This window comes from Solea senegalensis, linkage group LG3, assembly GCF_019176455.1.
Source record: "Solea senegalensis isolate Sse05_10M linkage group LG3, IFAPA_SoseM_1, whole genome shotgun sequence".
NCBI lineage: Eukaryota > Metazoa > Chordata > Actinopteri > Pleuronectiformes > Soleidae > Solea > Solea senegalensis.
This window is the reverse complement of record NC_058023.1, coordinates 2,566,323-2,710,501: the sequence shown is the minus strand read 5'-3', so window position 1 is coordinate 2,710,501 and position 144,179 is coordinate 2,566,323. Positions and strand designations below refer to the sequence as shown.

At 44.2% G+C, this 144,179-nt stretch overlaps 2 protein-coding genes across 3 annotated transcripts; one reads left to right on the top strand and one right to left on the bottom strand.

Moving 5' to 3' along the window:
* The first annotated feature begins 26,225 nt into the window (after positions 1–26,225).
* Positions 26,226–88,837, top strand: chrm2a (cholinergic receptor, muscarinic 2a). Of its 2 annotated transcripts, XM_044022755.1 has the most exons (3): positions 26,226–26,337; positions 48,722–48,841; positions 83,425–88,837. In XM_044022755.1, the coding sequence occupies exon 3, from the start codon at positions 83,466–83,468 to the stop codon at positions 84,969–84,971; it is 1,506 nt and encodes a 501-aa protein (XP_043878690.1). In that variant the 5' UTR covers positions 26,226–26,337; positions 48,722–48,841; positions 83,425–83,465; the 3' UTR covers positions 84,972–88,837. The 2 variants fall into 2 exon arrangements, with proteins under 2 accessions (XP_043878690.1, XP_043878691.1); XM_044022756.1 differs by lacking the exon at positions 48,722–48,841.
* Positions 88,838–92,403: 3,566 nt separating this feature from the next.
* ptn (pleiotrophin) lies at positions 92,404–134,545 on the bottom strand. Its single transcript, XM_044022233.1, has 5 exons — positions 134,243–134,545; positions 104,932–105,026; positions 103,565–103,738; positions 100,500–100,661; positions 92,404–93,030 (listed from the first exon to the last, which is right to left on the bottom strand). Exons 2-5 carry the CDS (start codon positions 105,023–105,025, stop codon positions 92,975–92,977), a joined length of 486 nt encoding a protein of 161 aa, XP_043878168.1. The 5' UTR covers position 105,026; positions 134,243–134,545; the 3' UTR covers positions 92,404–92,974.
* Between the last annotated feature and the right edge of the window lie 9,634 nt (positions 134,546–144,179).

The following is a 144,179-nucleotide window of genomic DNA, read 5'->3' as shown; positions in this document are numbered from 1 at the left end:
ATGACCTTACAAAAACCGAATTACTGTCTTAGTCCGACTAAAATGGGAGTTTAAATTGTGTGATTGACAGCTGGTATCTTCACCCCTGTAAACGCTGCTATAATCTAAACTCGTCAGTCCTCTGGCAACATGAATGCATTTGTCTCTGTTGTGGAAGCGTCAATATTATGGCCTGCAGTCGTGGCATCTAAAATGGAACACTGTTGTCCTTTGGGAAACAAAAATATGTGCCGACGTCTAACATTACTGTCCAAACAACATCCGATGGAACGCAGTTTAGCGGTTTCCGAGACACTTTATTCAAAAAAAACAAAAAAAAACCGATTGGTTTTTGTGAAAGGAAACGATCGTCTGTGGAGCATGGAAATCTGAAATGTCACATTGTCATGCTTTTGGAGTAAAGTGATGGAGAGATGAATCGACCCGAGCGGCTGACTCAGCATTCTTGGGCTCGACTTCCCCCAGAAACGAGAAGAAGGAAAAAAATGCAATAAAATAAACATTAAAGGGGGAGTAAACCCACACGAACAGGAGGAGAATGTGTGAACTCAGCACATATGGAACAAAGCTGAAAATTTTATGACTGCCTGCAGGTGATACATGAGTCGTATGTTTAAAGATGTAGATGTGCGGAAAACAAGAGACAAATCTAATAGACTGCATATAAAAAGGGAAGGTTGTTTTCCAATTCTCCTGAGAATTCACCAATGCCTACGTTTGAATAGAAGTTTAAGGAAAAAGAAGCATTTTCCTCAGGAGTAAATGGTCTCAAAGACAATAATCCATCCAATCACACATGGAGTTTAACCTCTCATAGTTTCATAATGTACCTTTTATTTAGCATTTAATTAACCTGAATCTCCTTTTTTCATCAAAGCTCTGTTGGTGATACCTGTCTCTTATCTTATTGGTGTCAAGTAAATTTCTTGATTAAAAAACAACGTTTATTAAGGCGTCAGAAACCGAGAGGCAAAAAAAGAATGAAAGTTAATATCCTGTCCTTGGAGTTTTCATTTTTGGGTTGCACCTCCACCTGTCCGTCCAGCTCTCCAACGCTGACACCCCGACTCCCCCTGCCCGACGGACCTTTTGTTCTTTGGTAGGAGTGCGTCCTCTTCCCTGCGCGAAGGCTTGTGCCGCCACCTGCTGGTGAAGTGGGATACCACAGGACCCTGACGCGCGAGTGCACCATGGCCCACACAATGTGCGCGGACGTATTCCAGGGCCTTCAGTGTCCGGGAAGTCCGGGTGAAGTTGTTTGTGCAAAGCTGGGTCAGGGATCACCCGGTTCACTACCCCCCCCTCAAGTTATATTAGAGTGACAGAACATGTTCCTCGTCTGGGGGCTCAAACCTGCAAGACACTCACTCCATGACTGGATGCCTAGCTCAAGGTCTGGTTACAAGTCCAATTCCTTTCCTCTTGTGCAAAGGGCTCCTGGAATAGGCGGCGTGATTTCCCTCGGTTTACTACCCTCCAATGGCGGTAGTTTTACTGAGATTTCTTACCCCATGCCTGTCCTGTGGTAAATTCACATTACTCCACCTTCCCCACGTTCAAATAGGGCAGAAATTAGATTCTGTGGCCACTTTTTACACGTCTGCATTTAACATGAGAGTTTTGAAAAAGTTGGTCAGCAACAAATGGGAGCTGTTCCGCTCCTCAACTCCCTGTGAAATATTTAACCCAGCTCATTTTCTTATTGCAGGTCGGAAGATTATCTGGCATTTTTCAAAGCTGCGAGACTCTCCAGAAGAACGCGGCGAACACATCATGAATCGACTGATATAACTTCCCGTTCGTATAAACACCACTCAGGGATTTAGGTAAAAGCAGAAGCTCTCTCTCATCCCTTTGCATGTGAAGGATGCTGCAGCACAGCTGGCGATAAGAAGAAGGACAGCAGGCATTTTATCAAAAAGGAGAAGTTCACAGTGTGTTTGGAGATGTACATAAAGATGCATTTGTAATTGATGCACTGAAAACACCGGCGGTGTCTGGATGTGTTGGGAAGCGTTTCAGTGGCAGCGACAACAGAGTGATGGATACCACGGAGGTCGGCAGTGGAGATAACAAAAGCACACAAAAACATATATGGGGGAGAAATAGAGTGGGAGAGTCAGGGGACGGGGGGGGGCGGGGTAATGATAGACGTCGTTGTGGGTGAGAAACTGAGATAAGGGAATGGATGCATATCAGTGGAAACACATTGAAAGTGTGAGGAATAACCAGACTCAGAGATTTGATTTGGCTGCAAACGAGAACAAAGTATCCACAGTTTGCATCGTCATCTCTGGATGTTTTTAGTACAAATATAGTTTATCATTATTTGTTAGTTCACTCCACATTTGACAAAGTTTGCTTTATGATAAAGGATTCAAAAGTTAAGAATAAAATAAATGACCAAATTCCAACTTTGGCCATTGTGTCTCAGCATTTCTGCCACAGAACTTTTGGATATTTCTGGATTAAAGAACAAAGATTTGAGCCATGTTTGTTTTTAAAGTTCTGTGATTAAATGTCAAACACAGACAGATACAAATCTCACAAAGACATTTTTGAATTAAATGCTATGGAATCAGGTAGGTTAGATTTGAATATCTATACTGACTTAAAATTTATCAGTGAGGGATTTTGTTTGTGTCATATTGTGCAAATTATATTGAAATATTGTACAATATATAGTAAAAAAGAATCCTTTTGGAATTGATGTAGATTGTATTTGTTTATCAGATCTAAGGCTTTGTTTAGACAGATTTTAAGTATTTCCAGATTGTATTTAGCTCAAGTTTTTGCCAGTCTGGATCAGGTTTTAATCAAAGCTGATTCAGATTCTTTTCAGATCCACTTCTGAACTTCTGAATCTGAACACCTCAGTTGCTCAGATAAGATTTCAGCACGACACAAAAACAATGTCGATCTAATCCCTTGCAGTATATAATGTGAACATTTGGTCAGGAAGATCAGATTCTGATCGTCAAATTTGGGCTGCAGTCTAAACAAGACCTGAGTCCAGCGCTGGAGCCCATCTTGGAATTTCACTCCATCTCAGGCTTAAGGTGTTGTGACATAAAAACACTGCAGTACGGCAGTTGCAGTGGAAATAGTCTTAAGAGAATCACAAGAAATGTTGCCAGTTTGATCCACTGACTACAAACAGCCACGGGACGATCCAATAAAACATTTCAAAATAAGGAACTGGGATTTTATCGGGACATAAAAAAGGAGCGATCCTATCAGCAACGAAGAAAAACACCAAAATATACCATCATGGAAATGTAATCTTCAGCAGCAAACACAATAAAACCACAGTGACCTAATCCTGCGTCGTGTCATAACAGCAAAAATAAGATTGTTGTGGATGTGAGCTTAGCAAATTGGACCGCATCCTCAAAAGCCATTGCCTTCAATTGTGCTTACACACAATTTTAAATAAACCAAAATGGAGCCTGAGGCAGTAGAAGGGAATGCTTCAGTATTGGCAGGGAGTGAAGAAAAAAAAAATCTTTATTTCCGTTCAAATGCCATTGATATTGATGTCAGGGATGTTTGGTAAAAAAAAGAGAAAAGAATCAGCAACTAGAAATGTATTAATTGGGGCCAAAATTTGAAATAAACATTCAAACCATTGTGTGTAAGACAAAGATGATTAAACCCATCAGCTCCATATAGTAGCGTTTAGATGTTGTCCTGTAAACATGACAAACACAGACAATCTCCCACGACGAGAGTTACAAGTGGATTCTACTGCTAAAAATAACCCGGACGCCCGCTAACGCTGTGGTTTCCTGCGATTAAATGAACATATTCTGATTTTGAAGACTAGAAATCAAGCGTTCCCCTAACCAACTGCCGAATTCTGCGTGTGCACATGTCAATCACAGGTGCTGCTGTTCTTGAGCCATGCAGCTCCAATGTTTTCTGGACGCAGTGTGGACTAGCAACGTGAAAAAAACAAACCTATGTTAAAAGACGGATGTACAAGACACAGCAGTGTGAGAGTGTGTGAGGAGAGAAGAGCAGTCGATTTGTGGAGAGACATTTGGTGTGTCTTTGTAATTACTCAATTATTGGGAAGGGGGGAAACGGTGTCTGCAGTAGAGCAGTAAAGAAGAAATGTGTTTCGAAGCGAGGTAACTGTTCCTCACACAGTTACATTAGACGACACAAAAGAGCAGAAAACAGCCATTCTACTGCATCCCCTTTGAAACCTGTGCTCAATGATGAGTTAAAACAGGTTTTATGGCCTCTTCACCTAATGCACGACTCTATGGGCCCGTTACCTCTGGGCTGTTGTTGTTTTAACAGCATTTCCACCACTAAAAGCCATTCAAAGCCCTGTAAACAGCTTTACAGGATACTTTCCAGGGTATAGCGCAGTGCAAATATCCAAGTGTGGGGATGATTAACATGTAGGAGATGGGGGTAAAACGGTGCAGTCAATCAAAGCAAAGACCCCACCCTCCCTAAAAATATTCCAATTCAAAAGGAGGAACAGACGGGCAACAAAATAAATCAAACCCATAGTAATGTTTGTCCTACCTAATATATTGTGGAGTGGTGAGATGAGGAGGAAAGTCAAACAAGGAGAGTGAAAATCTCTGCTCAGATACATTTATCCTTTCACCTACGAGCACTGAGCCTGCACATATTCATTCCTGTCACCTCTCTGCCCTCTCCATATTTAGTCAGGACTCGGGCCCTTTTATTCATTGCCTATTACTTGTGAATGAGACAGATGAAACCGCACGCATTAAATCAAAGATTTTAGCCGCCGCCGCCGCTTCCATTCCACCAGAACTGCTCTCCCCGAGCTCCCGCTGCGCCTCGTGCTTTTGTTTGTTATCACTGCTGACATTTCACTCGCGCTGCATTCATTTGTCAAATGGAAGTCGTAACATCTCTCAGAGTTCTATTGTCTTTGTCATCATAGATAACGTTATTTGTCAGTTTTATCAACTCAAGGCCCGGCTCATTTAATGCGTTTGTTGCCACATCTTTTATGTTTTGTGTAAACAAAACACCGTTTGCAGCGATGATTTTAAAAAACGTTGCGGACAAATGAATCCCACAATATTACACCTCTTAGCCGCTTCACACTACATTATATATTGGGGTGTTTCCACCGCGTGGAAAGATTCTTGACATACTTTTGTGGAAAAATACTGAAATAACTAACTAATAACTAATTTTTCGGTTCCTTCCCTTGGGGTACCGGAGTATTGTTATGGGTGGAGCTATGAATAACAGTGAATATTCAGTGGTGTACCACAAGGATCAACACCGGGGCCGCTTCTTTTCAAAACAAGATCTCATTTAAAAACATTCAGTTTTTAGTTTTGCAGTTATTTAACTCTAAGACACAGACTTACAAGATCTGTGATATTAAATCTATTTGTATGGAAGCCTGACGGTCAGCTGATCGGACGACAGAAATGCGTCACTTCCTGTTTCTTCAACGGCCACAGTCATTTCTTAATAAAAGCTTGACGCCTTGACGAAACAGCTATAAAATGAGTGTTGCCCCAGCACCCCTCTGTCTTGAGTTTTGAAACCAGATGAGACCATTTTTGAATGAAAGGGCAGAGCAGGAGAAAGAAGTGAAGAGACGCGGTGGATGGACGCGAAGAACGAAGGTCACTGTGTGAAATCCACTGTTGTAAACAGGTGAATAGAATTCAGGAAAACCTGTGACTCGGCAACGGGACCACAAACTCCTCAGGAAAATGTTTTCTTTTATAAATCAAGTGAGAAGCAGATTTTATAGATATTTTTACAGACTTGCATACAAACAGGTTTCAGGCTTCACATCCTGTCCATTTCTTTTAATTCCTGTTGCTTCCGGATTAGTGTTTTTCTTATTCGCTCGCCTAATGAATAAAACAAACATCGTTTGTAAGTCATAAATACACCCTTTAAGTTTTTTAGTTGATCAGGTTTACAAAAATCATTCTAATGGATTCATTTATGCCTGATTAAGAACTAGCTTTATTCATTTTCATGAATATTTCATTGCCATCCTCGGTTAATAAAATATTGGAGGGATCCAAGTAATTTGAAACAGCTGGTGTGGAGAAAATTGAATGTGTGCGACACCAGTGAGTGTCCCTGGCATCCCTGTGTGGCTCTTGTCTGCTGTAATAAACAATTATATCAACACTGAGTGAGGCTGGTGGCTGACAGCTGAAACAACACAGACGCTCACACGTTTCCCGGTCCTGACAAACAGGAGCAGTTTGTTTTTATGAAGTTTGTTCACATAGAATCCCAGATTAAACTCACAGTTTAAAGGACTTTTCAGTGACATTGTTGCTACTGGACAGGAAATAGACCTTCAATAAAACCCACAATGTGCTGAATATGACATTTTCAATCGACAACCTATAAAAGAGTGAATATTCAGCGGTGCGCCACAGGGATCAACACTGGGGCCGCTTCTTTCAAACAAGATCTCATTTAAAACCTGAGGACAGTCAGTTTTTAGTTTTGCAGTTATCGTTCAACTCATTTGAGACACACATTCACATAATCTGTGATATTTAATGTATTTGTACGGGAACCTTTTTTGTCTTTTCATGCTGCTTTTAACATTTTTAACCACAAACTGATGGTTTTCATTCATTCATTGCTCTGCTCATTTCCCCAATAGAGACTCATCAATCATACACTATTAGGCAATTTATACATTTCTATATTTAAACTAACGTCGTTAAACGTTTGTAACACCACGCTTTGTGTAATTGTGGGTCATTTTCTGCTGTATTACTTTTAACAATTTCTGTATCTAATCTTCCATTATGTTGGCATTGTAGTCACACAATGGTAAAAGGACTTTTTACTTCTTTTGTAGAATTGTATCAAACTTTTATGGCTCATAAACTGCGACTAATATAATAAATTGAATCGTCTCTTTGATATAAAAGCACAAAACAAGTGTTTTATGAGAACACAAGGTCAGATTCTTTGCTCCAAAGAACATAGAACAGAACTTTATTTGTCTGACACCAAGGGGAGTGTCTTAGTACTTTGTAAATGCAGATTAACATTGCATTGTGTCCGTTTCATCCACATTTGCACCCAAGTGATTCAGTGCCTTCACACAGTGATTTGTTTGTGGATGGAGTGGACCGGTGCTCCCGGGACACAGAGATTACACGTAACCCCGGGGCAGGACTTTCACGGATCGATGCGAGCTGCTCCCGATTCTCGTGGCCTCGTAATTTGCCAACCAAGTGATCAAGAGAAGTGATCCAAAACGTTAACGTGCTGTAATGTGCGGTCAAGTGAAAGTCAATATCAGTTCTCTGCACAGGTCAGTCGCTTATGAACATGTGTACTCCAGGGTCCACGTGATCACAGTAACATTAGTCTTCTAACGAGAGCTCTGATGTGCAAAAGGAGATTAAAAAAAAAGGAACATTTGCAGCTCGACTAATTCCTTTTTTAGTTCAGTTCCATTTATTAAAAACAATAAGTGCACTGTATGAATACAGTTTCTCTCTCTCGAAACTGGGGGCGACGCATTCATGGGAGACTGTAGAGAAATTGTGATGCTCAGCGATGACTCTGTCGTGAATGAGTCAGCTGTGGCTCTGTGGAATTAGATTCATATGGAATTAAATTAGAAGAAAAGGGGAGATTATGAGGCACCGTGTCCCCGAGTGCAGGCTTGTGAAAAGCTCCCACACCACCTACATCCAAGAAAGACACAACGTCACAGGCAGCCGGGCTGTTTGTGGTCATTTTGTGTTAGTTTAAAACAACTGGAGTCGTTTTATGTGTCTTTGTGGTGCGTTTGGAGGTCCTTTGCCATCATTTTTGTGGCGATCGTGTCGTTTTGTGGCCGCCTCGCGTCTCTTTGCAGGTCCCTTTACGTCTCTTTGAGGTTGATTTTTGTCTTTCCGTGTCCCTTTGTCATCATTTTATGCAGCTGTGTTGTCGTTGTGCGTCTCTGGTGGTTTGTTATGTGTCCCACTGGGTTTATGTGCTGTAGGCCTGTGTTGTAATTCAGCTATATGAGCAATAACAATAATAATAAAGTGCCGTGGACAGAATTTGTCAAGTGGGCCAGTGCACTTTCAGTCAGGATGTAGGAAAAATAAAACACATTCACAATAATCACCATTTTCAAATGACAATGATCGATTATGCACATACTCGCAGTGTGTCAGAAACCTGAATCAATTAGTGTGTTGGTTTTGTTTTTTGATCTTACCGATGTACAGAGCAGGAGCAAAATTGAATTATGATTAATAACATGTTAAAGAAGCAGCCGCTCGAGTGCAAATCGATGGAAAACACGTTGGCGTTGAACAAATGAGGTTCACGCATCTTCGAGAAATCCATAATTCCATCGTGTCTTTTAAATCCTTCGTTTTCGTCGTGCTTGGATTAATGAAAAGAATATTTTAGAGCACTGGAAAGACACACACACACACACACCATTAATCATCAACTCAAACCTTGTGCTTTAATCACTGCTTCGGCTCTGCATCTGTGGCAGCAGCTGTTTGAACGGGACAACATGCATGAGTGGCTTCCCATCAGCCACCTCTGTCCCCATTTCCTGTCCAGCCCAAAATGATTTGAGGTGAATGAACTGAGGAAATTTTTCCCCATTTTTAAATAATTTTACATTTTCACTTGAAAACAAACTCCCCAGAGTAGCATTCACAAACCTATTAGCTCAACTTTCCCCAATAACTGAAACAGGCGAACACTCTGGCCGGTTTGTGTTGCTGCCCCCAAGTGGTGATAAAAGAAACTCTTCTGTTAGCGTCGCGTCGTCACAGACAGGAATTGGAACACGTGCCCCGTCACATGACCCTAACTAACACTTTTGACACTTTCTGAACATGTAGCCGAACTATAGCTTCAAACATGAGGGAGAACAACTTTTTAAAACATCTCATTTAATAGCAGCGACTGGATGAGTCTTTTATTAAATTCATTGCACATGTATTTCACTGCGGGCGTCTGAGACAGAAGCTTGTAGATGGAAATGTAAATTATAAACATTGACTGGGATCCATTTCTCTCCCTGAGCTCTGGAAGAATAAATGTGAGTTAAAGCTCTGAAATTGACTCCCTGACTCTTTTTTTTCCTCCTCGACGCAGCGTCGGCAGTTGGGGATTCAATCACAGCTGCTTGATATGCACATGTGTGCGTTGCTTTTTTTTCTTTTACTGTCCTTCACGCCGAGAGGCTGCAGCACAACGAGGCCATCATGGCAAATGTTGAATTGCATTAATGTGATATTATCCAGCCCTTATGACGGAGCCGTAGGGAAACTCCGGCCCGAGATGGAATTATCGTCTCGGGGTGATTGTCTCACATCTGAGGACGCGTGTACTTTGCTTTTACACAGCGTTGTGTTGTGTTGTGTGACAATTCATTTAATGGTCGGGGAACAAAGTTAATGAATGTAAGAGCGTGGGGTGAGAAAAGGCTGTGACCCCAGAGGAGGCAGTGAGGGTTTTTTATTCCTGAAATGTGACGTGGTCCCTGGTCGGTAGTTCAACAGCAACGGCGCATACATTAAGACAAGACAAGGAAAATGATATTACATCACATATTTCATCTTGATTTAAAGCTACAATACACTCTGTTCACCCTCTGTTCTCCTCTAGATTGGAACATATTTTACAAAACTGACCCCAAAATGTTAAATGATGTAATAAAATAAACGGAAAAGTAAAGGCTTATTTTTCTTGACTTCCATTAGAACAGAGATATTTTGGCAATAAGCAGTGTTGCCCCCTAGTGGCTACTCAATAATTAGCTACTTCCTGGTAAGTCGCACACTGCGAGCTGAACTGGGTTTGGAACGTTTGCTTTCACACTTTAGTGAAACCAACCTGAACTTTTTGAATAACGTGTTCCCCTCCTCGCCTGAGGCGGCGCTGCACAGAGAATTACTGAAGGAGAAGATGGGACAAACATGGAACGAGCAAAGTCGGTTTCACGTGAACATACGACACAAACGCTGCAACAATGGCCGTCGATCTGCACGCGTACATTCTGGTTGTGTTCACCCACAATGCCCTGCGTGTAGTCCACTTCCTGCACTTGAAGCAAACCGAGACCTATGTTTTAAGGCAGATCAGAGGATCAAACACACGGGCTGGTGTGAAGAAGAAGAACAACAACAACAACAACAACAACAACAACAACAACAACAACAACACAGCCCCTCTGAAATGACTGGTCTGTCTGACAGAGTGTGGTGAAATGAGGCAGCATTTATGTTCTGCTGCAGGCTGATTGAGATGATTGGAGATGAACCTCAGGTGTGCAGGGCTCTGAGGGCGACGCCCAGCCAAACACACACACACACACACACACACAAATGTAGGAATGACAAACCAAGGAAAGAACAGAAAAACATTTCATATCGAGGGGAACATAAAAGTGAAAAACATGTAGTAAAGAATGCCAAATCCCAACACTTTCATAAAAAGCACTGCAGCCAAAAAAAGAATCACTCGTCATTTTAGCTTTTGAATCAGCAACTGTTCTGATTTTTTGGCGTCAAAGCCTCTGGAGACACGAGAGCAGGTACAACAACTTGCCTTTGCTGGATATATTTTAATTAGATTACCACACATCGCTGTGAAAAGCGTGGTGTTTGTCCACAGAGACGTAACGATTGCAGATTTGGGAGCAGAGCTCTTTCATACGAGTCTCGATGGATCACAACACTTTCCCTTCATGAAACCTGTAACGTGTGATGAGTGGGCGCGCAGGAGGAGAGTGTGAGTTCCACACTTTGAAATAAGACAAAACTCCTCACTTTTGACTCCGCTGTAGTGAAGCAAGGACACGGTTTCTTAACGCCAGTGAAGTGGCTGCTTCCTCTTTCTGTGGTTTCTGTGCGTTTGTGGGCAGAAGCAACCGAGCGAAAACAACAAAGAAAGAAAAGTGTGAAAAGTAGCGGGAAAATAAATGTATCACAGAATGTGTTATTGGAAATAAATAAGTCCGAAAGACAGCAGATGAGCTTTCTCACCTTTTAAGACCTAAATGTGTCTTAATCTACCATCATATTCAGGAAGGGTTTCCCCCTGATTGACTGGAGCCGCGTGAGCACAACACGCTAATAACACACAGGTGAAAACACTGCAGGGTAAAGATGAAGGGAAGGTTATTTAACCGGCTCCCTAACGTTTGACGCGATGTGAGGAAAAACCGCGGCGCTCCGTGAGTCAGCCGGAGGGCGGACGATCTGTGCTTTGACACGCAGTTTTATAAAAAGCAGAAACTGAGTGTTTGAAACCCGACGACAGCGTCACACAAAGAGAAGAGAAACGCCAGCTGAATTGGAGTGGGTTCAATTTTTGAGGGGGCGCGTCTGAAATTGGACGTTTGACAGTCGACGGAAAAATGGAAATGGGCAAACATTCACACACACACACACACACACACACACTTGGAGCGAGACAGCATGCAAACAGACCCAGCATGAAAACAGACACACAATGACCCCGTTACCCTTTTTTGACACGGCTACAAAAAAGATGCCATGGCGAAACAGTGGGACACAAGGTCACGGATATAAGCTAGTGAGTGGAAAACAGTTTTGATAAAGCATCACACACTTTAAATCCTTTTAAATGAATTTTGACTTCATTCACTCATCAAAGGTTGACAGTGACTGAGCAGCATTCTGCGAGTGGAACCTTCACCCAGAATTCCCTTTGATTCTTTATAATCGCGGGAGTCACTGAAACCAGATGTGAACCATCTGGGAGCTCCTAAATGTCGTAATTATCTCTCGGATTCACGTTAGCGTCATTAAATGCACATATTACAACAGGGAGGAGCATGAATGTTAAGTGTTTGGTTGTGTTAACTTCTAATTCTTCTTCTTCAGCTGTAATTTCTGCAGCTGTTAACTGCGGCACATTTATTCCCACATTGGTTTCAGCTGTTAGCTTCTCGCTTATGAACTGCCCAACCTGCGTTGCTGTGTGAAAAAGCTAACAACTCTCCAGGGATTAGCGTTTAGCGGCTAAAAACAACCTGAACAAAGACGACACAAACGCAACATCGAACTGTTTATGTTCCAAAGGTGACTCCACAGGAATGCTAATGTTGCTACTGTGTGATAAATGGGTTAGCTCAAGTGTAAATAACTTCACGGCCGGTTCGTGTTATCGTCGTGAACGCAGCTTTAACACGGCTGCACAGCTTGAGACGACACACACACACACACAGGTGTTAAAAACTTCTTCTTCAGGTGTTTTTCATGTGGCTGTGGACAAACAGCAGCATTGTTGACACGCTGGGCTTTTTATCAGTGGCGTAGTTCTGGCTGAAGCAAAGCCACAGGCTGGAGGTGACCGTACGCGCCGTCCGAGTCGCCTCCAATTACTGCAAAATGCGGCTGCTCGCCTTTAAGCGGACTCAACGAGACACCAACACTCTCTCCACTGGCTACCTGTGCGTTTTTAAAGCCCTGAATGGCCACCTTCCTGCATCAGTGTCAGGGATGTTACCGTAATAGCCACACATTGGCTTTCAGAAAGTGCTGGAATTGTTCCGCTAACACAAACTGTTGTGTGCGTTTAGTCCTTGAGTAGAAGCTCGAGTAGAAATGTTTTGTTTCGAGTTCTGCTCAACACAATAAAAACAGAAAGTTGAAATGAGCAGAATTCTCTCGAACGTTTGTCTCGGAGAAGCTTCTCGGTCGATCGAATTCGATCGATCCGCGCTTCGACCCGAGAGCAGATTTGCTGAGTGAGCGTCTTGTTAGCGCTCTCTCTCTCTCTCTCTCTCTTCCCACGGCAAACCAAACTCCTGGATGAGTTCACCGCCGGCGTAAACATTGGCATCGTTGTGGAGAGAAGGAAGGCTCAACTTTTCCTTTTCCCGTACACATTTCATGACGGAAGAACTTACAGACAGACTTCAAACTTGGTCATAGGTGAGCGTGCAGTGAAGCAGGAGAAGACTGCAGCAAAACAAAAAAGAACATGACGGAAAACAAATGGAGGTGTGGAAGCGTAAGTGCTGGGAAAGCACCAGGAGACAATAGACACTAAACCAATTAACTTGCTACAAGAGTTACGAGCGTCTCTCGGGCTCTAACGGTGGCTTCAACCTTTTGACCGCTCATCTATAACTTAGAGACCGTTAAGTGCCTCACAAAAGTAAGCCTCTCATTATAATTGCTTTAAATATTTAAGACTTTTGGCCAGTCACCGCTAACTTTTTTCCAGTGCAGCAGCGAGGATGGATGTGCAGCCGCCTCGCTGGCACATTAGTGAATCAGTGAAACCATGAGACAGAAGACAATGCTGTTGTATAGATTTCTTCTTCTTTGGTCAGAATGTGTCCACCTGATGGTGAAGTGAGATACTACAGGACCCTGACACGTGGAGTACACCGGGGTCTTTTTAGGGCCCACATGGACATACTGGCTAGGTTTTGTCTTCACTTCAGTAATTCCAGTGAAAAGAGATAAAAGGTGAAGTCAGTGGAAGACAAAGTAAATGGTCCGTCTGAGTGGGCGTCGAGCTGGTGACTAATATTTAAGACACACTGAGGTCCTCTTCCTCCTCCTCCTCCTCCTCCTCAGGCTTCATATCAGTGCCTGCTGGAGCCCGGCACCGTCGTCCTCATCTTCCAAATTCATCTTTTCCATCCCATCATTTAACTCCAGTCAAAACCCTGGAGAAATCTCAGAGTCTACAGGCAATTAGGCTTACTTTAGATTACAGATATGTTGCAGCCTCTTCAGTTTCGCCTCCAGCAAGCAAACACATCACCTTTTATTCAAAGATATGATGTGAATCATCCAAGAGAAAAGGTTTTACAACAGTTCCAGCAACACTTTCCCCTGAATGATGTGATTAGCTTTTCTTAGAGCTTAGTGAAGACAGCGGGTAAATCTGCAGTGTCTCATTCCAGGAGGGACAAACACGGTACAGTTCAATCATAACAATACGTTCACGATTAGGGGAAAATATCAAAATGTGCCCTTTAGATCACGGAAAACCCATCACGGCCTGTTTTTTAAGTGCTTTCCTTGGACGTGTCTGACATTAAATCCCGTTCCTTAACCTCAGCGGTTATTGTTATTGTTATAAAACATATAAACTATGCGGCTCGGCGCTGATTTATATTCAAATAAGTGTCTGGATCTGTTCACGAGGGAGCGACAACGGTGACGTTTTAAGATTCCCACAAAGGCTGGGAATAATTTCCAAATCCTGCAAACGATGAATAAAATAAGTCAAACTTAGTGTCGTCTTTTCAGTGTCACACTCACGTAGGAATGAACTTATTCTCCGTTGTGGAACTTTTTCTCATTTACAGTCATCTCCAGTGTCAAACCTGCTTGGTCCCAGCTGTCTGACAAAAGTACAGTTTCTGTCGGGTTTCTGGCCGTTTGCCAGTCGGCTCTTCACTCTTCTGCCTCGACTTTTTCCACTTTTCAATTCACTCGCAGTGAGCTGTGAAAGAAGCACCGGTGGACTCCCACAGTGGCGCCATTCCCGTCTCCGAGAGAGGTCGTTATCACGGGCACAACGTGGCGTTTGTCACATTCAACTTTAATGACAAATCAGAAGGATTGCATGTGATGAAACTCTCATTTCACTGGCCTCTCCAACAAAAAACAACAACAACATCAGTTTAATCCTTTAAAACTAAATAACTTTCTTGAGTTTTGGGTCATGTAAGAAGCTTTTATGAAGGTTTGAGTGTCGTCTACGTACCACTGGTAAGAGACGCTCGCTTATTAGTGATGGAACCGAGGGGAAGCATAAATAATGACAACGGAAGTAGACCTATGATTGACCCCTGAGGTACGCCACATTTAATGGGAGCTGAGGATGAAGAGTAGTTCCCAGTTTGGACTGATTATAACAGTTACGTACATACGTTTTTTACCCTTTTAAACACTAAGAAGGAGAACTCTCCAATATCTAAATTATAAAGTGTTTCACAGGCAGCAATTAAAGCAGTGGTCAAAGATGAGTAAAATTCACTGTTCAAAAGAACCATTAAAAAATCAAATAAAGTCTGCAAAGACTCTCTGACAAAGTTTGATTTAGAAAGTGACTTAATACCACTGAGCCTTTAAACCCCGCTAATAACCACATCCAATAGAATTAAATATAAAACACTGGGCTTTGCCATCTCTGTCATCCAAAATCAATTGCGCCGCATAATTTCCCCTTAGATTTAGTTGGCAATTGTAAATGCTAGCAGTCAAATTTACATCGTAATTAGTGTAAAAAAAAAAAGCCACTTCAATCCCTCTTTTCCTCTTCTGGTGAGTTCTTATTGCCCTCATCACAGAACATGATTTAAACTCTGTGTCTGGCTCCGGCGTTTCTCAGCAGCCAGGTTTTCAATTACACCGCGTCCGTCCATATTGCTAAACTTCAGCGCGGCTGTGAAACCCGTCACGGCGACAGAGACAGCGACAGAGACGAGAGACACAACTTCTTTATTGATTCCAGGAGGTGAGATTTTGGTCTCGCTGCAGTCGCGAATAAAACATGAAGCCACCAAGAAATATGGACAGGGTTGGGGTTCTGTGACTGACGGACGACTGCACACATACCGCATCTGTACACCTCTGACACCTGTAACATGGATTTACACAAAGTCGTATCAATGATGAGTAAAATGTTAATGCCAATAAAACTTTCTCGAAACAGTCACGGCCGCTTTAATATTTCAAAACACACGCGCTGTTTGAAGGTAGAAGCTTTTCTACTTTTTAATTGCTCCCTGTGAAGCACTCTTGTAATTCTTGTTATTACTTTGACATTTTAGTCCCTTAATCACCTTGAAAACGATGCTCCCTGCTTCACGTTGTTAATATTCCGTCTCCGTAAAGTGGAACCCAGCCCAGGTTGAGTCTCCTTATTTGTAGATATTGTAACTTTCTTGTTGTTCAGGAAGTATTTAGGACACAATACAGCAAATCTGCTATTTTTTACAGATAAATGTGCAATTTCCCTTCAATAAAAAAAGAAATCAATCAAACATGTAAGCTGAGGTAGACAGTGTTTGATGCTACTGAGCATTTTAAACTTTCAGCAAAAAAAGAGACATAGACTTCGACTCCGCCTCCAGACTCAAATCTGTCCTGTGATGGAAGACTTTGATCAATCACAGGACAGTTCAGAGAATTCTCTGTTCTGCTAAACAAACTGCCTATTACAGCACTGCAGCAACTGTCGACGCAGCAAAGAAGCGAGAGAATCCAATCAAAACATCATTATTAGTACTATTATTATTATTATTATTACGGTATTGTTACATGACACTAAACATCCTGGGAAAGAGAGCCAAGCGTCAGCTACTTTCATCTTCTACCGCCGTATCCTTCACATGAGGGTTGCAAGACGTCCGACACAAGGATCGAACAATGTCGAAGTGTAGATCAGTTACAAAGACTCAAGAATCCTAAAAACGTGGCTTCATCTCCAACAATTGCAAACAACAAACGCGCCCGGCGGTCAAGGAGGACGTACTAACGACATCTCGTTTAATGAACTGATTCTAAGGATTCAGTTCCAGTGGAAACCCCTGCTTTACAAGTGTCCCACAGTAAAGCAGGAGTAACCTTTAGATGCTACAATAATCAAGTGGACAATCCCAATCGTTTGGTTCCTCCCACGTGAGACAAACGTGTCTCTTTACCAAACCTAATCATAGAAAGCATTTCCGTCTCAACGACACAGTAACATGTGATGAGGGTTAAATATTGGTAAACAGACTCAGACACGATGGAATCGGTCTGCTAACCGCTTCAGCTTCATACAGTGCAGCCTCTTCTCTGAAACCAGTCTCCCGCTCTCACCAGCAATAATTTCCAATTTCCTTTGCATTCTCTTGCTTCACTTGGCACAATCAATTTCAATTTCTTACTGTTTAGAGACATGGGGGTGAGACACGCTCTGATCTCTCACCAGTTTACACCACCAGTCCTTCATGATTTGCACCACCAGAGTGGACCTCCTCGTCCTCCTCCTCCTCCTCCACTTCATTTCGTGCAGTTACCACAGCTGATGCGGTCAAATTTGATTACAAGAACGAGACGACTTGGGCCAAGTCAAACCTCGTTTTTTTGCTTCCACTGACACACACACACACACACGCACACACACACGCACACACACAGACACACACTGGTCCATTCACCATGTACGGCGCACTTCCAATTTCCAGCTTGTTGTTGTCCACACAATGTAAGACTGCAGCGTCTGAAAGCAAATGAAGGAAATAAGAAAAAATCCAATAGAGAAACATTAGCATTTTTATGACTCACACTGTCTGTCTGTCATTTCCCATGAAATCGCTGTGAATGTGTGGCACCGTAACTTAATGACACAGCAGGAGAGTGTTTACGCTCAAATGCTCTGGTTGAAATACTGTTGTTGTTGTTGTTGTTGTTTTTTTTAAGGAAAGTTGCTTTAATTTCTCCTCTCGTTTCATAATTTAATGACAAACCTTTAGAAAATGGCTGCAGCTGCTGCCTCCTGCATTTCCTCCCTCCATTGTGACGGTTTTACAGCGTTGCCACGGAGCCTGTGAATGAAATAAGAATTAGAGACAGTGTCGGTGTCACTCGGCTCTGAGTGAGCGCGCTGTTTTTGTCTGTGAACGTCTAAAACTTCATCTTCAGGCGTGGGAGACGGAAATCATGGCAAGCTGATTTTATACAAAACAAAAGGCTCAGATAAAATCTGCACCTGGTCAATAACTCTGTCTATAAACCGCTGCTCCTCGTCCATTGAGACGTCCAACGTCCATCTTTAGCCTGTGGAGGACACGTTAGCTGCTGGTGCCTCATTTGATGAATTTAGTTACTCGGATAAATCCAGAGGAAGAATTTTAAATTCTGAACATTTAAACTTAATCCACTTTAAGCAGAGGATCAAGTACCGCCGTGTGCTGAGATCTAAAACGGCTGTTTTCTTCTATGGACTTTGGTGCAGGGAGTAAGCGCTTCACAAAAGGCGGAGCTAAAGCCGCGAACATGATTTTAAGATGTTGTTGTTTCGGTTAGCCATCATTTGGTGGCTAAAATCATTTTTTTCCTGTGTTTTTAGAGAAAGCAAGAGTCACTGTGACGCTACCTCAGCACAAACCATTATTGTAAGGCAACAGAGGAAAGGTGGAAGACTAATATGCAGAAGAAATGCAGATATTTAACCTTTAGATCAGCTCTTGTATGCAAAGCTTCCACCACCTGCCAGAAACGCAGCCTTTAAACGTGTAATCTGAGCTCTGAGGAGCAAAAAGGCCAAATTGCCTGTTTTTTTTTTTTTTTATCAAAACAAGTGTCTCATGAGTCACTCGCTGAGGTATTTAGAGGCTGCAATAATAACCTCTGCAAATAGAGTGTCTTCAGAGCCAAAAACAGCCTGTGCCGCGATGAGACAGTTCCGTAATTCTCTTTGCCTCGAGCACGGGAACGTCGGGAAACTTTTCCCGCTGACCTGACGTTATTGTGCTTGGGCCTCAAACGCTGGCACAGACTATGAGGGCAGCATCTTTTAATCCATCCATGTTCTACCACTTTATCCTCCACACGAGGCTCGCGGGCGGCAGCTGACATAGGCGCGATAGGCGGAGTCACACACTGGCTGCGTCGCCAGTGCATCACACCTATGGCATGTGTTTTAATCCACGTTATATCATTTGTTGAGTCAAAAGCCTGCAGAACATCTATTCTTTGCACTTTCTTCCATCTTGTCAAGCCTCTGTGGGTCAAAATCAAGCGCTCAGTCTAAAACTCAGGATTTGACGCCTCACTTGCAGGTGCACGTCTCAGGCAGAGCCTTCAGCTCACAGAAGCATCTCGTTTGTCTCCACGAGGCAGAAACACACTCTGTAAATTTAAGATCATTCCTAAAATGTTCCCCTTTATGACAAAGGGCTCGCCTCAAACCATCCGCTAATGATGTTGCTTTAGGCCTCCAGACTGCCAGGGGACGTTCTCCTCCATCTGCACACATTCATTTCACATTAACTCAACATTATTGTGTCTCTTTTAGCAGATTTGGGATTCCTGGTCTCTCTCGACTCCCTCCTATCACTTTCTCTCTGCAGGTAGACTGGATCTGAGGCGGCTCAACACCCACGGCGACGATCATTAATCTTTTTATAAGCCTTGTTGTTATTTTTAGTCTTATTACAAGGATTATTGTCGTTATTATGTGGAGACGGCGCCGTGCCATGTTCTATTTCCTGCTGCTCGCTCTCCATTTGCGCGGAGGTGAGAATATCTAAGTCCAGGGAATCAGTAACCACCAGAACCCCGGGAAGTTGTTGTTGTTTTTGTGGTAGCAGCCAAAAGTTTAGAGAAATGTTCCACAGCCGTTCCACTTTCACAGATTATATTCAAAGAAAGAAATCCAAGTTAAACAAGCACAGTTGTGCTCTGAGCACGCAGTTTTCTGCTCAACAAACGTCCAGAGACGGAGCGCACAAAACTTTCCTGATTAAAACACCATCTGCTCTATTTGAGGACACATATTCCAATAATATTTTTCATCATATCGTTATTCATCATTAGCATAAACACGAAGCCTTCCTCCAGTTTCTGACTCAAGGATTTCAAGAAACGTATCTAAAAGTCTTTGACCAGAGTCATTTGGTGCATTTGAACCGTGTTGTTTTGTTTATAACGATCTCTTCTTAACCTCGACCGGATGATTTTTGTGCCTAAAACAAACTCCATTCATTACGAGCAAACCCTGAAGCCCTCTTCAGGTGTTAAGTTGCTAAGCTGCTCATTAATATGCACATTTGTAGACGTTCAATTGATCACGAGATTTTTGTTTTGAGTAAAGAATGTGAGTAAATCAGCGTTTCGATGCCTCGGAGGAACAGTGTGTAACTCTTAACTTTTCTAAGCTTTGATTTCGCTCACAGATGCCGTGGAGCCTGTTCCCCGTGGAGAGGTGTTGGTCTCGGACACCGAGAGCCAAAATCCTGCTGGTCCACGCTCGTTTAACAAAGCCCGGATCACACATCTGCACTCCGGTGCAGAACGCGTCTGCGCCCCAATTATCCCACTTGTCTAAATAACAAAAAAGCAAGCGAACGCGCTGCTCGTCTGAAGCCGCGGCACAATGACAGGCTGCGCGGTTCATTCTTGAGTGTCACCATTAATGACATGTAGCCCATGCAGCACTCCTCACAGAGGTTTTGATGCTTTTGTGCCCCGATCCACTAATGCCATCACTTCACTTAATTACCCTCAATTAAGACACTATAGAAGAGTTGCAAAGAATTGCTAATGAACTGATTTGGGAGACGTGGAAACATTCAAAAGGAGATCCTGGATTGAGGGCAATTAACCCCAGGCATGATAGATAAGCCACTTCACTCCGTTACCCCCACTCTTTGTATGGAGAGAAAATGTGAAAATACACGAAGGCTGGATCTATATTTGTAAATGAATATCTGCTCCGTGGACCGTGATGCGTGACCTTGTGGATTACAGAATGCTTATGCTTTCATAGTTTTGATGCGGTGTCAACTGGAAAATATTGACATTATTTTCCCATAATAATAAAAAACTGCAGCCGCAGATTTGCTCTCTCGTAGACGAGCGACGCGACGCAAACGAGTCACATTTCGCGGCTTAAGTGAGAGACACGCACCTGTCTGTGTGTTTTCTTAAAAAAGGACAGTACTACTACCATTTGTACTACTACTGACCCACCTAACTGCTAACATCCTGCTAGCATCACAGTCCGAAAATCACATCAATATCATTTAGCTGAAATGTTGTTGGAGCTAATGTTGGAGCCAGTGTTAGCTTAAAATTTAATGACAACTACTACTATTAACTCTATTACTAATACCACCACCACCACTACTACTACTACTACTACTACTATAACTACTTCTGTGAGAGAAATACTGTTGTAAACATGACAATTACATGTAGTAAAATTCGTTTTAGCCTGCTACTGTTAGCTTTTCCTACAGAGCCCCAGTATGCAAGGATGTACTTGCGTACTTGGGAAGTACGTACTTGAGAACCGTAGTCGCTGCTCACATACTTGAACAGAACTTGGACTGAGGCTGATGACGTTTACAGCTGATGTACGAGAGTACGCACAAGTACGCACAAGTACACACAAGTACGCACAACTATAGATATTGTGAAACGGCCAGACTGTCACACCCGTGCCTGGCAGTCTGTGTTTTCCCTGCAGTGACTTGAAAGCTGGAGTATTTAAGCAGAGCCTTGATGAGATGATTGACAGCAGGTGTGTAACCTGCAGCTGCCTGAGTCTGGGACTCGCTCATACTGAGAGAGTGACACACAAGGAAGGGAGGGGAACTGCAGGGAAACGCCGACTGACTGCCAGGCATACGTATGATATCCAATGTGTGGCCACAGAATGAGTAAAATTAGAAAGATTGAAGCGACGGCAAGCAACTGAGTGTCGCGGCGTCGTTATTGACGTTTTTCTTCTGCTACGCTCTCACGTACAGATATAGTTTCTCCAGCTCTTTGGATGAAAATGATGATTCAAAATATGACTCACATGTGTTTCAACAATGTTTGGTTTAAATGTTATTGATCATGGAAGTTCAAATCTTTCTAACTTTACTTAAAACTCATTCTTTTGCTTTATCCGCGCTGTGAATTTCAAAGTGAAACCAACTCTCAACCTCTTTGAGCTCCGGTTTCACAGCTACAGCTAGTTTTTTAGGGGCTAAATTGCTATATTTTTTATTTCTTTCTTGTTCAACAAAGCAGATTTTAGCTTTGTCGTTTGCAAGGAAAGTGGCACCAACATCTATGCTTTATCAAATCTCTTTTTTTTTGCTGCCTGCTGTGACTGAAAACGGAATTCGTGGAGCAGAAAATGGAAAGCCATTAGCTAAAAGTGGCTAAATTCTCTGTGGAGCTAAGGGGGGAAACGTGCAGTCTTAAGATTTTCTTTAGACAGTGATATTTCCCACATTTATACATTACATTACTTTAATGAGGACAAACAATGCAGGAATTGTGAATGTTTAGTGTCAGCAAAGAGGGGAAAGAAAAACAATGGAAATGCAGCGGCCGGCAAACGTCTCCGGGTTTCCACCCAGGGTGTGTCCGTCCATCTGCGGGCCGGATAACGCTGAGGCGGTGGATTTAGCCGCGCTAATGGCACCGTTAGAATCAAAAGACTAATGGCTCAGCAGAAAAAAAACAACAACAATGCAGGCAGGTCACCAAACATCCTTCAGAACGCTGATGCACACAGAAAAGTCTCAGTCGTTATGGTGCTAAACTGTAAATGTGCAAAATTGGCATGGGTGGGGGGTGGGGAATAATGGAGTCCGAGCCGCGTGGATTTTCTGAACAAATACACAGTCGCGTTTCCTCCCACGTGACCTGCGTCTCTGTCCTCCCTCGCCATCGATCAGTGCCTTTATCTTCTTCTGCCTCTGACTTTTGTTCCGCTCGTCCAATTACGGTCCGCGGTGCTCGCAGTACAATAGGCCCCCCGCGCAGCAGCCATTTTGTACAAAAACCACAAGTGTAAATAATGAATTGAATGTTGGCTGAGTTCCATTTAGCGTCCACAAGCTTAAGGACGAATTCTGGCTTGTCCCTGTTTTCCCTGGCATTTGTTTTGCTGTTTTAATTGCAAACACACACACACAGACAATATAATTGTGTCAAAAGTTCCTTCTTGTAGCTCCGGAAATGTTAAAGACAATGAACAGTTATTTAATTCCTGTGCTTGGCAAAAAGCAAATGAAATAGAAGCCATTTCAGCTTGGTTTTAAATGATGCATTTTCACTTCCTGTTCACTTTCAAAGCCATTTATGACTGCACTTTAACTACAGTGTGTGTTTACATGTCATTCCTCATCTACTCTGTGTTTTTTTACAGTTGATTTGAACTTTTATAGCGATGATTATTGTGGATTTTTTCCATTATTGTTGATTACAAGGTCACTTAATGCATGTAAATCACTGTAAACCTGCAGAAAATGACACAATACTGATAATATAATGTCATTCAAGTTTATTTTGTTTCCAAATATCTAAAATGATGATAAATGATTTATTATTTTAATGTATTGTTTTAAGGCTGTATTAAAATGAAAACCACGGCAGTGTCATAATAAAAAAATATTTTTCTTTAGTCCGGATGTCTGTGGCCACACCAATCATTTTTACACAGTCCCTAATTTCATGCCCTTTAATAGTTAAACAAAAAGTTGCAGCATGAAGCAAAAAAAAGACTTTTAAATCATGTAAGAGGAGGTAGTTTTCTGTTGTTTGAATGGACCGCGGTCTTTGTCGTGTTTATGTCGCTCACGCTGGTTCCCTGTGAGCTCGCTGGTAAACACGAGACATTTACGGGCGATTGTTGCTTCTTCCCCGCGTCGCCTTCACTTTCAGTCCATTCAGAACCTGTGATTTTCCTCGGGGCTAATTGCAGTGCACTCAGACCGGGCCTTTGAGGCGTTCGTGTTCATCATCACGACACAGGTGCACACGCGGCACACGGTCCGCCCCCTCGGCCACTTAGGTGCGTGTTTATAGTGACACACGAGTACACGTGTGTGTGTGTGCGTGTGCGTGTGCAGTGTGAGTCATGTGTTTCACAGAGTGAATATCTCCAGCGTGTTTTCTGGCTCCGGCCATCAGCTGGGATTTAGTAACGAGAACGTTCACGCGGGGTTTTTAAACGCGTCGCTCCACGTGAGACATTAGCCGTTAACGCGCTAAGAAACTGACGTCTGTCACGACACCAGAGCGGCGGCGGCGAGTCTCACTGCTGTGTCTGCCACCTCCCATTTTCTGCTCCTGCAGGGTCCACGTTGTTAAATAATTCAAGTACAGTATCTGTGTGTGTGTGTGTGTGTGTGTGCGTGTGTTTCCAAAAACTCAAGCCGCTGCCACTTGATACATTTTAATTGACAGTCAAAGTTCAGGAAAAAATAACAGCAAAAAAAACTTTGCCTAATGGGTTCTTTCCTGCAGTTTTGGGGATGAGGATTGATCGAAGAAAGCCGAGGTGACAGAGGAGGAGGAATCTGCAGGAACAGCTTTTTCTTGTCATTAAAATAAAGTTACTCGTCCATCAGTGGACATGAAGGAAGTGGGACGATTGGTTTAGGCTGCCTTCGTTCACAGCAGCTCCTTCTTTTGCTCCTGGTTCCTTTGTGGACGTGTGAACGTGCGACCGAACTCCTCGTGCAGCTTTTCTCTTCCCGTCTTCTCCTTCAGTAATTCTTGATGCAGCACCGCCTCAAAAGGTTCGGTTGGTTTCATGAAAGTTCTGTGTGGAAGCAAAACCCGGGGCCGGCTATCGTTCGAGTCCAGCGGAGACTCTTGGACGCTGACTTCTATATCAACTACGCTCATGAGGACATGAGGACTTAAAGCTGCAGCTCAGGCAGGATCATTGTTTCATCCACAAGTCATTTTTAACCCTTTAACACCAAGTGTATCGCGGACGTCACATCTGCGTTGCCGTAGTTACGTGGCGGTTTCTTAGAGCTGAGAAGTCGCACGTCAAAGCCAACATGTTGTTGTTATTACGGTAATTTAACTCGTGCTGTTGCAGGAAGCCGGCGAATCAGCATCTTTGGAAAAATGTCTGTACATAGTTTCCATTCTTTTTGACCTGTTTTTCGACATTGACACAAAAACTCAAACTAATGTCACTTTAAATATGTTTTATACTGTTCATATTTCAAATTTTAATTTTTGTTTTTCTTCATTTTAAATGGTTAATACACTACTTTAACATGCAGTCAATTGTAAATAACCGCCAGATGTTGAAAGTTATTCTGGAAAAATGGGCTAAAGCATTTACTCACAGGACATTTTCTGGCCCTTTTATGGTTAAAATGTCCTCAGAAACACACACACACACTTCTTCTGAGGCTACTTCCCCCAGTAGATGTCACTAAAAACATTCCCACCCTCTGTTTATTTCTCCCCCCTCTAACAGCCTCTCTCTCCTCTGTGTCTGGCAGCTTTGAGAACATAAATACTGAGCGTGTGTCAGAACCACACTAAGCCTTTAATGCCAACGCGCCGGCCGTCGTCAATCACACAGGAATCCTCGCGTCAAACACGGCGCGAGCGGCTAAATCTCAATAAGTGCAAATCAGTCATAATAAACGCAGACTCTTCAGACGCGGCGTGACGAAGAGCAGGCGTTCATCACCGCGCCGCTCGCAGGCCCCAGGTTCATGTGCGGGGAAAAAGAAAAAGAAGAAGAAACAAATCATGCCTTGAAACACATTAAACTGTTGATATTAACTTTCAAAACATGCACCACAATCCCACACGGAATTATGGGCTCCCATGTTGGGTTGCCAGACAGTTTCTGAATAACAAGGAACTTCATTTACGGTGTTTTTTTCCACTACATAGTACCGACTCGCCCCGCCTCAGCTCTACACGGTCTGGTTGGTTTTCCATCACAGTCTTTTTTAACGTTGATCTACAGTTGGACGTTGCTGGCGGACGTCGCGCTCACGACTCTTCAGTGTCCAAGTTTGCAGCTGCTCATTGATTTATTGCTCAGAAACAAACCCCTCCCTCTGACGGCTTTCACCCCATGTGACTGGAAATGGGATTTTAAGAGAATTGAATTTGCACAATTCAATTTTATATTTTATTTTTTTTTGTCCATATATGGAGACAGTGAGGTTTGAAAGACAGGAGAGTAAAGTTCTCTTTAAAGAATCCATTGCATCCAATCTCTACATAATTATGACCCCAAGTTTACAGGCGCTCTCCATGGTACTGAAACGGTGAATTCTGATGAACATATTGAGAACGCAGAGAAAAAAAACCTGTTTCAATTAAAAACACCACGTGAGCTCATAATAATGAAATATATGAAGAGAAAATCACAGTGTTCTTTATCCAAAAGCCTTAATTGGCACTTTGCTGTGTGTGTGTGTGTGTGTGTGTGTGTGTGTGCGTGTGTGCGCGTGGTCGAGGTTGTAATTTATGACGAAAAAAAACCAACATTAAAACATTTAAGGCTCTTTTTTCTTGTATTGTATTAAATCACGTGTTGCTCAAATTCTTCGCGTCTAATGCTAAAAAAAGGTAAACAACGAAGCGCCAGCCCCTTCTTATTACTCTCACTCTCTCTCTCTCGCTCTCTCTCGCTCTCTCCCCCCTCCGCTTCTCTCTTTCTCACATATACACGCGCACTCCTCCTCCTCCTCTTCATCCTCCTCCTCTTCCCCTCTCACAGCCGCGGCGCTCTTCGTCTCCACAGCCTCGTCTCCAGAAGCATGTCCCCAGACATGCAGCAGCCACAGTGCGATGAAGCGGACCAAAGGACACCAGCTGCATGACCGGATGAAAGCAGGTAAGATCCCACATTTACCCACATTGACGCTTCTCTGGAAGATTCTTGTTCTTTCTTCTTTTTTCCTCTCTTTTGAAGCACAAGTGTAGATGGTGTTTTTTTTTTTCGAGCGCTTGTTGATCAGACAGCAGCGTTTATGAATGATGTCTCCATCGTGGACACAGAGACAGAGACAGACGAGGTGCTGAACTTGAGACGTGAAAGACACGGAGATGCTGTTTGTTTGTGGAACTGTTGCTCATGTGAAGCCTGTGCGTAAAATGAGCCAAGACATGGGAGAGTGAATCCTCACAGAGCCCGTGTTAACGTGTTCACATCTGAGGGACAATGTCTTTCACTTTATTCTACACTGAGATTAGAATTATAGAATTGTATGGAACATCGTGCAAACACGGATTAAGCGATGATTTGGAGGAGATTTGCATGACGGGAAAAAACGGAGGAAAAATACCTGCGTTTTGACAAATGAGGCGTCCTCGAGGAGAGGAATGCAGAACTTTACGCACGAGGTTCTTCACATCATTTAGATTCTGAACATTTCAGCCAACATGTGGCTCGTGAAGCGGACTGTGCACCGTGTGGTCACATGTCAGGAGAAGCGCGCGCTGCTCACGCTCTCATTGCTTTCCTCTTGTGATTTTATTCAACTAAACACCGACAGCACATGTCGTTACTGGTCACATCTGCACGCCGTCACTCCGGTGCGCGTCGGATAAAACGCGTTAAAAATTTCTCCAGAGTCTGACACCAAGCGCGTGCGTGAGCTCAGTGACTCCCGCGTGCCCGGTGTCTGGTGATCGTGCATTTTGCTGCAAAAACTGCGCGAGTTCCACATTTTTGCCCAGAAGCGTTTTCGTCTCCTCCAGTCGATCCACCCGCGCTGCGGTTTTAGAAGAGAAACGGAAAATAAAACACGCGAGTTATGTCGCAGAGTCATTCCGCTAATGTCACGTCATCGAACACATATTCAAAACAGAAGGTCTGATTCCGCTGCGCAGGCTGTGCGTCTGCGTGCGTAAAAGCGCAACGCCGGACCGAGGAGGCTTGAAATGGCAGGTTTTGCGTCGGACCTGTGTGACATTTTACGCACAGAGTGGATCCGATGACAATCTGGCTTCAGAATTGCGCACGCGGATTGACGCTGGGGTAGAGTTGAGCCACAGATGGAGCCACTTGTTGTCTGCGTGTCCTTTTTTTCCCCCATGAATCAGGTTGAAAACAAACGTGTGTGAACGGAAGCTGGAGCAGAAACGCAGAGAAATGACAGTCAGCGTGTGGCGTCCTAGTTTTTGGATAATCACAGAGAGTGGGAACACTTGTTATGTTGTGATTATGGTTTTGTGGTCGTTTGTGCCGTGACCTTGATCAGGTCACTGGCAGAGACTAGTTTTGTTTTAAGAGGTAAACAACAATGAAACATGACTCCTCTAGTGTCTGCTGTCGTTGTGTTTTTCAGACTGAATTTGATTTGATTTGAAAACAGACTCATATTTACATTTCGCTCTGGAATCCATGACAGAAAGTTGATTTTGCACTTACGGCACTTAAATGTGACACAACCAGTGAAAGGAGGAACAAAAACATGAACACAATGGGGCGCTTTTTTTCTGTAAAAGTTCTTTTTTGGTCGCCCACTTTTCTCCTGCAACACTTGACCCAGAGGCATTAGAGGAGTAACCATGTCTTTGCCTGTGGATAAAGCTTTTTGGACAGACTATTATTGTGTGTTTCTAGAGCAAACGCACAAAAAAATAAACCTTCAGGTTCCATGAATCACACCACACAATCACTGTGTGTGTGTGTGTGTGTGAGAGAGAGGGAAAGAAACAAAGGATGACATCGTGACCCAATTAGAGCTGGAAAAAGGGATCATTTTGAGGTCCCACTGTACGACTTGTCGTCTTGTGATTGCACAGAGTCAGTGTGTGAAGTGTGAGTGTGATGAAACTTTCCCGTTTAAAGAAAACAAATCTCATTTCCACCTGTCGACTTTGTTGTGACGTCGCTCAGATGATGTTGATGGATGAGTTTTGGATGAACTGTCATTTTTACCGAGGTCGCTCCTGTGACTCAGGCTTCTCTGAGTATTGATATTACATTAGAGATGCAGATATTATACAGTGTGCATGGTGTCGGTGTGACAGCAGATGATGTGTGTGTGTGTGTGTGTGTGGCCAATGATATGCTGAGATCTCACCTGTTATTGACATGTTGGTTTATGCTGATGGGAGTAAAGTGACGCGCGAGGCGGGGAACTCCATTATCACCACATAAATGTCATCGATGAACGAGTAAAGCAAACAGAAATTCTGCTGCGGCTGTGTGTAAAAGGGACCTCTGCTGCCCCCTGTGGTGAAATCAACTTTAAGATAAATAATCGTCAATAAATAGAACGTGTTTCAGTGTCTTTGCTCCTCTGTGACATTAAACTGAGTTAGAGCGGAAACTAGCGATTATTTTCTCCATGAATCGAGTACTTGTTTGGTCCGTCTGTGTTTGCCTGAAACCTGAAGTCTTTCATTTTGTCCACAAACTGAATTTTCACGTTTAAGAAGCAGAAAAATCAGAAAACTTGTTATTAATTATTGAAAAATAAAAAAAAATAAAGAAAAAAGGAAGAAACCGACGACGAGGCGCGTCAACATGAAATCTATGTTTTTGGCAGCAGTGGAAACGTAAACGCTCTCATAAAAGAAAACCAAAGTTAAATATAGCACTCGGGGCGCCGCGTTCCATGTAGCGGCTGCACATTAGCGGCTCTGTATTGTTGGCACGCGCAGAAAGGAATGTCTAATTATCACGCTTTCAACCGCAGTCGGCGCCTATATCTCGCACTGAGCTCCTCCTCCAATCGCTTTCCTTGCACACTCGTTTTACTCTTAACAACACAACTGTGTGGACATTGGCACAAGAGACAACAAGGATTCTCTGAATGGCATTTATTGACTCAGATTTAAACACAGGTGAATAAAAGCCTGAATGTCCAGCTTGGAGTGCTGTACTGAGCTTTTTCAATATGAAGTGCAACCAAACCACAGACCACTGCATGAAGTGGAATTGATCTGCGAGAAGAAGACGGGGAGAGAATGACCAAACAAACCAGTGTAATTGCATTTGCAACAAAAGGCCGGGGATCGATGGCCTAAGCACTACTTACAGCACTGTGCCGGCGTGTTATCATCAACATGCAGCGCACATTCACTCACTGACCCTGCAACACCTCAACATTATCTGCTGTATTCTATGAAATGTCTTCTCACGTCACGTGATCCCTGCAGACGTTACTTATTCGGCGTTTAGCGGCAGCTGAACGTCCCTGATGTAGCGTTACTTTACAGTAGTTAAAATAAACGATGTGGTTCGATGCTACATGGCTGCTGATAGGCTGCGTCCAGCGGCTAAGCTTTGATTTCATTTTGCCCTTTAGCTCTGTTGTTGTGAATGTTTAGTTCTTGACTGAACGGATCGATCGTCCGGTTCTCTGGTCAAGTAAACTATTGGGAAACTATTGCCCCACATTGTTAGCTTTGTCCATCTGTTTGACTGCATTTCTGCAATAAAACAACGTGCTTCCATTTACTTGCCACTGAAAAATAACATTTAAGATCATGAATCAGAAAGAAAACATGGGCTCAAAGTCTAGTATGCTAGCATATTCACAAACAAAGAGCTGAAAACATGACATTGTGCCAGTGAACGAGTTTACTAGCTAACAAGTGTTAGCTATTAAAATGCTAACACACAACATCATAGAAAAACATTAGCATCATTTAAAAACCACTCAGAGTCTAGCTGAGCTAGCAAAGACTCTGAAATGAATCAGACGTTATAGGCTGTAAAACCACACGCGTGTCATGTAAATAAGTTCACTGGAACGTAGCGATACCGTATACGTGTCATGTGTTTTCAGACTTATAATTAGCACGTGTTGGCTCACAGCGGGATTTTATTATCCATGAAGCCAGAGATACGGTACATGCACGGTTCATCCTCGCGCGCGTGCGAGAAGTTCCCGACATGGACAAAAGTATTCAGGTGTTTCCCTCAGGCTTTGGTCTCGGCTTCTTCTCATCGACAATCGTAACGTTTCATCAAACCAAGACGTTTTTGGACAAAGCTTCCAACATGAGTTTGAGGAAGACAAAACCGTTTCTATTCCAACTTGACTCTATCCCAGAGTTTGACTTTGAGTCTTGGTGTGGAAGGACTTGGCAGACCAGACCTGGAACATAGATTGTGAGACAGGTTTCCTGATCCAACATCAGCGTCTGACCTCGTAAATGTCATCGTGAATGAATGGACACAAAGTCCAGAAATCTTGAGGAATGTCTTCCAAGAAGAAGCAGAGTGAAGCCAACGTTTGTCCGTAGAAGAGACGGACAGACACGAGGACAACCTGAAAACTGGCCCCAGACACAACATTTGGCAGCATGGAGGAAGTGTAAGAAATAAAATATTGATTATCTCCACTGTGATACACCACAATATAAACACTGGCAGCTGCAATATAACACAGACCAAGATCCATTAAGAGATGTCGAATTAAAAAAAGAGTATATTCCAGACACAACCCTCGCTTCATTTCAGTCAGTGTTGAAATCTGATCAGCATCAGCATCAGCAGCAGCAGCAGCAGCATCAGCATCAGCAGCAGCATCAGCAGCAGTCGTCCTCCCCTCACAATCTCCCGAGATCCCTTCTGAATGTGCCGTGCGTTCCAAAAGCCTCAGGTGTTGGTCCGTGTTGGCGCTCATGCAGCATTAACGCCGGGCGGCCGCACTCCTGCTCTTAATTACTCCGAGCCTCCGAACACCAGATCATTCCGGCCAACTGCTTCAGAACTCTGGCTCCGGCCGCGATCACCGGCTCCGTAAAACTTTCATTTTCCCTGTTTGCCTTATTGGACGTTGGCAGGGAAGAGTTATTGTAATTGCCAAAAAGCCGAATTCTCTTGGTCTATGACGGGAGATTGTGAGTCAATCTCAAACACACACACACACACAGTAAGAGTTTGGCGGTGTGGATAAGAACAGGAAGGAGAATCAATAGTGATTACTTTGACTCTCTAAATTTCGCGAGGCAACTTTAACTCAGGCTGCCGTGACGACGATACCGAGCGGACGCCTGGATATCGTCCTGCTGCTGCAGATGATGCTCGCGTGCGCGTGTGTGTGTGTGTGTGTGTGTGTGTGTTTGAAGTAGCCCTGTGTGACTTTGTCTCCTCGTGGGTCAGGAGCACTAACAAGCAATTATCCAACAGGAAGAGTGTGTGCTGTTTCAGGGAGGACAAAATCCAAGCTCACAAAGTCTGAGACCGTTGTCTCGTGCTTTTTTTTCCCCCCTTCATTTTAAACAGCGGGATTTTCTGCTTCTGAGAAACAAATCTCCGCCTCTGCGGAAACGAGAAGAGACTTGGGATCGTTTAGACGAGACAAACGAGGCACGGGGAAACATCGCAGACAAAGCAGACGGTGGTGAAAACACTGGATATCACACACAAGAAGTATTTACTGATTACTGACACTGATTGTAACTCTCCACCAGGGGGTGACTGCAGTCAAATCTGCCCACTTTGCACTTGACCCCGCCCTTCGCCCTGCGTCAGCTCACTGACGTCAGCTTCACGGCACAGTCCAATAACTTTCAGATATGGAAACAAGTGAAAGTTATCTTGAGGGAAAAAGTGGCAGAAGAACATTGAACAGCTGATGGTGTCCAGTAGGCGCCTGTTAAATCTCTGAAGATTTAACGTCGTTGTTTTGGCTGTAAAATAACTCCACAGTCGATTGGAATCAGAATGTGTGTTTTTTATCCGACGTGTTTTCAGTGGACAACAAAAGTCAAACTGCACTCGTGGAGGTCTGTCGCCGTCCTAATTACAGACCTGCCTGCAGCTGATAAACAAGAATTGGAGACGCCGTGGACTTAATGTCAGATGAATCGCTCCGTGTTGTCGACACAAACACAAACACAAACAGTTTCTCCACAAACGTTTGAATCTATATCCCGTTATTGAAGCGTCAGTGTCTGCGCTGAAGATATAATAGTTGCTATGAAAGAGCTTAACATGTGCTTTGTAATCTTCTGATCGGGATTATCTGTGAGTTACAAACATGGAAATGTGTATTTTAAATCCCGTTCATCAGTGGGGTCATTAAAGAACGTACGTCTGTGAGGTTAGATTCCCTCCGTCTCATTTCATCGTCTTTAATCCTCTTCTTTCACGCGACACACTGTGAAACGGTTAACTGCTGCTACGGAGAACGACCTCCAGTGTTTTATGGGTTGAGCTTTGATGAAAGGGCTGATGGGAGTGGGCGGGATCTTCTCCTGACATACAGAGCCAATCACATTTATTATTTTTTGAAACCAAAGCCTCAGCTGACAAGGTTTTCACTTATTCTCCACTCCATCAAAATGTATTTTTATTCTATTTAAACGCAACAGACATTATAATAAATAATAATAAAGAAATGATTTACTGTTTTCAAACGGTGAGAAGATTTCGTCTTAAAACGCAGTCGACACATTGTCTGAAAGTGTGTGAAAGGATTATCCTCTTCATATTCCAACAGAGATGATACTGTGTACACACTCCACAGATACACACTGCTCCACCGCAGCTGGACACGGTGGCTGAGAGAAACCGCGCCGCGTACAGCGGACACTCTAACGCACTCGTGTGTAAACGCGTCTCGCGTTAGTCCATGTCTGTTTACGCCGGCCGCTTCATTACAAACACCGGACACCCAATAATATGTCAGTGTGGTTCTCTGCATGAACCAAGGTCATTCTTGTTATTGCTGTTACTGTTATTTCTTCTCCCGTTCAGTTCTACAGTTCTGCAGTGATCAGATCTGGGTCAGATCAGTATCAAACACCAGGTGTGAACACAGTCGCGCTCCCGTCTCCAGTCCGGACGAGTAACGCGACGCGTAAACAGGTCACCGTCGTCGGCCTGAGCCAATAATGAGTCCTGGATCAATCAGGTGTTCACCGCGTTCACCCCGCGCTGCCTTCACTGCATCATCGCGAGCGGCGCGCTCCGTCTGCACTGTCTGTTTTAAAAGTAAGCGGGAGACGGAACCCAGACGAGGGTCGTAAATACCACCGTACCACCTCAGAAAAGACAACTGTGTTACTCTAACTTGAGTGAGATCCGTGCTCAGTGTAAACATAACCTGGGATGATTCCATGTCGACTGGATAAGTGCAGCGGGACTTGGTCGTCTGTGACCTGGACGTCTCGCTCCCGTCCCCTCGGGCTTCGCTGTAATAGCGAGTGGACGTTGGACGTTGTCCGCGGCTCTGGTCTGTTCATGGTCTGGTTTGACATTATCAAAGCAGGATCCTTGAAGGTCTGTGTGACTTGTTCAGGTGGATGATTTGACATTTGGAAGAAAGGCCAGCGAGAGGGAAATTGGACACTTTTAGGGTTATCCAAGTCTCTCTCTCAGTGTGTGTGTGTGTGTGTAGTTGAGCATCTTCTGCATGCTGCGGGCGACACACACACACACACATGGACAAGTTCCCAAATATATTTTTTTGAACCTCTGCGGTCTCCCATTGAGCCGGCTCGCTGCGGCAGAGCGAGGAGCCGTTTGAAAAGCTGTTATTTGACTTGACAGGAACACGACTGCCAACAGAGTCCAGAGACTCGGCCGTGTCAGTGTAACACAAACACACACACACACACACACACACACACACACACCCGTCTTCATACTCTCTGATGGCTGTTTCCTGACAGCCGTCTCACACACGGTCACAGCCTGAGAAGACATGTCTGACCATATGAAACAAAAGGACACAGTGAAGTCAGGCAGATATTTTACAAAAGTTTCTTCGAATATTATGTCAAATAGCATTTTTGAGTATTTATACACAGAAGGCTAGTGTTGTAGTACTCGAAGTGTAAATTCTGCAAAGCGACGCTAACGGAGACGGCTGGGACCACGTCCAACTTTTACTGCCTCGGTGTAGGTCTTGTCTTGGTCTCGACGTGGTCTCGGTTTAGGTGGTCTTGACTAATCACAGTTATCGTCGGCACGCACCAGCAGCCTTTTAGCTTCATATGCTTTTAATGCAAATACCTCAATGTGCGTTACGGGGCAGTAACTTCCACACATTCAGACGTGGGGGGGGAAACAAGCGGCTGAAGTTCAATGTGATCATGACAATGAGGAAGAACAGCGATCGTAGCGACGTCTCAGCTTCTTGGAACACAAACGTGCGCTCGGCCGCGACGTCATTCATGGAGCAGTGACGCCACAGTGTAGGTGACGTGGAGTCGACCGCCACGCTGCTGCGGCGCATCCTCCCGAGATCAACCACAGAAGATCTGCTCGAGAACGTCGCTGCCGTTTGTTTGTCAGCTGCTGAAATTGTGCAGCCGCTGCCTCCGGATTCTCCCGGGACTTCCTGCTCGCACACGTCTGAGTGACAGGATCGCAGATGAAGTTACAAATCCCAACGTTACTGGAGAATATGAAAGTAAAAGTAGTCTCCTGAAGTGTCTCCACAGCCGTCTCTACTTTGTTTGTCAATGCCAATCAATACGGCCCAACACGGCGACATCAGAGAGGTCTCATTCCCCCGTCGCCTGATAATTGGAAGCCGTTAGCACAGAAGACTGGACGGGAGTAGCAGCTGGCGCGGCTTCCTGCTTGTTTTGGAGACTGAGGAGCCTGAATGAACGCGGCTTCTGCCAAAAACTGGAGATCCTTTGTTGGATGTTTCACCGTTCTCCACTTCCATTAGTCACAGGTATTAAAAAATCTGCACATTTTAATTAAGCAGAAAAATTCCCCCAGAAATTTAATTGGAACAAAAAGCCTCGCGGTGCCGCGGGAGTTTACCGAGTTGCCAAACAAGTTTGCCAAAGTGCATAAATAAAGTCACTAGTCGCGGTTCATGTTCTCAGAGTCCAAGCTTTTGCATTGTCGCAGAGATAAAACAGGCTCCTCCCTTTCCCAAGCACATTAGGGGGGAACTACGGTGGCCTCTGCAGAGCAGAAAGGATGGAAACACTCGGCAGGTTCCGACTTTGTTTAGGGAACTGGAACCGAGCCGAGTCGGCGTTTAACGTGTAATAACTTTGTCTTTTTCACTCGTCTATTGTTTGAGTGCATATTTCAGCAGCTGTTCATCGGCAGGTTCTCCGATCCTAACGAGACTCCTCCGGTAATTACTGCTGTATTACAGGGAAAGGTCACACAGTTTTGCTGCCGACGACATTCTTTGTTTGACAGAAACCTTCTACAAGTTCCCTAATTAGTCTGATTAAGGACTAATCTGTTTTCAATTACGCCCAGGTAATATCCAATCACACGGAAATAAAAGGTCAATTAAGGGAAGAAAGTAGATTTTTAAAGTTTAACAAGCAAACATATTGAGCCGTGTGATGATTATTAATATCACCACCTCCATCTGTTCTGTTGAAATGAAATACATGAAGATTTTAATATGATACAAACACCCAAAGCCTCTCATTGTTTTGTTTCTTTGTATCCGACGAGATTGAATTCAGAAATCTCCTGATGAGGAAATAAATTTGCTTCTGTCGCTGAATGAACACAAACCGCGCGTCAGTGCGATGTTATCTTTAAATGACACTCCCGCGCGCGTGTGAGCGGATGAGCGCGTGATTATGGGCTTTTTGTTCAGACGTGCGTTCAGATGTTCGACGCCGAGGCCGAATCGTCTCGCCCTCTTTTCTCCGCTCCCCTGCTGCAGAGGAGAGAACGCACTCGGCCGCGCTGATCACACGGACAATAACGGCTGCAAACGGCTCACCAAACAAACATAAAGTCCACTCATCCACCGCGTGTCACACGCTTGCAACATGCTAATTGCTGTGGGCCGTTAGGCGTCCAGTTTCTCCCTTTAGGTCCACTCTGATATGATTTGTGAAGAGGCCGCGTAACACAAGTTAAATGATGATAATGACGGGCGCGGCCCCGGCAGATTCATTACGGTGACCGGCGTCATCAGGTATCACATTCCTGGAATTAATCCAACGGGAGTGGAATCTCTCGTTCCTTCTGCTGGAGTTAATTGCAAATCACGGTGTCACTTTTCACGGTGCGGAGACTGTCTCTGGAGTGCAGCTCGTCCAATTATCTGCTGGCGGCTGATTTATTTGGTCACTTGTACCCCCACCACCCCACTCCCCCACCCCCCCCGTCCACATACTAGCATTCTTCATTCACACTCCCTCCACTACCACTTCATCATTCTCGTCTTTCCATCTCCTCTCTTTCTCCTGCTCTCCTGCGTTTGATGCCCTTTTTTTTTCGCCCCTCCAACAGTAATGGTCTGCTTCACCGCGCTGTCACTCAATAACGACGCCGGCGCCCTAGAAAAAAGACGATGTTAATGTTGACTCTGGGATCAGCAGTGACGGATGAATGTGCCGAGCTCGATAAACAGCACAAACGTGACTCGTCGGGGAGCGGATCGGATCAGCTGTACTGGGGACAGTCGTTTGAAGCAAAAACTGTATTAGAATAAAACACACACACACACACACACACACACACACGGACAACACGGTACTCGACCTATACGCAGAGTATTCCCTGCATCGCCTCTTTCGTATCCAGCAGTGTTTTGCTTCTTCAAGCTTCACTGCAGCCTTTATGAGGGAAGGGAAAAGGTTATTAGTTTGTGTTCCAAAGCAAAAGCAACACCTTTTAAATTGTGTTTAAATCACATCAGACACGACTTTGTCAGAGAGGGAAATTCTCACAAACAACATCAAGCTGCAGAGCGTGAGAGCTGCTGCTGTTGGGCTACGAGATGCATTCAAAGACCATCGTGTAATCCATCGCTTCTGATGTGTTCCACGCTGGTACAAAGTGAGGTCACTTCCCTTTAAACAATTCACAGCAGTTTTGAGGTTTTAATTGAGTTAGATTGTGTTTTTAAACATAGACATATACATATTAGGGGTTTTACTGTGAGGTGGCAACGCTCTTATGAAACGATAGCAGTGGCACATGCATGCAGCGGAGCAGGTTTTTGTATCAAATCAGATCGAGCTCAGAGAAAAGTGGCTTTAAGATGCATTCAAGGAACCTCATGACTCCTACAAACACATGTGGTGCATTCAGGAACGGTTTGCTCAGGCCGTGGCCGCATGTTGGTCAAAGGTTCATTACAAATATGGCAGTCATTGGTCTAGAGAGAGACATTTTATGGCAACGACTGTTTGCATGAATACCAGCCGTCTCATTTGGAATGAAACTTGTTTCCGAAGATAATGACTTTTGACTTGTGTCCATGTAAAACGTGAAGCTCTCACTTTTGTGTCTTTGTAATATAACTATGAATGGTTGCAATGATGGATAATCAAGCAAATAAAAGGGCTGATTGCGTGTTCATGTCCGTCCATAAACACCAGAAGCCTCCATTGGGGGCCTGTCTGAGTTACAGCAGTATAATGTGTGAATAAACAAGAACGTAGACCTGACTTCCCTAAAGTATCGTCTCATCCATCTGGTTGTCAGAGGGGTTGAGGAGCTGTCGGCCTGCTCCTGGTCGACCGCGCTGACCGGCCTTAACCTCGGTCCACTGTGACAGGCTGAGATGTGTGAGCTGCTGTCGCTCTGCTGTCGCTCTGCTGTTGTGCTTATAGCGACATTTACATGTGAGGATTGTCGTGCCACTGACCCCGGCTGACGCACATCGGAGGCGAGAGGAGGTTTCCCCGTCTCCATGTTTCTCCTGTCACTCTCTCGTCTGCGGTGGAGCCTGTGGCGCAGCCATGCGCGTCTCCCCTCCATCACGGAGATAGTGTCTGTCTGCTGTGCACAGTCTGTGCTCCTGCAGCTTGATGTGTAATCCATTTAAGTAGCTGCAACTATATTAGATCTGAAAGCCTTTCTCCTGAGGTGAACACCATTGGAATGCAAAAACACAAACCTGTTTCTTCCCCAGGTCCACTGACACAAGCAATTTAAAAGACACATCCCTTAGAGTTGTGCGTTAGGCTGCATCCATACGATGTCTTCATTTAAAAACTGCATTTTCATGTTGAAACAATCTGCATCCTGATTAGTGTTCACGTGGTCAACAGAGATGTTTCAGAATCTAATTACAGGCCAAAATCTGCCCGCGTTTTAGAGCTAGCAACAGTTGTTGCATTTGAGCGCTCTCCTTTACGCCCAGAAGTGAACGCTCCACGCGCTCGATGACGCTCCTTTCAAGGCACATTGCATTTGTGATGTTGGGCTGTATAAATAAAATTGACTCTGCAGCGTGGGATTTCAACAGTGATGAATTCTTGCAAATTGCAGAGACGTTCGTGATTTTCCTTCACGGTCCCCAAACGCTCGCGCTTGGATCATAAACACGCTCGTTTGTTTGTGTTCCATCGTGAAAATGAGCGAAATGTCACAATAAGCAAAGGGGAAACGACCTTGTGTTGCAAATCCCAAATTGCATATTGCAAATCAAATGGTATGCAGCCCAGATTAGTTCCCACCATCTGTGTTGTGTTTTGTGGAGGCAGCGCCGATACAGAAACCACTATCGCAGTTTGTCCTTGGAGCTTGTGCCTTTGGTATCTGCCAAAGTTTGGGGGGAAAAAAATGGGCCCGCTGTGTTCAGTTGGATAACTTTAAATACAGCATTGTCCAGCTGCAGCTTTGTGTCATTATCCCTCTAACGTCTGCATCCCTGCATCTTTAATTCAGCGACAAAACTGCAAAAACAGCTGGCGAAATCACACCAAACATCTGGGTCGTGTTGTACACACGGCCGTCCCTCATAAACCGGAGATTAATTCATGCTCATGTAACGGATTTATGGCACTTGGAAGTATTTGATAAATCATGTGGCATAATAGCGTTTCGTCGTCCGCTGGGACGCGGGTTTGTGCAGAAGGACCGAAAATCAAGTGATGAACGTTTATTATGACGCGACACAGCAGCAGCTGTGAGGACTTATGGTCTGTTCTTACCGACGAGTCGTCATTTTCAAAAGAGAAAATAAACACTTCAAACTTGACTTTTTAGGAAATTACAAATATGGTGAAGTATGAAGCAGCTGTGTCGCGAGAGAAGTAAACTCGGGATGGCTATGGTGAGTTCAATAACGTAGGACATATCAAACTTAGAAGAAAAACGGACCAAACACGATACTGTGAACGATTAAACAAAAAGCTCATCCCCAGTGCTCGGATCTGGTGGGTAGACACGGCTTCATCCATGCCAATCTTCTCCACAGAGGGGAGGGAGGGAGAGGGAGAGAGGGAGGGGGAGACACCACAGGTTCTGCTGCTGTGGAGAGCAGCTGAAACACGGCCAATCAGAGCTGCGTTGAATCCACGTACAGAATATTAGACGATATTAGCAAGGAAAACTCCAGAGATTTACAGAGAGGACTTCCACTTGCCCTCATTCATAATTTAATAAACTATTTCTCTGCTTAAAACCCCGAGGTTTTAACCTGATGTCAGAATCTCTGATGTCAGAAGCACTGATTTCCATGAATCGTCGATGATTTGTCCGACGTTGAACTTTCTCGACGTTTATTTGACGCTCGTCAGAGTCGCCGCGGCGTTGTGAGGATGAACATTCATCCATTCATCATCGACCACAGGGATCTCAAGCGTTCACAGAATTTCAAAGTAAAAGCATTTGTTATGATATGGAACATACACAGCTCACAATAAATGATTATTATTGCTCAATCATATTTAGTTTTATATTCTGTATTCTGTAATCTCGTCCCCAATAACCTTCAAATGTTATTGTCTTTTATTTTTGATGTGTTTTATGGAAGGTGACCTTTAGTGTCGAGAAATAAAATGCAGTATTATTATTATATACTTTCACCACAGGGGGAGGAGGCGGTTGATGTTAAGGGGCGGGCCTCATAAAATGGAGCGGGGGGAGCGAGTTTGACGTCTCTGATTGAGCGCTTTATCGCCCACACGGGGGATCAGGGGTCACCGGAGCCTCATCCCAGGTGACACAGGGTGAAGCGGGGTTCACTCTGGGCGAAGAAGAACACACGCTAACAGCATAATAACAATAATAACAATAGTAATAATAATAATAGGGTTAAGTACTAACTAAAGCAGAAGACACAGATCCATTGTCTGTGAGTTGTTTTTGTCGGGCTGATGGTTGCAGCGACAGTGAAGATAAGACGGCCTGGTTTCTGTCGTCACGGCGACTGTGAGGCTGTGATCGAGCGCGTGAGGCGGCGCGCCATCCCTCTCCCGATGTGTCGATTGATGAAGTCGTCCCGGCCGGGGTTTTCGTTGGCCCGCTGCCCGTCCTCGGGGCCAGGACACACCTGCCCCCGGGCCTGTCAGCTGTTAAAGTTATGACATCATGAGGCCTCTCATAAGGCACCGCCATTGTTTTGAAATGAAGGCACATCAATTCCACAGGCTTCACTGCCCAGAGGATGATTTGTGAGCGCTATTATCCGCCGAAATCGCTCTGGAACACGGCTGCGGCGTGAAGGCAGGGATTGGTGATGAGGAGAGGAAGAGGAGGGAGAGAGGAAGGGAGGAAGGGAGGAAGGGAGGAGGAGATGGTTCACTGGCTGTGTTTGTAACCATTAAGAGGAAGCACAAGGTCAGAATATGGAGCAGAATAAACAAATAAAGATAATCTGTCATCAGGCTCATTTTTCTTCAAATTTAATTTGTTTAATGTACTTTAATGTTAACGAGTTCAAATGTTTACACAACTATTTATAATTCACAATCGAATAATAAAAGTATGAGCTTATTTTAATCCATGAATTTATGTTCATCTTAATTTGTTTTTCATGTACAGAGACCCAGAAGGGACAAAATAAGACGGACTTTTACGAGTTCACTCGTGAAACTCTTTCGTCCCAGAATTTCATCAGCACTCAAAAGTTATAAAGACATTCGGTCGATTTGTGAAGCTCAATAAATGAATCCAGGACAGATTTGCAGCAGAAGTCACTTTGTGTGTGTCTCAAGTTACGTTTGGAATCTGAAATACTCTCTTTTGCTTCTGTGTCGCGTCTGGATCTCCATCATTTACAGTGAAAAACATGAATTCACACTTTCTTCTCCATTATGAACGGCGTGAACACGTCCAGCTGACAGCAGAAGTTTTTATTTACCAGCTCGACTAACTCATTATGACGCGTCTTAAATGTCGGCGCGCTCTGTTGTGACGGGAATCTGAGGGAGAAGAAAGAGAGCGCTGACGGTTTCGAACGCTCTGAAAAAGTGCATGTTCGCTTCATCGCTCGCTGCAGCCTCGCGTCACAACAGTGAAGCAGATTTCTGATAAGAAACGCTTCTTCATCACAATCTCGTCGTTTTTCAAACTCAAAGTGGCGCGAGAACAAAAAGGTGGAGAACGCGTTTGAAGGGAAACGCCGCCGCCGCCGCCGCCGCCGTGCTTTCATGAGAGCAGCTGGCGGGAAACACAATGCGTGGTCAGATGTTGAAGTTATCAGTGGAGTGCAGGAGTGAAGGAGCCTCTTCACCGCGTCGGCATTTCCACACCTTTACCCGAGGATTTCAATTTACAGGCAGAGCTTCTGTGACGGCGCCCGGCCGTGCTGCTGCGCCGAGATAAAACAGAACTAAATAATAATCAATTCCAGGGAAATGCTTGGGCGTTAATGTGGCGCAGGCTGCAGAGATGATGTGCAGAGGGATTTATTCTCTGAATCAGAGTGAAAAAGTTTGATTTTCTTTTTTAAATCCACATTTTTGTCCCCGTAATCTTTTAAGTTCATTGTTAAATTTGTTCAGCCTCGGGGGCTTTGTTCATAATTATAAAGTAAAAGTGTCTGCAAATGGGATAAATCGTGCTATTTGGGTCACGTTGTGCTGCACAGATGACAAATGTGGACGTTCCTGTTGAAGACTATACGTTCTGTTTTCTGACAATACAGACGTATTACCTGTCTGCCAAAGACAGGCAATAAGAGGAAGAGGTAAACTGGACATTCTGTCCCTGCGATGGACTGGCAGCACCGATGGCAGCTGAGATTGGCACCACCAGGAGGATAAATCGGGCAAACGTGGATCACATACATGAAAGTTCTCTGTATTTCAGCGGTGTGGACCTCGTCTCTCTCTGTCTCTCTCTGTCTCTCTCCCACTGAGACAAATATCTGTAAAGTCTGACACAGAGTTGTGTGAGTTTGATCGGAAAAGCCCGCGTGATCACGACTTCCTCTAAAGCGACTCGACATAATCCGGGGATTATGAGTCGCGGGCGAGAGCTCGTGTGCAAATACCTTTCAGTTAGACGTCCTAAAAGCAAGAAGAAGGTCCCACATGTGAATGTACGAGGGATGACAGACTTACAGAAAACGACTCATTAAATCCCAGCGTCTGCAAAAAGAAAAGAAGAGAAGTGCTAATAACTTCCAGTCTTTCATTTAAATGAGTCTCCCCTCTGAAAACCGTCCGTTGTGAATTTAATTACAGTCTCAGAAGAGCAGCACGGGCTGTTTGACCTCTGACCTGTGGTTCTCTCCGTTTCACCTTCTTCAGCGGAGCTTTCAGTCAACGGGAAAGTGCACGAAAGGTCGTTAGAGTTCACGTTAAATCAAAGAAAACTAACTTTAACTTAAGATCTCGTCAGATTTAATCTCCTCGCTGCTCAATCTCATGCTTTATCGTCTGATTCCAGGGCAGTGAGGCTTCTGGTGACTGGGCTCCATGTTTAGGATGATTTTGAGATTAAAGTGGAACCATCAGATGGAAGCAACTGTTCAATAACACCGTCTGACTTCAGGTTCCAGTAGACGACACTGTTACTGATATTTTGCATCTTATCCAAGAATCCTGGTCCTGGTCCGACCGAGGACCTGTGCGTGTTCTCCCCATGTGTGCGTCTGGGTTCTCCAGCTTCCTCCCACAGTTCCAGAGACATGAACACTGGGGATTAGGCTAACTGGACACTCGAGATTGTCTAATCTGAACCCTCAACACATAAAGTTAGGGTTAGGGTTTCATTTTTGTGCCGTGGGCGGCGGCAGAGACCTGTCATCCATTTTATATAAATACACATTTATAGGTTGCAACATTTTCGGCTCCACTTTAAATCTCTGGACATCAAAGTTGTCTCGACACACACACACACACACACACACACACACGTCATCAATCTCAAGTAAAGACTCGTCCGTCTGAAGCGCGTGCCGCTGTTTTGGTCGCCGCCCACGAGCTGCAGCTGTGAGTGTCACTGTTTCTGTTGTTCATCTTCACTCAGCGACAGACTCACACACTCAGTGAAACGACGGCGCCGTGGCGGGGTCACAGGGTCACCATGGAGACAAACCGTGTCCAAATGTCCTCTGCATGTTTTTGGACAGTGGCCGGAGAACATGCAGAGACTTTTTTCTCAGTTACGTCCGTGGCTTTTATTTGACGATGAGAATCCTCCGGTCAGGATCCGGCGGCCTCAGAGTTCTCAGAGTTCCACAATCTGAGTCCAGCTTCTCAGAGATGATAGACTGAGCAGTGGTGATGACTTGTTAATGAATCAACATGACACTTGTCACTTTGAACAAAACCGCAACGGCAGAGCGTCGTAAAAGAGGCAAAACCCCCCGAGTTCTGGGGCAGAATAACCTTTGCTGACTCCCTAATTAGCCCCTGTCAGCTCGGAGTGGGGCAGTGCCGGGACGTGGCGCAGAGGCACACGACTGCAGGAGAGCAAACATCTGAGTAAACTCTAGTAACATCAGCATTCTGCCCCGAGGTTAAACGGATACTAATCACTCACTGTGTTTGGGCGGCGAGCGCGGTGAGCACGGCGAGGGCGGCGAGGGAAAATACACTGCCGCAGAAACATCAGCCACAAAGAAGACAAAGAACGACGCATGACTTCCCGTGTGGGCCGCGTGGTTGGTGCAGATTTAGGACGAGGTAAATCGGACACTGTGGTGGACGCGTGTTTGTCTCTCTGTCGTCCTCTGATGGACGGGCGACCTCTCCAGGCTGTGACCCCGCCTTCCAAAGTCTTACCCTGGGCAGTTAAAAGAATAGTTCTGCAGATTTCTGGATAAATCGGGCTGAGCGATTCCCAAAGTGTGGGCTGTGGCCCCCTGGTGGACTGTGACGGTACTGCCTTTTGGGCCACGTGGGATCATAAAAAGAGTTAAATAAAAATAGAGCAAACAAACCTGTTGTGTTCTATTTCATGTGATTGAATTTGAATGAGTTGAGATTCAGATTGATCAAATAAACATTTACAGACTTCCTTCATTTGTATGTTTGGATTTAAATGCACGTGACTGACGGGGAACATGGTCGCTCGTCCACCGCGTACACGAGTTCATTGAAGTCCCAGACGTTCTCACAGAGAAGCAGAGTCAGTGGCAGTTTGATGCATTGTTCTGCATAATAAGCAGCCGCTCAGACACTTACATAATCAAGGCTTTTTCACCCAGACACACGCGTGGTCTCAGAGTCAGTGCAGACCAGGTCCTGACGTGGAGAAGCAGCTTCTGCCTCCTTCCAAAGTCCTGACACGTTAGCGTCTGGAAAGAAAACAGTGCGTTGTATTAACTGTGTTGTTGACGCTCTCCGACGGCGTCTCTGCAGAAGTCATCAGACATAAAACAGCCGTGCCGAGTGAAAATGTGACACCAGTGGTTTCAAGTCGCCGTCTGTGAAGCGGCTCTTCTGCTTCTCCAGAATTTCATCTTTGTCTATGTCCAACTTTTGTTTTTCTAAATAAACCTTTTTGGTTTTCTTCATTTTAAATCATGCAGTAAATTGTAAATGGCATTTTCTGACTAAGATAAGCAAATAAAAACATTTTGGACGTAGTTGTTAAAGAAAACCTTCTCTTTGGTTCTTCTTCTTCTTTGACGATCAATCTGGACGAGGTTACATTTCCTCACCACGTCACAAAGAGTCTCACGAGATGTTTAAACTTACTCGTGTTGGCTCAGGATGGAGCGTGAAGCTCGCCGACGTTCTCCTGTCAACATGGAGACAAGAAACACTTCCTGTTACATCACTGACTCTTTACAACGCTCTGTTGCCAAATGGAGGAACTGTGCCTCCTAGAGGCCTGGAGGAACAATGACCACACGCTCAGTGTCCAGCAGTCTGTTGACGTCACATTTTTGCCACTAAATAAAAACCAGCAGGTACCAGGTACGATCCAGGAAACCCAGACCAGAGTCGAGTCAAGCCATAAAAAACGCCATAAAACTCAACATGAAAATCAATCAATCATTGAACGCTGTTGATAAATTACAGTCAATTAACAGACTCGTTAATCTGGAATAAATGACCTTGGTTTGGGGAGATCCGTTCCATGAATTGTGACGTCTGTAAAGTTCCAGTGCGTGAGATTTAGTGCAGGAAACCACCGTGAAGGAAAGTACCCTGTCCTTCATTTGTGTCCCAAGCTTCCATTTTAAAAATCTCTGGTTGGTTTTATCTGTTTAAGCTGCTGCAGAAACGAGTAACTGGATTATTCCAGGACTGTGGAAACCGTGCACTGTTTATTTTAAAGTGATTATACACTCATTTAAAACGCAATTGTGCACAATGTATTCAATTTTGGCCGATGTATCCTCCTGAATGTTAAAATAAAAAGAGCGAGAAACACTTTCGTGCTGATAATTAGCTCATTGGTACAAACTTCACACAGATGTTTTCTAATAACTCAGGTCATTCTCCTGAGATTAAGGTGATGGAGTGTGGATAAAGACAAGACAAGACATTTGCACGCAGGCGTTCACAGAGCATCGTGTCTCGTCTTTATGTCGAGGGAGCGTCACAGCACATTTCTGCAGGATTCTCGGATCCGCTTGAAGGAACCGAGCGCTAAAGTCGAACTAAAGTCTAGCAGGCGGAACTTTTGGTCTCGCTGTGACCCGGACTCATTTAAGTGACGTACCACCACAAAATCTACACTGGAGACAAGATCTGGATTATAGAGAAGTTTCTGATGGAGGCAAAAATAAAACTGTGCAATGTTTCGGAAACTAACAACAAGCAAACGTCAGCTGAACGGAACAATGATTCACAACCACAAAAAACAAAAAAAGAGGAGAAAATGTGTCTTGTGTCTCAAAACATTGGCAGGGGACAGCATTTGTATTGTTCAAACAAAAAAAATGACACTATTAAAGTTATAATTGCACTTTTCATACTTTTATTTGAAAATAACTTTCTCACAAAGCAATATTGATGTTATTTGTGTCACTAAAGCAAATATGTTATTTGCACAACAGATTATTGAAAGAATAAGAAAAAATAAATGTTATACTTGACACATTGTTACAATTTCGCGAGAGTCGCGGGGCCCCCTGGGAAATGTCTACCTCCAAAGGGGGGCCCCAACAGAAAAAGATTGAGAACCACTGATGTAATGTGACAGGATTGTGAGGAGACTTCAGATCGTTTTTCTACACGACGAGATTTCGCCATAAACCCTGCGCTCTGCTCTCGTGTTAGCGCGATGACCTTCACGTCCTCCAGACGGACGGCTGCGTCCTGTCACTGCTCCTCTGATCTGTGATGAGTCATAACAGCGTCTTTATCTTTGCACTACATCTCTCCAGAGAGCTAAGTGTAGTAAACACTGGCGCCTGGAGGGTTTTCCCACAACTTCTCCAGCTTCTCGAGCCACTTTCCCACTCGCACTTCAGACACAGGTGCCACATTGTTTAGCTCTTGCGCCGCCGGTGCTAAAGTTGCTTTTAAAACTGCGTGCAAAGATATTTCTGAGCCGCTCTGGTTTCCACACGGTGCTCGAGAGCAGCATTTGCATTTAAACGCGGGGTCGTGATGAGCGAGCGCGCTGCAGCTCGGTGGGATAATGGTCTCACAGGTCACGTGTTACCCACTTATTAGGAACTTAAACCAACGTTCATTTACATTGGAGGCAGAGCCGCCATCGTTTTCTTTGATTGTCGTGCCAGAGGTGTACATTATGGGTGGGGTTACAGGTCTCCAGGGACTGAGGACTGTATCATTTATGAGGGGAGGACTGGAACCCAAATCCCAGGCGGGCAGGAAATACATTGTTAGGAAGATTTCACCTTCAACACGTCAGTCAGGACAGAATCTGTATCGTCCGATGTCGCTTAAATTGACTGGACTGGATAATGGAAACATCCTCGCGGTGATATGTGTGAAAAGTAGTTTTACATAGATCAATAGTTGCCAAAGTTTCTGACGCACGGAACTCAAACCTGACGTTGGACTGTGTTTCACTGTCGAGGGCTCGATAAGAAGACCAAGACTCGATATGTTTCTATCAAATATTAAACCACAGCAGAGATACAAGCAGTCAATCACTGAACTGTACAAAGTCTAACTTTTACTTTTGAATAAAGCCAGTTTTCCACTGGTGTGCAGAACCTTTCACTCCATGTCAGCGTGGTCTTCATTTTGGCAGTGAAGATGCTGACTCTGCACACACACACACACACACACACACACACACACCGAACACACACACACACGCAGCGATCACTCAGCTGAGAGATATAAAAGTGTAACCTCTCAGTGTCGCCGCTTTCCTTGTGTTTTTAGTTTCATACGCGTTGGATTCCGGACTTGAGTCAGAGAGGCAAACGAGGCAATGGCCTTTTTCAAAAGAGCATGTTGCCTTGTAGAAATGTAATATACTAGCCATAAGTCTGTTTGTACATCTGTTTAAAAGCTTTAAACCTGTTCTATGTACTAAGAGCCCTGCAGCAGAATGTGACTGTCCGTGTTTCCTTCATGCTACAGTACGGCAGTAAAGCCCTCGGTCAAGGGAGTCATGCTCGCCTGTAGCCCAGTCCTCGGTCTGTCGTGGGTCTAGCTCCACCCGGACCGTACCATTTACTCTGGAAGGTTACAGAGAAATAGAACGGTTGCTTCCCAACTCGGTGGAAACACGACATCATGGAAAAGGAGGCGTGAGCAGGGGTGCAATCTGCAGTCCCACCATTAGATGTCACTTCTGCCCTCTCAAAGAAACCCTAACGCTGCTGCTGGGTTATTAACCAGCATCAGGACGAGAGAGCGAATGAGACTTTAAGCTCCTCCTCCTCTTTGTATACAAAGCACTTCATGTGCTAGGACCAAGCTACACTGCTAACTCCCTTGTTATTTGCATTTTTAGTTCATGTTCAAGTTTTAACCTCTTGTTTCGTTCACCCTGTGTTGAGTTTTCTTGTTTTTCCTTGAATGAAAAGTTCATTCTCACGCGCCGGAGTGACACAGTGTGACCGGACGTTTGCTGCACGTTGAGATGTAGAAACAGCTTTTAAATGACATTCTAACAAAACTAGAATGTGGAGTTTATTATTTACATGTGTATCCATGTTGCACCCGTCGAGATGCATTAGCGTAGCACTTTACCTCCTGTGTCTTTTACTCATTTGGATCCTCCCGCCCTCTTTGAACAGTGGCCATGGCGATCAACCATGAGGCCGGAGCTTAACATTCCCATCGGTGCCACATTGAACACACTCTCCGAATATGTCATCCAAGTGTGAGAAAGCCCAACGGACTGCTTAGCACCTGCTGTAAGTACCCACTCTTCCCCCCTCCCTCCCCCTCTCTCCCCCTCTCTCCACTGAGCGTTTTAATCAGGACGCCGAGTCAAACGTGCTCATCTCTGATTTCTCACCTCCAAATCCCTCTGTTGAAGTACGAGGCGTCACGCCGACATATAGATTCCACATTTACATTTCTTCACGAGCTATTTGAGCGCGGCGCCGTCTGACTTGATAGATTATTGGCCGCGCCGCGGGTTATTGCTCGTAATGAGTTTCAATTTGTCTCCAAAAAATGTCGGCAGATCGGAATTTATTTACATACCGCCCGCCTCCTCTGACGCAGGAACGCCTCGCCGCGCTTGGCAGGCGGCATTAATAATTATTAATGTATTCATCACATGGTGTGAAATAGTGTGTTCGTTATGCACACAGGTGATTTTCTGAACACACACAAAATCGAAGGTTGTTCTCATGAGTTTTTTCTGGTGGATTTACGAGCGCAGACACAAAAAAAGCTCTTGACCGTGAAGTAAATGCACTAAAGTCACGCTGAGACCTCGAGCTGTGTCGGTCCTTCAGGAGGCTTCAGGGCCAGGGTGGTGCTGGTGCTTGGTGGAGGAAAATGATATCAAGAAAATACTAATCATTCACAGGTAAGTAAGTCATACTGGCACACAGTGACACGTTTGTCCTAACAGCAGCTAAAAGCATGATAATTCCCCCCCGGGAGTCTGAGGGGCTGTAAACAGAAGCTCAAATGAAGGCTCGTGTTGCTTGGACGTGTAAATAACAAGTAACCGTTTGCAAAGTGCTAAAGTGTCAATGCCACGTTAACCGATTATCCCCCGCCGTCCAAAAAGCCCCAGAAAATCTATGAATGCAGATTTAAACTGTGACAGATCGTCTTTTAGCGACTGCACCTTTGCTCTTGAGCGTCTTCAGCTCACACTTGCTTGGTGCTTTCAGGCAGACACACTTCTGGTTCTGGTTCCAGTTCCATCCTGGAGTCGCGTTCACACCAGTTTAAGAGGAACCAAAGTGGGAGGGTGTAACTCCAGGTTCCCAAACTGTTTTTTTCCAGTTTGCCGTTTCAAAATTAGCCGGAAACCGCGACGGAGCCGTGCTCCGAGGGCTAAATATGATTCTAAAGAATTTGGTTCTTAATGGAAAGTGAAGATTGTGAACTGCTGAGTCTCCCGGGGACACTCGGGGTCCACTGGCAGCTCATCAGATTCATCTGAATAAAGGATTTCAGACACAGCAGCAGATCACAATCTAAATCACTGATGTGACGGGAAAGAGGAGCAAATAAATGTTCTGAAGTTACCGTAGACTGAAGCAGATGTACATTTTATTAGGTTAGCTTTTTGTTAAATGACTTAAAATCATCTGTTCTATCTTCCGTCCCTGCGTCAGACAGCAAACTTCTTTCTTGACCTCTTATTTCATCCGTTTTGCTCCTGCAGCCACTTTTAAACAGTGACACAGCAAAAACTCTCACAAACCGCCGCCTCTTTAAAACACATCACATGTTTCTGGACGCCGCGGACGCCGCTCTGTAAAGATGAACACTCGATATCAACAAGCTCACTTTTCACTCTGGGAATGTGTGTTAACACTCTCAACACACACACACACACACACACACACACACTGACAGCGCTGTCAAGTGCTCTCCCTCCTCGTCATGTGACGCTGTCCAGAGCCGTATCTCACACGGAATTCCAGCCCTTTGAGGTGATGTTGTGCAGATGTGCCGTGTTTCTAAGTGAGTGTATATGTGTGTGTGTGTGCGTCACACTCACTCTCCCGGGTCACTTTGGTGTCACGCCGGCCAAAATCCGTGCCACAGATTTAACGGAGGGGGCAACGGGGCAACGGGGGCGATAGTAGCGGGAGCAGATGCGGCAATTAGAAACCGGCTTCCCGACCACCCAGCACTGCGTTCACACTGGCTGGTTAAGATAACAGAGTCAACACTCACACACACACATAACTTGGTGCCTAATGCATATGCAACGCCGCGCCAAACATCATCCATTAGCTGCACCAGGGGCCTGAGTGCTGCTGCTGCTGCTGCTGCTGCTGCTGCTGATAATGCTGCTGCTGCTGCTGCTTCAAGTGTCAAATATGCATGAGGGAGCGGAGGTCTGTGTCTCATAATCCTCGGGGCAATTAATGCGATGGTTTCCAGGGCTGAGCATCAAACCTCCCTCTCTCTCTCTCTCACTCTCTCTGGGCTGGTTGAGTTTTTGTTGGTGGACTAATTCAGACGTGCTCCGGCCCCCGAGGCCATACGTGAAGGAGTGACGCGGTGATGAACGAGGCTGCGGGAGGAAAATACCTGACGTTAACGTCCGTCTCTGAGCGACAGGTGTGAAGGAACCCACTCTGTCTTCCTCTCTCAGCTCATGACCTCTGACCCCACTGCCGTCTCACTGTGAACCCACTGATCCCATTTCATGTTACCGCAGCGTAAGTAGGGATTTGAGTTGACGCAGCGGGCTGTGATCGGATCGCGTGACATGAACCGAGTCCAAGCTGAGCGTGGACGTGGTTTTGTTTTTGTTGAACCGACACAGGGATTAAATGTTGTGTCGTTGTCTTTTATTATTCTGGCCGAGCTCGTGGTTTCAGCCTCCAGTTGGATATTGACTGAAATGTTCAGCCTCGTGTGGCGGGCGGGGGTTTGGGGGGGAGGGGCCTCATTGATTGCACTTAAAGTGACAAGATTGAGGAGGGCCACTCTGACACGTTATCCCCGTCGCCGACACCAGAGGAGCAGTGACCATTGATTCTTGAGCGACCTGACGCCCGTGAATCAGCCGCTTAAAAATAAGTCAACAATTTTCTTTCTGGTAACGTAAGGACTGGACAGGCTGTGTGATTTAAGAGGGCGAGTAAAATACTTTGGTAATAAATAGACCTCGTGCCGCGCTCTGACGTTCTGCCGTGTAAATATTATTTGGGCTCCTGTGTGCGGCCAGTTCAGGCGTCCGCGAGGTTCTGTTGTGCATAATTCACCGGTGAGGCAAGAAGCTGATGCAGCCTCTCCCTCCTCTTATGATCATCCATCAGGTAAAATGGCTTTTTTCTAACATTAGTCTGTCAACAAGAAATAACAAATGTAGCCATGCAGAGCGACACATGATTACAGGGTAATAACGGCCCGAGGTCACGGGAATGTGACCTCGTTCAGAGCGAAGAAGAAGAAGAAGAAAGCGAAAGCAGCGCTCACATCAGGGGGCGTCGCCGGGGGAACGGCTCGTCTTCCTCGTCAGACGTCGTGTTTCATATTCACAAACTGAGAAACATCAAACTCAAACAAACGCGGGTTTGTGGTTTGTCTCAGTTCTCGCGGCAACAAGTCGTCTGGATTTTTGACTCTGCTGTTGTTGTGACTCTGTGTGTTGTAATGTCAGCGCTGTGGGCTTTCTGATACAGAGCAGTTCTGGTCCAAAGCATTTGGAGTCTGTGTGAAAAAAAACACTGCTTAAAAAACACAGAATAATCCAGCAGAATAATCTTCCAGGAAATTGCACGGCAAAATCCAGATGTGGGTGCACTCGCTGCGAGAACGAGGAAGAAAAATATACATGGTGCAGACGAGTGTGGCTCGTGGAGGAAGGGAAAACACTAAATTAATGAGTAAACAACAAGATACTGTAATTGAATAGAGGGTGAGGGGAGGGGAGAAAGAATATTAGACACGCTTCAGTGATCCCAGCTCCTTCAACGCCACTGTTCCTTTTCCCGTGCGTCGCCCGCAGGTCTCTGATTCTATGTGCTGCATCGTCAATTACCCATGAAAATAAGAGAGGGGACGCCAGTTGCAAGTGATTAACACACTTAACGACGACGACGACGAGCACCAACTGGAAAAAAAACAAAGACGCTGAAGCACCTGCAAAGACATGTTTCCCACTTCTTCTTCTTCTCTTTACCAAAGCTGCAGCTTTACGACTTGTTTCACAGCGTCTAATCAAAACAGGCGAGACGAACAAGAGAAACAATAAACTGGGGAAATGCTTTATTGGATCATTTTCTTTACTCGAGTGTCAGAACGCGACGCAGGGTGGGGTCTGTTGTGTCTTTGAGAGGCTCATAACTGCATTTGAAAGTGTCGCTGCTACTTTTATTTGCAGGAAAAAAAAATCACAATTTACAGCAAAGCAAATGGAATTATTTGATTGTCTTCGGACGTTTATTATTACGTTTATTATTATTATTGACGCCCTGGCGATGGTCAAACTAAAGGCCGCATATGTTCCCCCACCACACTTGGAAAGGAACGGTGAGGTGATGGACATCTCTCTCTTTCTCTGTGTGTTTGTCAACTTTCCAGTTGTGCATTGGGTGTCGTGACCTTTTGGACTTATTTAAACCATAAAAGGACCAGAAAATGTTATTTACAACTAACTGCCACGTTAAAATAGTGTATTAACCGTTTAAAATGAAGGAAAAAAAATGCCAGATTTGAAACGTGAACAGTATAAAACACATTTACAATAACGGCGCTGATGCGCGGCAGTGAAATTACCGTAATAACCACACGTTGGCCTAAATGTGCAACTTCTCAGCTTTCAGAAACCGTTGGGATTTTTTCTGACAGCACAAACGTGTCGCCGGTGATGCGCTCGGTGTTAAATGTGTGTTTTAATGTGTGACACTTTGAACACTGAATTCAACGTTTGACAAACTACAAACTGAAACACGTCTGATGGAGACGTCACGTTCTTCACCCTGAAGACCAGAGCTCAGCTTGTGTCCAGGGAGACAGAGACAGAGTGGTTTATATATATGTCTATTCTATTAAGAACAGTTCTTTGATTTGTTACCCACATTTTTCTCCCTCGGCTCAGCTGATGTATTTTAATCACCCCGTGGATTCCAGCGCTCCAGCTGGACGGGATTAGCGACGCTCGGGGCTGAATGTTTGTGGAGGATCTAAATGCCGCGTGGCTTCTGTGTGTGTGTGTGTGACCACCTGTGCGTAATGAGCATACGTGAATCATGTCCCTTCATCGGGTTTAATTAGCTCGTAAATGTCAACATGTGAAGCCATTGTTGTTGTTGTTGTTATTGTTGTTGTTGTGGGGCGTCCGCACGTTGTTTGCCCTCGTGGACGAAAACGACGGCTGTGCTTTTTTTTTTTGACTCGCTGGACAATTAGAAAGAAAAGAAAGAAGCTGCCCGAGGCGACGCTCACTCCCGAGGCCTCCATTCCTCCCAACATGCATCCCAACAGAAACAGGAGATCAGCGTCCTGGCAACCACCAATTACTGTAAGGCCACATATCCTTCACACGAGGGCCGTTGCTTAATCAACGCTCTGAGAATAATGAGCCAAAGAAAACAGTAATTACTGAAGCTAGCTCATTGATTATAGTTCCGCCCCTGACTAATCCCGCGGGGGATTGGGAGTAGGTGGACGTCTCCAAACACGCACTTGATATCAACATGTGACAACACAATATAGTCATCCATTCATCATCTTGGATCATTCATGTGCGGCACACACGTCGTGTTCTGTTCACACGTGGCGACGGGTTCTCGATAAACGTATTCACACTCCAACACTGATTGATTACTAATGTCTTAACGGTGCCTGGATCTGCGGTGGGAATTGAGCACAGAATATAGATTTACGCGAAGACGTCGCGGAAGACGCGACCACGCAAGATGCTGTCGCATTAGTTTTGTAAATGATAGTCTGCGATGTAAACGAGACTCTGATGCAAGGATCGCGAGGTTTGTTATGTTTCGGATGAGCTGATACGATCGCGTCAAAATCGGATATCAGACCGATAAAAATGTAAAATCATGTTGTTTATGTCGACGAATATTTGTGACACACAATGTTGTGTTGATCACAGCTTCAAGGTTTGACAGATCCAAAATGACTGATATCAATATGTGATCTGAAAAAGTGGGGGACAGGTGAATGAATGATGAGGACAGGTGAACAATGAGGACAGGTAAATTATGAGGACAGGTGAATAAAGGATGAGGACAGGTGAATAAACATGAGGACAGGTGAATGAATGATGAGGACAGGTGATGAGGACAGGTGAATGAATGAGGACAGGTGAACTATGAGGACAGGTGAACTATGAGGACAGGTGAATGAATGATGAGGACAGGTGAATGAGGACAGGTGAACTAGGACAGGTGAATGGCGATGAGGACAGGTGAATGAATGATGAGGACAGGTGAACTATGAGGACAGGTGAATGAATAATGAGGACAGGTGAATGAATGATGAGGACAGGTGAATGAATAATGAGGACAGGTGAACTATGAGGACAGGTGAATGAATAATGAGGACAGGTGAACTATGAGGACAGGTGAATGAGGACAGGTGAACAATGAGGACAGGTGAATGAGGACAGGTGAATGAGCGATGAGGACAGGTGAACTATGAAGAAAGGTGAAGTGAGGTATGAGGACAGGTGAATGAATGATGAGGACAGGTAAATTATGAGGACAGGTGAATAACGATGAGGACAGGTGAATGAATGAGGACAGGTGGTGATGAGGACAGGTGACGAGCGAAAGGACAGGTGAATGAGCGATGAGGACAGGTGAATAAGCGATGAGGACAGGTGAATGAATGATGAGGACTGGTGAATGAAAAATAAGGACAAGTGAATGAATGATGAGGACAGGTGAATGATGAGGACAGGTGAACGATGAGGACAAGTGAACAATGAGGACAGAGTTCATGTTGATCTCGAGAGACAGCCGTGTTTTACAGTGTAGACAATCTATCGACGTGGTCTTGCCCATAAGAGCTGCTAATGTAACTGCACATAGGCGAGAGACACTACAGTCCAAGTCTGTCTCTTGTCTTCGGGGCGTAGTTTTGTGGTAAAGCGAGCAGGGAAAGCACCATTGTTGTGTGACAAAGAGCTATTGAATGATCCGTGTGTCCTGCTTATCTGCACGGGGGCTTAGGGGACGTTGTAAACAGCGGCCGGTCATCGGAGCATTAGCAGTGGGAACATGCACGACGTGATAAGGCTGCTTTTCTCACATCATTACCGTTCATCACGGCTATTATCACGGGGGTAGATGCGGTACCTCTCAGTGGATTCACATTATATACTGTACATAATGATCCATTACCAGCCATTTACCATTCTTTCTTTTTTTTACTCTGCTATGTCAAAAAAAAAAGAAGAAGAAGAAGAAAAAAATTCTGGGATGTCAGAATTTGCATACATTTCTGCAGCCAGCCAGTGTGTGGGTAACATGAAGAATGCAATTTTCCGCATGACTTCCCACTCTTCAAGATGGCAGCTGTGTGCGACAGAGAGCGAGTTTGCCACCTGTAATGACGGCGCCGCTCGACATTCTTTTCCACTGCTGGTGCAGAAGCTTTCAAAGTTATTGCTTTTGAAAAAGGGGGATTTTTAATGTCAAAACGGCAGCGGGCGGAGAGAATGAAGACGAGTGGACGACTCGGACACATATTGAAATGTCGGAGAAGCAAAAAGAAGAAGAAGCGGCGGCTGCGGCACATCGTCTCTGCAGCGTCCCCGTCACCCCACAGCTGTTTTCATTCAGTAGTTTGTCCTTCATGTACCAAGGTTGAACTTATAAGTCCATGGTGGTGGAGACGCTTGTAGGAAGCTGGATTTCTCATGAATGAGGTCACCTCATGTGACAGAGCTGCATTTCAGTAGACCATAATAACCCCCGATGTGTCGCTACACTGTGTCACTGAAGGACGCTTGGGTTATAAAACTGCATTTTATTAGCTGCCCTTTTTAAGATAACTATGCAAATGAACATCTAAACACCACATTACAAGAAAAAGAACTCAGACTGGGGAAGAAAAGGTGGCTTTAGTGCCACGGTGGTTGTTCTCAGGGTGTTTTTCACACCACAGCTGTTTGGTCTTGGACGAGGGTTTGTGTCCGCGGAGAGTCCGCTTGGTTTGGGCAGGTGTGAGAGCTCATGTGAGAACGCGGGTCTCAGTTCGCTTACTTTCTTCTTCCTGTGAAGATTCTATTAGTTCTGAACAGTAATTTCACTCGTGCTGTTGCAGGAAGTCGGCGAATCAGCGTCTCTGTCACCAGAGAGGAGAGAGTTGGACACTGTACACTGTTTTTGCACATTGAGACAAAAACTCAAACAAACAAACTTTAAAATATGTTTTATACTGTTCACATTTCAAATTCAACACACAAAATCTGGTGTTTTTTTCTGAATAAACCTATAAAAATACACTACTTTAACATGCAGTACACTGTAAATAACAGAAATAAGATATTCTGTAAGTTTGTTTCTGTCAGAGAGTGTTTGGATTTTAACGCTCAACTGTCTGTAAAGTCTCCAGAGTCTTGTGTGAAAAACAGCCAGACTCATTCAGAATGACAGAACTATACAAAGTCTCTGTCCCACCTTGAAACAGACGGTCTGCAGCCTCTGGTATGAAGCTCTGTTCTGAGTGTAAAGAGTTTGTTTTTTTGTTTTGTGTTTTAAGAATTTCACATTTCCGTGCTTATTAAAAACCTGAATATGAAGAATCCCTGTTTGAGCTCTGCAAAAAAACGAGCGATTCAAGTCGAACTAAAAAGCAAAACCCGTCCTTTTGTCTGTCACATTCACGAGGGGAATAAAGGGATGACTTCCTGGGTCACATCTGGCTCCCTGCAGATATTTGGAAACATTCCAGTCCTGTGACAGGGGTTTGGTAATTAACCACAGGAGTTCATTCTGAATCAAACACTTTAATCAGTGACCGGCTTCTTTTTTGCATTTTGGCTCTACATCGGGCAAACCTTTGGATCTCTGTGTTAGATCGATGTTTTGACATGAACACGCCCCCGCGGAGAGTTCCAGGCAGCCACACTGTGTCTAAGATGTTCAATTTATGACAGGCCTCAACCCCTGCGAGGCTATCGATTCAGCACATCAATAGTGCACAATAATTTCTAAACAGAATAAATGAACGGTCGGCGGGGAGTCAAAAAAATGAAGAGACAACAAAATCCGCCTCAAGGATCTCATTTTCCTTTCTCCTCGTGCGTTTCCGGTGACGGGATTATTCCTGGCGTGGGAACACACGGCAAATGGAACCAGCGCTGTCTGCGCTCTTTGCTCCAAGAGCATTTATGCATCACATTTATGAGAATCAAAGTGTAATGAAGGGGCTTTCTTCACTCGATATGGTCCCGCTCAATGTTGGCACACAGAAAAAAAGCTTGAATCTGAAGCCAGAGAGCCTCAACGGGACCATGGTGAGAAAAGGGTACACGTCTCAGTCCGTGAATGTGAGGTGTCAGCGTTTGATTAATGTCCGACATCATTGTGCGTTTCGATTTGGGCCGGCTGATAAACTGAGAGGAATCACTGATGGATGATCCCCTTTCCTCTGAGATAAGGCTCGTTTCTCTCCTTGCGGTGTAGGCAATAGGGAAAGTGAAAGGTTTCTATTTTGACATTAAAGACCTTGTCTGAATCACATTCAGGATCTTATACCATCTCGTTGCAGTATAGACAGAGACGTCACCTTCTCCTACACCGGTCAGCGTTCGTTGTGTCCGGTTCATCTCTGCATGTTTTTGGATTCTGATCATGTGACTTTTCTGTGAGGCAACAGACCCAGTGGCAAATCCAGAAAAGAATAAAGTGGTTTTCACTTAAATATGACGCATCACGAGCAGACGGACTGACCGTACAGTACAATGAGTTTATACCGAGATAACAACGTTAGTCGTGTCTGGACGAGTAGAGACGCTCAAGACCTGTCAGATCCAGTCACAGCTGAGAGTAAAACAAATGCAAATAAAGCAAAAGCAATGAAAGATGCCAGACGCAGAAACACACACATGATGTCTCATTTAGGTGCCACGTTAATGATTAATCACTTTGTTTGTGTCACATGAAACATCAGCTCCTTTAACATTTAGGTGTCGGAAATAATTTGCCCTCGGGGATGTGTGTGTGTGTGTGTGTGTGTGTGTGTGTGTAGGTTAAACTATGGTTTATTTATGAGCTAATGGAGTCGTAGAAGTGAGCGTGACTTAGTATAAAATATTCATCGTGCAAAACACGGGTCTCGAGGAACAAAATCTCGTGTAAAAGAAAAAAATGTTTTTAAAGGCTTTTAATAAACACATACTTAACCTAAAGAATTACCTCGTAAAGACTGACACGCGTGTCAATTAAATCATGGTTGTTTATTGTATTCACGGAACCCGATCAATACTTTAGATGGATGACGACTGCGACAGCCTGAGCGCGCGGACCGCTGATTTAGTTCTCATGCAAAACTATAAAGCACTGACGTAAACAGATGTGTCCAAAATTTACCCGTAATCATAATAACTCTGCGGCACCTGGGAGACATTTCCATGTTTCATTAGGAGAACACTCTTCCCGCCACACGAATAAAACAAATCCCCCCTTGGTCTCATTTGCATGCTCGTGCCCCTTAAATTACATTTACTTGAAATTTATCTCTGGAGGCTTTCATGTCGACGTCCATTTACCCCGAGGGTGTGTGCCAGTTAGGAAGATTAACCGTATCTTCCAGGTGAACGTGTGAATCGATTTGAGGCGACTCCCGGTGGATTCAAGTAAATGAAACGTCAACATGTATGTGGCCTGTGATGAATATGAATAGAGACGTACATTAGGATGTGCGTCCGCGAGTGGGAACCGGTAAATTACGTCGAGTTATTTGATGCGAGACACAACTTTATTGATAGTAAACAATGTTTTCCACAAACTGAAAGTCAAATCAAATTGGTAAGCATATTCATGTGTTCATGTGACGGCTAATTTGGCAAAAAAAAAAGCATTGCATTTACATCAGGAGATGGAGGAGACCAAAATAGAGCTAATATTAATGTACCAATGTCTAATATTTAGGGGGTTCTTTGCCAAAATTGAATATACTACCAACAAAATTTGCTTGTTTAAGTGTATAATAACAACAAAACCCAAAAGTTTGTTTTTCATAGCCTTAAAAAGGGTTTCCCTTTGCTAGCGTAACTCTAAATATACAGATGTTGCATATACACAGAAAAATCAGGTCAGAATTCTCGGTGCCGCAATGGACACAATCTCCCAGTGAAGGAAGTCAAGGCTGTACTCAGTAATCTGTTTTCATTCGTCACGTCAGAACAAACCGTGATCTAAGGCTTCAGAACAAACCGTAATCTGTGATTTCAGAACAAACCGTGATGTGGCTTCAGAACAAACCGTGATCTGTGATTTCCAGAACAAACCGTGATCTGTGGCTTCAGAACAAACCGTGATCTGTGATTTCAGAACAAACCGTGATCTGTGGCTTCAGAACAAAATCCAGTGATCTGTGATTTGCAACAAGAACAAAGATCTGTGGCTTCAGAACCCGCGATCTGTGATTTCAGAACAAACCGTGATCTAAGGCTTCAGAACAAACCGTGATCTGTGGCTTCAGAACAAACCGTGATCTGTGGTGTAAAGTGAGCGGCTGCTAATGAAGCAGCACTGCGGTTGTAAAATACAGCGAATGTGTTTTTGAGCTGCAGAGCCGCGGCTCGCCGGTGTTCACCTTTTCTAATCTCTGTCACACACCTTCATCTTCTCTCTCTGTAATTATGGGATACATTGGCCACGCTTGAATTACCAGCTCTGTTAATCGCATTAAGTAATCCCACTGCTGGATTGTAGCTGCAGAACATTTGCTCAAATAACTTTTTTCAGGAGAAGCCAGTTGTGGCTCTGTTGCGCTGGTGCTCGTTGGTTCACCTTGGTCCGGCGTGAGGGCGTTTGAGGGCCATGTCACATTTTCTCGTGACATGTTTTATGAGCTGAACACAGAGTGGTAAATAGCGACGCCCAGATCCACTCAGAAATACAATTTACCGCCTAATTTTCTCTTCAGAGCCAACGGTCTTGTGTTTGTGGATCAGACACCATCAGTAATGATGGCCTTGTACAGGAGGACAATTCTACTACTCAGTCCTCCAGACAGCACACTGACAGAGCTGGATCCAACTTGTAGGGTCCGCAGTGGTACCACATTGGGACGCAGATCTGGCAAAATTACACCCAAACAGACCCAGACCAGGACCTCACCTGAATTGGCTTACGAGGAAGCTTAGCTGGACTGGATCCACTTTGGATGTCTCATTTGTTATCTAGCGACTAAATTTACTGAACTTACTGGTGACACTGACTTATAATATATGATATTATATAATAAAGTTGGTTGGCCTTCATCATGAGCATCTCCTTATCATCACTGGTGATTGGCAGGTCCTTCAAGTTCCTTGTGCTGGATTTAGCAATGACAGCTATCAGGATTCATCGAGCAGTTTCTTGGAATCTCGTACAAATAGAGATCTAAACCTCAAAATGTCTTGTAGCATATTATGTTGAGTTAACAACCACCCACGATAGCCCGTTCTTGTTTTAGATGACTGTCTTAGTTTGTTTTGCATCTGTTTTGTCTCGATTCTGCTTGATGTCTTTGTTCAGGCACCGCGCCGTTGAAAATTAGCATCTCCCTCAGCCGTTTCCAGTCTGAACGAACGTAGTACAGATATGCACGTGATTAAAAGTGAAAACATTCAGACACTTTGTGTAAAGGTCGTGATCCATTTGTAAAAAATGACAGAAACCCTGTTCACTGCATGGGCGTCGTTTCCCGTTCAGTTTGATCTGTAGCCCTTAGCGCGCGTTTTCACAGGCTCGTCTTTTCAAAGCATGGCTTTGAAGCTGATGCCAAACTTGTTAGCAAAAAATAAAAGATCTGTGCTATACTTTTTTTTTTTACACAGCTGCTTCGCTGATCGTTGGCTACGACTAAAAACAGACTGCTGTTTCCTCAAGCACGGAAGAGGTACTTTGAAGTAGATTTGGAAACCGTTCATATTTAAATCCATTTCATACCAAAGTGTTTGGCATGGAAACTTCACATTTGTTAACCTGTAGTTACCTGCACCGCCGCCTGACGCCCACTGACCCGACAAGTGCCAGTGCTCACTGTGCACTAGCACACGAGTGTGTTGGCCATTTTCTTACATTCATTTTACTTTTTTCCAGCGAGGTGATACATCTTGCTCTCACACATTGTCTGTATCAGTGCTTCAGTGCTCACTTGTGCCAGTCAGGGTTCTGTATCCAAGCCGACTGGACACAGCAGGGACGCCGCTCTTTCCATTTTCCTTTGTAAATAAATAAGCAGGGCCTTGTTTCTCATGAAAAACCTGACACTTTTCTCCTGGCTTCAAGTCAACAGTAACTTGTGTGTGTGTGTGATTGTATGTATATCTTTATGGAGGACACTTTGGCTTGTCCTCACAACTTTGAAGGGCTTTTAGAGGGTTTGAATTAGGTTTATCTCAGGGTGAGGTTAACCCTTCAACACGAGCGTATCGCAGACGACACTTTACGTCACCGTCATTACGTGACGGTTTGTGCTATTGAAAAAAAAATCCAAGGTTTCTGAAAGCTGAGAAGCTGCACGTCAACGCTAACGTGGGGTTAATGCGGTCATTTCACTCGCGCTGTTGCAGGAAGCTGTCAAATCAGCATCTTTGTCACCAGAGAGGAGCGAGTTGGGAAAATAAATGTTTGATACCAATGAAAATTCTAAAATCTCGTGTTCATGTGCAACTACAGCATTTTTCTACATAAAACTTTTAAATTGTTGACACACTACTGTAACATGCAATGAACTGTTAATAACTGCCAGATATCGAAAGCTATAAAACGGTTTCATGGTTAAAATAAGCAAAAAAAAGTCCAGACAGACATTTTGAGGCTTTGGTGTTAAAGGGTTAAACACCTTAAAGGCATTTATTTGTCCCTACTGTGTGTGTGGGAGAGAAAGTGTGAGTTTGTCCTCCCTGCACATTGAAATGATGATGGAAAAAAAATGAATTACCTCACAGTGTCATTCATCTCAGCCAATCTGAGCGCCGGCACAGATTAACAATCCTCTGATCAATAGTTCAATGAGGACAATGTAAAAGTGGTCAAACGTCCATTTCAAAGCCATTCATTTTCTCCGAGATGATGAATCTCATCGACTCTGTATATCAATGGCAATCACTGAGCGCATCTGAATGTGTTCATCATCGTCATCGTTAACATCGCCGTCCTCTGTGTCGGCACAGTCTTCCTTCAAGGTCAGTGCGTGACAGGGAAAACACAGATGATGCGGAATAAACACTAACTTTGCATTTTGTGTGGCGCACGTAGCTTTTCCAAAGAACGAGAGAATCTTGTGAGACTCTGATATGTTGCCAGTTCTCTCAGTCTTTTTCTCAGTTGCCAGAATTGTGATTGAAAATGTGATTCATCTGAAGAACAGTTTTCCAGAATGGGATGTTTTTTGTGTTGAGCCCATGCATCTGAACATCTTCCTCTCATTTTATCCTAATTTCATGTTTTCTAAGACCGACTGTAAATGTGGGCCAACGGATTAGCCGACAGAAACACACAACACGTTATTAATCTGTTTGTGTTTCTGCCACAGACAGATTAGGTGGTTTGAGGGTAATTTTGTCCCTGAGTGCGGATGAATTGACCAACATTCATTGTATTATAGTGAGCAGGAAGTTGCTGACATCTGGAACACTTCATTGTACCAATTATACGATTAAGTTCCTACGTTTTACATATGAAAACGTATTTTCAAGTCCTCTCAAGGCAAATGAATCAGAATTCCATGACGTCTCATTTCTCAAACGATCATTTGAAATCGACGTGTGTGCTGTGGATGTCCTGCAGTTACATGAGTGGAGTTTGAAGTGAGACGGCGACGCTGAGGAGTTCTCTGATAAGACTGCGCGCAGCGACCCGTGTCTGAAGTCTGGCCTCTGAGTCTTTCACGCACTAAGCTGCCACGTTTAGAACTGCAGGGGTCACTGATAATGGGCCTTTTATGACGCTTTCCGAGAGCAGTTAACTGTCCAGTGCCCACAGACCATATGGTTGTTAATTCCCATTTACATATTGACACAGAGGGATTCTATATGCATAATGGAGCTTCTACATACACAGTGGCCTTTTAGTTGAAATTCTGCAAGGAAGTTAAGAGCATGTCTCCATATGCACAAAAGGACGACAGCGTCCAAACTCCCGATGCAGCTGCTAATCTAGGGCTATAAATCAAATTGGCAAAGGCACTGCACTGCCCCTCCTGCCTCGACACAAAAAGCCAGCGTAGCTGAGTGCAGCATACTGATGCCAGCCCTTGGAGTCTAGCTCTGGCCGTCCAGCTGGACGGACGCCTAGCAGTGCTTCTGTTCAGCACACACGGTGCTTAGCAGCGGTTTATCAAACCCACTGTGCCGTGAAAGTATGACAGCATGAGGCCTGGAGATTAAAACCACTCAGCTCCGTGTCACTGAAAGAAGAAACACTCGACACGACACCGAAATAGATGTGGCTGAAGAAGCGACGCGTCATCGCGGGCCTGATCGTGAAATTATAGCACACAATTTTTCACGGCCCAGTGTAAGAATTAGGGACATCTAATGGTGAAACTGCAGATTGCAACCGATGGACGACTCCTTCATTCAACAAGCCCCTCCCTTTTTCAGCACAAATCACGGAACCGAAACTCCCTCAAAAGCTCCAAAAACAAATTCCTGTGAGTTGTCAATTAAATTCCTGACAATAGATGCTCCTAAATGTTACACATTGGACCTTTAAATGGTTAATACAAGCACAGACTAGAATTATCTGTTAATAAAGTCCAAGTGGACGAGTCGTTTGATGATGTCGTCACATTGACACAGTGGAGGAACTCAGTTGTTCAACAATGAGCAACTTTTATTAAAGTTCTCTGTAATTATGAAGAAAGAATCAACATTCCTTCTCAAAGACATTTAAACTAAAGAAAATAGTGGCTAATACCTTGAATTTTCAGGTCATTTTAAGTGACAGCCACAGAAAGTGATAACTATGATTAAATCAATCCCAATAATTAGCTTAGTCAGAACTGGGTTTCCTGGTAAATTATCACTGTAACATCAAAGCTGCTTGTATTTCACAAACAATGACTCTTGTTTAAGCTAATGTTGGCCACATAGCAACAGAAAAACTCCCACCGAGGTGCTTTAAAATGTGCCCGTCGGACATGAAACAAAGCAGCACGGCAACACAAAGACACAGAACAGAAATTGCTCCCGTATATGGCAGCTGTCTCCCGGTGTGCTCTTTTGGGAGTAAACAGATCAATAGTCGCACCTGAGAGTTTGAATGCACACCTCCTCTGAGCCACAGTGATCAAGCAGATTCTACAAAGCCCTCCTTTCAGCTGCAGCCTAATGACACTAATGGACAGAAATGCTCTCAGAGACCCTTTATTACTCTGATTAATGCCAACAACCTGATGTTCTAATCTGATTAAGAGATGGACACAGCTGAGCTGGAGAGGCAGAGAATAGACAACGAGAGGGAACAGGCTAATAGAGATGTTTTTGTTGTTGTTCGTGTTATCCAAAATAGCCGACTGGCTGCGTGCGCGTTGATGTATTCTAAAAAGTCATCCATGAAAGGTTTGTGAAGTGGTCTTGAAATTAGAGCCATTTTCAAGTGCACTATACAGCCAACTGTCGACTGATAAAAGTAGCCTAGTCAACACACACACACACACACAGCCAGATCCCTAAAGGCTTCAAGTCCTTAAAATGTGCAAGAGTACCATAGATGTTCATGGAGCAAGAATACATTAACGAGAAAGATGTTTTTTGGTCATTTCCACCCTGTGCATCTCTTGTTCTATTTCATTTAACATTTTGTACAAGCTCTTCAGTTACTGTTGGTAATCATTATTCATCGATAGAATCTATGGCGTTCCACAAGGTTCTGTTGTCGGCCCAGTGTGGTTTCATAGCTTTTGCTAAAGCATTTCTTTCCAAAGCATTAATGAGTCAATATACGCCGAGTTTAGTCGTCTACTGTAAGTGGTTATAAAAAACAACAATCAGGTCAGTTAGCTCTGAATTCAGCGGAGACGAGCATGAAGAAACAGTTAATTATTCAAATCCTGCTTTGGAGGACATCGTGTTCATGTGAACGCCCTGAATAGAGCCGTTTATGATTATGGCATAATCAAAAGAAGTGTATTATTGTTGTGTTTCCCTGCTATTTTTTACAGTAGCAAATAAATAAGGTTGTGAAACATGTGATATGATCCCGGCTGAAGCAGGAATCTATATTTTCCCTTTGGGATCAAACATTGCACTGATGGACACCGAGACAGGAGGGCCACTATGAGAGTGTGTGTGTGTGTGTGCATATAGTCGACATTATTCAGCACTGATCCACAGGGGGAACCAGGGGAAATTTCACAGAAACACAGGGAAGAAATAAACAAACAGATCAAAAGCATTAAACCAATCAAACACAGCATAGGAGGGTTTTTGCACGAGGCCCGTTAAACCTCCATTATCCACCTTAAATTAAATGTCTTCTTTAGCAGACTCCCCTCATTCTGTAGAGGCTCCAAACATCACAGGTTTGAGAAGAGAAAATAAACAAACTGGCTGCCGATAGCAGTGGCTTAAGACAGATAAACTGGGTATTAGCTCTGATCTCATCTCTTATTGCAACCTCTTCTCACTTCTATAGTAGCTGGAGAAACCGTGGTGTGGTTCTGACACAGTCATCAGTTCAAAGAAAAAGGAGCAGCAGCTTCCGCTCGTGCAGACTCCATTTATATAACCACACCCACCAAGTCACAGCTGCAGGCACTTCCTCGTTTGAGGATCCAATTAGACGGTGCGACCTACCTACAGAGCTCTGACGCTTATCTGCTTCATCTACCTGCATCTGTGCTTCATCTGTGTTATTGAGGAAAGGGACTTGAATAAAATGACAGATTTGCATATACACAACAATATGACACTGCTATGACAAGCCTGCATACACTCCAATCATCATGTTTGTACAGAGATGAGCCCAAAATGGACTGATTTGTCAGTGAGTAACATTTAAAAGGCAGAAATTTAATATGTGGATGTTATGTGATATGTGATATGCATATGTTTGTGTACAAATACACCACAAATACAAAAGAGATTGTTTGTGGTTTTCTTAGACTTAAAATAACATATGTTATATGTGTCTTATTGGGTAATTTTGAACTGCATATGTTGTTTGTCGGGCTAGCCAGTGCTAGCCAGTGCTAGCCATTGTTAGTAATACCAGCGTATAACAAAGATGTACATGGTATTTTCTGTGTACACAATTGTTGTCTACGGTAAAAAATGAAACAGCACTGCGTCTACGACTGATTTGCTGTTAAATGTCAGTGCTATTAATGCTAAAAGTGGAATCTTGTGTCGGGGGTTGGTGAGGTTTGCTCCGAGTTTCTAAGTTGTACATGTCCGAGTTCCAACTACAAACAAAACCAATAAATCAAAGAAGAAGAAGAGGAAGAAGTAGGAAATGGCAGCGACTTATTGACAAACTTTCTGATATTTGTTAAGAGCTAATGAAGTCTGGGTGCCTGCGTGATTTTATTAAGCTAGGCCTAGCTAAGCTAAAGGGCTGCAAGTCTTAGCAAAAATGTATTTACTTAGCAAATCGTTCAGTTTGCTCTCGTTTATTAACGCTAAAATGACTTATAGAAGATGTTTTTCTCAAGTATGATGTCATTAACGATCCCCCGCATGCTAGCAGCGCTAACATCACCGGGATAGCTCTTGTTCTTATCGCTCCTCTTATTTTTCTGGTCGTCTGCACCTCTGACAGTTCAGTGTAGTTATCCATCATAGTTAATAACATGAATAGGACCAAGACACAGTCCCACAGCTATCTGTTGCTTTTCAGCCTTCACTGTTGAAATGTCTGCGGCTCAAATGTGAACAAAAGTACAATATACATTTGTCTAAATCATAAATCAAACTGTCATTCTGTCTGTGGCTGTTTATCAGAGTTTTTTTGAATTTCATCTACTAATGGCTTCGGCCAGCAGTCATGTGAGTAATGGGCTGTGAAGCTTTTCATCTTAATTCCATCAAAGGTCACGGAATAATTTAAAAAAAACTTGTTCTTTTTCCCTACAATCATTCACAGCCGAGCATCGTCTGTGACATTAAGCCTGCCCTTCTTCCGTGCTTAAATTAGCCACTTAGGAACGCATCCGTCTTTAAATGATTGCAAATGGGATTCAGCTCTTACAAAGTGTCACTTTCATCTGTGGCGAGTAAATATTTCATTATGTCTGCAGATATTCTAATAAAGAACTTTTATTTTTGTACTGTGAGTGAAATAAAGCAAACATCCTTTAATGTGGCCTCAGAGATGCACTTGAAATACTGAGTTGTTTTCTGGCATCTGCAGCTCGTGTCTGCTAATGGAGACCTGACGAGTGAGTGTCTGCAGCTGTGAGATGAGGGCGGGGTCAGAGTTAATATATCTCACAGACTGCACAAAGCCTCCTGGCTTTGCTCACACGACGTCCAAACCATGCAAGAGTGTTTGTTTGTTTGTTTGTTTGTTTTTCTGCTTTTTGTGACAGATGGTTCGGTTTAGATTAGCTCAGCTGCAAACACCTGACATCAGGTGACCATGTCCAGCCGTTAAACTTAAAGGTTTAGGGTGAAATCGCTCTGTGCATTGTCGGCCTCGAGTCTGTGATCCCGCAGAGTGCCGGGGAGATGCCATATTCCAGTTTGACATTTCCTTCATGAATGGATAGAAACATGGCTATAGAAACCGTGAAGGTTACGGCCTAAAAATAGGCTTTTATAGAAAGTAAGAAATACATGTTGAAAGAAGATGATGTGTCGCATTGTTGCACAAGTGAAGATGACCTGAATGGAAAAACGATGATTTGCGAGACTCATTTTAAAGCTTTTCACCGTAACAATGAAACCAATAAAAAAATCACTGCTGTGAAAATATATTGCTAAACTATTTTCATCAAATGTACCACAATGCAAACTTCATATTTCCCCCCATTTCATCATGTCTTTGAGCGTGTGTGTGTGTGTGTGTGTGTGTGTGTGTCCCTCGCTCTTAAAGTGAAGAAAGAAAATAAGATTTGAACAAAAGAGCCGACAGCGTCGCCGTGTTCCGTCTGAAGCCCTCGATCTCTCTCTGAAGATTACGCACGTTCATTGAGATCGCGAGGCCGTGAATGAAGTGGGATTTAAAGAGTGCGTGTTTTAAAATCGTGTAAACATGAACGGCGGCGTCTGATGCTCCGCTCTTTCACTCTCACCGTCCCGTGCTGAAATTGTGGGATGAACTCATTTGGAATTCATTTAGAATTCATCACCATCGCTGTCACACTCAAACACCCAGAACCTCTGGATCGCTAACGTCTGGTTAGAAAAAAAGAAGAAGCTGAATCTCATTTGTTAAAAATAAAGAGTCGTGTAATCAAAAAGTCACCACCTTTGTAGCATCTCTCATTATTAGAGGTCTTTGATCTCCATTTGCCTTGCAACCATCTCTCCCCCCCCACACACACACACACACACCGCTCTACAAGGCTGTTGCCTTCATTTCTTAATTAAAAAGTTTTCAGTTACAGCCTCAATTATTGGCTGCTTCTGTCAGGAAACTTCGCCCCTCGTTATTTCTCTTCTTCAGACAGTTCATGAGAGCAAATGGTGATTAATTAAATTTAAGGTAAATCTAAATGGATAAAACAAAAGTGGGGATCAGACACTGACAGACAGACAGTGTTGTTTAATACATAAAAACAGCAAAAAGTCCCATTTTAAAAAGCTAGAAACAGCAAATGTTCGATGTGCAGCTGTTTTAGTTGCTTTTCTCTCGACAACATCAGCCTCCTCCGACTCTCAGTGTGTCATGTGACTTACTGTAAAGACTGTAAATGGTGTTTGGAGCCCTGCAAACTCCTGCGTCTTGTGTTGAGAGGAGCAACAGAATCTACAATTGTATTCAAATGTTTTGAATAAAATCAATAGAAAGCCAGTGCTCCATCTTCAGGGATGCTCAGGGTACTCTAGTGCCCCCTACTGATGAGCCACCACTGGTGGGCATTAGACTAATGTAGCTCCAGAGTGTGATGGATGTGCATTGGTCCGTGCGTCGTGACTCCTATAACACGTCTGTTTACTGTAGAACTGAGCGACTGTTACCTGTTGCCTGATTACCACAGTGTTTATTCCCCACTTGTTTCAATCATGATAAGCGGGGGAATTACACTGAGGGAACAAACAGAGTTAGGAGCGTCGCAAATAAAGCCGGCGTTCTTGCAATTTGGTTATCACGGTGCAAGCTTATCATATACCAATTAGGTTTTTCATCGCGTTTGACATCAGTGTGGTTTTTTTTTTCCACCCAAATCGACCAAATCCTCAATAATCAGCTGCTCGTGTGCCTGTGGCAGCGATGATGTCACCTCGGCTGCGGAGTGAGTAATGTGCGAGCGCTGCATTCAAATGACAGCTCATCAGGGAGAGTGACGAGCGCTCGGCCGGGAACTTGACCAACAGCGGGCGGCGAGGGTTAACAACTCTGCTGATGATGTGACACTCGAGTGTCACATCATCACTTTGGAAACTTTTGTTTCCTGGAGTTCTGGAACTTTCTGCAGACCAGTGAGTTTTAGATTGGTGCTGCTGCTGCTGCTGCTGCTGCTGCTGAAGCTCATACAAGCATAGCTTCACGCGCTGCTAGTTTTTGGATTGGTGGTGTGTGCTAACAGTATATCACGTCTAATGAGCCGTAATCTTGTTTCGAGCGTGGCTGTGGAAAATAAATTTGGTGGGAGTGCAAAGGTAATGAAACACTCAGTGACTGTGGAAAATATGCACATTATTCCCTGAATCTCCACTGAACCACTGGAGTGTGTGTGTGTGTGTGTGTGCGAGGTGTTCATGGACCTTAAGGCCTCGCGTCGACCTCCGTATGTGAAATCTGCCTCTGACCTCATGCCAGTTTATTAGCTACTGACAAGAACCTCTGCACACGTCTTTATTGGAGTCAAATTAAGAAACAGTCATCCATATTCATCCTAAAAAAAAAGGCCACACACGCGTCACAAGTTCCGTTCGTGTAGTTTGAACAAAAACAATCGACTCTTGGTGAGAAAAGAAAGTAAAAGAACATATTCAGTTCTATTAAATGTCTGTAAATGACATTCAAACACAGCACTGAGCAAATCGCAAGGCATTTTGATTCCACATTAGATTAAATGTTTCATCATTATATTAAAATATGTTGTAGCTCCGTCCTCTGCTATTAAATCTGCTACAAGCATTGATTTATTATTTTAAAATCCATGATCCATGGCCCCTGTTATCAGCTGTCAGTCATTTGGACCAGGACTCAAAGCTCAGATCCTTTCGTTCGGGGTGGACGATACTGCACATTTTGGTATCGATCCGATACCAAGTAATTATAGGGCCAGTATTGCCAATACTTTTTACTTGAAAATGCCTGATCATTGAATGATTTTGTACTTTTGCCTTTAATGAATTGATTATGATTACGATAATAATAAAACACAGGACAACGATTGAAGCCAAATAAGAAAATAATCTTTATTAACCAAAGTTGCAAACATGAACGCAAAACTGGAGAACTGAGAAATGTCAATTTAACAATATCAGTAACAATAAAGTAAATAGTGCAGATTAAGTGTAAACCACTACTGAACCTGGCTAGTCGCCTCGCAACACACAAACACTACATGTTTTTGTTAAGAAACAATAACGTGTTAACGTTTTAGCCCTTTAGCGTACTTCTTCTCTGGCACTAACTTAGAGAAAATCCTGCGGGGGAGGGGGAGAGAGAAAAGGGGAGGGGCCTAGTGGACCTGCGTGAGCGGACTGAGAGAGAGACGCTGCGCTCACACAAACTCTGAAGAAATCTGCGTGATTTGCTGAACTTATAGAAGAGAAACTACAACAAAAATATCCATCTCATCACGCTAGTATCGATCCGATACCAATACTCACATTGGTATCGATACTATGGATATTTGGATCGATCCGCCCACCCTTACCTTTTGTTTGATCAGTTAAAAAGGTTTTGTGTTATGTTGGACCGGAGAGTCGCAGCAGTCCTCGGTGTTGACCTACTTCCCGTCGGTCAAAGGTCAGCCTTCTCTCGGTGCTTGGGCGACACGACGTCAACATTTTTCAGTGAACGGGAATCTGAAATGGCAGCGCTGGTTCCCTCCAGGTTGTTTCTCTTCAGCCAAACCACCGTCATTAGCGTTCACTCTGCTAATGAACGTGTAGCTGGCCGGCGGGTGTGTGGGCTCCAGGCACAAACGCGAGACTCTAATTAACCGCGTCTACGTGGTGAAGCACAAAAGTAAAAGCTGTCAGTCAGAGCACGAGGGAACGAGATACTGAAAACAAAGGGGGAGGGACTAATGACATTGTTGACGCCTTGCCTTCAAACATCCTTGTCAATGATTTCTTTCTTTGTTGTAACATTGTTTTACGTGATAAACACTGTGTTATTGATGAAAACAGTGCTCGTCAAACACTGCAGACTGTTTTCTATTTCTTTGGGTGAGGATCTGCCCATCACTTCAAAAACTGGAGACGAACGGTTGCTAACAGAGTGTCTGATTCTCTACACCCACACCAACTTTCATTCAGATATGATGGGTTTTGACAGATATAACTTTACAGTTTTGGCCATTAGAAGAGAAAGGGATTTCTTAAAAATGTATCGACTAAATAATACATCAATTTTGATGGAGGAGCATTCCTGTCATCTTTCCAGATCGTTCCCTCAGCAGCAGAATCTGAGGCGCTCGCGTGGTTGTGTTTCCAGGAGAAAAATAACAAACAAACATGATTGTTGTTTATCTCTTTAAACGTCACCGCCGTAAATTCCACTAAGCAGACGGTTACTCCGGGAGGGACAGTCGCTCGAGGCAATGCAAATAAGACGAGGGCACATAGTGAAGCTGCAGTATTTAATATACAGTGCGACATGTATAATTGATGACGGTCGATTCAGAGGGGGAAACTTATTTCATTTTTCGCTTGGAAAAAAGCCACGTCGTGGTTTTTTACAACAGCTATTTCTGATCAACACATTATATGACTTATAAATATTTGTCATAAAGTAGCAGAAAATAACATTTTGAACGTTACATACAGAATGCAAAACAAAATCCATCATGACTGAAGATTATCAACGGTTAAACAATGTAGATTCCCATTGGGTAAGGTCATTTAGGTTAAATAATAAATGGTGACAAAGTGTCATTGTATCAGCGTGCCGCACTTTTAATCTCTTCATCAGTGAAGGAACACGAAGCAGTGACGAGGTGATCAAATCAAGAATGCCACAGAAGTGGATCCTGTTGAAATGTCCCGTCTGTGTCCTGACAGGCTGTCAGGTGTGAAGGCTTTGAGTTTTGGTCACGGCGCATCTATTGTTTGGATCATGGTTGTCTTCCGTGGATTAGCCTCTGTCAGCTTTATTTTCAACGACACCGCTCACGGCGTCCGAGTGCAGATTACTGCCAGAGACGCTGACGGCTGCTCGCGACGGGCCGCGCCACATTTCATCCCCGTCTAGTCTGACACAGCTGAAGTTGTGTGAGTGGTCATACATGAGTGGTTCTTGGACCGTTGGTCCCACAGCGCCGCAGTGAAGTAGACAGTTTTTTACAGTTTCCTGAGTTTTATTCAGCTGATGCATTTAGGGAACATGGGGAACTAGAGTTTGGAAAAGATAAATGGATTTGATGGAGATTTTATTAATCCAGAGCAGTTTACAAACGAGGGACAACACTAGACACAACACAAGAGAGTGGAAGAAGTCAACAAGTGAGCGAGAGCTAGCACTTTGGGAGTTAGAGGTATTTGGAGAGGAGCTGCTGTCTAAAGAGTTTTAATGGTAGCATTTCAGAACTATAAACGGGAACTGTCTGGGCCCAAATTGCCTAGAATGACGATGCCAGACAAAGTTCAAGGAAAAATTGAAACGGCCAAGCGGCAGCATGCAATTCTGAGAGTGCATTCACGGTGAAGAGTAAAAGCTTCAGAAGTCACTCTGTGACTGGAGTGTCATTAGGCGGAGTCTGTGGGCAGCCGGTGGACAGGTCACCTGACATGCAGTCACATTCTGGACCATGTATATGAATATTACTTCACAGGAAGAGATCAACTGCAGAGTCATTGCTGCTCTAGGCAAGTCCCATTGACCGTTGTTATAAAGACTCAAAGATGGACGGACTTTACTTTTGATGGAGCAAACGCAGCGAGACAGTCCTCAGATGTACCTACTGAGCATTTCTCAAAACCTTCCGAGATTATATAGTAATATAACTTTTGATTGGATGTGATTGGTAAGGTACTAAGTACTATGAGGGAAATGCAACCGGGGGATATTTGTATGTATTTCATCAGTTCTGTCGTAATCCCTAAGTGGATTTGTTTTTGATTCATAAAAAAGTTCAAATGAAGCAAATGACACAAAATTGGCGTCTCCACATTGACTTTGTGTGTAATGTCATCACACATGATGTCGACGTGTCTGAGAGACGAGCAGATCTGCTCCGAGATTATGTGGGAATAGTCGGGCGTCGTCTGCATAGCGATAAATCTTAACATAATCCGCGTTGAATGTTGCTCTAGATTTGTGCGCGTTGTGATGCTAATCTTGTTTTGACTCACTGTAACATGAGAATTAGTGCAGGTACTGTAAATAGAACAACCTGTCCAAGGGCAAAATAGCTCTGGTTTTTATCACTAAACTCTGAATCACAGGATAAAGACAGAATGTGGGGGAAGGGAAGAGAAACACAGAAACAATGAAGTGGAACAAATCAAACAGGCACACACTGACTCATTTTTTTCCCTTTATTTATGCTATCTCTCACCATCTTAATGAGCACCACAGCTTTCTATCGTGGGATGGTGCTGGCGTGATCACATCACAGGCAGGACACATACAAGGGAACGAGGACAGGACATTTGCAGGGTGGCAGAGATGCTGGCAGAGCGATTATGAGTGCTTAAACAGGCACACTGATTCACCAGAGTACGAGCAAAAGAGCAGCATCACGCTGGAGGGAAATGGCAGCGGCATCAGTCCTCTCTGAAATGTTGGGAGGATTCAAATTTCATAAACTGTAATACTGCAACGTTGATATACATGAAAGTGCAAGACATTAAGTGCCTACAGCTGCTTTTTAAGGGCTTTTGTGTGGGTGAAATCATCTATATTCATGTTTTCAGGCAGAAAAGGTAAAGCCGACTTCCATTAGTGGAAAGTTTATTGGTGTTCTTGAGACACGACTCAAATATAATGAGACTCATTTACTCCAATTGTGGTTTTTGCATACTCTTCCTCGGCTGATCGTGAGCCGCTGAATCCAGTCTACGTGCTCGACACCTCCCTAAGAGGCAGTTAAACCTTTTCGACATGACATTTAAAGGCTTATATTTTTCTCGCCAAACACACTCCAGTCAAACGTTTAGCTGTAATTGCTCATTGACCCGCGTTAACGCGTCAGGTTGTGGAGTCGGTCGACACAGATTCAGTGGCACGATCACAAGCACTCGTGGCACAGAAGCCCGAGAGCTCGACATGCGACGCAGTTACGCTAAACACCGCGTTAATGACCTTTCTGTTTTGTTTACGGCGGTCTTTGCTTCATGTTTAATTTTCATGTAGCTCCTAAGGCCTTTGCACACCAGACACTATTGTTTTGTGTGTGATTTATTTGCTCATTAATAATACTTTTCATTTTCACTTGCAACTCGTAAACATCTAACCAATCAGAATGGTTGTCGCCAACTTAAGCAAGCAAATGCATGGAGCTGGGATTGTCTGACAGGTATCCTGTGAAAGGCAGTCAAGCTCCTCCCCCTCCTTCTGTGATGTCTGGACTTGTTCTTATTCAGTAAAATCACAGCTCATCACGAGACGCTGGCACCACCTGTTTCTTCCTGTCGCCGGATCCTTATGACTCCAATTCTCACGCTCGGCGTAAATAGTGTGTTGAAATTAATCGCTGAATTATTCACACTTTGGTGCCATTTATTGCGTCGCCATCGATGCGTAGAGGCCCGGCTGTGCCGTCTGAGTCTCAGCAGATCGGAACTGAACCGTGTTTATTTCTGACGCCTATGCATCGCTCCCCGTGAATTTCCATACGGGGGTGATGTGACACTATATGCACTTGCTCGGCGGTGGCGGCTAAGAGCGAGGGTTTAATTGAAGAAAACCTGAGAGAGGAAATCCCAGAGCTGCACTGGCAGAGCTGCGCTTCATCTGCGTGATGCAATTACTGAGCTGCTACACGAACGCAGAGGCTTGGCAGTAAAATGCATCCTATGTCTGCGCGCTATGTGAATTCAGTAATGAGCCAGCAGCCGCCAGGAGAGACTGGGAGGCCAACTCATTGCCATGCATAGTATGAAGAGGCAGGGACAGCAGGGGAGTCCCAGAGGCAGTATAGAAAAGGAAACATGCTACCGTGTCACTGTAATGGGGAGGGGTACATTACTTGGGAGATGCACTTACCTGATAGCAACAATATGGTAGGACACCATGTTGCCAGATTTAACGAGGAACACAGTGTTTCTGATCGAGTGAAGCCATTTTCTTGGGAGTTATCTGAATCAGAGCATCAAATGTAGCAGGTCTGTTGGAGAGCAGCCGCGGGGAACAGCGCCGTATCATGCACGAACAATCACCAATGTTCTATTTTTGCCCACATGAGACACAGATGAGATAATCAAAAGTGAGCGGATTTTTATTGGAGGGGGGAAAAAAATGGAAATGTCAATACTCTCATTCAGGCACAAAGGATTTCTGTGTGCTGGATCACACACACACACACATTTACAGCATTCCTACCAAAGCTTTCACCCTCGCAGCATACAGACAGGTTACCTGCTGTTGAGCTAGTGATGCCCTGCAGTCATTTAGCAGAGGAGCTACTAACCTGCCAGACATTAAGAGGCTCTATGCCTGTATTTTACCTTGTTATATAGTAGGTGCCTGGCCATGATTCCACGTGAGAAATGTGTCCTGTATCAGCTAACAGGCAAACTATTCTCCCTGGCCACTACTGTAAGCATTATGTGTTCAGTAATGTCGATGCACATCAGCTAACACCTCCAAATCCTACCTTTAAATCAGCTGTAAGCGACGCTAAGCTGTTAGACATTTGTTCTGGTGCATTTACAGTCAGCAGAAACACAACATCTGCAGTCCTCACTCGTGTTGTTGTTGCATGGCACCTATTTATTAAAGTCATATTTAAGGTTACAACTGTGCTGTAGTCAAAGTGACTGAAACGACCTTTTCTTCCCCACGTTTATGCTCAGATTGAACGTCACCAGGTCGTCTTGACTAAGTCTCTTTACAAACATGTACGAGTTGGCTGATTGGACACGTTCTATTCATAAATCTCTAGGTGGAAGTTGATGATACTGTTGGATGTTTGTGCTGATGGAGGGAACACAGTTGGCGTAACGTGCGCCTCAACAACACACAAACTCCGCTGAGATTCACACTGATGAAACTGTTCTTGGTGAAGTCGCACATCAAACCACTTCTGCCCTTGAGAAGCATAAGGAGTGGTTTACAAAAGAAGGGAAGTGTGCTAATTAGAGCCAAATCAACAGAGGATACATGGTGCTGGTGTTTAGTCGTATAAAGCGAGAGGGGGAAAAACGGCAGGCGCCTGAGCCGACAGTGTGACAGCGTTTCACAGAAAATGGACTTGTCTGCTTTGCCCTCCCAGGTTGCTTGAGGACTTGAATCATTCGACGCTGGCAGAGCTCCAGTGTTTTTACAACCCAGAAGGCTGGGTGATACAATCCAGACAGTGTGGCCTCTTCACTGTCAGCTATGGTTAGAACTACATCTATAAGATCTGTCCATTTACTGGCAACTGATGAAAAAACAACAACAAAAAAACAAGCCAACTTGGCTCAGATTCTACGTTTGAAAGTTCAGTAAATGGAAAGTCGTTGGCGGGCAGAGGAGCGCAGGTGACTATCATCTGTCACATACAATAGTATGTGTCAAGGCTTCCCCTAAAGGAGCTGTGGTATCTACAGGCTGATCTGTGGAGGTGAGGGAACCCCGGACAGAGAACGCCTTTATTTAAACAAAGAAACAAAAAAAAAGACTCCTGCAATGCTGAAGATAATTGGCAGAAAATCAGCGTGAATGTAATTTTGATGAAGAGGCATCTGAAGGTCACAGGGAGAGATTTGTGGGCCAGTCGCCGTCCCAGCTCGAGATAATTCATCTGCAGAAATAAGCAGGGAGAAGGAATTAAGGTCTGCAATGGAAGATGGAAACTGTGCACGTACCCCCACCTTCTTACTCTGTCCTTCATCAAAACATGTGCACGTGTGTGTGGGCTTGGGTAACGCTGTGTCTCTGTGCTCCATGTAAACATTTACCAATCATTATTCAACACAACTTTATTTAAAAATGTTTCATACCTGCTTATAAATAGGAAAACAAAATGTAGATTTATTAATGTAGAAACTAGATTTCAGGAGGATCCTGGATCGTCGGTTGCTTCCCATCTCATGAGACACATGGATAGATAAGTTCATTAATGTCAAATAATGGGGTCCACTTCTAATATCTTACACGTCAAATGTATTGGGTGTTACCTTTGCAAAGATGTTATAATTAGGAATCTGGTAATATAATACATTAATACACTGGGATACAAGCAAAGTGATCTTGTGCTTTTCTTCCCCCCAAAAATATTCTAATTCAAAATGAACTCTAAAGTAAGAGGGGAGTCAACTCGTGGTTGGAGTCTGGAAGTCAAATCAAGAATATTCCCATATCCATAATTTTGCATATCAATACTTTCTTATATTCCTTGTACTAATCAATGAATCCTAAATGTGTTGATAAAAAGACGATGTTAGGCTTATTCCCCTGACATCGACGCACGGTCGCCCGCAGGTTCTCTGACTGTGTGCAGATTATCGCGGCTGCTTGTTTTTCCGCCCACTCGGATGCCATTTCCTGCTCGTTAACTCTCCATTAACGTCCCCTCACTTCATGCCCACTTAACACGAGCGCTGCCAGAGAGGTGTGGGTTTGAGAGGCTTTGTCACACCTGCAGAGGCTCGCTCGTAATTACACCCTGTCGTGCAGAATTCTACCGGGTCTGACAGTTGTTCCTTGAATCATAGCTTTATGTTGGACGTTGCATTTATGCCCCTAAGACCCTGAAAGCTTTGTTGTCGGGGGGCGGGGGTGGGGGGTGTAACTCCTGGTACAGTCCTGCAAGACAAATTGGTCCCGTGGGTAAAGGGGCAGGATTAGGTGTTATTCCAAGACTTTAATGAGAGAGTGAGTGACCTCACGGGGGAAGGACTTGACAAGCATTCGGAATGTGACTGATACAGTTGGGTACATGTGTGCAGGCTTTGGAAAAGTATCTGGATTTGGATAAGATCTTCCAGGTTCCTGAGGGTGACTTGGAGCTTTGGAAGCATCTCACTGTTTTTAACTGAAGCCATGAAGTGTATACAGTAGTTGTTTTGGTTTTCTTATGGGGAAACATAAAGCAAATTATTCAAATCGTGACATCCCCCCACGCAAAGTCAATGCATGGATGCAAATGGATTAGAATTTCCCATTACTCCTGCTGACCAATGTGAATTATGCAACATCAATCGGATTAAATGACCTCAAAATGAAAGATTTGCATGATGCAATGTGGCAAGTCTCTTTTTAAACGATTAAAATGCACGTTATGTCGTGGCCCGGGTCGTTTAAAATCCTTTACGACAAACGTGTACTGAGACGGTTTAACGTGACCCGACCGTTACATGAATGTAAGTCCTTGAAGCTTCAACCCAAAGAGTTTAACATGTCTAATGTGGAGTCCTCAAATCTCTCTTTAGCTCTTTAGCTGTCCCTGTTCTGTGAAAGAGTCCACTCCCTGCTGGTAGACTGGAGGATTTTGAATGAGGCCCACCTGTAGGCACCAGTTTGCAGCCCCCCAAAAAATCTACAGATTCTGGTCCCTGCTGGTCCCCATGGGATTGCCAATTTCCCCATTGGCAAGCTAATAAAAGACAGTGCTATCTCATCTTTACGAAACACCTAGAAATACGTGGGTAGAGCTGTAAGTTGTGGATGTTTGAGAGCCTGAAAACTCCGCAGACATCGTTGAGCTCTGTCGCTCACAGTCTGATACCCGTGAGACGGCATAAAGAGATTGAAAGTGAATTCAAATTTCTGATTACACTGCAGCTCCAGACTCGGGTCGCTTGTCGTATTTCATTGGCACACTGAGACGTTCCGTGAGTTTGATGGTTATCGGAACCTTTTTTCATTTCCTGTCAAACACTTGCAATATTTGAGTCCATTCTTTGTGTGTGTGCTACTGTATCTCAGCGTGCCGCCCCTGTCTGAATGAAAAGACACGTGTTAACAACAGTTTACATAGCATGGGATAAAATGCACCAATATATCTTTAAGCAGGAACTTAACCTCCGGGAGGACGCCGGTCACCAAAGTAACAGACTTTGTTTAGCAGCCAACACTATTGTATTTACATTCTCTCTGTGGAAAGCGACTAAAATGGTAATGATTTTTTCCTTCTTATACGTCCGTGCAGCCACTGTAGACCAGGTGTGCTGCAGCAATCATGGCTTTCCTATTCCAGTCATGCTTCTGTGCGACCGGCAAGTGAACGAAGGCCTCACCCCGCACGCGCTCATGGAGAGGGGCCAGCAATGGAAATGCATGTAATCATGAAAAGCAGGGGGCAGGTGCCCTGAGCTGCACCTTAGATCTGTGCTCAGAGACGAGGGAATAGGACTTTAGGAGACATGAGAGGCAGCCAGATGCATCCGTGTACGTACAACTGCACAGCCGCCAGTGTTCCTCATATTATTCCTGAAGCTGCGTCAGTGGAACGCGCCGTCTGTCCCTGACCAAAGCAGCGACCTGTGCAAGAACCGCTTTAGCAAAAAGGCAAAGCAGTTAGTAGAAATTAAGCAAAAAGGCAAGGCAACATAGTTTTTTCTTTCTTTATTACTGTTTTTTTTGTTTTGACCAGCCAAGTGTCTACTACAGAAGACAAATTGAGGACAGAAGTTGTGTAGAAAGGGTGAGGGTTCGCCCACACTGCTTCCCAGAGGGCATAAGCAATTTTCAGCTCTAGTGAGCCAGCTCCTGGAATACCTTAGTCTGAACTCTCAACAATACTCAAGCTCATTTATTCACATCCTCCCTTGGCAACTGACTTGTTTTTCCCCTTAATACACTAAACAAAAAAGGATGAATTTGAAATTGTTGACTCCAATGACGCACAGAACAGAAGTTTAGGTACGGTGAGGACGAACTAGGACGGCAGGTTTGAGTTATCTGTTTACTAGGAGAGTGGGTGAATGAAAGCATTTTTAAAATGAATTGTGGTTTGACAAAATAAAGCACAATATTTACCTCTCTGGGGATAATGATGGTGGTGTCACTCATGTTGTGATTAGGCTGCGTCACATTCACTGCAGTCACACTGAGACTCGCAGCTCGGTGCTGTGATTGATAGCTACTGCTCGCTAAAAGTGCCACTGCCGCTCTCCCCAGGCGACGGCAGCGACACTCGTGCTCAGCAGCCTGGAATGCCAGGCTTTTCTTTACCAGTCAGTCGACACTTCTGAAGTTCGGTACAACCTCTGTACTGTTGCCCGCTGTTTCTTGGAGAGATGAAATGAAGTAGTTGTAGGGCAGGAATCCGACTTAAAAGAAAAAAACATCACCAGCTCTCCTTAAAAATGAAATGCACTGTACTGTAGCTGTGTTCGTATTGTATAATCAATCACATGTGCATTTCCTGCTCTGAAGCAGAATCTTTGACGCAAGGGCTGCACAATTCATCGTCCAAAAATCTTTTTTTATGTTGTCACTATAACATAATAAGAGATTAGAGAGAGTTGTGAAAATATTTACATCCAGCATGGTGTGCGCAGGCCACCGTAGTCCCTCTGTTTGCAATTTCACCACTAGATGTCACCAATTATTACACACTGGCCTTTAAAAAGCGTGAGTAGCCTCATTATTTAAAAAATGACAATGAGGCTTAAAAAACAAGGTCTTCATGCATCTTTTTCATTGACTCTAGCTTTTGTCATGTTATAGCAGAGATTGCAGGTGTTGGGAGGAGCTAAGGGGGGGCGGAGTAGCTAGGAGAGATGACTTCCTCCGCAGTGCAACGACCATCAATTCTGATCCACTTTGCTTCACTAATCCTCTTGTCTCAAGCGAGTCACAAGTGTTTCCCACTGGTATTGTTGGTGTTTTTTTTGACTATAAAACGGTGGACTTGAACATTTTATGGGGATTAGGGGCCGGCTTAGCTCCATGCCTAATGCAATGATTAGGGATTTCTGGCACCGCAGATAAGTGAATGTACACCAGTTACTCGGGCAACTGCGCTCAACTGTTGTAAGAGCTTAAAGTCACAATGGCCGCCACGCTCACCAGCTGCAGTCGTCGTCACATTAACATGTAACCGTCGAGCTAAAATCAGACTTATTATTTCTGATTAAACGCACTGAAGCTATCGTGTTTTCAGTTTAAAGCTTCGTGAGTTCACACGATGCCGACGAAGCCGATCACTTCCAGGTGACTCTCTCTGTGTTACTCATAGCGGTGCTTTATTTTCATGTCTGTGGAGACGCAGAGGGAAGGCGGGAAACACGAGTGAGGTAACGAGTGTTTGACGAGAACAGCTGGTATGTGGACGTAGAATCTTTTAAACCTGAAGCAAAAGAGAGAGAAAAGATGCACTTTCACCTCAACAGTGAAGAATGCATCATCACAGGTGTTTAAAAAGTCTGTCTACACTTTTTAAACCATGTGAAAATTGTTGAAGTGGAAGTTGAAAAATGGACTTTTTGCTTCTTTTGTAAGTTGTTGCTGAACTCTGGTGGTAAAGAAGGGAGATTGATCTTGAAAACACCTGCCAGTGCAGTCAGAAGGAATGAAAAGACCGTCTGAGGCTCCGAGGTAATCTGCAGGCTGAGTGGTGTGTGGTCAAAACACGTCCATCAAAGCAGGAACCTTTAAAAAAAGTAGTGTTTTGAGCAGTTTAAATTAAGATATAAAGATTTGGAAGGATGACAAAAGCCTGTTCCTGTTATTTACTTAGATTTAGGTGTGATTTAGACTTAACTCTGTATTTAGAGACATTTTTTATAGACTAAATTCATCACTTAGGCTAAAAGTGAGTAAAACAACATGTTCCTTCCACCGATTACTTACTAAAGGAAATTAATTCATATTGAGGTTATCGTTGTGCCGTGGATTTGAAAAACACTGATGGCAGATATCCATGTGTCTAATAATCCTCCTCATTGGTTATTTGAAATGCAGAATTTACGCAGACGAAAAGCTGATGGAACACAAGGTCACGCTGCACATACTGACGATTAAGAGAGGTGTAGATTTATATTTTATAATCTACCGCTGGATCATTCTTAATCTTTCCTCTCATCATGAGACGTTTTGCATTATTTAGCATATTGAATATATTCCAGCGAATGTGGCTTGAATATGAAATGTTGACACTTCTTTCTGATTAGAGAAAAGGACTAAAGTATGTGCCATTAAAAGTTCTTTAAACCACTAGAAATCTCGACGGCGACAGTGTTCTCATTACAGCTCCTCTCTTTTGTCTCTCTTTTCTGTAGGTGCCATCTGAGTAGGAGGCGGCAACAAAAGACCAAATGCCATGGATGTATTCAATTTCACCTCCTGGAATGCCTCCGAAGGCAACGACACAGAAGTTGTGGCAGAGAGCGAGAGTGCCTACAAGACTGTGGAGGTGGTGTTCATCGTGCTGGTGGCCGGCTCCCTCAGCTTGGTCACAGTCATCGGAAACATCCTGGTCATGCTTTCCATCAAGGTCAACCGGAACTTACAGACCGTCAACAACTATTTTTTATTCAGCCTCGCATGTGCTGACCTCATTATCGGACTGTGCTCCATGAACTTGTACACGGTCTACATAGTGATCGGCTACTGGCCGCTAGGGCCAGTGGTGTGCGACCTGTGGTTGGCCCTGGACTACGTTGTCAGCAATGCATCCGTCATGAATCTCCTCATCATAAGCTTTGACAGATATTTCTGTGTCACCAAGCCCCTCAGCTATCCTGTCAAACGGACCACCAAGATGGCAGGAATGATGATTGCCGCTGCCTGGGTCCTGTCTTTCATCCTCTGGGCGCCTGCCATTCTCTTCTGGCAGTTTATTGTTGGAGGGCGGACAGTTCCCGAGAAGGAGTGCTACATCCAATTCTTTTCCAACGCTGCTGTCACGTTTGGCACCGCCATCGCCGCCTTTTACCTGCCTGTCATCATCATGATTCAGCTCTACTGGCAGATCTCCAGAGCGAGCAAGAGTCGCGTGAAGAAGGATAATCGCAAACCGTCCGGAGCCAACCCAGAACCAGTGTCGTCTGGTCCGAGGGGGAACAACACGCCGAAACCCAACAACAACAATGTGCCAGGGGATGACGCGGGGCATTCCCAGAGCCAGAATGCTAATGCGGGGGCCAACGAGCATGATGGGAAACTGCAGAATGGTAAAGGGCCCTCCTCACATGCCGAGGGAGAAACCGAGGGTGACGACGTGGTGAGGGAGAACTGCGCTCCAGGAGAAGAGAAGGAGAGCTCCAATGACTCAACGTCCGGCAGCGCAGCCGTGTCCAATCAGAAGGACGAGGAGGCGGTGCCGTCCACCGCCAACTCCAGCCTGGAGACGAGTCAACTGCCCCCGCGTCAGCGAGCCAAGGCCGGGGCTTCCAAGCTGACCTGCATCAAGATCAAGACTAAGTCGCCCAAGGGCGACTGCTACACGGCCTCCAACGCCACCGTGGAGATTGTGCCGGCCACGGAGCGGCAGAACCACGTGGCGAGAAAGATCGTGAAGATGACGAAGCAGCCGCCCAACAAGAAGAAGAAGGCGGCGCCGTCACGGGAGAAGAAAGTGACGCGCACCATCATGGCTATCCTGGTAGCGTTTGTAGCCACCTGGACTCCGTACAACGTGATGGTGCTCATCAACACCTTCTGCTCCAGCTGCATCCCCAACACGGTGTGGACTATTGGTTACTGGCTGTGCTACATCAACAGCACCATCAACCCGGCCTGCTACGCTCTGTGCAACGTCACGTTCAAGAAGACGTTCAAACACCTGCTCCTCTGCCAGTACAAAAATATCAGGTCGGGCAGATAAATGTGGGCAATTTATGGGCAGAAGAGCTAAAGTAAGAGACGGGTGTATTGGTGTGTTTGTGTGTGTGTGTGTGTGTGTGCGCCATCCATGTATATGTTTGTGTTGTCTGAGTGCATGGTAAAGACTGCGTGTGTATATTTGATATAATTACCCTTTCATTCATTCTATCAACAGTTTTTCCTGTATCTCTCTCAACACCCAGTTGTAGCACTCGACGCCAGTTGCGTTGACACGTGTTGGGCAGAGGTGGCGTTAATGAGGGTCTCAGAGTCTGAAGCGATAAAACGAGAGAGCGGTGCAACGACGATGAGGGGAGATCTGTGCCGTACAAGAATCCAGAAAACTTCAACATGGGAAAATAGGGCTTACTGAATTCACAAACCTCCGACGTTTGAAGTTCAGTGACGATACCTGTACATAAGTGTACATACGCCGAGTATACTCGTATCTGTGTGTGTGTGTGTGTGTGTGTGTTCACCCATGTGTGCCTCCTCTCTGTTTGTCTGTCTGTGAGAACCTCCCGTCATGACACTCCCAAACTCCCAAGTCGCATGAGAGCGAGAGGCAAAGACGTTGTTGTGAACCGCATCGCTGTGTGCGGCAGCTCGAAGTGGATCTCAGTCTTTATTTACCCGCCTACGTCTGTTTCAAACAGATGCTTCAATCGCTCTGTTTTTAAAAAAGGTCCAAATTCCTGCCTCCACTCTGAGACGATTTAGATGAATGCAGTTCTGTTTCTTCAGAACCGTTCACAGAACATGACTTTTGATGAAACTCGCACACAGGATCGTAGTTTTGCCACAAACAGGCACGTATCCATACATATGCAGCATTTAGCCTCACATGGACACTGAATTAAAGGTCCAAAATTGGCTGAAATTGAAATTGGAAAAAAACTAAGTTTGTTTTTTGTAGCCTTTCATACGTACTTTATGTTTCTACAGCAGCACACAAAAGAAGAAGAAACATAAACCAACGATGGAGAGCGAACCGAAGGTTTAATTTCACTGTCCCACCAGTAGATGTCACTAATTCTTACATAATGGACATTGAAAGGAACAGATAAATGTATATATATACATATATATATATATATATATTATATATAATATCAATATCTAATACAAAGCTGGGGCCCGGAGTTGTTGAGCTTAGATCCTGCAAAACTAAACCAGAACGGTAACAGTTATGGCGATGTCACAACGACTGTGTCTAACAACCGCTGACAGGAAGTCTGTTTGTTTTACGGCGGCCGTTAAGATTTTATGTTTTGCTGTCGAGTTGTTCGCCGCGCCGAGGACGCGCGCCTCCCACTCACTGAGCGAGACAGGTGGTCAGAGCTCAGAGCTGAGAGAAGCAAGCCTTTGTTAAATGTGATCTTATTTAACGTTAATCCTGTGTGTGTGTGTGTGTGTGTGTGTGTGTGTGTGTGTGTGTGTGTGTGAGTGTGTGAGGTTTGGTGAGAGATGACATTTGAACCTGTGTGTGTGTGTGTGTGTGCGTGCGTGCACTCCAAGAGTGGAGTTTACTTGCGATCACAGGTTTTCTACCTCGTGATTGAAATAAGGGCTATTTCTGCATCTTCACTCGTTCCACAAACTCATTATAAATAATAAATGTGAGCTAATTCATTTATACGACGACCACATTCTCCGATTAGACGTGTAATGAATGGTTGTCCTCGGTTTTAATTAAAAAAGACACGAGGAAAATATGAATTTACTGACGTGTTCCGTGTGCTCACGCGTGTCATCCATCATTTCACACGTTAACACCATTCTCACGGTGACGGTAACGCACGCTGTTCAGTCGGAGAGCCGCGATCAAGAGGTTGCCACAGTGACCGGTGGGGGGGAGGGGGCGGGGGCGGAGCTCGAGGCGGTCTCCTTTTTAAAGAGCGACGTGGGACAGAAGCTATAATGAAAACTCTCCATGAGGCTGATCAGATTATAGGAACCATGTGGAACACCTACATTTGAGATTAAACACGGCCCATTACACGCTCAGCTGGTGCTTTCCTGCACCTTGTGTCCCACTTAGCACCGCGCTCGGTCCCAGTCCTTTTATGTCTTTACGGTCCTCTAGTCTCATTTGGGGTCGTGAAATGTAAATATGATGTACATTTATGCTAATTGGCTTGTTCCATAATTAATCCTGCTCTCTGTTGAGGCTTTAATACGGAGCTACAGTTTTATTTAGAGTTGTCCTCTGGCAACAGCTAAGCTAAATGCTAAATGCTACGTCCATGTGCTCCTCTCAGACGTATTCAGGCCTTTTGCTCAAATGTTTGTCGCAATATCACGTCATAAATGTAATGTTCTGGGGTCAGAGTGCAAGGATTGAGTTACCTGAGCAAGTTAACCACACTTGAGTCTTGTACGGCTGCTGCTGATGCTGCTGCTGCTGCTGCTGATGCTGCTGCTGCTGCTGCTGCTGCTGCTGATGCTGCTGCTGATGCTGCTGCTGCTTTAAATAAAAACAGGAGTCACATGAAGTTGAGGTTATTGCCAGACGAGGTCCGTTTGAATTATAAAAGACAATTACACCAGAGCTTCCACATGCATGACTGATAAAAAAAAGCATCCAGGGAATTTCACAGTGGAGCTTAAAAAAAGTGCTGAGTCATGTGTTACACAACCATTTCTTCAGTAAAAAATCTGCAGAAATTAATGCGCAATGGGGCGGAACAAAAAAGAGTATCCGAGTTGAGTTCATGAAATCGGGTGGAGATGGCGCCGCTGATGAAAAATGCTGTGTCACTTCAGCAGGGTCACACATGCACACTAGGTCCAGGTCTTATTGAACCTTCTGTTCAGTTTGACGCACACAGGTGCAGCATGGGAATGAAATCGGTTTCATCAGATTTGAGTGACGCTGTCACGTCGCTTCATTCTGATTTAATCATGACCCACAAAACCCAGCCAATAAATACTAATAATAATAATAATGTCTTTAAGTGAACAGTGCTGCTCGTTAGATTATGAGATTTATCGCATTTCCATGATTAATATATCGTAAAGTGAGTTAACCACTATTTATCAGAGGAGGTTAAGTCGTGTAACACTTAAAAAAGTATAAGTTCAGCGCTTGGTCGACCGTGTGTCACGGGCGATAAGTGGAGCCGCTTCTGTCAGACTTCTGTCACACGTCTCACTTCCAGAATATCTGATTCATCTTTAGCAAAGCTGTCGTTTGAGTGATACCAGCGGGACAGTAAGTGGCTCATCCAGGAGTCCCGGTCCAAGTCTCTGCCGCCCGGGTGTTGGATAGAAACCAGTGGAACTTTATCGCCTCTCTGGAAGAAGAGAAAGAGCAGGGCGCGTCCGAAAGTCCTCGCCGCCGCTATCTCCATGTGCTTCATTTATAGCGCGGGAGCAAAGTTCCCGTCAAAGTTCCTCCCTCCTCCTCCTCCTCCTCCTCCTCCTCCTCCTGTCGTTGTCGGGCACACGAGAACAAAGCGGTGTTTGTGTATCAGGTGTTTCTCTGGAGTTGTTGTGATATGACAGATTGTGCGCTCGTAATAGAACAAGAGAGATGTTCGCTGAGCGGCTGTCGCACAAAAAAAGGTGGCTGACGGACGCCGGCGTGCACGAGCTGGGAGGTCTGTGTCGGTGTGTGTGTGTGTGTGTGTGGACCATGTTTGGAGAAGTCTTAGACGTTGCGAGCAGGTCAGCCAAAGGTTTTTGCCGCAGGAATTTCAAACGTCAGTGTTCAGCGTCGCTCTGGCACTTTTATTGCGTCTCATTTTCATCGTGTGCAAACACTTTCCACGCCTTTCTCACCATTTTTCTTTTTTATACGATCATAACGTTCCCATTTTCCCAGTGCATTCAAATCCATATATGCCCACACGGGGAGGGGGGCGGGGGGCAAACATCCTGGTCCACGGTAAACTTTGTCTCCATTGTCATCAACACATCATAATGTGCCGTCAGAGCTAGCTGAGCTCGCCTTCGTACGGCTTAATGTCAAAGGGCTACGTACACGACATTGATGAGAGAGACTCTCTGAGGCCGTGGCTGGATTATAATCTCGCGCAGCGTCGCAGTGCCGTGAGAAACACTCGCAGACGCTGTGGGAGTTTTAATCCAAGATGGAAAAAAAGTAAAATATTTACTTTATATAAACAATATATCGCCAGATTGTACAGAGCAATGTGCAGTGCCTTACCCAGAGTGACAGAAAACAAATTGCTCTTTTATCCTGAAACTCACTTGTCCTATCTCAAGTGAGTGTGTGCATGTGTGTGTGTGTGCGTGTGTGTGTGTGTGTGTGTGTGTGTGTGTGTGTGTGTGCTGGAACTTCAGAGTGGGCTTTTCAGCCTCGCCGAACGAACCATTAGTGTGATTGTTTTCTTTTGTTGAGGACGTTGTGCGTCTTAGCTCTGAGCTCCCATCGCTGCATTCAAACATCACTTTTGGGATGTGACCTTGATGAATAAGGATCCATACACACACACACACACACACATGTTCGACATTCATGACTTGTGGGGACATTGCATTGACTTACATTCATTTCTTGGAGACTTACTCTAACCTTAACCACAATTACTACTGGCCTAATCCTAACCCTAACCCTAACCTAACCTTAAAACATATCTTCACCTTAAAATGTAGTCATTTACGTTATGGGGACTTGCTTTTTGTCCCCACAAGGAGGACAAGTCCCCATAATGTGACTGTGTAAACAGGTTTAGGTCCCCACAACATTAGTAATACCTGGACACACACACACACAGATGACACACAGCCACCGTCTGACTGCAAATGCAAGGAAACAGTGTGGACTGAATCATCCATCTGTAGTTTTGACTCCATCTACATGTGACAGGTCAGCAGCTGCAACTTCTGGGTCCCACTTTTATATCTCACTCCATTTCTAAACGTAATAACTGGCGCCTTCACGACGGCCGCGCGGCTCTGGTTCCTGGAAATTTGAGTTTGTGTTTCACACCTAAAAATATCATAAACTAGTTTGGAAGCTAAGTCAAGACAACATGGAACCCTGTTTGGTTAACAAGCTTAACTAGTGTGAATGCAGGCTGGTTTTCTGACAGACACAGTTCTGGTTCTGGCTCTGGCTCGGAACCATGGTGCTTTGTGACGCTAGTTTAAGAGGAACCAAAGTGGCAGGACGTTCCTCATCTGCAAAAATCTTCCCGCTCGTCTTCACAACCCGGAATATCATGTTGTGTCTTCTGTTCCTTTTTAGATTCGATTAGGTTCATGAACCAGAACCAGAACCAGCGTGGAGTCCTGCCCGTGTGAAAGTGCTGTGGTAGATAACGAGTCGAGGCTTTAAAGGAAAATTATTACACGTGGATGATTTTTCATTCCACACTTCTTTTATCATCGTCCTGCGACTTCTTCAAAGATGAAATATAGAATAATTCACGTGATCTTTAATCACAAAATCGCACCTAAATGTAAACATTCAATAAATCAATTCAGTAAATAAACGTCTTTGTTGGCATTGTCGCACTTGCTGTGGCAGGAACTGTAATCTCTTCCTCTCTCTCTCTCTCTCTCTCCATTTGTTTTCAGAAAAATCACACTGAATTTAATGTGTGAACATTCTGGACAAAACTCTTTCTTCTTCTTCTTCTCCTCCTCATGTCACTTGGTGCTTGGGCTTCATTTTAAAGTTATTTCACTTTCCTTATGATCATGATAATAATAATAAAACTCTCAGTGCTGAGCCCCTGGAATCCTCCTTACAGCGCCCCCATGTGTACTGTGTGTGTTCATATTTGGCACGGAGGGAAGAGGACTCATTCGTCTCTTCCTCCGTCATCACTCCTTCCTCTTTTAAGAAAACAGTCTCGATAGCAACAAGCTTCCAAAGACTCGCTGAGAAACGGCACACTGGCGTTTTCATAGAAACACATTATATTGTACATTTTCTATCACATTTTATAAAAAAGAAAAAAAACTCATTGTACAAAGGACAAAATGTGCTATTATTATTATTATTATTATTATTATTATTATTAATAAAAAAAAATCAGAGTATTATCCGTGTACAGTTTTGTTTTTAAAGATTTAAAATAAAGTTATTTAAGACCTGTGAAGATATGAATATAAGGTGTTGAAATGTAAAGGTATAAATATGTGAGGACGGGTTTAAAAAGAAGTGGATTTCTGCAAAATGAGTTTCAGAGTTTCAGACGAAACCTTCAAGAACTTGAACGTGATTTCATCTGTAAATGAACAAACGTGCTCGCCTGCTTCGATCTCTCTCTGCTCTTCTATGTTGATTTTTTTGTTTTTTACAAACAAACGGGGAAAAAAAGAGGAAGCAAATAAACAATAAAAAAGTGTTGAAATGTAAATAGGAACGCTCCTTTTTCATTTGCTTCCGTGTGTTTCGACGTTCATCGTGTGTTCGCTCGCTGTGGCTCGTGGCTTCTCTTTCAATAAGAAAAAAAAGAAAAAAACATTGTATATATCTATATGACATTATATGTAATTTGGATGCCGTACATTTGAAATGTACAAACATGTGTTGAATAGCTACTCTCTGAATGTCCCTAACCTGCGTTTATTCTCTCCTTCTATGAAACTTCCTGTACAGTAACAATGGTATTGATTCTTTTTTCCTTTTTTTATTGCAATCTTCGATATTTGTTTCCGGACAATGAATCTGAGTGTAAACGATCACACAGACGACGCTGAACCATGAACTGCATTAAGTGGTTACATTGTGCCATAATATTCTCTCAGAATGACGTTCTAAATAAAAACAATCTTTGAAACGTGAAAAGAGTTTTCATATGTTGCACAATGTTGTGTACGAGTGTGTGTGTGTGTGTGTGTGTGTGTGCTATGAACACATATTACATTCACTGGAGACCGCTAGCGCCTTTAGCTCGTTACGGCAACAACACATTCATTATTATTTATATTTATATCTTATTATTGTGCGGCTGTCACAATAAGAGGAAGAACTCAGAACATGCAGGTGACAGAGATATTGTCTCAATAAAGAAAACATCTGCACAAAGCAAGAAGATCCACTATATGTTGATAAGAGCATTAAAATGAGGAAAAATAACAGGACAAAAAGAAATCAAGGGACATTTAGAGTGGATATAAATGTTAAGTGTGACATTAATGCGATGAATGGTTTGACAGCAACAGTTTAAGTGTAAGATTCTGATGATTGTGGAGCATCTTCAGGGTCGTGGTTTTTCCGGGTGAAAGAGAAGCACGACAGAGATCTTTTTTCATCATTTTCTTTTTTATTATTTTATTTTTGGAAAAGTAACAGGTAACAAACAGGGAAGGTTAAGTCCAACTGAGGACTACAACAGGGTTTTGTTTGACAGCCAGCAGGTGAAGAGCAAACATCAGCGGTGTATAAATTGAGGTACAACAGAGCAGCAGGAGGAAAAACAAACTACACACAGCAACACTTTTTATTTTTCCCACACACACACACACACACGTTAGAGAAGCTATTTTTCATGCAGCCTCCGGATAAAACTAACATGTGTTTTTGCCGGTTCTTATTAAAATTAAAAAATATACATATGTTATACAGAGGGGGAAAGAGCTACAGTTACTCGAACCACTTGAAAGACAGCAAACGCACAGCTTTATTTTTAAGCCCTAATTAATGAAGTGAAGATGTTTTTTAAAGCTTCACTTTTCACAATCCGCCTCATTACGGACCGACCGTAAATAAATCTCCAAATTACAGTTAGTATCTGCATCTGTGAAACAAATCCTCATCCAATTTGTTCTGCAGAAGAAAAGACGCAGAAATAGAGAAATAACACGAGGTGAGAACACTAGCGTTAGAAGTCTTCTATACGGCAAACGTACAAATCAGGCGATATAAAGAAGAAAAAAGGTAAAACGTTGTTGTTGTTGTTGTTGTTGCTAAAAGTCGTCGCTCTCCACTGGTTTGTGTCAAAGCTCTAGTGGCTCCTACCGTTCAACCTACAGGACACGTGAAGAGGAACCTTGTTAAAACAGGGCACTTTCTTCTTTTTCTCATCAGTCCATTTGGGTGCGCTCTCGCTTCTTGCCTTCCTTCTTTTGCTTCTTTGCATCTGCCAGAAAAAAGAAAGAAAGAGAAACACAGGAGCCGTTAAGAGTTAGAACCGGCGGTGTTTACTTTCCTCTGTGAGGCAAGGCCGCTTTTATTTATAGAGCACTTTTCTCACACACACACACACACACACACACAGAGGCAGATTCAATGTGCTGCAAAGGAAGCGTTGGGGGAAAATAAGAGCACTCATAAGGAGTCGCAGACCTTCACCAAGGCTTAAACTCTTCAACACGTCACCTGCAGGCTTTACATTCTTTTACCATCTTACATCATCGTGACAAATTCATCTGTTAAGACAGAGGTGCCAAACTGGCGGCCCACGGGCCACATCTGCCCCCCCCACACCAACTGATGCCTTAATATATATCACGTTATTTTCCATCATATTATGTTATTATCTTGAAGAATACATTGTTTTTTTAGTTTTAAAATTATGCAAACTATCTTTGTTGTGATATCATGATGGACAACTGTGTTTATAATTTTATATCATATTGCTTAAGATGTCACTGAAATATACTTAAGTGTTTTCATCCCTTAACTGTTTAAGAAGAATAAAAGTGTCAAAGCACGAGAAGACGTCGTGTTAGTTTGAGTTTGAATATTTCAGAGAGAAAAAGTACATATTGCGTTGAATCACAACATACATTATCTCGAGGCTCTGCACAGAGACGACATTACAGAGAGCAAGAGAAACCCAACAATTCACACCTTGAGCAAACACTAGGGGGCAGTGGAGAGGGGAAAGAAAAACCTCCCTTTTAACAGGAAGAAGTCTCTGACAGAACCAGATTCAAAGATGTGCGGCATCTGCCCAGACAGGTCGTGGTGAAAGGAAAAATGGGGGACAGAGGAGAGGTGGGGGACAGAAAGGACAGTATTAAGTATAAACAGTATAAAACATGTTTAAAATAACATTAATAACAAGAGTGTTTGTCTCAATGTCCAAAAACAGGACAAAAACATGAAAACTACACTATGCACAGGCATTTTTCCATTTCTCTCCTCTCTGGTGACGAAGACGCTGATTCGCCGGCTTCCGTTGGAATTTTTCCGATAGCACAAACCGTTGCGTAACTGCAGTGACGCAAAAATGTCGTCTGCGATGCGCTCGGTGTTAAAGGGTTTAACAAGTCCAGCGCCTCCAGCTCCTTTAGTGATTAAACACCCTAAGATAATGTATGTTGCTCATTTGCTAAACTATACGAATATCATTTCATTTGTGTTGATTCCAAAAGAGAAACAAACGTCGACAGAAGGAAAAATACTAAAGTTGTTCACGACTGACTTTGCTATAACTTCCTGTCTGAACTGGAAATGGGATGTTCCCGTTGCATAAGTTGACATCTGCTGTTTGTGATCCTTTAAAGCGTGGTATATCTGGAAGGAAAACAAGAGAAGTGACTTCCTCCACAGTCTCACAGACACTGACCGCCGATGATTCAGCTTCAGACGCTGCTGTGTTTGTGTAGTTTGAGTGTGTAAATGTCTGCGTCTCTGTGTACACTGTATCTGATGAACGTTAGATACATCTACATTTCAGAAACAGAAACTAAAAACCAAAAGAATCTTGTGATTTGTGTTTGTTCAGCATCAAATAACCAAACAGCTAGCTGCCTAAAACATAGTTTATCATAAAAAACTGTGTATATGTGTGTGTATATACATATTAATGTGTGTATATATGTATACGTATATATACGTATACATATATTATTTTTATTATGATTATTTTTCAGGACAATTCAATTTACGTCTGAAAGTGGTGCGGTGAATGGGCGTCAAAAAATGGGTGTGGGAGGGGCTAAAAGATGTACGTTAAAATGGACGAAACTTGGTACACACGTTTATTAGGTTGGGACGGTCCAAAAAGTCAATGGTGACAGGAAGGCCGCCATCCCCCAAGGTGAAAACAGAGGCAAAGTTGAGCACCCCCGATTTTCCCGGACCAAGACGAACAAAAATGTCCACCCTAACCACGGGCCATTTTGAGTCTCTGCTTCATATACTCAACAGGAAGTCGGCCATTTTGAATTGTGGTGTCCATTTTGGTGTTCTGCATGTGTGAAAAGTGAGGTCATGAAACAGCTGCAGTCCCGGACGTGCGTGGGGACGTGACGGCCCTGTCATGACGTATTAAAGAGAGACATCAGCCGTGCTAATCCACACCCTTTTTGTCTTAATACCATGTACTTGATCCAAAGCCAGCTCCCACTGCACTTACTAAATGTGGATCCTCCCACATTGTCTCAGTGCGGGTTCTCTTCCAAACCCCATTTGATTTAAAGGAGAAATCACCATTTTACATTTATGCCAGTGGTGTTTCGCAGAGATATAATTAACATGTCTGAAAAATGAAGTCAAAAGACGACCTCGATGCCCAAATCCTAGATCAATGGGCAGATTTTCCTCTGATGAAATGCAGCTGTCAACGGCTGCGACGTGTGAATTTTCTACATTTTGATTCTTGGAAAATGTGCCGTCGTCTCCAAACTTGCAAGCTTCCGCCGACGCTGGGATTTTGACATGCAAAGCGCTCTTTGCCATGCAAATGTGGAAAGTGTTCTTCCTTTTGGTGTTTGTTTGATTGTTTATTCATTTGTGAGAACACCTTTTATATTTCAAACACTCTCCCTCTGTTGTTGTGAATTGTCAGCATATGCTGCTCCTTCGGGAGAGAGCGAGAGAGACGGAGAAGGATTCACTCCTCGCTCTCTTGTCTCTGCTTCATATACGAGATTCTTTTTCTCATGCTGCTTCACTCCCCCTCTCTGACGCTGACACACACTTATCATCGCTTCATTCTCCCGCTCGAATCCACCCCGCGATGAAACACAGTGATTGTGCACATGCTCGAAAACTGGGATAAGAGCAGAATCCACGCCTCGGCGTATTTTCTCTGTTTAATCTGGGGATGGATTGTGTTCTCATTCTCATGAAAGAAAATAAGTGGGATCAGCATATATTTGACCATACAAATGATGTTCATTTAAGGTTCTAAACAAGGGCACTTCAAGAGATTTTAGGGCCCAAGGGGGCCAAACATCGCAAGCTAAAGAAATTTAGTGGTTTAAAAGGTTGAACAAATAATTACTTTTAAATCAAAATTGCAACTTCAAACAACTAAAAGATACCAGCGTGGTACCGTACCATCGCTCTGGAACTGAAAAATGGAACGGTTCTATTCCTACGTACCTTATCGCTCCGAACCGTTCCGCTCTGTGAAACACAGCATTTATCGCTCTCTGTGTGAGAGTAGGTCATTCCTCAGAAGCCCAGTGAGGGCCATCAGTGCAGAAGTTCTGCACTGGTGAAATTCTCCTCCTCGTTAGAATCAGGAGGTTATTCCGATGGTTTGCCATGTGGGAATCCTCCTTCACATTTCAAATCCAACCTAATCTCGGTGTGTGTGTCTTTGGCACAGTTCAGCGAGCCTCTCAACCTCGTGCTTTCTGCAAATCTAGAGTGAGATAGCGGTGCCATGCACTGACGTGCTAATTCAATTTAGAAAAGAATCAGGACGCCACCTGTTTGTCCAGCAAGAATGGTGGCGACAAAATTTGATCCACACAAATACAGGGATGCCAAAGTCACAGGCTGAAATCCACTCTGGCGCTCCCTCATGCGCATGAGCAGGTTTCATGTCTGTCACTCTTTTTTTGTTCTCCCGTTCACCGGGTCTTTGTTTCACCTGGGCGAGACAGCAGAACACAGGCAACTCCGAGTCTTTGGATTGCTCCCGAGGCGCCTCTTTCGTATTGTCTTTCCTCAGAATCCGCAAATGACAGATGCTCCCTCATTCGTCTTAACCCAAGGTGGCTCTTCAGAATTGCAGATTTGACCAGCCTCGGGTTAGATGGTCTCCTCTGTCTCCGTCACTCCAAACATTTGTTTTATTTTTATATCTATATATAAGCCCTGTGATCCTGCTGCCGTGGACACAATTCTCCATCACCACACTCCTCATTGTGCACAACACCTGATCTTTCCTTCTCACCAGTAACCCCCCCACCACCACCACCACCACCTCTGCTTCCCGGGGCTTATCTTCCAACTGGCAGAAATGAGAAATCACACCTCGCTGAGATAGCGGGGCCTTTCTTCCCCAACTGCCTGCCTTCATCTCTGCCACTGTCATCCTCGCTCTGCTTCTTCTTTTTCTTGCTCTCAGCTCTCCCACATCTTAGGCTGTCACTCTGCATCCAAGCAATCTGGCCTTCATTAGAGCTGATGTGCTCTCACAGGTATGCAGCACTGCACATATATATATATCTCTATATAACTATATATATAGAGAGAGATATTTCACTCGTATTGAGATTTAACATGTTCACGACCTACAGCGACATTGTGAAATTACTGACTAATTAAACCGGGAAAAACACACATGCGTGTCTTTACTTACTGGCCACTTTATTAGGTACGCTCGTTCAACAGCTTGTTGATGGAAACGTCTAATCAGTGGCGCGAGATGGTATGAAAGTGGCATGACACAGATTTACTGGGATTAACTCACGCAACAATCAGAGTTCACAGAGAACTGGAGAATGTCATTTGAGCCGTGTCGGGCTGGTCGATGTAGACCACAAGTAAATCCATCCTGGTTTATATTTTTGGTTGAATGGACTCTCTTCTCTTCTGTAGAGAGGCAAACGCGAGCACATAGGGTGCAATCCTATACCAAGTTTGAAAATAATACTCTAATACTCTATATGTCAATAAAACTTAAAAACTCTAGCCCTGCAACCGATGGATGCATCAGACCATGTCTGGACTCATATGTCGAGCCTCCAGCAGAACTCCAGCAGAAGATCACACCAGGAGCCAGTCCTGCACAGACCTGTAGCTCCAGTAAGTTATTACAGATTACACACTTGTTGTAGAAAGGTCTGTATTTTTCATTTGTGTCGTCAGATTACAGCTCAAGACACACAAACACGATATCACAGCCTCCGTGAAGCAAGGCCATTTCCTCGAAAGCCAAAAATGTCTTTTATTGCAAAGTGATTATACACAAACGTGCTTATAGGGTAGAATATTCAAAATCTGCCAAATTGAATATACAGTACATACTGGATCTTAAATTCCTCTGCGGCGGCGTTATTTGTGACACTCGCCCACGTTCCTGCACATATTTTGTTCAACCATAAATCCATATATGTCTCCCAGATGGTGAGAGCAGTCGAGCTCCTTTGACAAACTTCCCGTCATAACTCATCGGCGATGTGCTACCGAGTGGATACATTTAACAGATTCCTCCGTTTCGACAGTCAAACCAAGTTTTGGCACGACACCCGGAGACAAATTACGTGGAGCAGACGGGCGCGTCACAACTGTCAGCGCCTGCATGTGCACACCTGCAGTAAACCCACGCCGTCTCCGACATGTTTACAGCGTCTCCTCGTTATAATTTGGGGCTTTAGCTGCGCCCGCGGTTGACTGATGAGGAGATTGCAAAGTGAATCAAACTCTGCCTGTGAAATGTGTGTGTGCACGTTTATGATCGTTGGCAGCATTTCCACACTCGTTATAATCCTGTTTGGACCATGGGACGTCCACAGTGGGTCCATCGCATCTTTGTTTGCAGAACTAACGAAGGGCACACGGAGCAGATTCACCAACACCAAGTGTCTCCAAGCAGACGCTGATATATTCCAAATGCATCCACATGCTTGTTCAATATTCGCCCATTAGTTGAAACGTTGTGTCGATGCGAGTTGTCTGATAACTGCCCGTCTGTAGCTCCCTCCACTCGTGTGTCTGCGACATGACAGATGGAAGGTAAAAGCGTGTAATCACAGTCGAATGGTGAGTTAACCTTTTCACCCCTGTCTTAAGACTGTCACTCACCGCTTCAACTTAGCACTTAGCTGTGTTGATTTCCACTCGGGTAAAGGGTGAGGGGGAATGTGAATGTGAGGCGCGGCCGGTTTTGAGCTGAGATTAAATCATTTGCAAGGGTTTGTTGGATTTCGATTTGAGAGACGCAGTCGGGCTGAGGCGGGATCTACCGAAAAGCCAAATTCAAATTCTGAGGGGAAATTCTCATTTTGACCCGTTTTAAATTAGACACACACACTTGTCAACAGCATGATCAGCAGTTCAGCTTCAGAAATGGAGACGGCAAAGTGGTGAACAGCCCTTCAGATATAATCAAATCAAGAAAACTGACTCATCTAACTTTCCAGGCAACTGTCTCAATAATTTGACAGTATGAAAAAGTGCTGGGATAATTCCCTTCCCTATATCATCATTCATTTTGCCTTTGCACAGGTCTGACTTTGGATCCAAATCAATCTAAACTCATATGTATGTAAATGTATATACGGCGTTTGCAGCCTTTGAGCTGGAGAACTGCTAACAGTTGGATTGTAATTTAAATGTGGAATATAAAATACTTTAGGTTTTTCTGGGCTGAATTAGATTTCATTAAATTGTATTGAGCGTACACAAGGCTCAGTTCAGGACAGTGTGATTGATTTCTTTTAATAAACGTTATTGTGCCAATGTGTTTGCCGGAAGAAGCCGTCTTCCTCGGGACACACAAGCAAAACACACTCCGTGGTAATATGCACTTCTTATTTAGGCCCAGTACCATTATTCATAGCCGATAAGACCCCAGACATATTTGTGGTTATTGTAGCTACATAACAAGTTATCCAGTGTTGGCTTCATGTCAGTAACACAAGTTCTGATTCAGTTAAGAAGAAGAGTATCTTATAACTCTCGGCTAACGGTTAGTACGTATTTTTTTTGCGTTTCCATTGGGAATAAGTACGAAAATAAGCGGCCCCAACTGTTCCATTCTTTGGAACCCTTCCCTCGGGCGACCACAGCAATGGTACGGGTGGAGATTGACCCGCGACAGTTGATTGGGCTCATGTGACGGGTGTTTCATACAAAGCTCGACGTCTTGTTTAGAAAAACAGCCTCAAACCGAACAGAAAAAAATGAGTTGTTGGATGTCCTCCATTGTTTTCTGTCCGCCTACCAATTTATGGTTCTATCCTTAGACGAAACACAAGCCTGAATGAGGACTTTACCACTACAAAACCAAACCATGCCAAAGTGTGTAGTATCCCACTTCACCATCAGGTGGCGGTACAAGTCTGAACGCAGGGAATAGGATGCATTCCTACCAAAGAAGAAGAGAACAACACTACAGATCCCACGGACGCGCCTGGTTCGAGCGGCTCACGGCTGAATCGGGTTCTCCGCCGGTTCGGGGGTCGCCAGGTCGAGGCTCGGACGACTATCCTTGGCGACTTCTTCTAAAAATAGTTTTTCTGCTTGGTGAGCGAGGCTTAATACTCCACCTACTGGTGGGGCGGTAATACACCAGGGCCCTCGATCCTATATTTCATCGACAGGCCTCCAGGGTCCCCCGACTCTGTTGCTCACAATCGCAACATGTCAACCATCAGCAGCAGCGCTGTGTCTTGTGATGATTTATCCCGCTCAGCTTACCTTGCAGCTTGGTCTTGGGGATTTTTCCACAGGGTTTGGTGGCGGTGACGGTGGCGGCGCAGGTCGCGTCCATGAGCGCCCGTTTCAGGACTCCCGTCCTGTTCTTCTTGCCCGTCGCCAGATCACACTCCCCCCACTCCTGGAAGTCGTACTTGCACTCGCCTGCGGCACACAAAGAGATCAGACACTTAATTAGAAGCGCTTGTTTCGCGAAGAAGCTCAGAGGGGAGGCACGGTGTCGGAGCAATCAAGCAGGAAACTGATAAAATGACACACTGCAGTTTCTATGCTTGCTTTTTAAAAGCAGGAAACTGCAATCAGTCAATGAAATGTGTCCTTTGAGCCCGAGGAATTGTGTCGCTCGCACTTTGAATGGCTGTTTGATGAGTGGTTATAATTTACTTGGCTATTATCTCCGCCGTATTAAAGTGTCCAAGATCAACAGAGTCAGTTCTGCTGAGGCCTGGTCACGAGGCGCTCTTATTAACAACCATATAAAAGCGCTGATAGCTGTTTGCCAACAGCAGCAGATGGCGTGTCATTTATTGATCTTATATCTCCTATAGGATGGAACGCACTAACAGATGAATGTAATCAAAAACAGCCTGGCTGCTGTTGAGCCTGGAAACGGCGCATCGGATACAATCTTAGAAGCAGGGAAGTGGAAATACTTTCAGGAGCGACCCAAATAAATTCCACATATGTGCTTTCTCTTGATATTGAATTTAATCCATCTTAAACTCAACCCGAGAGGATTGCTCTGCAGAACACGCCAGCATTTGCTGACATATGTATAGAAGTGTGTGTGTGTGTGTGTGTCTCCCATATCTCCCCCCATTATTTTGTTGCCCCTCGAGCCGCCCTCCCCCGAGGCCGTGACACTCATTCACCGGCTTCCTCTCACACGAAAGCGTCGGACGCTCTGTCACCGCCGCTGAGATCCCAGGGTGCTCGTCAGAGAGGAGAGGAGAGGTGGGAGAACGGGTGAGAGGAGGTGGGACGGAGAGCGGTGAAAGGGAGTGACGGGGGCCATTGTTGCAGGAATCCTGTGGGGACTTCGCGAGCATCCGACTTTAAAACACCGCGCCTCCTCACCTCTAATTTATCTCTGCGAAAAAGAGAGTGCTTCCTCGCTGGCAGACAGCCCGAGGTGTCGCATACAAGTATTCATCAGTGACCTTACATCCATCTACTGTACACTCCCATAGGCCTGTGTAGTATTTCTTAAAGGTACATTATGTAGGAAATGGAAATTTGATGGTTGTTATTAGTTATAGGCAACTGGACTTGCTTGATTTAAGTTTGAAGACATTTCACCTTTAATCTTTGTGGGAAAAGTCGGTTGTTTCAGGTCGTTTGTGTGTGTGTGTGTGTGTGTGTGTCCCACGTTACCTCTTCCCTCTCTGCTGTGATAGACCCGGGAAGAGTGACTTCACATACATGTGATTTTTTTCATCACGGTTGAAGTGGTGCTTCTGCAATAATCTACTACCCGGGAGACACAGAATGGAACCAGTCCCATTTTTCCATCAACGGGGGGAATCTCCACTTCCAGGTTCTCGGTGTCACAGCCTCCACTTCATCAGACTGAAGAAAGAGTTCCTGAGGACCTTCCACCCCTCCACAATCAAAAATGTCATGTCAGCCGCAGAGATTCATTATTGCAGCTCCGGCGGATCATTGGCTGCTCTCTGATTGACATTGCAGCATCTTGGTGCCTCAGTAGAGCAGGAAACATACTAATAAAAAAGTCTGCTGCCCTCAGGGAGCTGGTACAGGAGCATCAGGACTTGTACAAATAAACTATTAAACAGTTCTTCCCCCCCCCAGGATATTTATTCTATTGCACTCGTTTTCTGAAGAATCCACAGCTAATTTCACTGCCTTGTACAATGACAATGAAAGATTCCCCCCGTCCCCAATCTGACAGGGACTGTCTCACTTCTTCAGCATGATATTCCACACCACTCAGTGGACACAGGAAGCAGGAACGGCAGCTTCCATCAGAACTCTAGGATGTTCAGAGATGTGTCTTCTGGGTCATGGTTGTTTACGAGGGCCTTTGAATGACGCACTATGAAAAGTATCTAACTTCCCCCCAAAAAATGAGATTGTGATTCCTAATGGAGGAATAAGGGGAAAGATGGATTATTGTGTGTATGTTACACGCTTCCATCAATCACTTGATTTAATATAAACATTATTTTATGAATGATCCATCCATCATTCTGCTTTTTCTTTAGTTCCCATCAATCTGTGGAAGAATAAAGCGTTACCTTATGTAACCAACCCCAGCCCCCCCCCATATTTTGTGGGGTGGGAGGACCAACTTCTCTTTTGTCTGTCCTACAATTTAAAACCCCGCTGTAAAATTATGAACAACTGTAGTTTCATCAGCAACTTCCCAGAATTAGGTTTTTGGTAAATGGAAGCCGTGGCAGGAACGTTTTTAAAGATAATGGGCATAAACCAGTTACCTGCGTTTTTAATTTCATTAAATCAAAATTAATCCAGTTTGCAAGACTCTGCGTCTTCTTCAACACGGTGCAGCCAATCAGCTCTTTCTATACTTTTTTTTTTGTTCTTCCTTCCTGAACTTAAAAGCCAGAACTTGCAAACTTTTGCTGCTATCGTCCAAACAGCCGGTTAGTTGGGGAATTATTTCCTGCAGTGTGTTCATCACTGGTGACAGGCTCATTGCAGAGCTGCGGGCCTCGTGCCTGACAGGCTGTACTGGGGGGAACAAAAGTCCCTCAGGGTTGTCACTGTGAGACATTTCAGCCATGATGGCTGCACACACTCGAGCAGCAAAAGCAAACGACAAAGCCGGACGACGATTGCCCTTGTTTTCAATGGCTGTGTATCACACCCTCAGCAGACACTTCTGTTGGACCTCTAATTAGCAAGTTTTCTCATTCCCATTGTGAAAATAGGACCATTGTTTGTGTGACTGACAGGCGACCGTACGTCATGTGGGGTGAGGAAATAGAGGCAGGGGAAAAAAAAACAAATGAGTGTAAATGATCTAAACAGACTTTACACAGTGGCACATTCCCTTTCCTGACCTCCAAACTTCTTCTTCCAGTTGCAGGGGATCTTGCAGCGCTGGGTCTTGATGGTCTGCTTGCAGTCGGTGCCGGTGCGCGTCCCTTCCCTGGTGCCGAGTCCGCAGTCCCCCTCGTTGGCCACGCACACGCTCCACTGCCACTCCCCACAGTCGGACTTGCGCTCCTTCTTTCCTGTACAACCAAAAACACACAATTTAACATTGGCACGCGTCGCGTTGTATACCAGGGCCTCTGTGTGGTGGAGGCCTCAACTGAAATTCTACAATGTCGAGTGCTGCCGAACTGCATTTCAGACCGAGGTCGCGACGTAGTTATCCACGACAGGTTCTGCTCGGCTAACCTCTGATCGCCACCTCCCAGTGTCGCACACGCGAGCGCACACTCATGTTCAGTGTTACATATTCATGTTTGTGCACGCGTGTGACAACATACGGACAGCACGGAGCAGCATAAATGGAAATTGAGGGAGGAGCGAAGTAAACCAGAGCGTTCAAGGAAGACATTTTAACAACGGCGCGACGTTTAAGCCCCGTTACCACAACCTGTGCAGTGTGTTACACAATCATGTGTGTTCCATTTGTAAAACAAAGAATAATGGATGTACCGTCCCAGTATTTGGCATCCTTCTGTTGTGGTGCCGAGCACAGAGGCCTGGCATTGATTGGCCACGAGCGAATCGTCACTTCTGGGCAACAACAGTAATGGAATGAGAAGAACAAATGGTAAAAAATACCATGCATTATGATTTAGAGAGGATTCAAGGCCATTTTTCAGGATTCAGGTCTTGTTTTAGTAGCATTTCCTGTTTCCTGTGTCTGTGTGACACACCCTGTGGAGAAAACACGAATCAAAAACGTTTTCACTCTCTCGTCAGTTGCCGCGCGTCACTGTAAAGGACACTTGGAAACAAAAGCAGAAGAAATTAAGTCCATATCTGCTCTGTACTATTATATTTGAGTCACATGTTTTAAGCTCCGACTATACAAATGTTATTCGTTTTTATTTCGTATATAAAATAATTAAATAAAAACATGCAGTGCAAACATATTTACTCTTGCACTTGCTTCATTTTATTTGTTGGGAGGCTGTTGTAATGGCTTTTGGTGCTTGCATTAATTTCCAATGCAAATTAACTATTTTCCTTGAATTTAAATGAGGCTAAACATTATTTTCTTTACCCGAGAGGGATTTATCTAACTTAACTTTTTTGGCAATATATTACTATTTGTTTCTTAAATTCTCGACGGGGACACATTATACCGTAACCCCACAGGTATTTGTCTTATTTTGTCCACTTAAATGAGTCGTCATCAGGGACATTGTTAACGGTGCACCCTGTGAACAACTAAAGCTGCTGCTCTCACCTTGTTTCTCCACTTTCCCTCCTTCGGCGGCCATCACCGTTAGCACCAGCAGCACCGTCACCGCCGCCGTCGTCCACTGCTTCTGTCCATTCATTCTGAAACAGACACAAGGCGACTGTTTGAGGACGAATCTGCTTTGTATTTTCATTGTTAGTTAACGATTTCTGACATTTCCAAACTTGACTTTTTGAGGTATTGTTGCTGCAGAGGGAAAAAAAAAAAAAGAATAGTTGTCTTGCGACTCGTGGGAGCAAAGGAACGGCCTGGGGGTAAAGTCCATGTCTCATCCCGTCTGATTACCACTGTGCTGGATTCCAATATCAACATTTGACAGTCGCTCTGTCACTCACGGCCCTGTTTGCTGTCAGGCTCTGGGAAATCTGGTCATGGGTGGATACAGTCGCCATCAAAGTTTGATTTCATTTGACAAAATGAGAAGACGGTGGGTAGAGCGGTTTCCACTGGGGCCTCACAGCAAAGACCGTCCGTATCCCAGATTACATGCACATCAACCGTTTAACGCCTAAACCCCTGGACTTATTTTCACCACAAAGGCCAGAAAATGTCGTGTGAGTAAGTGCTTGTGCCCATTTTTTAGAGAATAACTTTCAATGTCTGGCAATTATTTACTATTTACTGCATGTTCAAATAGTGTGTTAGCAATTTAAAATGAATATATCGCATTTCAGCCAGACCTGACCTCCGTGCCAAGTGTCAAGAGTTTTTATTCACATTAACGCCCTCAAACATGACCGCAAACCACGGATAGAACAACTCACGGCGCTACAAGATGATTGGCTGATGAGACCGGCTGAGGAACCTGATCAAGGTCCACGTGGAACAGAGTCAGGAGTAAAAATGTCCCCGGTCTTCACTTCCTGCCCTCCACGTTTCCTCTCGTCTCTTGTTATTCTCGCTCTCTTTTCCTTCCCGAACATACAGTGTACGCCCTCTGTTTTCATGTCATCTCTTGCCAGCCGAGTTTTCCTGCGTGTGATTGATCCTTTTTCTCGTTTCCTGATCTTGGCGTTTCACCCGGTAAAGGACTCAGACGGAACCTGTCTGAGTCTGCCGGTTTTGTGAGTTTCTCATTCGTCCTCCACTGTGATGACATCAGTGCCATCGACCTTTGCCTGAGCTCAATCCTCTGTTTGTCATTTTAGATTTCTTTCTTTCTTTGTTTTTTTTTCCTCCAGCTGAGAGAAAAACAGCCGACTGACGTCAAATCTGCGTCGTCTGTTTTCACAGACTCAGTCTGGTGTGAAAGAATTGGCATTTGTCTTTCTTTTTTTTTTCAATTAATCTTAAGACTTCTGTATTAAGATTAATTGTAGTATTAATATCAGTATTAATATCATTATTATTGTTGTTATTATTATTATTATGTGTTTTTCTTCTGCTATTTCATGTCATCTCTTTGTTCTTTTTTAGAATTTTGATCCGTCAATAAAAGTCACCTGAATCTTCTCAGACGAAACCTGCTCAGGCTTCCATCGCTGACCTTTCATCTCGACTCTTTGATGGAGGACAAGAAAGATCCCAGTTTTCAGAGTTTTCAGAGAGAAAACCCAACGAAAAAAAAAACGCCACGATAACCATCATTTTTAAAGAAATAATAAAGAGTTGTGGCCTTTTCTCAAAAGATAAGAAAGTCTTTTCCTCAGTAATAAGTTGCACAGCGATGGTGCAGCGCGGGCACAAAGAGAAAAGAGGGGATGAATTAAAGAACGAAAGGAAGGAAGGAAATATGGGATTAAACCAAATTAACCATTTCCTTTGTGGACGTGATAGGTCTCTATTTTGAAAATGCAAAGAGCAGACAACACTTCTGATGAGTGAGTGATGGGATCGGAGCGTCTGACTGCAGAGGTCGCCATTTTGGACCGCCATGTTTTTACAGGAGCCCACAATGGACAAACAATGGAGTTTTGACGCTCAATTCATGAATAAATACTGCAAAATCTAAGAAATACTGCAGTTTTTTGTGTGAGAAGTGAAATACTGACAGTACACAGACCATATAACCCAAACGTAAGAATATACCAAGTACCCACCAGGGGGCGAGCTCTGTCTGAATGGAAGTTTGTAAGAAAACGAGCCGACTTCTCGTCAGTTATATTAAATATTGTCTCGCCAAGCGTTTAATGTGGTTTCAGTTGTTTTTCAAAAGTACACAATGTCAGTTTTGTAGCTTGTGTTCCCGTGTAGACGGAAAATAGATCAACAGTACGTAAGTGTGTGAGGTCGGGCATTAACAGAAAAAGCCTGAATTACCTGAAAAGTCAAGGTATTAGCGCCAGCGGTGTCAAACATACGGCGGCGCAGGTCCAATCCGGCCCGCAGTGACGCGTTCAGTATTAGCTAACAAATTCGTACGCACATAAGCACCGAACGTTTTCTGACACAAACCACCCCGAAACTAAAGAAAACTAAATGGAACGCAGCCGCCGTTAATCAGATTATTTTCACTGCTGCGCTGTCAAAATGGCTGCCGAGCAGAGAGCCCGTCGCCGTGGAGAAACACAATCATCCGTTCTCGTGGGAGCCTCAGCTCAGGGCCCCCGGGGGAACTGCCGGCTTCACTTACCGTGTTGAAAACTAACATAGATGTAATAATATTTATTAACACACGTGACGGTGTCTTCCCCGCAGCGTGTCTGCAGGCAGCGTTACCACAGATCAGCCTCTTTCTGCCGCGACGGCTGTGATTTAACTAAAAGACGGCGGGGATTTTTGCATCAGCTCAGCGTCGTTTGATACCCAGTAATCCCACGTCATTAACAGGCGGTGATTTTTAGTTTGTTTTACGCTGCTGGAGAATTTTCTCAAAGACCCGTCGCTGTGTATCGACACAGTCGGGATTGAACCAAGCTGCTTTAATAATTAAAAACCAGGATAACGAGCTGGCAAAATGACAGGTTTGGTCGCATGTGCACTGGTGAAGACGAGGATGAGGAGGAACATGAACCAAGAGAGGAACCCAGGAGTTGAGCTGATGTATGTGGAGCAATGTGATTGATGAACAGAGCTCGAGCGGCTGGAGGGCAGATGGGAACAGGTCAGTGGAGAGGCGGTGACTGAGGAGAGACGCAGAGGATGGAGGTTCAACCTGTGGTAACACGTCACGGTCACATTCAGGCTCGGTTCATGATGGAAAAGAGATCTCGCAACACATTCAGACCATTTTCAAATCGGGTCTTGCGGCGCTGATCAACCGTCACGTGGCTACCTCAGTCAGGTCTGATAGTTTTGCTTGACACAGTCTGTTTTCGTATTAAGGACGCAGAATACAAGGAGTTACATCGTATTTGATCATGAAGACCAAAGCACAGTGCAGGATAAAGGTGGTAGAAGATGGACGGAAGGACAAAAAGCACACAGAGGTTCTGCACTGTGGCTTTAATGCACCTGTCTGTCCCTCTGGAAAAGTGAGACTTCCACACGTCACTTTCTCCTGTCATCAGTCTCATCAACGCTCCGGCCGTCAAACACTGGATTTGTCTTTGTTTGCGTTTTGTTTTTGTGACACTTTTTTTCTCCGCTGTTTTTCTGTGACTCGCTCGTGAACATCTGGCCGTCGTCTCTGCTACGGCGCCGTCCGATGACCCCGCGGCGAAAACATGGGTCACAAAAACAAACGACAACAACTCCAAGTTTATTTTGCTTTGCCTCACTGAGACAGAGTGGGATCAGTGGGATCAGTGGGATCAGTGCGCCTGCAGCGACCCCCGTATGTGCTCTGGCAAAGGAGACGCTTCACATTCACCAACATGCAAAAACTGTTCCATCTCTAAACCTGCGGAGAACATGAAGCAGGATCTGTGTGTGATGTCACATCCTCTTGCTGGCATCTCATACAAAAGCACAAGGTAAAAAAAAACAGTTTAATGAATCAATACTGAGGTAAAAAAAAAAAAAAAGAGCAGAATCACTTGTGTTAAAAAATGGATTAACCGTGAAACGCGATGAAACCACCAACCTCTCAAAACCTGGAATCTGGTCTACGCTGTGGCCTCTGTGAACACAAATATGATCCCAGCGCTCGCTCGTGTACAGTATGCTGTTAGCTGTCACTTAGCTGCACGTGAATTATACACTTCTTTTTAAAAATGTCGCCCCAGAATCAAATCAAATCAAAGACACCATCATGCAATACTCCGAGGTCTGAGCTCCTCCCACATGACAGACGAACAACATTCATTGATCCCAAAACTGGAAACTTCTGACATTCAACTATTTGCTAAAAGAGTTGTGCGTCATAATTGTCTCGTGTCCCACGTTTGTCCCACAGACGTCGCGGTGGGACGGCATCATGAAAACATCATGAACCTCACTGTGAGGACATTTTACAAATGTCATATTTCATAAATAATAAGAATAACAACAATTGTACGGGAGGTTCGAGACATATTTGGGACACCAGGGGGAGAATGGCAGCAATACTATGTGGATCCTTTAAAACAAAGGCTCTCAAAGTTACGGCCCGGGGCCCACATGTGGCCCTCTAATCAATTTCATTTAAAACAGTCAAAGTCAAGTCAGAGTCATTTGAGATATTAGTTTGTAAAGTTTTACAGTGGCAGCGACGCCATGTTAGATTCTGTGTTAGATTAACTCGTTGTTTGTGTGCCTGTCGCAGTCTGACACACACACACACACACACACACACACACACACACACACACACACACTCTTAAATTGCTCTTTATATTTCGAGGTTCTTGTAGCCGCTGTGTGAGCACATGTTGACTCTCTCTGTGAGTCCCATGAGACCCTGTTTGTTTGTCACTAATGAAGCTGTTTGAGGTTTCTGGACTGAGGTGGATTTACAAATACACAAATACAGGATTCAACTTGATACAGCCTGTGAAAAGAGAGGTCTGACAGGAATAAGCCACCAGGTCTGCGGAGTGTGAGGAGACGAACACGATCCACGACGTAAGACTGAACAACAACAGGCCGGCGAGGAAACAATAAACGTGCTGCGATAAGCATTCGTTATTTTGTCCAATAAGCGCTTCTTCCCAAACTTTCCCTGCGAGCTTTTCCGTCTCTTTGTAGCCACTTCCAGTTTTGGAGCAACATTTCATGTCATGAGAAAAAAAGGCAACTTCTAAAGTTATTAACAGTCGACTCAAGCCTTTGTGTCATATAAATGCGTGTTTACCAAATAACAACATTAATAAAAGGTGAAGGATGTTCACGTGGCGACGTCATCTGCAGAATAAAGTCTGGAAATGTGTTGATGTTTAGCCCAGATGAAGGTTGAGGATCAGATTTGAGACATCGTCACCAGGACGAGCAGAAGTCACGTTGTCATGCTCCGCCCTCGTCTCCGCCTCCTGCAATCAGTTCACCTGCGGCAGGAGCACACCTGCTCTACTTATTTCTCCAGCCTGTCATTGACAGATTGACCTCTCTCTCTTCTCTAATGTTTAATTGTTGACTTAACTCCTGTGCTCAGAACTTCCTCTACCTTCTCCACCGTCTGGATCAGATCTTCACCTCCAGTTCCTGCTTTGATGAACTCAGCTGTTAAACGCACGTAACGTGAACGTAAGTCTGTGATTGTGATTCACTTTTAACACCAACTCTCCAGAACATTGAGATTATTTAGCCGCTGAACGCTGGGCACAATTACAGACACAAGAGCCTTGACCTTCTTAAAAGTGAAAGGGCTTTGGTGTCGAGATATGAGTTATTCTGCTAAGACATGCACTCAAATGTTACTTTTCAGGGTTCCAGAATAAAACCAATGATTTCCTCTTGGTAGAAAAGTTAGAATAACATCTCAAACGATCCAGATCCATCCACCTTCTACCACTTTATGGACAGATCACTGGTCCACCACAGGGACACATGGAGACAAACAACCATCCACTCACACCTACGGTCAGTTTACTATTTGCCTAATCCCCTAATCTGCATGTTTTTGGCCCGGGAGGAGATGCACACAGCGATATCTGCACATAAATGATTACTTTTGTGAAGCACATTAGTTCGGGCATAAGAGGAGAAAATACAAGTTTTGTGTCCTTGGGAAAAGTCGTGGCAGGGAAATTCACCTCTTGGCTTTCGGCGCATCTCGCTGGTTGTGATTCAGGAGCGGAGCGAGTACCTCGCCGAGACATAAAGCATATTGAAAGGATTTATTTAGGAGCTCCTCAGTCTGTGTGTTCCTCACGCTGAGCTTCTGAGAGATTCCGGCGCAGATGAAATGAGAAGTGTATCGACTGGAGGACAGAGAAAGGCTTTTAGAGAGAGACAGGTGGGCAGCTGAGCGTGTAAAGTCAGGCCAGCAACTCCAGGACGCCGATACAAATAAATAAGGGATTACAGAATGTAGAGAGGAAAAAAAAAGGGCCGTGTCAAGGGTTAGAACAGAAATATGGATAAGTATGAGGTGAATCTCTCGACAGAAGACTGTGAAAATGCTGTGGGTTAGATAACGACAGCCATTGAAGGAAAGTGATTCATTCTTCTCGAGGCCGTGGGATCGGCTTTAATTGAGGCACGGCGTCGTTTCTCATGTGTTTCGGTAGCGGATGATTAGAGGGAAATGCCACACGTTTTCTGACTAGTGTTCTGTAAAAGGTCAGACCGTGGGGGAGAGAGTTGTGTGGAGAGGGTCCCCGCTATCTCTCAGAACAGCCCTGGAGGAGCCCTCGGGGAACCACGAACCCAGGCACCATGTGTGGTCCTCCGTGTGTGCGGCTAAATCTATACGACTCCATTGTTGTTTAAAAGCACATTAATTCTGCTCCAGATGTCTGTTGTCCACACTCCACTCCACCAAACAGAGACTTCCCACTATTTTAAAAATATAGAGAGAGTGTATATACTGTATATATAGTTTCCCAGGTCACTCCTGGGTCCTGGGACCTGGATCATTATTGGTAGGACTTAATTTCTGGCAGTGATGCAAATCCCTGCACCATTTCTGGTGCTGAGCTACAACATGCATTCATCGTCTGGCCAGTCGTGTCACCATAAGCTAAAAAAACCTTATTTTTATACAAACTGGGATAGTGGTCAAGTGTTATTTCCAAAAATGATAGGTAGATGATACAGTTCTAGCACTATTTGGCTCTAGTCGTCTCGGTTTGGTATCAGTCACGTCGTTTTTACTTCCTCGATGTGGGCGGGGTCGGGACACAAACTCCTGACATTTTAGACGTTTCCTTTGCTAAATGTTGGAGATTAACGCGTGTTTTCAGTCTTTTCAACTGATCTACAGTTCGGCATTGTTCGCTTTGATTCTTGTTGTTGGAAGTCACGCTCGTGACGACACTCTCTGACCGTTCAGTGGCCGGCAGGTTATTAAAGCACGATCACTAACGTACGATCGCTGATGGAAAAGCAAAAAAGACAAAAGAATCATGGAAAAGTGTCACATGGACAGCGCACCAGTATGGTCATGTGATACATTTTTCTACAGACTTTTTCTGATTATGATAAAAGTTTGTCTTTTAATGTGGGTGTTGCCTGAGCGTGTGAGTGTGTGTGTGTGTGTGTGTGTGAGTTCCAGGCCAAGTCTTAACAACAGCACCGAGTTCAACGATGACATTCTGGCAAAAAAACACAATAATAACGGCGGCAAACAAAAGCTTTACAAGAGCATCGGAGCTGAAACTGCCGAAATTGACGACTTGAATTTCCGCATGAATGCCGCCATCACACTGATCACATTACATTTGCACCTTCAAAAAAAAAAAACCCACTCAGAGCCCCTCTTTTCCTCTTTATTAGCACACATATGAGAACATTACCAGACCCCGTGCTGTCGCTGCTACAATGAACCGCAGTACTTATCAATTACCCTCCTCTTTAGGATTATAGCACGGCAATACCGCGAATGACGGATGAGCAGAGCACGCTTTACAAATGCAAATCCTGCTGCCCCCGCCTCTTTATCTCACACTCTATTCAGTGTATGCATTGTCATCGTTTAGCCATGTTTTCACAGAGATGCACAAAGAGAGCCGGAAGGGCCACATCAGTGGATTCATTTTGAACACAGGCCTCTTTTCAGTAGAGACAGTTTTTAAAATAAAAAAAAAATAACTTGTTTTTTAAATTGCTGTCTCAGGGGGTAAACATTCCAAACAAATATTAAAGAACGTTTAAATTCAGGACACGGAGATGATCGTAGTAAAAAGACTGTTTTTTAAGGGGAAAACTTTTGCAGCATGTTGTTGTTCAGGACATAACGAGGTGAACCAGGTGAACGCTGTTCTTTATTGGGTCTCTGATACTGAACGCCACTTTCTTAGTATGCTTTGTTTTGTTGTCTGTTTGGGCAACATTTATCATGATTTATTAGAAATATATACATCAAATATTAATCATATTTTAAAAAATGTTTAACCCTTAAAATGCTGTTATGTTTTATGGAAAAAATATTAATATGTAATGTTTTTACAGCTGGGTGTAGCAGGGTGACATTTTCTGCCGCTAGGAACAAATTAGTACGTTTTTGCCTAGCTTAGCCATTTCAGGCAAATTTAAGGAACTGAGATGACAGTTCTTAAGTTTACCAAAATAGAATATCCCCTTGAAAAATTGAGCTATATTCATTCAACACAGGCAAAAAAATAAAAATTCTGAATGGCAGGAAATGTCCCCAGGAACTCTTAAGGGATAATTGATTTTGTGTATAGTGGATAATTGTCATTTTAGTGTAAAATCCCAAGACAGGATGACATATTGTAGGCAATCGTTTCATAACAGTTGTTTTCAGCACCAATACAATAATGCTGAAATGTACATGTTTATTTCAGTATAATTTTCTAACCATAAAAAAGTCCGATCATTCATTTTCTATCCCTGTAACACGTGCAGTCAAGTTTTATCATCACAATGTTGTGTTTGAGTATAGCGCCACGGTCGTCCAGTGACTCTCTAGTTTGTTTACGCCTCCATTTTGGCAGGAAAAGCTTCTTCAGAAATGAGTGGTGTCAGTGCCGACAGAGTTCACTGCGCACAGACTCAATATATCTCCCCGTTAAAATTCCCCTGCAGTGTTTTTCACATGTGTGGAAACAGATCTAATTCCATACATGCAGCATTCTAACATTTCCCTTCTATCTGATCTCTCTGGTCAAACGTTCCCCCCTTTGCTTGTCTCCGGCTGTTTTGGTGTCCCCAAGGCATTCACTTTTTATTAATACAGCTGGTGAAGAGTGGCCTGAAATAATGCCTACTATATAAGCTGCCTGGTATATATGTATATGAATGTATACTTTTTTTTGGTCCATAATTTTGCATGAGGGGATTGTGTTTTGGCAGCTGCCAGAGTTCTATAGTGGTTTTAATATTTAATAAAAGTATCTTGTGTTTAGAAGCAGGTCTGCCTTCGTTCTGTCGCAGCAGTCACATTTAGTTCTAGAAGCAGGGGCCACACACAGGCACGACCAGTCCAATAATAGCATAATAGCCTCTAAACAACAAGAACTCCAGAGTTTTTTCTTTGTTTAACATTTAACAAAGTCTCTTTTTACAAAACAAAAACCATTAACTGGTAAACTTAAGCATAAAAGTGTTGAAATTTGCGTCCTGCGAGCCGGATTGGACCCTCTGATGGGGTGGTTGTGGCCTGCGGGCCGTAGGTTTGACACCCCTGATGTACAGTGTGCAATGTTTTAGAGGCACCTGTTTTCCGCCTGACCGTTCACCTCCCTCCTCCCGTGGGTGTGCAGCGTGGCTGCGGGGCATCGCCTTGTTCCCTTTAGATCCGGGCTGTCTGACTGTTGGACCCGCGCAGCCTGATCCTCCTGACAGCTGCTGACAGCCCAGAAATGGAGCTCCGTCCCTCAAGCCCCCGCGCTGTTAGCATTAGCAGTCATCGCCTCCCTCTCTCAGACTTCTCCCCCCTCCTGCCTCCCTGCCTCTCGCCTCCGACGGCCTCCAATTTAGACGTGTATGTCCAATTAAATATGCTACATTTATCTTTATGCGTGTGTGTGTGTGTGTGTGCGAGCGCTCGGCGCTGAAAGCACCTTGAGCCACTTGTTCATTAAAGCACACGGAGCGAGAAAGCCTTTTACACACAGCGTGGGCAGTTTTGTTCGTCTTTTGATAAAACCGTCCTCTTTTTTCTCCTCCACCCTGTCGCTGCCCCTCACTCGGACTTTCTCTCCTCTTCATATTCGGTGCGTTTAGCTCGGAGATACGAGAAGAATTTGTATTTCTGTCCACGTGTGCACTGCCACACACACACACACACACACACATATATATATATATATATCAGTGCATTTAATTTGGCTTGTAAACAACACTGTGGCTTTTCATATTTCGAGCAGCAGAGGCAGCGACAGCTTATTAAACAAAAAAAAAGAGCGCCTTCACAGTCTTGTTGAGAGGCGAGAATGCCCTTAATGTGCTAAAAACTAAGATAAGTAATGCAACGGCAGATACGCCTGCCAGTCACGGCACAATCCATAAATAATTCACACAATAATGCAGAAAAATAAAACATTTATCAACAAGTGTTTCTAATGCCAGCGAGTTCAGACTGGACATCGCCAATTAGACAGAGTGTTTTTTTTTTTGATTATTAAACAAAAGTTCATTCCACTGGTTGTTAAATGTTCACATGGATTACGGCGGCTTCACATGTCGTGGGATGCAATGCTCACATGAACAGTAGGGGGCAGTGCCTGCGATGAAGCGGAGTCTCATCCATTCACCAAAAACCTGGACTTCCAATAAAATCCAAAGAAAAAATAAGACATATAATGTCCACAGTAACTTTTAAATCCACTTTTCTCTGCATATGTTCCTTTTTTACAGCCTTCCCTCTCAGTCACACCTCTCTAAAGCCTGTCAGAGTGTTAGATTGTTCTTCTTCCTCCTCCACTCTCTCCAATTTCCAAGTTTTCTATGAAGGACCAATTCACAAACTTTTAACAACCACCTCTCGAGTGCATGGTAATGGCAGGACGATCATAGCTCACCACAGGCATTAAGGCGTCCAAAGTAATAAAAGACATCTCCACACATGCACTTTTCATCCACACGGTGTTTCCACTGGAAAGTGTCGAGCCAAGCGTGCACAGATTTTCATTTAAGTCGCCATCGACTCTGAATTACGCGGCCTGTGTTCGACCATTTCACAGCCATGACTCTTGATTCCTTTAATGTAATGTGAGTTAGGCAGTTACAGTAAATACCTTCTGTTTTATAGACATAAATAACGTTCTCTGATGTCGGACTGAAGTAGAGTCGGTAAAGATTAACAGCCAAGAAACTGAAAATAGTGACATAGTTTGTGCAGTTTCTGGGCCTGCAAATAAAAACCTCCATTTGCATATCAATAACAGTCTTTCCCGCATCTAAACTCAAACAGGCTTTCGGTGTCTGATTTGTTTGAAATACGCTGGAGATAATCTGAGCAAAAAAAAAAGTGAAGAATGAAGAAATGAAGTGCAGAAAAGCCACAGGAAAGAATTTGTATGACCTGAGATAAGGAAACGAGTCTTTATGTTGCACTTAAAGTTCTCCGGATGCTGATAAACCCTGTCCTATACTCTCCATCCACGTGTAAGAAGCCAGTGTGGGATTAGATGTGACTGCGGGTGTTATCTCTGCACAGCCTTGCAGTGTGACGCCTGTTTTGGCTGAAGCTTGTGTAGGAAACCTCGGCCCGTGTGTGTGTAGGTGGTCTACAGTACATGTACGATATCTGCCAATGGAATCATGTTTAAATCCAGACAATGAGAAATGTCCTCCAGATCACTGGTGTGGAGTCCTGTCCAGTTGGAAATGTGACAATCTGGCTCGCTGTCACAAATCCGAGGATATTCTATCATATGTTGGAATCACACGAATGGCAGGGGATGATTTTTTTTAATCTAGGGGAAGTAGAATAAACGCTGATGCTGCTAAATCCCCTGCCGTGAGCGACGGTGGCTGAGTTGACTTTCAAAGTTGAATGGTCGGGTTCAATTCCCAGCTCCACTAGTCTACATGCCAATGTGTCCTTGGGCAAGACGCTTGACCCTGCTTTGTCCCCGGCAGCTGTGCCCGGCAGTGAATGAATAGGCATGAAAGATGAGTGAATAGGGTGTGAATGGTAAAAACGGTAGTGTAAAGCATCTTTGAGCCGTCGCCAGGACTAGAAAAGTGCCATAGAAATACAAACCAAGCCATAGGGTGAAGTGTATGGGCTAACTAGTCCTTCAAACAAAGATTTTAGGGACAAAGGTCATGAATTATTTCCCAGATTAAAGATTCAAAGAAAGTAGAGGCAAACATTCGTTAGCATGTTGTGTCGTTACACCGACCCCAACAAATAATAAATACAATCCTTCCAGCGTGCCCCAAAGGCTCCTCCTTGAAGGACAGGCCCGAACCACCTCAGCTGGCTGCTCTTGACGTGGAGGAGCAGTTCTCCTGCGGTTCCACTCTGAGCCCCTGCCTAGAAGTGCATCAGACCATCTGAAGCATGATAAAATCCTTGCAGCTCAGTTCCAAGGGCCAAGTGGTACTCCCACTCATCTCCTACCACTGTATCCTCCACACGGTAAATTTAGAGTGTCCAACTTGCCTAAACCTGCAAAGGTTCATGTTTTTGGACTGTGGGAGGAAACCGGAGAACCTGGAGAACCTGCAGAACCCGGAGAACCCGGAGAAAACCCACGCACACGTGCATACTCCATGCCGAAAGGCCCGTGTTCCAACCGGTTCGCCAACCCGGGTCTTCTTGCTGCAAAGACAAGCGCGCCCACACGCACTATACTTTTGACATCATGCGGGATTTGTGTTATAAATAATCCCCGACAGAGTCGCCTGCCAGTTCGAGCGCGCAAGGCCTGAGACAGGCGGAAGATGTGAGACTCACGCAGTTGTCAACAGATTCATTCATGTTTCCTCTCTGCGGCGGTGACAACATTAGCTTGGAAAAAGGCGACGCTTAGCCGCGGCGGCGCCACGTGGGATGAGAGGTTCCCACCGTTTGACGTGGAAGACGAAACGGCAAGTGTGGGCAGATCCTGTTTATTCACTTTTGCAAAACAAATTGTGGCAGACAGCTTTGACAGCGTTCTGAGATGCTACGTTTGTAATATTGGAGAATATGCATACGGTGTTTATGGTATGTTTGTACCTTTAAACACATTTACACCGGTGCTCTCCTGAGTCCGTGTACTGTGAATCACATGTGCTATTATGTGCTTTTTCTTTGTGCCGTCTTAAAATAGACATTAAAGGCCTGCGCGGCGTCTTACGTCGAACAACAAGGATACAGTGCGGCTCCTTTGCTTTGCCTAAGCGCAGCAGCAGTAGCTTCCCCTGTCGCCTTTGTAGTAAAACAAAGCTTGACTACACATTAGAAGAGCCTCACACAGGCAAACAGTGGTGCTTTTCCCTCCAGGCTGACACTCACCTCAGATCACACAGCATCAGCAGCAGAGAGAGAGAGAGACAGGTCAACAAGACACACACACACGCACCAACACCTTAAAATAAGCTGTTAGACTTTAAAATAACAGACGAGTCGGACTCCGCGGGCCTTTTCAGTCCCGCCGTTGCTTTGATATCTGTCCAATTTCAGGGATGAGTGCAACCGAGCGAGTTTAGGCCTTTTAATCACTAACCTGCGTGATTTAGCACGGAGGCAATCATCAGCCGCCATTTTGAACCATTTTCCTCCCAATGGCGCCACACAGTCGCACACAGGCTGGAGGCAGGTGAGCATGTAGGCTCACGACTGTGCGATTCCCCCGTCCACGGGTTTCAAACGTTTGCTTGATTAATGTTCACTCTGCTCCCGCGTGGATGAACCCGCAGAGAGCTGCGGCGCTCAGGAGCCGCGTTTTCTTTCAATTCCATTCAGACAGCGGTGCAGAAGAGACGGATTTGAGCCGAGGATGACATACGGTGTTGCACGGTGTTGTTTATTCGATGCGTGGCGGTGGATCAGTGAACAGGAACGAAGCGACTCGTACAGTAGATGCGAGGAAATGGATGAGGATGAAAATCGCTGAAACAAAAAAGACGAAGCCTTTCATCGCTGCGTTTGCGTTCATTTTCATCCGTGATTGTGCAACGACACGCAAGAGCGATACCACCAGAAAGCATGGGGGCAGTATCGAGTCAACAGTCCGGTCAGTGAGGAAAACGATAAAAAAGATCATTTCAGGGGATATGATCGGAAATGCATCGGTCATATCGTCATCGGTCTGACATTCAGGGGACCAAATCCCAAAGACACGAAATCCGCTTGCGTTTTTCTGTCCATTTCAGATCAAAGAACCTCTTCATGTTGATGCCTGCAGCTTGGCGCTCGGTGCTGCCCTCTGGAGGAAGTAAATCCTTGTGCCTTTCTCGGGGTCACCTGAAATTTCACAGATATTTGCCCTCCCTGATGCAAACCCGCCAATTGATCTGGGGTCAATAGAGTTTAGAGTGTCTAATTAGCAATTAGCAATGGGGATTGGGCACCTTGCTCAGCCCTTGACTTGACAGGGACTTGAACCAGCAACCCGTTTGTCATAAGCCGCCTTTTTTACCAACACAAAAGACGCCATGGAGGCGTGTCGGCTCAGTCACAGAGGTGACATTTGGGACAGATGTAAAACAGAGGAAAAGTCAGCAAAGCTAACATTTAGCATTTTATTTTCCCCGCCTGCAGTTTTCCATCCGTCCATCTTCCACCACTTTATCCTCCACGTGATGTCAGCTGACGTAAGCGCGAGAAACAACAGCGACAGTCGAAGTCAAACAGATTTGAAACGATCAAAGACAAAATTCACAAATCAGTCAGTGTCGTCCTCTGAAGATCGTGTCATTAAAGAGGCTTTTCTGGTGGTTCATTTTTAAGATTTAACGATTAGAAACCTCCGTTTCCATTTGTTGATTCCATTTTATCCATCACAGTGACACTGTGTGTTTTCTGCGAGCTCCATCCTTCCACATCGTTATTAGTCTTGTAATCACGACTGAATTTCAGCTCATTTTCGTCCACAGAAATCAAGGCTTTTCACGCTCGTTCTCTCTTTATCTGTTCCTCTTCCACACCTCCCCTCGGATCACTTAACGCTTGCTTTGTTTCTCTTACAGCAGTAGGTGGGAGTTGGAAATGAGACGTCGGTGCTAAATGATGATGAGAATTTCCTCTCCTCCTGAAGGGAGGGTGAGAAAAAAAAGGAGGCTAATTCCTGGTGATTCAGCCACCGAGGAAAAAAAAAAAGAGAAATAAAATAATCACACTCACTCAGTGAAGTGTTCATTTTTTTTGCTAATGTGCGGCAGACAGAGAGAGTGCGTGGTGGTGTGTGTTTGCTTTGATTCGACTGTCAGCAGAGGGCTCTCATGATCCATCTGTGATGCCTCTGACCTCTCGTCTCCATTTACTGACACACACACACACACACACACACATCAGCGTTCCTTTCAGGGCATTATTGAACGGGGGCTTGTCACCGCTCACACAATAGTACAGATTGCATTTTTGTTTATCTCACCATTATGTCATACACTGTGTGTGTGTGTGTGTGTTCCTCTTCACACTGAACTGAACAAGTCTTCAGAGTGACCTCCATGTGCAGGTGTTTCAACTCTGGCAGTGGCGGCTAATCAATGTAGGGGGCGCTAGGGTCGACCTGTCCCACATGAAGAAGAAGAGGAAGAGGAAGAAGAAGAAGAAGAAGAAGAAGAAGAAGAAGAAGAAATGACTCCCATGGATGAAAAACAACATTTGTTTCTTTTTTCATGAGCTAGAAAAGTAGAGATTATACACAGAGTGAGTGAATGAGTGAGTGACCTCATCAACTCCACAGTGGCCTCTGGTGGGTGAAATAAATCATTGTCAGAGGTAAGTGTGGGATTCTTTCAGACACTTTCTTGCTTCTGTGGAAGATATCAGAAGATATTATTGTTTTGTTCTTGCAGGCTTGGACTTTGTAGATCAGTTCTTTTTGTGGCAGTTTGTTGTGTTTTTTCTTTTTTACAGTGAACATACAGTGAGCAGTATAATATGGGTTGTACAACGCTTGTGTGTATATAGTAAAGTATAGTATCAAGCTTAACGTTATGGTCCCACTTGTGGGAAATGTGTCTTGGGCCCTTCACATATGCTGCAGTCATGACAAAAAACAACATGATACAAACACAATACAACAGATATTAAAATAAATAAATAAATAAATAGCATTAGCCATGAGGAATGCAAACCCGGGCTTATTCCAGCTGTTTTCTGCCACTATTTAAGAGCTTAATAGACACAGGAATAAATTAGTTTTGGAATCAGTTCAGTCTGCAGTGAGGAGCTCTAAACCTCCCACCAGAGGGCAGCAGCTCATACTCTGTGGTCAGAATGGGACTCGCGTCACTATCGATTCTATTAAAGTAGCCTGTTCATACATGCTCTGTATGGATAAGTGCTCCTTGACACCAGTAAGTTTCCATGCAGTATGAATCAGTCGGAACAGTATAGTATACAATAGTATAGTATAGTATAGTACAGTACAGTATACAATAGTATAGTATAGTACAGTATAGAATAGTATAGTATAGTACAGTAAAGAATAGAATAGTATAGTATAGTATAGTACAGTATAGTACAGTACAGTATACAATAGTACAGTATAGAATAGTATAGTATAAAATAGTACTGTACAGTATAGTATAGAATAGTATAGTACAGTATAGTATAAAATAGTACAGTATAGTATAGAATAGTATAGTACAGTATAGTATAAAATAGTACGGTACAGTATAGAATAGAATAGTATAGTATAGTATAGTATAGTATAGTATAGTACAGTACAGTATAGTATAGTACAGTACAGTACAGTATAAGTCCTCTAAAGTTCGGTTCGTTTGGGGAGGTACGACTCTGGTCCACCTAAAAACGTAGGTCTCGCTTCGCTGCAACGCAGGGCATTGTGGGTAAACCCAACCGAAACAATCCGAGCGACAGCCGGGAGAAACGTCTGAGCGCGTCGTTGCAGCATATTTGTGTCGTACGTTCACACAGAAGATTTGATGCAGCTGCAGGTTTTGCTCTGATGTGCATTAAAACAACAGAGGAATCTCGTCTCCTCCTTCAGTGATTCTTGACGCAGCGCCGCCTCAGGCGAGGAGGGGAACACGTTGTTCAGAAGGGTCGAGACCGAGTACTCAATCGTACCGAGTCTAGCGGAGAATATTCTCATCTGTGTGGTCGAAATGGAAAAAAGGGTCGACTTTCTCCGCTGCTCCAACGTGACCCTTTAAAACTGTCTTTTGGCAGCGTTTGAATCACCTGCACTCAACCCTGCCTAAAGTGTTCAAATATGTTTGAGGTTGATCACAGAGAAAAGGCTTTTTTCTCTCTGTGGGATCAGACACAAAAAGAAGAAAGACTCGTCGAGTCGGATCAAGACGACCCTGAACCACAGCAACCAGTCAGAATGTATTCAGTCAAACAAGCACGAAAAAAATCTCCACCAAAGAGAAAACGTGTCGGAAATCATTTGGGAGAATCTCGTCTACGGTTTCTGCTTCAAAAACATTCTGATGAATTAGTCTGTGTAGTTTTTTTTTGTGTTAAATTAAAAACTCATTGGATTTCAGGTGTCACGTTTCTGCTCCTGCCTGTTTTCATTGAACAGAATTATCTGCAGACTTCAGCAGCGGCTCAGAAGGTCGAAGGTCGGCCCAACAATTACTTCACAGCTTCAAACGCTGTGAAACAAACCCACAGAAAACATGACACCGAAAACAAAAAGTTTTACCACAGAGGAGAGTCCAAGAGACCGAGAGACAAACGTTTCTGGCAGCAGTTGCTCAAGAGCAAAACAGCAGCAGGAATTCAGAAAAACCTCCTCCTGAACTGTTCACCACAACTTTACAAAAGGAAAATCAACACTTTGCTCACAGCGTCTTGCGCTGCCTCCTAGTGGCCGCCAATGGAAAAAGCATGCCTTTAAATTCCCACTCGAGGCCTCGTTTTCTTTCTACTCGTCACTTATTTTCTACACGGTTCGTGCAAATCTATCAGTCAGTTCCATGAAATCACCATAATTAAGACAAAAGGGGCAACGGCTAATTATCACAACAGTGTATTGGGGTTTATGTTGCCTCTCTCTGCGAACACTGCGAGGAGGAAAAGCATCGAAATCCTCCCACTGCAGCATTTCATTCACAACACGAGCGAGAGACGAGGAGAAACGATGCTATTTTTAACTTGTTTACTCCCGTTTGTAATGATGGTGTCGCTCAGTTCCTTCTCTGGCAGACTCGGCGCGACCCTCAATGAATCAAACGCACCTTCCGACGCTCTATATCCCAGGACCGGGTGACAGTCTTATTTCCAGCCATCGAGGGAGCAGGAGAGGAAAGTTATTTTCTGAGTGGTGGACAGAGGAAGATTGGACATCCCCGATCTGTCAAGGACGCGACATTTGGCCGGAGCAAATCATTCACTTTTATTGCGTTGTCTTTGGGGCCATTTGGCACGAGGAGATGGGATCGGAAGGCTAACAAAGCGCACCGCCTCCATCTAGCACTGTCTTCTGTTCAAGTCTAATCTATAACCTGTGGAGTCTGGAAACACTCGGGCAGTTCCTCACGGAGTCTGGCGTCGCTCCGCCGATCAGAGGCGAAAACTTGTCTTGTTGCTTTGTTGTGAAACAATGAATTCTTGTAGCTAGTGGACGCGTTCCAGCAAAGACTGGCTAAGCAGATTTGGCGCAGACACAAAAAGTGAAAAGAAAGTCTTCAAATGAAGTTTTTATGCTTGAGTGAGGTCAGGAAGCTGATAAATTGCGCCACCTGCTGCTCATCGCGGTGAACTGACGACCAATATTTGCTCTGCGGCAGTGAACGGAACCGCACGCGAGTCGTGCGTCGTCTTTTTATCGAATTGAAATCCAAATTTCGACTTCAATTCCTGCCAATCGCGCTAAACTCGGTACCATCTGCACTTGACTTCCTGTTGAAAGCGCATTGATGCAGATCCTGTGCTGACCACAAACGCCCCCACGCCTCTTCCAAAGAAAGCACCAAAAGCCTCCGCTTCAAGACATCTTTGATAGCAGCTGGCTCAACGTTAATTGAACACCTGTTTTCCCAGAGAGTGCTCAGACATCTCGCCTCAATGCCAAACTTAATAAACATGTAAACAACTTTTATGTGTGATGGCCTTGACGTGAAAAGGGAAAAATAGTGTGAGGGGGAAAAAAAAGATAATAATTGGCATATAATTGGCATCCAGGGTCCCAGTGGGCAACAGAACAGTGTGTGTGTGTGTGTGTGTGTGAGTTTTAAGTGTAGTGCAGTCACTGAAGAGGGCGCGTGCGGCACCGCAGAGATCCAGCGCCTACGGTCGCCTGACGTCAGGCGGGGGAGGCTGATGGGAATTCAATACACAGCGTTCACACTGCCTAATTTATTCCACAATAGAATCGGCTCGCAGCTTGTTTGTCTGCGGTTCAATCGATGGCAAAGGTCACTGAGGTTCGGAGCTCTTCTGTTTCTGTCGATGAACGTCGACACAAAAACGTAGTTTCAGATATTTTAAAGGTCCGGTTTGTGTTGTCTGATAACTATACTGATACCAATATCACTCCGATACAATCTTTTCACTCAATTTACATTGATCAATTTTGCCGTTTTCTTCTTTTACCGTAAAAAAAAAATCCACATGATTCACATGTTGCCCTGATACCGATGGCGTGTTTCCACTAGCGCGACTCGGCTCGCCTCGGCACGGCACGGCACAGCAGTGATTTTGCTTTTCCATCCATTTTGAAATGAACTGACTCTAATGATTCAGTTACACTGAAAACAACTGCTCTACAAGTCACTAGTTTGTGTATTTGTGTCGCGTAGAAAACAAAGTCACGGCATTCATGCAGCCATGCAGTGGTGACTCCGCCCACATAGTTTAACCCTTTAACATCTTTTTTTTTTGCTTATTTTAACCATAAAAGGGCCAGAAAACGTTGTGTGTGTCCTGTGACTAAGTGATTTTTGCCCACTTTTCCAGAATAACTGTCGCTATCTGGCAGTTATTTACATTTTACTGCATGTTGAAATGCAAGAAAAAACACTGCAGTTGTACTTGAACACACCAGATTTTGTTAAATCGTGTTAAATTTGTTTGAGTTTTTGTCTCAATGGCCAAAAACAGGCCAAAAAAATGGAAACTATGTGCAGGCGTTTTTTCCAACGGCTTCCTCTGTGGTGACAAAGACGCAGATTCTCCAGCTTCCTGCAACAGCGCGAGTGAAATTACCGTAATAACCACACGTTGTCCGTTGACGTTCAACTTCTCAGCTTTCAGGAACCTTTGGAATTTTACTGTCGCCGCATAACCACTGCGATCCAGACGCGTCGCCGGCGATACGCTCGGCGCATTTAAAAATCAAGTATTCTCTTTTTCCACATAAACTGTCACATACTGGACCTTTAATGCTAGTTTACTGTCTGATCGTGTCGTTAATAAATGATGAAATCCACACACACACTCAAGAGAGTATGTTTTCTATGTGAAAATAAGGGAAAAAAGAAAAGATTTTCTCTCCATTTCGCCCAACAATCATTCGGTCCACCTCGCAGATCCGTCTCATTCACCATCACCCTGTATTTTTTGCAATAAGCCATTTCCATCCATCTGTGGAAATAACCGCAGCGGATTGTGCGAGCGTGATGTCATCGTCGTCCACATCCATCTGCACAAAACGCCGCCCGCCGCCGCTTTATTCGCCAAACCATAAATGCTGGTGATTCTATATGTGACGCCATTTACAGATGAATGAGGGAGTGCACGGACACATCCAATCACAGCTCGCCGCTCACTGTGCTGATGCCAGTGGCCCTGACATGACTCTGGCTGCGTTCAGCTGCGGGGTGGGTGCAGGGTTACAGGGGGGGGGGCGGGGGTTAGTGGCACCAGCCCCGCAGTCGCAGCCCAGAGCTCTAACAGTGACCTTTCAACTTGCCACTGTGCATTAGGAGAGTTGGAGGAGACGGCGCTGCAGTGTCGCCTCGTCTCCTCTCCTCGTGCCCTAGTTTACTGTAATGTGTGTCACATGAGCCGTTTCATCCAGGTTAGAAAAGAGCAACGGATAAATATTCATCTGATAATTCCAGCTCTGAGCAGAGAACATAGGTGTAACATTTCGATTTAGAACTTTACCATTACAGTGTTTAAACATACAGTAAGAATGTGTCTTATAGAGGCAATCTGACAGCAACTATACAAACAACCTGAGCCAAAACTACTCCAAATGTTTCAGGATTCAGGATTGAATTTGTGAAATCTGCAAATGCGTCACAGTTCAAATTTGCCTCATTTTTATGAAGAAAAAGAAAAGAAAAAAATGCTCTATTTCGAGACATCTGCACAATTATCGCTGCTACTTCATATCACGACAGAAAGAAGAACGTAGAGCGTAGTTCCCTCATGCCCACTCCACATGAGAGGATAATTGGCCAGATTTGGGTCCTGATCCGACAATCAGACAAGTTTTTCAGGCTGATTTGAACAGATTATCCTGTAGTCTGAGGGATTAACAGACATGAATCATCACGTATTAAACACGTTTGATATTTATGACTGATCAGCGATTGGGTGCGTGAGCAGAACCCTGCAATATGAGAGCGAGTTTAGAACCATCAGCTATTAACTGACAACATCAACGTTAAATCCCGCGGGATTCGGTGAGATCCCAAATCCCTGAATTGGTGTGTGGTCCTGAGTCTTGACTGGATCGTCTAGTTTGTGCTTTCTCAGGATTAAAACATTGAAAATCTTAGGTCAGGGTTACAAAGTCACGCCAGGGTCCTGTAGTATCCCATTTCACCATCGGGTGGCGGTATGTCTGGAGGTAGGCTATAATCCTTGTCTAAATCAATGGGGGAACCTTGAATGAATTTCTCCTCTTCCTAATCCCTTGCGGTGAACATACAGTGAGAACCTTAGATCCAGGATTGAAACCCTGTACGTCGACCTGCAGGTACCTCAGCCTTATTTCACACAATTCCAGTTTTTGTGTGCCGTCTAAACGAACGAACGCACTTCACCGTGCTAAGGTTAAGACAATAAAATCCCAACACTCCCTTAATCTTTGTACTTTTTTTCCTCCACCTTTTGTGCCTTTGTGGTCTGACATACAAAGCAATTACTCATACTTCATAGGAGGAGAGCAAAGGTAAATTTGTCGTTAAATGTCATGCTCTTAAAGTTTGTTAAAGGTCAGCGGTGTAACATTTAGGAGGGCTTGGTCTAAAGTTGAACACACTACCCGTAAATGGGTTTTTTATTAACAGAAAAATAGAAAATTGTTTTGCTGCGGATCAGCCTTTTGTTTGCTCTGTCCTCATCAACCTGATACACAAACCAACGAAGAAGACAGAGGAAAAGTCCTCTGGTCTGCTGCACTCTGCAGCCTCGCCACTAGATGTCACTGATATTTACACACAGGCGACAGATTCCGTCAGTCGGCGAGCGGATTAGAGGCGCGGGATCGCGGAAGAGTCGCGACACAGACTCGTCCTTCTCACCCAAAAACCTCCTCACGCCAGGGATGAGTGAGAGAAGACCAGGAAGAGAGGCGGCGTCGAGGAAACGGTCCATTTAAATTAAAGCTCCCACTCGTTATGTTTAAAGTCAACCAGGCGAATAACTGAACTTTTCATGGTTCAATTGTTGGAAGTTCAGAGGCAGATTTGCCAGAACAGGGACTTGTTCGGCTGCCGAGCCCACAGACGAGGTCTGGGTCTTTACCAGCAAAGGACATGTCGCACATTTGCATTCATTTGTTTTTTTTACTTTGTGTCAGAATTCAGGGAGAGTGTGTAAAAAAAAAATGAGATGACATACGGAATCTGCAGTGAACACAGACGGGAGCTGATGTTTCACTTACACCTCGAGGTCGTAGTCTCTGCGTCCATGTCACAGTGACCCTGAATCTGCATTGGCGTCCAAAATAAAGGAATACATATATGTATATATATATATATATATATATATATATATACATAAAAAGTGGAGTCTGGAGGGCTCTGCTCTGTTCTGTTGTTGCGTCTGAATGCCTGTTTGAATCACCATCACCAGCGGCAACGCGCGATAACAGTAAACAACAAAAGTAGACACAGGAGTTGTCTATTTTAGTCCCAATTCATCCAAAATCCTGAGTTTAATAGAACACCTACAGACGCAGCAGTTTGTCATTAACCCTCGAGAGTTCATTTAAAAAACGTACTCATTTTTCCTAGTGGCCGAAAATGGCACCTTCCCAAAAACTGCTGTAATAACATTATATGTTAATATATTTGTCAATCTATAAAAGCTACTTCAGCTTGAAACACACATACAAATATTAATAAGATTTTTGAAATTGTAACCCTTTAAATGACATTATGTAGGAACATTATGGACATTATGTAGGAAATAGCCTACAGTAATTGGATTATAATTATTATTAGACCTTGAGATGGGTCAGTGATTAGTAGAAACATTGATTTTGATGCATTGTTGTTGTTTGTTTTGCACTGTCAGATTTAAAATAAAAAAAGTGACTAATTTGGTCCTAGCGGCAAAAAATGTCCCTCAGAACTCTTAAGGGTTAAAGGTCATGTCACCATTTTCACCTTTTTAGGACGATGATATGATTTAGAGAAGATGCTAGAATCAGAATCAAAGCCTCTGTTTAATGTAGACATTTTCAAATATGTATATATGTTGAAGTAGATATTTCACAAAACACTAAAGGAGAGTGTTTACTTTTTGACAGGTGAATCATTCCTGATCTACTTACCTAAAAAAGTTCAGCTCAGCAGAGCAAGATTTGGAAGTAATATCATAACTCATAATGTCTTCCGTGCTTCAGTCAAATCATTCATGCTACACAACAGCGAGATGGAGATTTATCATCGAAGAAGTGGTGAGGAAGCGCCATTTAACCAAATTTCCATCAGATATAAGGGAGACTTTAAAGGAAGTAAGTCTAACTGCCTCCTTTGTGGAGCGTCAGTGTCTTCCTGTGAGAACGTGGACGGGGTGTGAAGACATCTAAACACGAGGAGAGACCCCTCTCGAACTGTTTCCCGGGACGTCCCCTTGTGCGGTTTCGGTCCTCGTCACGCGGTGAACAGCGTGCGAGACGCTGCTTCGCTACCCACCGCCAACCTCCAGCAGAGACAGAGGGCGGGGCCACAGTGTTGGCCTGGTGTTTGTGGTCGGACGGAATGTGAACCCCACCCCCCCCCCACCCCGGGTGAGAAAAATGCGGGTGAGTTTTATAATGAGGCACCTCCCCCCTCTGCTGGTTGTTTATTTGGACAGACCGGCTGTCTCACAGCACGGTCTGTGGACAGAATACTAATGGATATGACTAATGATTCTCTCTCTCTCTCCCTCTTGCCTTGCTCCCCGTTTTTCTTCCCACTAGATCCTCCTTCTCTTCTTTGCCGTCATGCAGAGGAAACTCGCTTCTCAGGGGAATTCAGAATTCATAATTCATTCACTGCGATGACACTGTGACGTGCACACACTAGGGACAACAAGTAGCTCACAGAAAAGCTCCCACCCTTTTTGGATCATGGCCTCTAATTACTAATTGGTGGGCGGACATTAATCCATAATGCCTTTACAGAGTGAGCCTAATCCCATCCCCCCACTCATCCCTCATAGGTGTTTCATTTTCCCAAATCACATGTTCTCCAGCATCAAGTGCCCCGAAGACAGGAGCAGCAATATAAACCCCCAGAGCTGAGGAAACTCTCCACCAAACCAGATTTAAAAAATCTTAACGACGAAGTGTTGCAGGTTTGGAGCCTGGTAACCAAAAAAAAAAAAAAAGCTGCAGAGAACGGAGAGGCGGGGATTTGTTAAAGAAAATCAGAAACTTCAAAAACACCAAACGTGTGCTGGTATGGCTCGTTTGTCGTAGAAACACGTCTAAGATGGCGGCCTCTGTCAGGGACGTACATTTAAATGTTTATTCTAAAGCTATAAATAAAAACAACAACAACTATATTAATCTGAAAGCAATTACACGCTATCATAAAGTGTATTTATGGTCGGTCTATTTAATCACTGCCTATAAAATCTCGTAAATGTCACACACTGGGCCTTTAAGACACGACTGGAGGCCTCGGTGAAGCCGAGCCGTTAAAGCTGCAGTACGCAAGATCAGCGGCTCGTTCTCAGGGTCGTTAAGCGCTGACGTTTTTCACACTCGCGGACGTGACGCGTGTCCACGAGTGACTCCGCAGGTGTTGTTTGACCGCAGGTGTGAGAGCGATTGATTGTTTGTCCCTGTCACGGACCGGCGATCTGTCCGGGGTGTGACCGCCGCGCCTATCGCCCGAGGTCGCCCCACTCTCTCTTTCGGATCGGAGGCGCAGAACAGTGTTCTCAGTTATCTCTTAATTTACGTTATGCTGGAAGATTATTATGGAATTCATGCTAAACAATGTAAACATTTAAGCTTTGAAGTGCTACGCTGCCATTAGCCGTCCAATAAGAAATAGGATTATTGTGGTTTCACAGCGATTCCTCGCCATCGCCATCTTTCCTCTTCCGTTTCTGGTTTTCACGGCACCCAGAGTGCTGCACTGAGCAATCAAAGTGCTTCTCATCATCACCTCCACATCCCACTTAGCAACACAAACACACTCTTGCCTCCCCGCTGCCACGTTTTTGTTTTTTTTTTATGCCCACACATCTATCTTTCACGCCTAGAAGAATCAAACTCTCACTGTAGAAAGTGTTTTAAAATTATTGCTAATAAATCTCCAACAGCTCCAATCCACTCGTGGCCACAAAGCACGTAAACAAAAATAAAGCGAGAGGTTGAATTGATTGAGCCGATAGATTGCAGCTCTAATGTGGAGGTTTGGCAGCGATGTTATTTAATCGCGGCCCCAGGGTTTTTCCTGTGAGCCATTTAACAAGGTTCTGCATCGGCGAGAAAAGTTTTTTTCCCCGAGTTGTTAACTGTGGAATGCTCTTATTTTAGAAAGCAGAAGAACGATCGGTAAAGAGAGAATGACCCGATGCTAAAATCCTCTCTTCTTTGTCTCTGTGTGAGAGACAGAGTTCATTAGAGGAACACAAACACAACCTCGTCCCTCGTGCTTTACACTTGGAAGCCTGGACACACACAGAGCGACGAGAGCAGCGCCCACAGGACCCCCGAGTTCCCTCTGCGACATTTGCTAAAGACACACAAACGCAGCCTCTCTGTGCAAAGCTGCCTGTCGCTCGCTGGAAGGTGCAAATATGCACAAACACGAGGTTCGGCTCATTATTGGTGTTTTCTGCATATTTAAAAACTGCAGTTCCTCAGTAGAGCGACACCGTTGAGCCGTAGGAGATAAATGTCAATGCTTTTTATTTATTTATTTATTTATTTAAGAGGAGATCATGTGTTTATAGCTGCTCATATTATATATAAGTATATATATATATGTGTGTATATACACATATGTATTTTTTTTAACTGTGTTTTTAGTTGCAGTTTTACTCAAAATACAAATATTTCTCATGGTGTGATCATCCTGAGACGAGTCATCATATATTTGCTTTAACTGCTGGATGCTAACAGACAGACAGACAGGCAGGCAGACAGACAGGCAGGCAAGCAGGCAGATAGATGGTGGGTAAATTCGATCAAACATCCAATTAGAGTGACTCTTGCTTTGGTGCATGTTTACGTTCTCGGTACGACTCCGGCTGCTGCCCTCAGACTGTTGCCCTTCTGTCACGTCCACAGCAGCAGAGACAGGCCTGGGGACAGTGTGTGTGTGTGTGTGTGTGTGTGTGTCCATGTGAGTGGGACACTAATGAGGTGACTGATTACAGAGGAAAAGCCTCAGGTTATCATTAGCTCTCCGAGGATCAAACGTCACATCGAGGCGAGAGCAGAGCGTGGGGACGCGGGGGGGACGCGGGGGGGACGCGGGGGGGGGATGCGGGACACTGTTAGGTTTGATTTCTTACTGAAAATCCATTCAAAGTTCAGGAACAAGGAGGAAATTAGCACCTGTTTTGATTTACGAAGAGCGACAACACGCCTCAACGCAAACCCCCCCGACGTGTCCCTCACAGAGGGCATCACAGGGCCTGCGCTGGCACCAACGGGGACCAGAAGCACGCGACGAGGAACGTCCTCTGATCGCCAGCTCAGACAGCTTTGATTGTCTCACCCAGGCCTGTGATGACATCACTCCCTGCACGTCCACACATGAACATTTAACCCAGACCCCCTCAGGAGCTGCTCCTCCACTGCTCCTCCACTGCTCCTCCACTGCTCCTCCACTGCTCCACGGATCACGTCGCGGTTCTGTCTGTCTCGTCCTTGCTGTACATAGTTCTGCACTTTATACGTCGTCTCCTTCTACTTCCGGGTCAAAGGTCGGGGAGGAAGTTTTGGTGCGACTCCAGTCCGACTAAGCGCACACATGCAGGAGTAATCGGACTATGAATCGCATTATCCAGTTATGTTAGTCCGACTAAGACTAGCTCGATCGTAGTCGACTGACGTGTTTACGTGACATTATTGTCTTATTATTATTGGACGAGTGTTTTTTTTGGGATCTAATCTAAGTTTCCTCGCTGTGTATTTTCAGCCGACCGTGAAAGTTTCCCTGCACCTGCTGTTGCCCCGACAGTCCTCTCTCCTGGCATCCGTCCCCTCCTCTCCTCTTCCCGTCTTTTATCCTGTCTCTCTCTCTCTCTCTCTGTGGAGGCCCTCTGGACCCCGGCGGGGCTCATTCTGTTCATCCCACATGTGAGGGGGGTCAGCGCAGACCCCACGAGAATAAAACCAGCCGCTCAGTGTGAGGATCTTTGTGTATGTTCTCATCCCCCCCTTCCCTTCTTTCTCCCTCTCTCGCTTGCTTGTGCCCTATGGATGAGAATTGGCTGCATTCACCGCGCTTCCCTCCCCCCCGGAGCGAACTTCTCAGGGCCCTAACAGCACAATTCAATGCCTTATTGCTCCGGCTCCTCCATGGAGAGCCGTGTCGTCAGAGGGAAGTGAACTGGCTTTGCGCTCTGTTGTCCTGACATATAGGCGCCGGGATCACGTGGTGACGGAGAGTGTTTAACGAGAGGAAAGGGCAGAATGTGTAAAATGTCACCTAAAGGCCTTCAAATGGCCGTCATGGAGGCGAAATGCCAAAGTCTTTCTCCGGTATTTAGAAATGGAGCGGTGTTATGAGTCGGGCCCTCGCTGGCCGCGGTCCAGCCTAATCCACATTGTCTCCTGACTTCCTACAAACCCCCAGAAGCTGTTTTTTTTCCCTCTCTTCTCCTCCAGCTCATCTCCACCTCGTGTTTAATCTCCCCCGGCTCTTTCATTAAGGACCACACAATGTGTTGATTCTAAAGAAATGAAGCGGACACCTCATTTCGGGCAAGAATGAGCCGGAGAAAAGCTTTTGTCTGTCGCAGGAATGCCTGCAGAAACCGGTCTGACTCGGGGGTTGCTATACCAGGACTGAGGAGATCCATGGCAACGGGAGGCAGAGGAAGGTTCTGCCGGACCACATATGCGACCGGGTTTGTCATTCCAGTCAGGCCTGACCCACTTTACTGCATCCTGGGAAAACAGGAAAGTGACCGACTTCACGCAGCACACACGTCTTTTCCATGTGAAAATCTCAGTATAACAATGTTTACGTCTCGTTTCACCTGCCTTTTTTTTGGCCCCGCCCCCGCGCTGCAGCTGTACACACACAAATGCTCCCTCAGCCTGTTTTCATGCAGGGAAGCAGAATAGCAACAAGAACAACGTGTACGCACGGCAGCTTCAGTCGAGCTCTCGCACACAGCGATAATAAACAAAGCACATGGATGTTTGAAGTCTCATCACAGCCCGCGGCTGCCCGCCATTATCGGGGCGTCTCCGATTGTTTACCCAGCACGTCTGCGACCCACTGTACCACCGGGCAGTGCTGCTCCTAATTCTTCTTTAATCGTCTTTTATGATTTCATATGTTTATTATCTCAGATCAACAAACAGCCTCGGCGCGGGGTGCACGGGATTAGCAGCATGTCAACACAAGTTTCACGTCGCACCAGAAGGCGAGAAAAAGAAAAGCTTGGTTCATTTTTACGAAATCTTAATCCCAATTTAACCTTCAACTTCAAGTGTGTGTGTGTGTGTGTGTTCATCTGCTTTTAAAAACACACACACACACTTACAGTTAAAGTTGACAGCGCCTCGTCTATTTTTGACCAAACTTTTATTTATTTATTCCCCAGCCCATAATCCCATCTCTCTCTCTCTCTCTCTCTCTCTCTCTCTCTCTCTCTCTCTCACTCCCTCAGTGTGAGAACCAAACCAGGACAGAAGAGAAATCCACTTACTTTATGTTGCGAGGTCTGGTCGTTGTATATCAGAGCTTGACGCCGTAGTTTCTCGAGACTTTTCTCATGTGCACCTCTGCCCCGCTGCTGCTGCTGCTGCTGATGCTGCTGCTGCTGCTGCTGATGCTGCTGCTGCTGCTGCTGATGCTGCTGCTTCAATGCTATTTCTCTTTGTGAGCCGAGTGTACGAGAGCTGCTGCTGCTGTGTGTGTTGTCTTCTTTCTTTCCTTCTTTTTTTTTTTGGAGTGTTGCATGGGATGAGGGGAGGGTGATGGGTTGGGTGTTGAATGCCCGGGTTTCCTGACTCGTGATCAGTCCCCTTCATCCCCAAGGTCACTCCAGGGACGGCCCTGCTGCCTGGTGCTCAGTGAGACACCAGAGACGAGATGTGAGATACAGGATGAGAGGGAGTGAAAGAGAGAGAGAGAGAGAGAGCAGTGAAGAGGCTGCGAGAGGCAACAGACACGTAAAAAACACACAAAGAGAGACAGACACGTAAAAAAACACACAAAGAGAGACAGACACATAAAAAACACACAAAGAGAAACTGTGAAAAAGTCAGTGAACGCAGCAACAACAACAACAACATCAGAGCGGGGGGAACAGCACACACAGTTCTGTAAATTCTAATGTTGATCCATGGAAAAGTGAGTGCAGCCACAGCAATCGATACAATATTACACACACACACACACACGCAAACACACACAAACAGGACTCAGGGTCTCTGACATCGAGCAGAGCTGCAGAAAACACACGTGCTCGATCAGACGCGGCGACATCTGCTGACGTGATGTTAACAGGAAGTGACTTTGGAAGGTAAACTACTTTGTTGACATATTATCGTCTCGTTTTTGTAATTATGTAACTTCATTCAACTAAAATAAGTCTCAAAAACGTGCGCTACCAAACAGTTGAGTTGTCATTTTATGGTAAAGGTCGAGGAGCTGGCTAATGTTGGTCAAATTAGGGGAAAAAAAGGGTTAGCGTTGTTAAAATGTTTACTTTAAAGTTATTCAATTACATATTTGATGAAAAATATTTTGTCGATATCATCTTTCAAATGCAAGATGTCAATACTGAGACATTAACTGTATTATATCATATTTAAGTGACATCCTGTGTGAATCTTGCACCTTTAACGGTTTAAAAGTTGTTGTTTTCTCTCTTGTTAATTGTGGCCTTTGGGCTTGAGCTGTGATTTATTTATTTCTGTGAGGGAAAATAAATCAGTCAGAATTTGTCAGCTGTTTTTTAAACTGATGTTTAAAAGCAGATTATTATAAAGCAGGACTGAGTAAAGCCTTTGGTGTTGGAGTGTTCTGGCTGACATGCGGCCGTAATTATTCTTTTTTTTAGTCAATGTATAATTCCATTTTTCAAGTCAGTTGCCCAACACTGATTTTCTGCTGGACTAATGGATTATTTGGCCTGAAACAGACCAGCGTGACCTCACTTAGAAGATCACACGTCTGAGTCACGGCTCATTTATCACATGGAAAGATAAGTCAACAGGATGTTGGATTTTTCTACAAAGTTTCCACCGTGAAAAAGTAAAAGCTAATTTATCTTGAAACAAAAGTCGATACAAATGCAAGTGAAACTGTCGTGGTTTTTGTTTTGTGTGTCAGATTAGATCAATTTACCGCCACATACACATAAGACGTGACTTTACGGAGACTCAGAATTTTTGAATTCTGACTTTTTCTCAGAATTCAGACTTTAATCTCAGAATTCAGACTTTTATCTCAGAATTTTGGAATTCTGACTTAATCTCAGAATTCTGACTTTAATCTCAGAATTTTGGAATTCTGACTTTTTCTCAGAATTCCGACTTTAATCTCGGAATTTTGGAATTCTGACTTAATCTCAGAATTCTGACTTTAATCTCAGAATTTTGGAATTCTGACATAATTCTGAGATGAAACTGTGTGATCAGTCGTGTGTCAGATTACATCCATTTCACGCTCATCAGTAGCGAGATATTCCATCGCCACCAGTCGTGTTCGTGAGAGCATATCGCAGGACGTGGCCCCATGTGTCGCAGATGGACAAAGCCTGGATTGACAGATTATAGCACATATAATCAATAACATGCACCATTACTTCTGTCCACTGATGTCCGGCTGCTGCTGCTAACTCTCTGCAGTACACACTCACACACACACAGAGAAATGGCCTTCTCCTCCCCCCTGATAACACTGTCTGTTCTGTTATTGATTGAGTGCCGAGCGCGGATTTGTGAAAAGAAATAACCTCACGGCTCCAGAAGACGAGTACAGCTCTTCAGTTTGTAATGAGTAGACGGCGTATTTGAGAGTGTCGGCCTCTGTTGTTAAGTGCTTTTCAATCACTGACAGTGTCACAGTGATGGAATCATAATCAACAACTGTTGTGTTGGAGAGTCGTAAAAAAGTGAATTCAAAACAAGTGGGACAAGTAAAAGCAGTGACACCAAAAACCTTGAGATTAAAAAGTGTGATTGTATGAAGTACTTACACATGGTTTTAGCCATTTAGAGGAAGGCTCGCCTAATCAAATTAAATACAGGCTGAGCGTGCGGGGCCATGTCCCAGGGGTGGCCCTCGAGTTTTGTCCAAAGACACAACAATGAAGACGCTAACCATGGACGTTAATGTGAGTAACGTAATCCCCTCCTCCCACCTGGAAACGCTGTCCTCCCAAAGTTAACGTTGGAGGACTGTGAAGGTCCAGTGTGTGACATCTGAAGGGTTTATTTGAGTTTTGTTTGTGCATGTGTCAAACTACTTTGACATAGGAATCAGTCGGTTTGCATGTAAACTCAACTCACACAGGAGGAGAAGGAAGTTGTAGAAGTTTGTGGTAGTCTGCAGTCTGACCGCTGATTTGTAGCGGGGCCACACAGTGGGTCTTTCTGCTAGGGTTTTGTCCGGGTACTGCGTCTTCCTCCCACAGTCCAAAAACGTGGGGATGAAGTAAACAAGACTCTCTAAATTGAATGTGAGAGTTGTTGTTGTTGTTGTTGTTGTTGTTGTTGTTGTTTGTCCCTGTGATGGACTGGCGATCTGTCCAGGGTGTGACCCCCACCTATCGCCCTATGTCGGCAGAGATTGGCGACCCTCCTGTGGAGGATAAAGCAGTAGAAGATGGAATTTGCATTTTACCTTTTTTTTAGCCGGTGAATGAAGGCTTGTTTTCAAAGTCGTCAAAAAGAAATACGACAGCAGCAAAAGTCTGGATTCAAAGCCTCCAAACACGGCCTCACCTAAAGACTCGGTTAAGGTAAAGATTAGAAATAAAAGCATTGATTTATTTTATTTAATTTTTGGGACAAGATCAAGAAAGTCAGGACCTTTGACAAACTCCGGCTTTCTTGTATTTCCTGTTGAAATGTTGTGATAAAGCTGCGACGGAGCCGTCGCTGCAGCCATGTTCAGCATCAGGTTGCCACTGTCGGAGGATTTCGGCATCAGGCCCCAGCGATGGCCAGTAATTAGTGTGACTCACCCCCGTGTGCGCGCTGTTAGAGATATCCCATTCCACTGCTGCCGTCTCATATTCCACTCATTAATAATACATTTCATCCATTTGCAGCCGCACCATCCATCCCTCCCCTAAGTGAGCAATATGCTTTAGTGCCATCCACGAGCGGCTTCTCCAATGATATCATTTCCCTCGTTTGATTAAATGCGATATGTCAAAGAGAGGAAGAAAGAATGAAAAGGGATTCTTTCTGGCTCGGCACTGAGACTTGATTTTTCTCTCGTGCCAGAAGCTCAGCGGGAGCTGCACAAACCCAGAGATATAAAGGAGTTTGAGTGAAATGTGATCTTTGATTTAAGCATTTCTGTTTTTCTCCCTCAGTAAAATCCGGCTCCTGTCACCGTCAGTGTCCAGTGGCAGCGACTGGGCCACGACGTGATGAAACCCAGTGAAATCGGTCTGTCAGTCTGTCCTCCATCCCATCATTGTGTTACACAAACCCACGCCGGACAAGACACAGGTAATGGGAGCAGAGTCATTTTCCCTCACATTCGTGTTTTCATAGAAAATAGACACTGAATTTACAAAAAACATCTCAAATCAAATAATTATTCTCACATATGTACGGAAGAGTTTTAGTGCCACAAAGGTAAAAAAACAGCATGAATTCTGTCTTTATCTTTAATCTCAGAATTAATGCTGTTTTATTTTATTTATTTTTTTTACATGTGGCCATAATACTCTTCCATATCAGTCAACAACTGTTTGTCTTTGTTTTTATAATAATAAGAACAATAATAATACTAATTATCATAATGATAACAATAATAACAATAATGTATTTTAATAATTCAACTCTCCAGGAAAGCGCTGTAATAACAGAGTGCACTTTTTTAAAATTCCTGTCATTGTGAGAAGATGAAACACAGGAACGATGAGTCTTGACAGTGAGATTCACAGGATGTTCCCTGCAGACACAGAACAACACACACACACACACACACACACACTGCACATCTGTGGGGCCACGACCGCCACTATAGCTAAATACTGTAGCCACGCAGCTGTCTATGGTACGACCAACTGAAACAAGTCAAGCCCAGTTTATTTATATAAACCTTAATCACGAGTTCGTCTCGGAGACCTTTGCAATCCACAAACCACACAACACAACACCCACGATCCGTTCAGCCAGGATCAGGAAAAACAGAGAGAACAATGTAGTGATGTGTGTTGTGTCTGAAAAAACACTCCCTTATCTCACTCTTTTAACTGCTCTCACGTTAGCACTAAACCATAAAAACAGATTTGTGCCTCGGGCCGATTATTTTCTCAGGAATTTAAAAGCAGAAACAAAACAATAAAACATTTACCGTGTTACTTCAAATCCTCTTCAGAACCCGATTGTAACCAATAAATTAATTCACCTGTCCTCATCGTTCATCTGTCCTCATCATTCACCAGTCCTCATCATTCACCTGTCCTCATCACTCAATTGTCCTCATTGTTCATCTGTCCTCATCGTTCATCTGTCCTCGCCATTCACCTGTCCTCATCACTCACCTGTCCTCATCGTTCATCTGTCCTCATCACTCACCTGTCCTCATCATTCATCTGTCCTCATTTCATCTGTCTCATCATTCACCTGTCCTCATCACTCACCTGTCCTCATCATTCATCTGTCCTCATCACTCACCTGTCCTCATCGTTCACCTGTCCTCATCATTCACCTGTCCTCATCACTCACCTGTCCCATCATCTCATCATTCACCTGTCCTCGTTCCTGTCCTCATCGTTCATCTGTCCTCATCATTCACCTGTCCTCATCACTCACCTGTCCTCATGTTCACCTGTCCTCATCATTCACCTGTCCTCTCATCACCTGTCCTCATTGTTCACCTGTCCTCATCGTTCATCTGTCCTCATCATTCAACTGTCCTCATCACTCACCTGTCCTCACGTTCACCTGTCCTCATCATTCACCTGTCCTCATCGTTCACCTGTCCTCATCGTTCATCTGTCCTCATCGTTCACCTGTCCTCATCACTCACCTGTCCTCACCTGTCCTCATCACTCACCTGTCCTCATCGTTCACCTGTCCTCGTCACACGCAGCAACGTGCAGTTTTTATGTTTTTTGTTCTTTTTTTTGTGTTTTTTTTTTGTTTCCCGCTGCAAAGCGAGCGGCGAAAGTCACTGTAATTCTCTGTGGGTGTTTTTTTTCCACATGACACGTGAATCATGTGATCCATTATCAATGCAGAACCGCTGATTAGTTCAGCTTTAAGACTTTAAAAGTCTCTCCAGAGTCTGACAGTTTTTTCAATGGAGCCGATCGATACACACACACACACACACACACACACACTGCAGAGTGAATTCCCATCACGCATCAAATCCTCACAAAAAGCGCCGTCTTTATCTCAAGATGAAGTTTATGGCTCTCATCTCTTCGGCGTGAGGTAATGAAGAGCGTCCCATTATTGCCCCCTTTCATTTCACAAGAAGCTTAGTTTCATTAATAAAGCATAGCCTCTCGGTTGAATATTAATATTTATGTGCCTGTGCCTCAGCTCATAAAAGTAAAGAGATTCTCGGTGTTCCCCAAGGAATATGATTGGGGCGTTTTCTTCTTTTCTTTTCTCTGTGGTGTTGTTGTTGTTGTTGAAATGGCCACTTCAGGTGAGAAGACTTTTCTTTTGTTTTTGCACATTTCTGCTGTGGATGAATGGACAGTTTACCTTGCAGCTGCACTTGTTATTCAGGCTTTAATGCAGTATTTAATCTCCATTGAAAATCCATTCAATTGTAATTAGTCATCATACACTTTTAGCATCAGCACGGCTTTGATTAGCAAGACAATCGCAGCGTAAATGAATGAACGAATGATGATTTATTAGCCTGATACTTGTTCTGTACGACAACGTGGCAAAGTCAGGGGATCTGTGAAGTCTGACTCTGTGAAGTCTGACTCTGTGGCATCAGATTTATGAAAACTTCAACCTTTTCATCAACCTTCAACCTTTTAAACGGAAATCTGAAGAAAGTGTGTTTTTTTTCTCAAAGTCAAGGATTCTTTCTTCGGCACTTCCGATGGTTGCCGTGGTTACGCTCCTTTTGAATCTGCGAGACCTTTCGATGACTTTTCATCTTGGATGTGTTCAGTACAAATTGATGTGGGTTGTTTTTTTTATGCTCAGACATGTTTGTTTATTTACAAACATCGCCAAGATGGACGCTGAATTCAAAATGGCCGACTTCATTTTAAGTGGAGACCCTGGTCGCGATAGACTTTTTTGTTCGTCTTCAGCCATGACACGTTTCCACCAAGTTTAAACAAGTTAGTTAGTTAGCGCCACTTTTACGTATTTGCCTTATTTTATGTCCATTTTCACCAACGTTTGGTGATTTAAAAACGCAGAAAAAAAATTTGGAGAGAAAATATTTTACTCAGCTGAATATGAAGTGTTTATTAAATTCAAACCTTGCCATATATCCTGAACCCTGACCTTCTCTCTGTGAGGCAACAATCATAGACACTGCACCACTGTGTGGTATTTTGGGGGAGGGGTCCAATGATGAAGGTCGACAAATTGAACATCGTTTCTTGACCGAAAGAAAACGTGAGGCTTCCTTTTGTTGTGTTTTATACTCGTAACAAACCACGAAACTTTCATTTATGACTCACAGTTAATCAGAAGAAGGAAAAACAGCTCCTGCCAATTCGTCTCCCGGGCAACAGTCGCCCCATCGCTCGGCGTTTATCTGCCTCCCCAAAAAAACCTCATTAATCTCTAATGGCTTGGTTCTGTGTTCCCGGTGCGGCCTGTGAATGTTGTCATTAATGGATTTTCAATCTTATGCTGCGGAGCAGAGGCACAGATTATGAAATGTCTTTTTTCTTTCGAGAGGATGAAAATAGAAAAGTGTACGTGATCCTTGTAGTCATTTGAAGTTGAAAGCTGCGCAGCGAGAAGCAGACATGGAAGGGAGGGATGATGACAGCAAATGAAAACGTAGAGAGGCTTCAAGCAAGTCGTAGTTCAAATGGAAATTAAGTGGTGAAAGACAGTGAAAGACTCGGGCGAAAACTAAGTTTTTAAAGGGCAAAGTATTCTTCGCCGCAGTGAAGGAGTTTGAAGAAGAAGAAGAAGAAGAAAAAAAATCCACAACTGACGGGAAAAACAAACTTTCATCCGAATCCGAGCGATGAGGTTTGAATGAGACGCTCCGGCGTATTCCCAAATACAACAAAAAAGTCGACAACTTTTGAAACATCACATGTTGTTGTGCTGTTTTGTTCTCACTTGTTATTGGGATTATGGATTCCCAGGTTCCCCTGTGGGTAACTTTTTTGGTGAAATAAACGCAAACCCTCAATATTTCCTTCCTCTCTTTCCTGTTCTAAACACACACACACACACACACACACACACGAAAACACAACAATTCAAGCTTCCAGGCGTCAAAACAACCTGAAGCTACAAAAAGAAGTAAATAAAAAAGGAAGAGTAAAGAAAGAGGGCACTGGAATGCATCGCTCAGGTCTGGCGCTGCAGCAGCTTTGAGGCCAATTAGTGAGGGAATTGCTGTGAAAAGGAGAATAAATGAGAGTTGAACCTGAAATCCACACACACACACACACTCGAGCTCAGGGCCTCACCTCTGACAATCGGATTAGTGCCAAGCTGAGCAGCGGGGGGGGGGGACGGGGGGCCCAGGGAGGATAAGAAGTTCCCTGGATCGGTGCGATCGCTGATGGACCCTGAAGCCCAGAGGGAGCGTCTTGTCTTCCTCTTTGATTTGTTGTGTCTTCTCGTCTGTGGCTGGTGAGCTGAGGGCCATGAACCCACGACATCAAGCTCCTGTAGTATCCCACTTCACCACGGGGTGGCGCTAAAAAACATTAAAATATCCATTTTGATTAAGAACGGAATAAAATAGAACCTTCTTGTTATTGCACGTACACAACAAACTGAAGAAAATCTTCACAGAAGTCAAAAATAATAATAATAATAATAATAATAATAATGTGAAAGATTGACCTACCTGAGCTACTTAAGTGAGTTTAGATAGAAGTCAATATCCTCATAATAAAACACGTCTGTCTCACTCCACCTGATCACCGGCTGTCAGTGTGTGGACGAGCCTTTCGCACTCAAATCGATGAGAGAATAAATGACCCCGGGCAATCTGGCCAGAGGCTTGAGGAGGAGAGAGGTCGGACCACGGCTGCACATTTTTACTTCTGCTTATTCTGAAGAAAACTCTGCAGTTTCTGTGCGATTTCTTTAACAATAATAATAATAATGAATGAATGAATGAATGAATGAATGAATGAAAGTGCTGTCTCAAACGAAATCTTTCAAAATTGCAGGTAGAGAAAAAATAAAACACTTCATATGAACCCGAAAGGATTATTAATGTAATTTTATATAAAACATTTACAAAGATGAAAACAGATTTTTCACATGAATATAATCATAAATGATAATAAAAATAAAGCCAAAGTCAGAATTATGAGAGATAATTCGGAATTTTTTTCTCAGAATTCTGACTTTACATCCTGGATTCACTGTTAATCCAGGAGGTTATGGTAAATAAAAAAAAACCCAGCTCATCTCAGATTATCTGTAATCTGTTTCTCATTCGCTGCAGAAAGCTCATTATTGAAAGAACAGTCTTGTGATTACACTGGAGGGTTTTGCTCCTTAAAAAAGAAATCAATTTATTCCTTTTTTAAGTCTTCGATCGATCGTGATTCTAATGGAACGGCGTGACTGTGACACAGGAAGTGGCATGTTTTTGTCGTTCTTTTGTGCTTTGACTTGACTTTTTTTACGACTCAGCAGAATAACAACTCTTCATTTCAACATAGTTTTGCTTTATTTTGTCTATTTATTCTCTCACATTTTCTTTCCCCTTTCTTGTTCCACTGTTTTCACACAGTAAGTGTCCTGGTTACCTTTGTCTCTTCTTTTGTGTCCAGGATGGGTGTGTCCATGCAGGGGGCGTGTCCGGTCACCGACACACCTGACTCTCATCTCATCACTGATTGCCACTCGTTCACCACCTGTGATAAATACCTGCTTGTCCTCTCCAGTCTTGTGATCCTTCTCTCTGTGTTTGTCCTCGGTTCTTTTGTGTTCTTTGTTACAAGAGGCTTTTAAATTTAGGTTCTGTTCTGTTTGCAGTGCGGCTCCAACTCACTTGGTATGTAAGTACAAACATCCATGACATTCAAACCACCAGTGTCTCTCATGTTTCCGTGTTGCACTGTCGTTCATGGTCTTGTGTTTGACAGTTTTATCTTTAACTACTGTCAATGAAAAGTAACTAGGACACGTCGTGTTTTTAGAGATTTCAAAAGCCTGCAGTAAATACAGTTTGATGGATCACAGTCGTGCGGCACAAATGTGCTTTTCCTTCTCGTAACATATTTAGGTTTATGACAGAAAGTTGGCAGTTTAAAA

Excerpts from the sequence above, each read along its gene's own strand:
- chrm2a (XM_044022756.1), top strand. The coding sequence starts at position 83,466 with ATGGATGTATTCAATTTCACCTCCTGGAATGCCTCCGAAGGCAACGAC.
- ptn (XM_044022233.1), bottom strand. The coding sequence starts at position 105,025 with ATGAATGGACAGAAGCAGTGGACGACGGCGGCGGTGACGGTGCTGCTG. Across the intron at positions 100,662-103,564 it reads CTGGAAGAAGAAGTTTGGAG|GCGAGTGCAAGTACGACTTC; the intron begins GTCAGGAAAGGG and ends TGTGTGCCGCAG. Across the intron at positions 93,031-100,499 it reads CCCCAAGACCAAGCTGCAAG|ATGCAAAGAAGCAAAAGAAG; the intron begins GTAAGCTGAGCG and ends TTTTTCTGGCAG.